Raw genomic sequence first — 144,179 nt, 5'->3', positions numbered from 1 at the left:
CGTGTATGTCAATTATTTTGTATTAAACATTTATATTTGTATTAGATTTTAGTTTTATAGATAATTAAAAAATTCCGTTCGCTTTTGTTTTGACTAATAATAACTGTTAATATTTTATTACATAATTAAAATAAACTTAATTAATTAATTACAGTTTAATAAATTTTATATTCAATTTTATAATTTTATATAATATAAAAGATATCAATTTATAATTATAGTAATTAAATTAAAAATGTTCATAGATTATAAACTTTAAATAAATTATTAAATTAAAACATCGAAAATTTTTAATTAATAATATATATATATATATATATTTATATTTACTAAATTTTATTATAATAATAAAAGTTTAAAATACTAGCACTATCATTTTTGCATATAAACTTATTTGTACAAAAAAAAAACATTTTAAAAAATGTTGATAAAACAAAATAAGTAAATAATTACTAATTTTCTAAAAAGTAAGTATAAAAATTTTATCTTACTAATAAAAGTAATAATTTTTTTAAAAAATAAAATAGGTATAGTATTCTAAGTTTTATAATAAAAATTGTATTAAATTTTTTTTTTAATTATTTATTTTAATTTACAGTTTACATGTCGAATATTATTAATTATTATGTTTTTAAATACTATCATTAATTTTATATTGTTTATAATTTTGCAAATTAATTCATTATTTGTACAAAACTTTGTTAATATATTGTTAGACAAATTTAATATATTAAAAAATAATTGTCTTATATTTCAATTTCAACGATATATACTTTTATCCGATAATATTTTAAATAATTAATTATTAATATTCTTAAAGTATAAAAATTTCAAATTTTAATTTTTTAAATAGTAATATTATTCTAAAATTTTAATATTAAAATTATATAAAAATTATTTATTTTATTTTACAATTTACTTAAAACAGAATAAATTGTTAATTTTATTGGTTAACAAATACCGGTACTTACTTGTATTAATCAACTATAAATTTCAATTAATAATTTATTTTTAATCCTAATTTTTAATAAATATATTGGTTACTCAAATAATAATAATAATATTTTGTTAAACTGTAAATAATTATTAAAGATGATCTATACAAATTTATTATTTAAAATTTTATATTTTTTTTGTGTAGGTAAAATAAAACATATTTTTTAAAATACAGTATATATCATTGTAAAAAATATTAATTTTTAATGTTTTTTTTGTAAAATACTAAAATAAATTTTAAAAACTATCAATACATTTTATTAAATAAACAGATTTTAAATTTAAATAGATATATTTATTAACAAAACTTATAGTAATTATTTCTAAACTGTAAAATTTTATAGTTTTTATAAAATAAATTTGATGCAAATTTAAATATTAAAAATTTAGCTGTACTCTTGGTACCCGATAATTTTTATTTTTTTTAATAAATTATTTGATTTAATTTATTAATTACTAAAATACTCAAACCGTAAACTAAAAATATAAATTTTATAATATCATAATCTAGCATATTAAAATTAAATATTAAAAATTAAAACAGCAAAAACTTTCTTTGTAAATCATGTTGTTATAGTCAACACCTATTTAAAATTATTTTAGAAAAAATAAAATCTTAAAGTATTTCGTTTCCCCGTTGGGACTAAAAACAGTAATCCCGTTTACAACCCTAATGTATGTGGTGTCGGTACCCATCGATAGATGGCAGTACCGGCGCCACAATACATGTACTTCTTTGCCTGACTGTATTACATTGTTTATAATAATAATAATAATAATAATAATAATAATAATAATAATAATAATAATAATAATAATAATAATAATAAGCATAATAAGCATAATAAGCATAATAATAATAACAACAATTGCATTAGTAATAATAATAATAACAGTGATAGTACTAATAATAATAATAATAATAACAATAATAATAATTACCGCAAAGTATTATATCCTTTTAGTATTAACTACCAAATAGTATTACTCACAATCACTTAACAATATTACAACTATAAGTATTAAAACAATAGTATTAAAAACAATAAGTAATATTTTAGTATTATTTAATATTAACTACAATAACAGTATTATGTATTTATGTATTAATAACTATAAATATGCCGTAAAACCTATACAGTATTACTAACAGTAGTATTATTTACATATTTTTATTATCAGTATTTTAGTATATATTTTCTAATCAGTATTTATTTAATAACATTTAAAAATATTTTGTTTGGTCAGCACAACAATATCAGTTATTACTGATATTTGTTGTGCTAATATAAGGCAATATATACAATTACAGTACTCAAATATACTATTTGAAAATTAAAATATATCCTACATAAATTTATTATGTTTATTTTTAATTAATAAATTTGTTAGTTATTATTGTATATTTTAATTTTAATTAAAAACACATTTTGTGACACCATTTGTTAGGCCCTAACCGGGAATTGTCGGTTAATTATAATATTTTTTTTAAAAATAACAACAATACCCTTAACAGTTTGTTTTACTAATTTACCAAAAAAACATAATTATTTAAATGATTTTTTTACAAAAAAATAACTAACATGATTTATGTTCATTCTAAATCGACATTATATATACAAATATTTTTTATTTAACTTGGTTTTATATTGATAATTTTTTATTTACTGTTTATTTAAAAAGGCAGGGGTAGGCAAAAATATTTGGGGTAGGCAGGGGTAGGCAAAACTATTTGGGGTAGGCAAGGCAAGCAGGGGTAGGCGGATAAGACCCAACCTTAACAACTAACTTATTGGGTTTAATATTTTTTTATAGTTTTATATACTTTTTAATATAAAGTTATATCTAAAAAATATATTTAAAAAAAACATATTTAGAATAAGATAACAATTTATTATAATTTTTAATTATTACAAATATTTCATTAATTATTTTTATTAAACTATTAATTTACATTAGTTATTAATAATGTAGGGGAAGTGGGTATATTACGGGTATCTAGGCTTGTCTAACCTTTCTTATGTAAACCAAACACTCGGCAATTCACCACTTACCTTACGGTTTTGACTCTTTTAGTGATAACTTATAGTAATGCGTGGCTTAGGAACGAGCGGTTTCCTATTTAATCTACTATGACCAATTAGGTCTGTAGCCATAATAGGGTCTGTCACCCAAATAGGGTCTGTCACCCGAGTAGGGTCTGTCACCCAAATAGGCTTTGTCACCCAATAGGGTCTGTCACCCAAATAGGGTCTGTCACCCAAATAGGGTCTGTCACCCAAATAGGGTCTGTCACCCAAATAGGGTCTGGCACCCAAATAGGGTCTGTCACCCAAATAGGGTCTGGCACCCAAATAGGGTTTCAGATCCGTCTAGGGTTTCAGATCCGTCTAGGGTTTCAGATCCGTCTAGGGTTTCAGATCCGTGCAGGGTTTCAGATCCGTGTAGGGTTTAAGAACCGTGTAGGGTTTAAGAACCGTGTAGGGTTTCAGATCCGTGTAGGGTATAAGATCCGTATAGGGTTTAAGATCCGTATAGGGTTTCAGACCTTTATAGTCACAGATCAGAAGGCCTGGAAGGACCGTGGGCCTGGAAGGACCGTGGGCCTGGAAGGACCGTGGGCCTGGAAGGACCGTGGGCCTGGAAGGACCGTGGGCCTGGAAGGACCGTGGGCCTGGAAGGACCGTGGGCCTATAAGGACCGTGGGCCTATAAGGACCGTGGGCCTATAAGGACCGTGGGCCTATAAGGACCGTGGGCCTATAAGGACCGTGGGCCTATAAGGACCGTGGGCCTATAAGGACCGTGGGCCTATAAGGACCGTGGGCCTATAAGGACCGTGGGCCTATAAGGACCGTGGGCCTATAAGGACCGTGGGCCTATAAGGACCGTGGGCCTATAAGGACCGTGGGCCTATAAGGACCGTGGGCCTATAAGGACCGTGGGCCTATAAGGACCGTGGGCCTATAAGGACCGTGGGCCTATAAGGACCGTGGGCCTATAAGGACCGTGGGCCTATAAGAACCGTGGGCCTATAAGGACCGTGGGCCTATAAGGACCGTGGGCCTATAAGGACCGTGGGCCTATAAGGACCGTGGGCCTATAAGGACCGTGGGCCTATAAGGACCGTGGGCCTATAAGGACCGTGGGCCTATAAGGACAGTGGGCCTATAAGGTACACTAAGAGCCATCCGTTAACGGATACGGGGTCCGGAGTTCTCATAATAAAAATATTTACTTACGTAATAGTTGTTAGCTGTCCGCGTAGTTGTGGATAGGTCCAAAGGCGTCCCTTAAGATGTCCAAACAGTTGATTCGCGATGACAAAGTAAACACACACACAAAGTAATATGCAAATACTTTTATTAATTCACTTTAAAGTAATACACGTAGTATGACTCCAAGTGGAGAACTGATTTTGGTGTTTGAGAGACACCTCTATTTATACTAAAGTGTACGTGAGGAAAAAGTGTGTCACATTGAGTCAGGTTTTAATCACTATTAAAACTAGGAGTTTACTATTCACTTTTTTATATAACATTTCAGTGCATTATTTTAACACTGCAATATTGAATAAAAACAAAATAAAACTCTGTTAAAAACAAGGTGTTTACCTTTAGATTTTCAATATAACATTTTAGTGCTTTTATAAATTTTTAACAAAAAAATAATGATAATTTTTGCAATAATTTTTCAGAGAAAAATAAAACAAAAATTCATTACAATATAATTAGTAAATACAACCTTGGCTTCAATATAAATAATATAAAATTATAACAAACAAAATTTCAATATTTTAATAAATACATGTAAATGTTTATTAATTATAAAATATCGTTTATTTTGTTTGTTACTTATGTGTTGTATAATATAAGGAAAAAATTTTTAAAAAATTATTTAATAATAATTTCTAAGTGCATTTTGTATCATAAATTTTGACCCACTATTGCATTTCCGCCCCTTCAAGTCATCATCTGTCCTCAGATGTGTAAAAACTACTGCGTGGTAACACATATAACTCATGTACACATTAGTTTACAAATTTTGTATTATAAAATTTTACTATAAAATCCCTTCACCTTAAAAAAAATGCATGCATTATATAAACTTAAATCTATAAAATACCAATAAACCATGCATTATAATAAATTTTAATCGTTGTCCGTTTTCTGATCATCATTGTGCTTTGTTTCTTTTTCCGTGTTATCATCTATTTCATCGTCCAGTTGATTTTCATTGTCATTTTGTGTAGTATTATGTTTAGCATTGTTACTATCTACTTCATCAATGCCGTCCAATTCAGGAATTGTTTCATTGTTCCATTTTCTTAATCGTCTTATATGTACTTTCTTAAACTTTTTCCTTGGATTATGTACACTTTGGACAGTGTATACAAGTGGACTGTGCCGCGTAATTATCTTATAAGGGCCAATATATTGGCTTAGTAATTTCGTACTAAGACCAATCTCTCTGTGAGGAATATGTAGTGACACTAAGTCACCCTCCTCAAATACTACATCGCGATGTTTAGCATCATAACGGAATTTACCATCATTATGAGCCTCTATAATTCTTATTTGAACCAATCTTCTTGTCTCCTCCATATACTTTAAATAGTTAGTACCAAATGCAAAATCACGCGGTAGATCATAAGATACGTCAATTGGTACTTTTGGTTCTCTTCCATATAGTAAGAAAAAAGGAGAAACTTTGGTAGCTTTATGATTACTAACGTTATACGAGAATGTTACTTTGGGTAAGTACTGGTCCCAATTGGTAACATTATCTTGAACATAATGTTTAAGCATCATAGCTACAGTCCCACATGCCTTTTCTGCAGTTCCATTCGATTGTGGACTATATGGTGTGGTTTTCACATGTTTGGAGGCTGTCAACTTAAAGACTTCTTCCATAAAGTCTGATATAAAGTATCTGGCATTATCTGTTAACACTTTTTTAATGGCGCCGTGTCTTGCCAATACTTCATCTACAAACCATTTCGCTATAGTAATGGCTTGTACATTCCTCACTGCCTTTGTCTCCATCCATTTTGTGAATAAGTCAATCATTATTATTATGTATTTACTGCCTTTTGACGTCGGAGAGAGAGGCCCAAGTATGTCTACTCCGACAATTTCAAATGGTTCATTGGCGTCGATAGGTTGCAGCATTCCTTTCTCGACTTTATTGTCGACCTTATTCAACTGACATGACTCACAGTTGTTCACGTATTTTCTGATTGACTTTTCGCAGTGAGGCCAGAAAAATCTCTCTTTGATTTTTCCATATGTCTTTTCAAATCCTAAGTGAGCTCCGGATAACTCATTGTCATGTAAATCTTGTAGGATTTGTCGTCTTAATTGTTTAGGAAGACATAACTGTAGCCTCCTATTTCTATTATCATCATAACTTATCCTATATAGAATTTCATTTTCAATAATGAATTTGCTTAAGCTTTTACTTTGTTGATTATTTTTTATTTTCTCTTTTAATTCTTTACACCATTTATCACTATCTTGTTTCTCTATTATGTTTATTGTAGGATTTATTAGTACTGGTATTACTGGTTCCCAATCGTCTGGTTTCTCGTATGGATATCTTGACAATGCGTCAGCATTGTTATGTAATTTTCCTTTCTTATATTTCACTTCAAAGTCATATTCTTCGAGTATTGTTCTCCAATACATTAATCTTCTGTTTGGGTTTTTCAAATTTCTAATATATTGTAGTGGATTATGGTCACTGTATACAATAAAATGCTCGCCATATATGTAATGTCGATACCTTTCAACAGCCCATACTATAGCTAAACATTCTTTTTCTGTGATACCATAGTTTAGTTGTGCACGAGTGTTTTGGTTCTATAATCTCTTAGAGCTAATTTGGGCAACAAGGTTTTGTTAGTATCATCGTTGTCTGAGTCAATTAATCGCAGTGGTATGTGGTCTCTATTTACTTCCGCCAATTGGCTTGATACATGATAACCTTTTACTATGTTAACGTAACACCATCCATAATTACATTCAATTTGAAGAGCGTCCGGCTTTGGCTTTGATGTCCATTCAATATCAGAAAGTGGAATACTTATTTTTTGGTTTCGAACCCTTACTCTTTGTCCATCCTTATCATAGCCAATCAAATGCAAAGTATCAGATAATACAAGCAATTTATTTTTGTTGACTGTTTTTGTATACCAATATACAACAGGATTTTTACATCTGACTTCGTACACACGACTCATAGGCATACTTGTTATTGGAAGTTTTATAAAAATATTTTCTATACTTTTGTATCTGAAAAACGCGGTTTCGTTTGGTATGTTAAGTTCAATTAAATATAGATAATATGGTGTTTCAGTCGTCGAATATCTTCCATAATGCGTTGAAAACTTAATTGTACGGAACCATTGTGTTGATATCAGCATTGACATAAGTAACATAAAAATAATGACCATAACGACTCTAATAACCCACGATATGGCTGTTGCTGAATCCATCACTTCCAAGCTGACAGCAGGAAATATAGATATATCTGGTATCAGTGAAAATGCCTGTACTGGCCGTGGTTCGATTATGGTTAAACCTCCCATTATACCGAAAAATCTCGTATATGTTAATGTTCCGAAGATTACGATTAATGTGGATAATGTGTGTAATAAATCACCAATTAATGCAAACATTCCCCAAAACCGGCCTCTGAATGTGAATGTCTTATAGTTAGTTGACAATTCATACATTTGTTGAGACAAGTTTTTTGTAATTTGAATTGCAATGGCACCGTATTCTTCGATTTTTCCATCATTAAGTTTTTCCAACATGGCATCCCAGACTTGTGTGTTATTGTCTTCACTCTCAGACTCTAAGGTAATATTCAGTAGGTATCTTGTTTCCAATTTTGAATCAATTTTCTTCGACAATTCGTCTATTAAAGCTGACACATAAGCATAATTGGTATAGTCCATAGAACCAGTTAAAGGTTCAGAATAGGGTCCGTATAACTTCTGTCTAGTTTTCGGTATGAATAGGTAACATCCTTTACGTACACTTACTATGGTAGCCCACTCGACTAAGGTATGTTGTACCGTGGCTTCGTTCTCACAATGTTCGTAATACGTGTCTACTACATTTCCATGTAACATGTATTGATAGTTGTTTAACTTTATTACACGATAGTCGTCCACATGCCTGGGTATTAAATCGCAATATTTTGCTATATCCTTTGAAACAAATTGAGTAATTGCTTTCGTACACATATTTGGACTTCTTAAAAGTTCGGGTGAGAAAGTAAAGCAAAGTTGTTCGTCGTATGTTTGTGTACAACTGAAATGTGTGAGCTCTGCTTCTTCGTCTACTTGATTGGATATTTCGTTAAGCAACCACACAGTGTTATCCAATTTAAATGACATTAATGTAGAATTTATTACTCCTTTAAATTGACAGTGATTTGTTATACAGGGAAACGGCAAACTATTCGGAGTATATATGCGAAATTGATTTTGCTCTGTTGGATGTTTTAACGGAATTTTAATTTTTAAATACAGATATTTTTGAGTGGTGTTTGTATTGGCATTGATTTCATCTCTAATCAAGTATTTCGTGAATGGTAAACTATAAAAAAGTATTTGGTCTTGCTGTTCAATGGCTATTTTGTATTTGCCATTAAGTTGATTATCGATTTGATTCAGCATTTCAGTCAAGGTGAGCGAATCAATCAAGTCTCTGGGGATATATCCTTTTCTTAATGCTATGAACATTTTATCATAATAGTTCAATTGTTCCAACTCCATTAGGACTAGGTTTTGTAATTTTTCAAATTGTTTGTTGTTAAAGTCACGAATGATATCGAGTATGTCTCGTTTTTGAAATTCGATTCTCATTGCACTTTTAAAATCTTTTAATTTTTTATCCATGTTTTGCATCTGTTGTTTCGTAACATTAGCTAGCATTTGAATTCTATCATTTATTACTGTAAAACGTGCGTTAGTTGCTTCTGTTAAACCAATAAGTGCATTTTGTAACAAATGAGTTTTCTTATTAGTTTTATGAATTTCTTTACTAAGATCGTTAATTTTATCTTCTAAGCCTTCATTGTTTTTCCCATAAAAGAATCCAGCAGCAAAAGTAGCAATACCGGCAAGTCCAATAGCCGTCAATGTAATTAACTCTCTTTTTCTTCGATTGTAATTAACTTTAATAAACAAATCATGTCTCTCTTCTATAAATTTTGTCATTGGTTCCATTATAGAGTTGAAATCGTATTCCAAATATTGACAATTATTACTTATATAATTTTCACTTCCAGAAACGAAATCTTGAATTCTTAAAGTGAACGATTCACAATTAGACTTTATTTCGTTATATATTTTTGAATATCGCTGACTATTATACACGGGTAAGTTGATTTTCATGTACTGAATCCAATAATCACTGAATTTAAATGCTCGTCCTGTTTCCACAAAATGCAATCCATGTGCTGCAGAGTTTGTAATAAATTCTTTATTTTTGAAAAGGTTTGGTTGAAGTTCATAAGTTTTCTGTACAAAAAGTTTTCCATAATTCTTTACAGTAGTACTACGAGCTGTCGTAGTTGTTTGTGGATTTATTTTATCAATTAAAACGTTAGGTAATTCTCCCGACAATTTTACGATTGTTTTAGGATTGTCGATAGTAGTTGGTATGTATGATACATCAGTAGGTTTTACAGTTACTTCTGAAGGTTTCGTTGTCACCGAGTCTTCATCGGGAAACATTGTTACGACTGGAAAATATAATTTACTAGAAGTGGTGGTACTTGTTCCCCGAGTTTCCGCTGCTGACTTCGCGGCTGCAACTTCCCTAAGATTTTGTTCTTCTAATAATTTCATAAAACATTTATAAGCCTTTCCATCATTTTCTTTACCAACGGGTAATATTATTAGGCCAGGAATTATTAAATATTTATCTTCTGAAAAATCTTTGATTAGTGGACTATCATCGGTAAGTAGGTTACAATCATCATCGTAATAGTTTACATTATCCTCGAGTGGGGGCTTTCTTCTTTTAACAGTCGTTGCTATTGTTGTTGACGTACCAATTGATTCATCGTTCAAATAAGTATTATCTCTCGAATATATCTTTTGTGGTATGTAAACATTTAATCTGTCTTTAGGTATAACTACATGTTTGCCACTGTTACGATCATATATTCGTCCATTAGTAATATGAAAATTTGGATTGTTTTTTAGTATGTTCTGTATGTCTATCGGGTTAACTTGTCTACCATCTTTGACAGTTACGAAGACATCCGGTGTACTGGTAACATGATCATATTTGGCTGTCTGACATCTATGTAAGATGTCAACAATCTCGCTGTTAATTACCAATAGTAGAATAAAATAAACACGTTTGTTTCCCATCACCTTTTTATTTTATTTTATTATTTTTTTTTTAAATTTTGTAAAGAAAGTATACATTTATTAAATCATTGTTTTTTGAGGAAATAGTGTTTACAGGCTTTAATGCCGGATAATATACAAGGGTCGCCGAGAAAGTTTGCATAAGTTAGTTTACAATCGGGGCATACTTTATACATAAAGGGTAAATTACGAATAATTATTTCTTTTTTATTAGTTTGTTGTCAATAATAGTCATCTTATCGTAGTCCTTCTCAACCATTATTTTATAGACAACTCCAAACGATTTTGTGTCATATGCTATAATACGATTGAATATTTGGGATGTAACAACTAGTACGTTGTTAATAATTTCCATTTCGCCTATAGGGTCAAACGGTACTATGATTTCGTGAAAAGCTTCAAAATGTCTTTTTAAGTCTTCCCATTTGTAAACCAATATTGTAGTCGTCAAATCTCCTGGTTCTGGACTTAACTTTTCTGTCGTAACAAAGAGATAGTCTTTTGTTGCGGCCATTAATAACATACTTTTAAAACGAGTTATTTGTTTCTCAAGTATTATAATGGGTGCGAATCCAATATTAGTTTTTATTAATTTCAAGATGCCAATCCAATTACAGCATGATAGAATTAATAAAACACAATTTTCGTAAGAGTCGTCCTTTATTTCCGCATAAATGACATTATCAATAGTGATGCAAATAGGTATTCTTTTAAATATATGAGCTTGATGTGTTCCATCATAAATAATTTCAAATATAATTCCTTCCTTTGACACTGCTAAGATACCAATCTTAGTGTGAAATATTTTTAGAAAGTTGTATCCACCCGTTACCATATTTACTTTGTTTATTCTTATTTGTTCAATTGCTTTTCCAGAACTTATAAGCATAGATTCGCCGAGATCGGAGCTACTTATATCGTATATTGGCCCAAGTAAGGAGTACTTTTTCAGTCCGTCATTAGTAGATGGTATATAATTATATATCGTGCCATAGTTCGTTCCGATACTGAGGTTGCTGTCATTAACTAACAATGCTGTCACTCTTCCACCTATATAATTTTTATCCACCAATTCTGTTTTGAAGTTAGCATAGTTTAAATGTTCGGTGTTAATGGGTGTTTTATTAATTATATCCGGTGTATATTCCGGTTCCGACGGAAAGATCGAATATAACCAATCAGGATGTGCTGAACAAGAATGTGTATACGCTGGTATTTGACGGGTAGTCGTCTCCGATGGGATGTATAAAAGATCATATCTGTAGCGTTCATTAAAACTGTACAATCTTGAATTATCGAATGTTCTTAAATCCGATATCAATCGTTCATTCATTCTATAAAATATGTGATTTGTTTTGTATATTCTCTATGTAATTTGTATGCTAACAAGCGCTTAGCTTTGGTATATGATGTACTTATAACCGACAAACAAATATTCATGGACGGGATTAGCAGTTGAATGAAATAATCTTCTGGACTTAGCTGACGCTTTTTGATTTTAAATTGTAGGTTATAAGTTTTACAAAATATGATTATACAATTGTATGACCTTTTTCCAAGTAGTTGCTTTCTTTTATTATTTAATCCCGAAGCTACAGTAACTAGTTCTTCAGGTGTTAGTTTAATGTCTTGCCAAATTCCGTGTATTCTAATTCTATACGGCATTAAACTGTTCTGCTTATGACAATTAAGCAGTTAGTCGATCGTTGCGTACGTCAAGAATTAATGGTTCAGTTATAGCTTCTAAGAAAAACGTATGATCCAACAAAGGTGAGTCCAAAAATGTTGGTAGTAAGTCTACTTTCTCGGTTATCAATGAATAAAACTCGTTTATAAACTGTTTTCTACAATATCTCGGTATTGGAAAATTTAATGGCAAAATGAATATAAGTCCGCGTTTGGTTGCGTTAATAAGTTTGTATAAACTATCCACACAATTGAATACTTTTTCTTTGTTGAAATCAATCAAGTATTTGGAACGTACTTCAAACTGTTTGATCGGCAGATACTTGAAGATGTATAAATAACTTTCGGCAATTTGTTGGTCTTCGTTGAATTTTGATTCGCTCAAACGTTTATTACACTCACGACAATGTAATAGCATAAGATTGTCGTCAACCAAAATATGACAAAAAGGACAGTAAGAATAACAGGTGTTATTCCTCGGTTTCCCGTACGGAAAATATTTCGGACACATACAGTCTATAATAAATAATACTATTTATTAATCCAACACCAATTTTATTATAGGTAATTATTGTAAGATATACAAATATAGGGATATATAAATTATTTATATCGAATAAAGCTATGTTGGCAAACGATAAATCCACTAGGGAACCCATTTATAATTTGTGGCAAAAAGTTCTCACAACGGGTACAACATTTTCCAGTTTGTGGTAAGCGGTTTATTAGCAAATATCCATTGGTTAGTCCGGTGATCATTAAACGGTTTTTATATTTCTGTAGATATGTTATAAAATTCTCCATCTGTACAGTGTACTTAACTGTCATGAACTGCATATCGTAAATGTATATTAGATTACAATCACATACAACCATCATTTCCCCGGCTCCGATGGCTATTTTCCTAACGTGGGACTCTGGTAATCGATAGGTTTGAAATTCCAGCTTTGATTGTAACATAGCTTTAACGTCAAAGCTATAAAGCAGTTGTCCAGTTTCTGACAGTTCAACGCCTACAATCTTCATTTCCCCGATTGTGTATAAATTAAGCGGTTGGTTGTCGAATGATAACAATCTTGTGTGATATATAAGTTCATAGTTGAATGAGTGATTTTCAATATAAACTCTAATCAACGCCACGTTTTCGCCATTTTGTAGGAGTAGGATAAGCCCGTCATTTGGATAGAAGAATCGACGAGCAGATAGTATACTAAAATCTGTTACTCCTGTTGCCAAATATCCAATAATTTCATAAGTGACGTCGTGAATATTGCCGTCATTGATTCGGATTAATCGCCCTCCATAGGTCATCCCTAGTATGCCAAACTCGGTTTTCTGTAGTGAAACTACACGCTCTTCACCGATGTTTGTAATGTTATACGTGTTTGCATTAAAATAGTATATGTTACTATTATCAGTAATTATGTACATCCCACAGTCGTTGAGTGGAACTATACATGTGACCTCATCAGTTGTCGCTACCATTGATAAACGGAATTGATAGCCGTCGAGACTGTAAACGTATAGATATCCAGTGTTGAGTCCAATGACAATTTCTCTTGACGAGATACCAACAGCTGTAACGTACGTGTCGTATGTGTGCCAATTATCGGTCAGTAAAATTTCCGTTGGTGCCATTTTTGGATTTATTGGTGAATATTCGGTGATGACATCAGGTTTAAGTTGTTCCATCCAATGTATATCTACAGGTTTCAACTGATCAGATAACCACCAGTTACCATCCACTGGTGCCCGCAGACCAGTATCCCAAGCCTGGGGTAGGTCAGACTCGGTCTTAACTGTTATCTCGTTTTCATAACAGCCGTGAAAATTTTCAACAAATTGAACAATTGGCTCAACACCCGCATTGATATTGGTTTCATCACAAGGTTCAGTTTTGATGCGTTTTGGTGATGACTCACCATAAATCGCATCGATATCTGTACTTGAAATAGGTGACGTTCCAGAAAACAGTTCATCAAATCCGAGTGAGTGCATCTCTTCTAATATTTTATTGTTATCGTATGTAGATAATGTAGTGAAGAAGTCGTCCATTTCTTCTTTGCTAAGCGGGGCAAAGTCTGGACTTTCATATGACGTTGAAGGTTGTGGTTCCATACTACGTAGTGATAAATGTATTATAGGCAACGCCCTAAGACATCATGCTCGGACAGGCCTATAATTTATGTTGAATACTGGCTACGCCCAAAGCCATTCGGCTCGGACTCGGCGCCAGTCTCGGGTATCATTTGATCCCTCATCGTTGCTCACCAAATGTAGGGGAAGTGGGTATATTACGGGTATCTAGGCTTGTCTAACCTTTCTTATGTAAACCAAACACTCGGCAATTCACCACTTACCTTACGGTTTTGACTCTTTTAGTGATAACTTATAGTAATGCGTGGCTTAGGAACGAGCGGTTTCCTATTTAATCTACTATGACCAATTAGGTCTGTAGCCATAATAGGGTCTGTCACCCAAATAGGGTCTGTCACCCGACCCGAGTAGGGTCTGTCACCCAAATAGGCTTTGTCACCCAATAGGGTCTGTCACCCAAATAGGGTCTGTCACCCAAATAGGGTCTGTCACCCAAATAGGGTCTGTCACCCAAATAGGGTCTGGCACCCAAATAGGGTCTGTCACCCAAATAGGGTCTGGCACCCAAATAGGGTTTCAGATCCGTCTAGGGTTTCAGATCCGTCTAGGGTTTCAGATCCGTCTAGGGTTTCAGATCCGTGCAGGGTTTCAGATCCGTGTAGGGTTTAAGAACCGTGTAGGGTTTAAGAACCGTGTAGGGTTTCAGATCCGTGTAGGGTATAAGATCCGTATAGGGTTTAAGATCCGTATAGGGTTTCAGACCTTTATAGTCACAGATCAGAAGGCCTGGAAGGACCGTGGGCCTGGAAGGACCGTGGGCCTGGAAGGACCGTGGGCCTGGAAGGACCGTGGGCCTGGAAGGACCGTGGGCCTATAAGGACCGTGGGCCTATAAGGACCGTGGGCCTATAAGGACCGTGGGCCTATAAGGACCGTGGGCCTATAAGGACCGTGGGCCTATAAGGACCGTGGGCCTATAAGGACCGTGGGCCTATAAGGACCGTGGGCCTATAAGGACCGTGGGCCTATAAGGACCGTGGGCCTATAAGGACCGTGGGCCTATAAGGACCGTGGGCCTATAAGGACCGTGGGCCTATAAGGACCGTGGGCCTATAAGGACCGTGGGCCTATAAGGACCGTGGGCCTATAAGGACCGTGGGCCTATAAGGACCGTGGGCCTATAAGGACCGTGGGCCTATAAGGACCGTGGGCCTATAAGGACCGTGGGCCTATAAGGACCGTGGGCCTATAAGGACCGTGGGCCTATAAGAACCGTGGGCCTATAAGGACCGTGGGCCTATAAGGACCGTGGGCCTATAAGGACCGTGGGCCTATAAGGACCGTGGGCCTATAAGGACCGTGGGCCTATAAGGACCGTGGGCCTATAAGGACCGTGGGCCTATAAGGACCGTGGGCCTATAAGGACCGTGGGCCTATAAGGACCGTGGGCCTATAAGGACCGTGGGCCTATAAGGACAGTGGGCCTATAAGGTACACTAAGAGCCATCCGTTAACGGATACGGGGTCCGGAGTTCTCATAATAAAAATATTTACTTACGTAATAGTTGTTAGCTGTCCGCGTAGTTGTGGATAGGTCCAAAGGCGTCCCTTAAGATGTCCAAACAGTTGATTCGCGATGACAAAGTAAACACACACACAAAGTAATATGCAAATACTTTTATTAATTCACTTTAAAGTAATACACGTAGTATGACTCCAAGTGGAGAACTGATTTTGGTGTTTGAGAGACACCTCTATTTATACTAAAGTGTACGTGAGGAAAAAGTGTGTCACATTGAGTCAGGTTTTAATCACTATTAAAACTAGGAGTTTACTATTCACTTTTTTATATAACATTTCAGTGCATTATTTTAACACTGCAATATTGAATAAAAACAAAATAAAACTCTGTTAAAAACAAGGTGTTTACCTTTAGATTTTCAATATAACATTTTAGTGCTTTTATAAATTTTTAACAAAAAAATAATGATAATTTTTGCAATAATTTTTCAGAGAAAAATAAAACAAAAATTCATTACAATATAATTAGTAAATACAACCTTGGCTTCAATATAAATAATATAAAATTATAACAAACAAAATTTCAATATTTTAATAAATACATGTAAATGTTTATTAATTATAAAATATCGTTTATTTTGTTTGTTACTTATGTGTTGTATAATATAAGGAAAAAATTTTTAAAAAATTATTTAATAATAATTTCTAAGTGCATTTTGTATCATAAATTTTGACCCACTATTGCAATATTATTATAAAAAAATTTTTTATTGGCAACATAATTGTAAAAATTAATTAGTTTATTTTTACAAATAATTGAAAAAATTAAAAAAAAACTTATTGCTAATTGTCATTCTCATATACTATTAAAATACTATTTAACTTTTAAATAAACTATTAATTATAGTTGATATTAATTTACAGTTTGATAATAAAATGCAATAATATGTAAATTATAATATTTAATATTATAATTTTTTACAACTAACTACTAAATAATACTTAATAAATATTGTTATTAATAACAATTGTATCGTTAATTTATTGAACAGTATAATTAATGATTAGATTAATTGATAAATTAATTAATTTATAAAACGACATTTTATTAGACAAAATATGTTAATTTATATATATATATGTAATAATTTTTATACAAAACTAGATATTTTACTAAAAAAAAATATTATAAACAGTATTATAATAATTCATATTTTATAATATAATATTTATTAATTTGATTTAAATATTATATATAAAACTAAATTATATATATTTTTAAAAATAAATAAATTATATGTAAATCAATGATTACATAAATACATTTTTTTAAATTTTTAAACTAAAATAATAGTTAAACAAATTATTGATTTTTAAATATTTTAATTATATTAATAAAGAAACAATTATTTAAAAAATAATATCATCCTATAATATCGTTAAACTAATTTAAAAATCTATTAAAATTTAAATATTACATCAAAAAATATATACTGTTACATAAGTGATTTAGATTGGTTTGATTATAATGCTATACTAATAAATAAGTTATTATAATTATATTTTTAAATAAATAATTTATCATTTTTTAATAGATTTATTCAATAACTAGACTAAATATTTATTATTTTTAGATACGTAAATTATAAACAAAAATTATTAAAAATAAAATTATATTAATATACTTATTTTTGAAATTGAATAAGACAGGTTTTGTAATATGCTAATTAAATTAAATTAAATTTTTAAATAAGTTATTAATAATAATTGATATTAATTTACAGTTTGATAATAAAATGTAATAATAATAATAATAATAAACTGTTTCCTATTATAATAGATACCGTTAATTATTAATCTCATAAATTTACTATTTTGAGTTTTTATAAGCAAAATAAAAATGTTAGATAATTTTTTACCATTTTTGTAGAAATTAATTATTTTTAGAAATATTTTAGGGAATACTAAAAATATAATATTAAACTTTCATTATAAGTTATTCATTATCTTTTATTTTAATTAACAACTTGAAAATAAATTATAATTTTAACTTACTAGCTTAAAATATTAACGGGATTGAAATTAATATTTTTTTATAATTAATTTATCTGTTATATATAGTTAAAACAAAATGATCAACAACAAAAAACACAAACAATATTTAATTTAATTAACAATAAATACTTTTAAAATTTAAATTTAAAAATTTACAATATTAAATTTAATTGTTATTATTATTATATCAATTTTTATAAATATTTATAATTGTTAATTATTTTGATTTTATCATGTCCCAAAAAAAAATAAATTTTAAAATAGACGGCTAATAAAAGTTTATTAAACTTATGTACATATTAATTTATTAACTAAAGTTAATATTAATTTACAGTTTGAATACTAAAATATATTAATAATTATGTAAGTAATTTTTAACAATTTGCTTAAAGTATTATCGGACTTATTTATAATCAGCTAAAAATATATTAATATAATGTTATATTAAAAAACAAGTTCTAAATTAACTATCATATTATAATTAAATTGTAATTAATAATCAAATATTTTATCAAATTATATTTTTGATAAAATAAAATACAAATTAAATTCTAGCTTTTTGTTTATTATAAATCTAATGTAAATACAATAGTAAATTATTTCAATTACATTATCTTGTATTAAATTAATTATTTTTTAAATTATAATAATTTATGTAATAATATTTATTTTTTATGTACTTTATGTATGTTTTTTTTGTGGGCAATGAAATTAACTTAAATTAACAATTAGTTAAGATAATAAATAATAATATTTTTAATTAATTTAATTAATTTAATTAATTAGTTACGCATATTTCAACAAGTGTATAATATTATCTAATAAACTTAAAGATTAAAAAGTGCATATAATATAAAGATAATATCAAATAATTAACTTTGATATTTAAATTATTTAGTATCACATTGAGAGTGTATTTTAAGTAATACTATATATATATATATATTTATTAATAATTTATCTTTAATAACATAATAAATGTTATTTATTTAAAGAAATAAGTAAATATAAATAAACTATTAGTTATATTATAACATTTTTTAAAATTAAATATTAAAAATAATACTAATTATTTTTACTTACATTAATTTTAACTATTTATTATAATTATTAAAAATATATACTTGAAAAATTTGAAAAATTGAAATATTAATAAATTTTTACATAAAAATATTTAATAACATAATTTGTTAATTTTAATATTTTTTTAATTTAAACTTTTAAATTAAAATTTGATAATTATGAAACTTGAATTAGATATTTATTTTTATTTATTTATTTTAAAAAATTAATTAGTTATGATTTAAAACTGGTTAATTGTAATTTTGATTTTAATTAAATATAATAATATATAATTATAAAATATTTTTTAAAATATCTATTGTATGCGGACTACTTATATATTTTAAACTTCTATTTTAAGTATTTTAAAGAAATTAACAAACTTTACAGTTTAAATTTATTTTTCATTTCAATTATATATATTTTTTAATAATAAATTAAAACTAATTTTATTAATAGATATTTTTTTTAATTTAAAACAATTTCTTAAAAATTATTTAATTTCAAAACTAATTAAAATTATTTAGTTATTAGATAATACTATATTGTATTAGTAATTATAGTATTAAAATATATATATTTTTTGGTTTATTAATATAATAGATAACATTGAATTGTTATATATTTATTACGTTATTAATGATAAGTAGATTTTGATAGCAAATAAATAATTTTCATCTCATAAAGTGCTCATTGAGTGCTTAATAATACTATATATTGTATTGTATTAATAAAATCTAAATATCAAGGTCATATAAGTTAATTAATATAATATTTACTCAATTTTTGTTATGTGAGGTATTAAACGTTTTACTACAATATATAAATATTAAGTAATGCTAATTGAAATGTCAATGGGTTAGATAAAAAATTTTTTTTTATAATAATATTAATATAAACAAAAATAAAATACTTTTTTAATAAATTAATCAACAATTATAATTTTTTAAATAAATATTTTAATTTATATTTATTTAGCTTTTTTTCGCCGAAATATTTTACACAATTTTTTTAACCTTATAATTAAAAATATTATTAAAGAAAATAATATTACATTAATTGTTTAGCTTTTGCACTTAAAAAAATATTTCAATTATTTTTTGTATTAATAGATTAATATATTTGATAAATAAATATAAGTATAATATAATACCTATATTGAAAACTTTTGATTTTACTGTAATTTTTAAACAATTTTTTAAAAAAAACTGTAAGATTTTATTTTAAAAAATTATTTACAACTATTTTATTAAAAAAAATTTATAAATAGAGTTTAACCAAAGTCTCATATTTTTTAAATGTTAAGTTAATTTTTACTAAAAATATTAATTATATTTTACTAAACTATTTTAATAAGTGCTTTAACGTAACAAACTAAGTGCTTTAAGTACTAAACTATAAAAAATATATACTATATATATATAAATATATATATATATATATATATATATATACAGTTTAGTACAATAATAAGAAAATAATATTACATTAATTGTTTAGCTTTTGCACTTAAAAAAATATTTCAATTATTTTTTGTATTAATAGATTAATATATTTGATAAATAAATATAAGTACAGTATAATACCTATATTGAAAATTTCTAGATTTTACTGTAATTTTTAAACAATTTAAAAAAAATGTAAGATTTTATTTTAAAAAATAATTTACAATAATTTTATTAAAAAATTTATAAAAAGAGTTTACCTAAAGTATCATATTTTTTAATGTTAAGTTAATTTTTACTAAAAATATTAATTATATTTTACTAAACTATTTTAATAAGTGCTTTAACGTGACAAACTAAGTGCTTTAAGTACTAAACTATAAAAAAATATATACTATATATATATATAGTTTAGTACAATAAATAATAACTATTACAAACAAAAAAAATATTAAGATAAAATATTATGACATAAAAAAGTGCAATAATAATAATATATAATAATTGATTTTATTTTTTTATATAAAGTCATATTAAAACATATTATATATACAGTATATATAGTGTGTGAGCTAATACAGTAAAACCAAAATTATTATTATTATTTTTACTTTATTTTTTAAATAAGTGTACAATAATTTTTTAATAATATAATATAATATATATTATTTGAAATTAAAAAAATCCAATAATTATGAGCACCGATAGTAAACAACAACCGCCACAAGTGGTGTCCAAACTGTTTGAGCCGCTGACCATCAAACGGACTCAATTTAAAAATCGTATCGGCGTATCACCGATGGTCACATGGGCGGCCAAAGAGGACGGCCTACCCGTGGATTTTCATTTGGCACACTACGGCCAGTTTGCATTAGGCGGTGCCGGCCTAGTCGTATGCGAAGCTACAGCTGTCGAACCACGCGGACGGATAACAGCGGCCGATACTGGCCTCTGGTCGGACAAACATGTCCAACCGTGGCGTCGGGTAACCGATTTGCTTCGGTCACTCGGTTGTGTACCGGGCATACAGTTGGCACACGCCGGCCGTAAGGCCAGTACATCAGTAGAGTCCCGATCCAGTCAATCGTTGGCCACTAGTCAGGGCGGTTGGGATACAGTCGGACCCTCGGGTCTGGCCTTTAGCGACCAAATTAAAGAACCGAAAGCGGCGACTGTTGTCGATCTGGAGGTCATCGGCGATGCCTTTGCATCGGCAGCTCAGAGGGCCGTTAGGGCCGGGTTTGAGGTTAGTTTGATATTTATCTAATTATTATTATTATTATTATATATTTAAATATATAAATTATAATATACTAATTGATTAATTTTTTGTTTGTTCAAAAAAAATATATTATTATTATTATTAAACAAAAAAAGTCTATTAAATAAATTACAAAAAATATATTATAAATATAATATCAAAATTGGTCTAGACATATCAAAATTATAATATTAGATTAAAATACTAATTAACTAATTTTTTAAAAAATATTTTTATTAATAAGTTACAAATCTATAATTTATTAAGTGCTATATATGTTATAGTTAAAAATAATAAATTTACCTTATTAAATATACTAGATTATAAACAAACTATAATAATGTTAAGTTTGATTTTAAATTTTAAATTAAATTTACAGTTATTATTAGATTATCATTTATAAATTAATTTAATTAATTAATTAATATTTTTTTTTATTAAAATAATGATAATAAATATATAATTTAGTAAATGTTACACATTCTAAATAATAAAATTAAATTGCTCAAATATTTAACTATAGATTTTTTAAAATAATTTTATATAATATAAGATTTTTTAAAAAAATAAATAAATAAAACAAACAAGGCTAGTTTTCAAATCTAGTTTAATTATAAGTTCAATTAATTAATAAATTATAATTAAAATTATTTAATTTAAGTTACAGTTATTTAAACAACAACAACAACAAAACTAAACAGTTTTTTTAATAACAATTTTTTTTATTTAAATTAATGACTTTTTTTTATTTAAATTAAGAACTTTTTTTTATTTAAATTAATAACTTTTTTTATTTAAATTAATAACTTTTTTTTATTTAAATTAATAACTTTTTATTTTTAAAAACTACATTGATAACAGTTTATTGAACTACATTTTGCCCATGGTTATCTATTGAGCACCTTCCTATCGCCCCTAACCAATCAACGTCAAGATAAATATGGCGGTTCACTGGAAAATCGTATGCGATTTGGACTGGAAATTGTCGACAAAGTTAGGGTTGCCATACCTAACGATATAGTACTGGCCGTCCGGATATCGTTTACCGATTATGCCGACGATGGATGGGAACTGAAACAATCGGTTGAATTTGCTAAACAATTGAAAGCACATGGAGTTGATTTGGTTGATGTTAGCTCAGGTGGTATTATCGGCGGTATAGACTACTCGCCGTTCAATACGGCCGATCAGCAGCACTCGGCCGCGGCAGTCATACAGCGTGATTCTGGTCTACCGACCGCAGCTGTCGGCAAAATTATTGATCCCTTGTTTGCTGAACGTCTACTCAAGGATAACGTATCGACATTTGTATTCATTGGTAGGGCGTTCCTCAATGAAGCTCATTGGCCGTATAGGGCCAGTGATCTACTCCAGGATCAGTCATTCAAATATCCCCAATCGTATGACTGGTGTATCGGTTGGACAGCATTTTTCAAATGGCGTAAAGAGTTATATACCGATCAAAATAATAATACTAATAATAATACTATAGTTAATGGCAATTAATTAATTAATTTTAATATTATTAAAATATTATTTTTTTAACAGATTAATTATATAGTTATAAATAAAAAAAATTTTACAACTTAATAATTTGAATACAATTTATTTATACTAGTATATTTATTTATTTATTATTATTTAAATAATAAAAAATACTTAGAGGTTATATATAAGTTATGAGTATTTTATTTAATATTAAATATCATTTTAATTTAATAATTATAAACTTAATTAGAGTTTATTTAAAAACTAATTTTAAATAATTATATATATTTAAAAAAACAAATCTGTAAAAACTATTTTTAAAAATATTATTTTTATAAAACTTATCTATCAGTATGATATGGCCATGACTAAATTGGCCCCCACGCCCCCCACAAAATATAATAAAATATATGGGCAATTAAGTTATGGCCATATGATATGTTAGGTCAATAGTAAAATAAACAAAAATCAAATTAAAATATTTTTATAATTTTAAATTGATTTACAGTTTATTTTTCGAAAAATTTATTAATTTTAAATTTAATAATATATTAGAGTTTATCTTAAACTTTACATACTATTATTTATTTTTAAATTTTTTTTAGAAATAAACTATTATAAAAAAACAATATTTTATAGATTATTTATTTTTTTTATTTTTTTTATAAAAGTCCACAAATACAGTATAATGTTGTTATTTATGTTAATTTAGTTAACAGAAAAAACTAACATTACTTGAAAATGCACTTAAAGTACTAACATAAACAGTATATATTGTTTTATCAAAAAAAAACTAAAAATTATCAAGGTTAACAAGTTAACTAATATTTAATATTTATAATATAATATAACATTAATAATATTGTTTTATCAAAACTAGCCTAGCAACTAAATCAATTTGAATCTATCAAAAAAATTTAAGTTCAATAAGTACTAAATTATTAAAAATAAATAAATAAATATTTTAGACTTAAATGTGTGTATAATAAAGTAATTTTTTAATTTTATAAAATATTAGTTATTAATTATTTTTTGATTATTAAAAATACAATTTTTATTTAATTATTTATTTGATTATTTTAATACAAATATAATAATAATAATATTTAATAATATTATGTATAATAAGTAAATTTTTAATTTTTTTAATATCGTTTATTTTTGTTATTATTATTATTAATAGTGTATTTAATAATTAATATTATCGCAAAATTTTACACAAATATAATAATATTATGTATAATAAGTAAATTTTTAATTTTTTTATATCGTTTATTATTATTATTATTATTAATAGTGTAAATTTAATATTTAATATTATCACTAAAAAAAATAATAAGTAAATCAACAAACAATTTACAATCAATTATGACTACCGATAGTAAACAACCGCAACCAGTGGTGTCCAAACTGTTTGAACCGTTGACCATCAAAGGGACGACATTTAAAAATCGTATCGGCGTATCACCGATGGGCACCTGGATGGCCGGGGAGGACGGCCTACCCCTAGATTTTCATTTGGCACACTATGGCCAGTTTGCTCTGGGCGGTGCCGGCCTAGTCGTATGCGAAGCTACAGCGGTCGAGCCCAGGGGTCGCATATCGTTGGCCGATACGGGCCTGTGGTCGGACCAACAGGTAGAGCCGTGGAGTCGTATAACCCGTTTGCTACGGTCACAGGGTTGTGTACCGGGTATACAACTGGGACACGCCGGCCGTAAGGCTAGTACTACCCCAGAGTCCCGATCGTATCAATCGTTGGCCACTAGTCAGGGCGGTTGGGATACAGTCGGACCCACGGCTATGGCGTTTAGTCAGCAAATGAAAGTACCGATTGCTGCGACTGTTGGCGATCTGGAGGTAATCGGCGATGCCTTTGCATCGGCAGCTCAGAGGGCTGTTAGGGCCGGGTTTGAGGTTAGTTTTGTTGTGTTTTTTTTAAACAAAAAATATAAATACTGTTACTATTATCTTAAATATATGATATTATTAAATATATTTAAAACTTTTAATAAAAGTATTGATAGTAAACAGTAAATAAGTATACTGTATATATAAAATAGCATATAATGTATAAACTTGTAGATTTATAATTTTATAAATTTAGAAAAATTTTTTTTTAGAAAATAAAATTAAATAAAATAGTAATAAACATCAATAATATTAAATAATAAAACTATAAGTAAACATAAAAATTTTCAATTATTTGTTTTATTTAAAAATTATAAAATATACTAATATATTATTATTACATTAAACTGTTTTAGTCATCAGTATTAATAAAAATTTATTAATTTTTAGCCTAAAATTTTTTTATTATATTTTATAATGCTTACTATGATCTACTATTTATGATTAAAGAAAATTAGTAATAAGTTATATTTAAAATAAATTTCTATTTAATTTACAGTTAGTTTATTTTAAGAAAAAAATATCAAAAAAAATATTAATTATTTATTAATTATTAATTTTTTTAAAATTTTTCTTTGTCATTTTTTTAAAAATTAAAAAAAAAATACCAGCATTTACAATCTAATTCTATAATAAACTCAAATCATTTATAATTAAAATTATATAATTTAAGTTAGTGTTACAGTTATTTAAACAATTAAAAAAAATTAAAAAATATTTAAGTAAAAAAATTATAATACATTAGTTTATTAAACTACATTTTGCCAATGGTTAACTATTGAGCATTTAATTAATTTTTATCCTAAGTTTTTTTTATTTAAAGTTATTTTATTTAAAAAAATATACAATTTTTTTTAAATTTTGTTTTTTTTTATTTTTAATTGTAGTTTATTGAACTACATTTTGCCCATGGCTATCTAGTAAGCACCTTCCTATCGCCCCTAACCAATCAACGACAGGACAAATATGGCGGTTCATTGGAAAATCGTATGCGATTTGGACTGGAAATTGTCGACAAAGTCCGGACAGCCATACCTAACCATATAGTACTGGCCGTCCGGATATCGTTTACCGATTACACAGATAACGGTTGGGAACTGAAACAATCGGTTGAATTTTCTAAACAATTGAAAGAACTGGGAGTTGATTTAGTTGATGTCAGCTCCGGTGGTGTTGTCAACAATATAGACTACTCGCCCCTGAATACAGCCCGACAACAACACTCGGCTTCGGCAGTCATACAGCGTGAATCGGGATTACTGACAGCAGCTGTCGGCAAAATTATTGATCCCATATTAGCTGAACGTCTACTCAAGGATAACGTGTCGACATTTGTATTCATTGGTAGGGCGTTCCTCAATGAACCTCATTGGCCGTATAGGGCCAGTGATCTACTTAAGGACCGGTCATTCAAATATCCCCCAACGTATGACTGGTGTATCGGTTGGACAGCATATTTCAAGTGGAGAAATATGTTATACACGGATAAAAATAATAGTATAGTTAATGGCGATTAACAATTAATTAATAATTATTTTAACAAATTAATTATAGTTATATATAAATTAAATTTTTTTAAAAATAAATTTAATAATTTGAAAATAATTATATATAAATTATTTGCATTTGTTAAGGACCTAATAGTAAATTATTTATTAATTTTTTTAACAGTTAAACTTAATAATTATAAACTAATATAGAGTTTTTATTTTTAATTAAAAAAACAAATTTTTTAGTAAATAAAAATTATATAATTATAAAAAATACAATAATCTTTTTTAATTATTATTTTAATAATTTTTTTTTACTGTAATTGTTTGCATATATTATGGTTACTGAAAATTAAGCAAATTTGTAAAAAAATATTTAAAATTATATCAAATAATAAAATTTATTTTTATAAAACCTATCAAATTTGATTGTTAGGTATGATCAAAAGTAAAATAAACTAAACTTATATTAAACTAATTTTTTGTATTTTTAAATTTATTTACAGTTTATTTTTTAAAAATTTATTAATTAATAATTTAATAATATATTAGAGTTTAATTATTATAACTTTACATACTTTTACTTTATTTTGAAAAATTTTTGAAATAAAATATTATAAAAAATTTTATTGGACATTTATATTTGTTAAAAATATTTTGTAAATTATTTAATTTTTATATTTATAAAATTCACAAATACAATATATATATACAGTAATGATGTTATTTTAGTTAAAAAAAACTATCATTAATTTAGAGGCACTTAAAGTACTAACATATATAAATATTTTTTTTTGATTTTAATAAAATAAATTATCAATTATTAACAACTAATATATTAATAATATTGCAAGTAATACTTAGCTTATCAACTATAAATCAATTTGAATCTAACAAAATTATTATTAAAGTTTTTAACACAATCTTTGGCCTACTATTTAAAAAACTAAACTAAATAATTAATAACTTATATTAAAAAAAATTCAATTCAATTTACAGTTATTCATATTTTAAGTTTTTGTTTGAAAATCAAAGTTTTATGAATTATTTATTTTTATTTAAAATTGTAAAATAATCTAATGTATTATTTTTTAACTGTATAATATTAGTATTTAATTAAATTTATTAATTTTTTAACCTAAAATTTAATTATATTTTATATAGCTTATTATCTCTCTCTCTCTCTCTCTCTCTTTCTCTCTCTCTCTCTCTCTCTCTCTCTCTCTCTCTCCCTTTCTATATATATTTATATATATATATAAAGCAATTTATGGTTGCACTGGGAGTTGATTTAGTTGATGTCAGTTCAGGTGGTGTTGTCAACAATATAGACTACTCGCCCTTAAATACGGCCCGACAGCAGCACTCGGCTTCGGCAGTCATACAGCGTGAATCGGGACTACCGACCATAGCTGTCGGCAAAATTATTGATACCATGTTAGCTGAACGTCTACTCAAGGATAACAGCGCAACATTTATATTCATTGGTAGGGCGTTCCTCAATGAACCTCATTGGCCGTATAGGGCCAGTGATCTACTTCAGGATCAGTCATTCAAATATCCCCCAATCGTATGACTGGTGTATCGGTTGGACAGCGTATATGAAATGGCCTAAAGAGTTATATACGGATCTTAAATAATTGTTTAGTTAATTAAGGCAATTAATAATTAATTTTATTTTAAAAAAAATTAATTATATTTATAAATAAATTTTTAAAAAATAAAATAAACTTTATAATTTGAAAATAATTATTTATACAAATATATATTTATATATATTTGCTAAACTTTAAGTTAAATTATAGTTGATTATATATTAGTTAGTAACTTAATTTATTTACAACAACAACAACAACAACAACATAAAAATAAAATATTTATTTATTATTATTTTAATATTAAAAAATAGATAAAAATTATCTATAAATTACTTTAAACTCTATAGGTGCTAATAGTAAATTATTTATTAATTATTTAACAGTTAAACTACATAATTATAAACTAATATACAGTTTTTTTAAATAAAAAAAACAAAATTTTTAGTAAAATTTATTTATAGTAAATAAAAATTATTTAATTATAAAAAAATAATTTTAACCAATTAATTATATTTATAAATAATTAAATTTTTTTAAAAAATAAACTTAATAATTTGAAAATAATTATTTATATATGTACAGTATAGTCTATAGTATATAGTCTATAGTATATTACTTATTAAAAATTGTAAGTAAATTTATTTTCAATATTGGATATTGATTTATAATAAATTATAATAGAAAAACAAAAAAAAGTAATTATAAATTATTTCTAATTTAATTTTTTAGATATATTTTTATTTTACTTATTTAATATATTCATGAATATAGTTTAACTTTATAAGACCAGATTTGATATTTAAAAAAATCAATTTTTATTATTTTAATTATTTTTTTCTGTTAATTAAAATAATTGTATTGTTAATCAAAAAAAAAATTAATTGCTCTTTTATGTATATATAAATATATATTGTATATTGCAAATATATATTGTTTAAATATTGTAAAAAATAGCTAATAAATTAATTTTTAATATAGATATTAAATTATAATAAATTAAATTTAGCAATAAAGTGTAGAAAAAAATTATTTTATTTATAATTAGTTTTTTAAAAATATATTTTATTTAAAAAAATAATTTTTAATATCAATCCTATTTATATAATAAAAATATTAAATTAAATTTGAAAAATTACTAAATATATTAAAGATTAAAATTGCAGTTTTATTGTAGCTGTTTGTTTTAAAATTTTAATTAAAATTGAAAAAAAATATATTGTTCTGATATGATCCGGGTCATTTAATCTACAAATTTTAACTAATTAAATAATAAATTATACATTAATGTTTTTATTTATAATTTACAGTTTATTAATATAGTTATTAATATTATTATTATAATGATTATAAATAGATTATTACAAACATTTAAAAGTAAGCATTTATTAAACTTATTTAATATGATTAAATAATTACAGTTAAATTAACTTTTTAAATATTATGCTATTTTATACATTTACAAATAAAATAAACTGTAAATATAGTTATTAAAGTTATTTTTGATTTAAATATTAATGTATAAAAAATTTTGTTGAGTTGAAGATTATGAAGCCTTTATTTTATTTTAAAATATATTTTTATTTATATTATTTAGTAAAATAATTTTCATCAAATAAAATTTTAACAGATTAATAATAATATCAAATATAGTCAAATATAATAAAAATTTTTGATGAAAATAGATTATTACAAACACTTATTTAAAATAAAGCGTTTATTAAACGTTGTTAATATATTAATAATAATTATAATTAAATTATTTTTTTTGTTTATAATTTTAAATATATTATAAAAATTAAGTTTAGCTGAGATAAATGTGGTGTTTTTTATTTATAATTAATTCATATTATTAAATATATTACAAATGAAATAATAGTTATATAATAGAATTTAAAACTAATTGTTAAAAATTTAATTAATGATATGATACTAATGACTCAAATTATATTTTAGCAAATTTTTTATTTATTTTATATTTCATATAAATAATATTCAATTGAGTGTGTCGTGTGTTGAATAATAATTAAAATTATAGTTTTATTTATTTATATTTTTAACTATAATGATTTGAAAATAACTAATAAAAAATTTAACAAAATTAAACTGTATATTTAAAATAAATTATAACTAAATAAAGTATACAGTATCTAAAACTAATTTTGATAAAATAAATATAATTTTTTAGGTACTATTTTAACTATTTTAAAATTACTGTTTTATATATATGACTAATATAAATATTTTTAAAAAAGTAATAACAATAATTATAAGCTAATTATAGTTGATGTGTGTATGTGTTATAGTTTCGAAAACTAAAAAAATAGTTATTATATTATATAACAAATAAAGAAAATAATTTAAAAATATATTATTTAATTTTTTTGTTTTTACATATTAGATAATAAAGTTATAATTATTATAAAAATAACAAAATTTTTATATAATTTTTTTTATAATTCCAGAAAAAAGACAAATATTAAAATGTAACAATTATAATAGACAATTGTAAAACAAAACTTTATTAGATATTACAGTTTCAATGTTAAGATTAAAAATAAGTTTTTTGTATTTAATAAAAAAAATAAATTAATCTATTGTATTAATTTTTAATATCTTCTATTATCTATAATTTAATATAATAGTTTTGTCTGTTTGTTTGTATGTGTGCACACTTCCTCAACAACCATTTTTTAATTCAAAGCTAAAAATATATTGTTATATTTTCAATTTTTATTTAAAGCAATGTTATTTCTATGGGAAATTTTAAATGAGTATTGAGCTCAGGTAGGTTTTAGGGACAGGTAGGCAGGTGTTGTGTAATAACATATTGCTATATTATATGAGTCTCATGGCACCTGGAGGTAAGCTACCTGTGCTAAATTTTTGTAAAATTTTCTCAAATACAAAAATTTTCAATTTGTATTAAAATTTTCAATTTTTATTGAAAACAATGTTATTTCTATGAGAAATTTTAAATAATTATTGAGCACTGGTAGGTTTTAGACTCAGGTAGGCTGATGTTGTGTTACTCAATTTTGCTATATTATATGAGTCATAGGGCACCGGGAGGTTAGCTACCTGTGCTAAATTTTTGTAAAATTTTCTCAAATGCAAAAATTTCCAATTTGTGTTAAAATTTTCAATTATTATTTAAAGCAATGTTATTTTAAACGTTTATTGAGCTCAGGTAGATTTTAGGGACAGGTAGGCAGGTGTTGTGTAATTACACTTTGCTATATTATATGAGTTACAGGGCACCGGGAGGTAAGCTACCTGTGCTAAATTTTTGTAAATTTTTTTTCAAATGCAAATTTTTTTCGCAAAAATGATTAAATTTTCAATTTTTATTAAAATTATTTAAATATATATAAAAACTAAAATTTCAAAAGTTTAGTCGATTTAATGTGCATTGGTTCAGTAGTTTTGTTACATTAGGCTATGTAGTAGTTGTATAAACAAATTAAGTCTCATCAATCTGATGAATATTATAAAATTAGTAAAAGAATTGCACGGCTATACATGTTGCGCGGGTTAAACTAGTATTATTTATGAATTTATAAATGATTAAATAGTTTTTAAATACAATTATTTTATTAGTCACTCATTGAATCAAAATGGATATTAAATTTTTAGAAAATAGATTACATAAAAAACAATTTTGTTATAAATATTTAATAATATTTGATATTTTTACAATCTATTTTCAATTAAGCTATAAAAACAAATTAAATAAGAAATAAATTACAGTTACATTAAATTTTATTAGCAAATATATTTAAATTTACTATAATACAATTGATTTATTATTTTAATTTTAAATTATATTATATATTTATAATAAATTTTACTTGCATTTTTTTATAAAACTAACAAACTGTAAAAATAGTTAGCAAATTTATTTATTATATTATATATTAATTTTTAATAAATTTTATTAGGATACTTTTAACATACAATTTTATATTTGATTTTTTTTATATATATATTATTAATTTTATTTACTATATTATTTTTTCTAAATTATTTTTGCTTACGTGGATATCCTAGATTACCTTCAGATTTACAATAATTTGTACAACAATTTATAAATTTAATTATAATAATAATAAAAAATTATTATTAATAACTAATTTATTAATAATTTTTGCATTTCTAACTATAAATATATTTTTTGATGAAAATAGATTATTACAAACACTAATTATTTAAAATTAAGCGATTATTAAATCTAGTTAATATGTTAATAATAATTAAAGTTAAATTATTTTTTATTTATTTATAATTTTAAATATTATACTATTTTTTTAAATTTTGAAATCAAATAAACTGTTAATATAGTTATTAAAACTATTTATAATATAGATATTAATGTATAAAAATTAAATTGAATTGCGATTAACAGTGTTTTTTATTTTATTTTATTTAATTCATATTTTTAAATATATTACAAATGAAATAATAGTTATATAATAGAATTTAAATCTAATTGTTAAACATATTGATATGATTATACTAATGACTCAAATCTATATTTTAGCTAATCTTTTATTTATTTTATATAAATACTATTGAATTGAGTGTGTCGTGTGTTAAATAATAATTAAAATTATAGTTTTATTTATTTATTTATTTTTAACTATAATTATTTCAAAATAACTAACAAAATATAATAAATAATTTAACAAAATTAAACTGTATATAAAGTATACCATCTGTATCTAACACTTGGATTATTATAATAAATTTATCTATAAATATATCTCTGTATTAGACAGACAGTCGTCCCGTTTGTTGTGTCCATCATTTGATAACATAGAGGATTGGGACGAAGCCATGGCCTCTGGTTTTTTTTGTTTGTTTTTTTTGTTGATGAAAATAAACACAAATAATATTAAGACTGTAATTATAAATATAATTTTGAAAAACAAAAAAAAATTTAAAGAGATTTATATATATATATATTTAGTATATTAGATATTTTAGTATAAATTTAAATGAATATATTTTTTTTAATAATAGTTTTCTCATTGAAATAAAAAAAATGTTTAATAATTATTTTTCATAAAAATCTCACTTCTATTTATAATAAATTTTTTTCACCAAAAACAAAAATATATTAAAACTTATTTAATTGGATAAACTTTTTATATATATATATATATTAAGTATTGATATAATGTTATATAGAAAAAGCCAAACAAACAAAAAATCTAAACTTATTATATATTCTGTATATAAATATAATTTAATCAGCAATTGTTTGATTAAAATACATATATATATATATATATATTTATAGAAAATTATTAAGTAATTATTATTAAGTAAAATATTTAATATTGAAAATTATTTTTGTATTTTTATTATTTTTGAAAATTATCTATTAAATATTAATACGTTTTTTATTTATTCATATTATATTCTGTATACATATATATATATATATATAAACTCTATATATTATGGAATATTTTTTTTAAATCAATTTTAAATATATACTATAATAAAAGTAAATATATATATATATATAAACTTATTTATACAAAAATTGTAAGAATTTGTTTTATATATATAAATATTTTAATCTAAAAAAACTATTCAATACTATAAATTGCAATTTTTTTTAAATTATTAGTAGTTATTTGTTTTTTTTTTGGTGGTATTATAGTATTAATACAGATAATACCGTTATATTATTACTAATTATATCTAACTTTTTAAAAATTTTATCATAATTATTAGTATAACTATAAGTATTTATAAGTATAAACTATTTATAAAGTATAACTGTATAAATATATATATTTAGATATATATATGGCATGTATGACATATATATATATACTGTATATATATATGTATATATTAAAACTTTTTCAATACCTCTATGTTTGGTAAATGCATCCAACATTATCATAACACCTATGGGTGCGGCCAACAATTGATACTCCCGTAACGGTTTTATGTCCAATGGACAGGTGTTTTGTTGTTGTTGTTGTTGTATGCGATAACCTCCACCACCACCATCAACACCAATAGCTACTGGTGCTGTACTACTACTACTACTACTACTACCGGTACTTTTGTTAAGCCATTGTCTTATACAAACCGAACAAAACAATTGCCTACTATAGGCCTCTAAGGTGACCGGTTTAGCTGCCGATAGTTTGGCAAATGAATTATCATCCATTTATTATTATTATTTCTAACATATACTGTGTATATATATATATATATATATAATAATAATAATTTTTTGTCTAAATTAAAACTATTAAAAATAATATGAAATTAATCACTAGTTTTTATACTAAATTTATTTATATATTAATATATATATTTATATATATATACTGTATATTTATCTATTAAATTATCACAGTTAATGATAATTATTATTATTATTATCATTTATAGAAATTTAAATATTTTTAAAAATAATAAATCCTATGATAATATTTCTATATAAATTTATTAATATTATTTATTAATAATTTGTTAGTATAGAGAAACAAAATTACAATTGCATTTTTGTGTTTGTTTAATATATTAATTATTTTCTGATAAAGTGTTAAATTATTTTTATTAGTAAATATTTTTTGTTTATTTAGCAAACTGTAAACGTTTTAATTTTATAAAATATATTTAAATAAATAATTGGCAATAATTAGTATATTAAGACAATATATTTTGTAAAATATTTATTTTAATTATTTTTTAATTAATTATTAGCATACTATTTCTATTGAAAAATATTATCAAATATTAAGATATTTTTTTTATTTAATAAAAAAATAAAATAAAAACTATTATACATTAATTATTATTACTATCTAATAATATTATTTATATAATTATTTATATTAAATGCTAATTAATTATTATTAAAATTATTTAGAAAAAAATAATATATAAATCAGTTATTAAAAAGAATAGCAATAATAAAACAATATATTTTTATAGTATTTATTAATATTATATTGTATAGAAATTACTGGTTATAATTATCTATTATAAAACTATATAATTAATTTTTATTAAAGTTTTTAAATATCTAAATACTAAAATAAGTAAATAATTTTAATTTTTACATTTAAAAAAATATGTTATCATTTATTTCAAAAAAATTAATTAATTATTAAAAGATAATTTTAATTATTATTTTTAAAAAAGTTAATTTTCTTTATAACAATTTTTTTTTAATTAATTATAGTAAACAAACAAATCAAAAAAGCTTTAATAATATATAAAGAGATTGTTAGTAAATATATTTTATTTTCAATACAAAAGTTTTATTATTTAATTTTATTATAAATATTATTATTATTTAAAAATCGATTTAATTGCTAAAAAAATTATTGATTAAAGTAATTAATTAAACTAAAAAAAAATCCTAAAATTTTTCCAAAATAATAACTAAAAAATATTTTTTAGACCATACGCTTAATTCTATCCAAATCTTGATCGACAGTTGTTTTGAATTGGTTGAGCTGTTCCTGCAAATTATCTATACGTTTGGTCAGGTATGAGATGCACTGGTAGTCGCCGCCATTTTTATTGCCACCAGTGTTGCTGCTATGGTCGGCCAGTATATGATTGCCGGAACACTTGTGGCAAAAAACTAATGGTTTTTTTGTACACATGTCCTCATGTTTGAGGACATCACTGACCAGACCAGTGTAGAGGCAGCGATTTGCCGCGTTGCCATAGTTACGGCATTTTATTTGTAATTTAGCCAAATTAGCTAAAACCATGGGGTGTACGGCCAGGGGATCAGCTGCCGTATCCTTGTCACATACAGGGCACGTGCGTGTCAAACACGTGGTGCCGCACAAATTAATTCTACAACATGGCCGATAATGTGGCTTCTCTAACACGTTTTCACACAAATAACAGATCAATGTTTTTATGAGCCGTTCCGAGATTTTTTCCCGAACAATACGATTGGGACTGATTCCCGACATTATTGACACTTAAATATTTTTATTTTTAAGTAAAAAATATAAAAAAATTTAAATTGCAAATAAATTTTTAAAATTATAATATAATAAATTATGTGTATGTGTGTGTGTGCACTTCAGAAAATTTTTTTTATAGACTGTAATAAATATAATAAATATCACTACTATTTATACTTTTTTTAAATCAAAATATTCTATAATTATTAATCATAGCTTAATGCTCCGCTTATCTGCTTTTCATTGATTTTTTTATTTATTTTTTTTTTGTATATAAGTCTAATAATAATACTATATTTATTTTAAACATGTATAATATTTTTATTAATATATAAATATTTAGTATATTATACTTAATAACTAAAAATGTTTTTTTAAAAAATACCTTTTTTTAGCTATGACTATATAATATATATTTTTAATATAATTAGATTTTTATCTTATATAAAGTAATACTAATATTATTGTTATATATTGCAATATATATAGAAAAAAAAACTTGTTATACCATTTTGTTCGCTAAAAGCATTCAATAGTTTGATTATAGCCATCGGTGCGGCCAACAGTTGATACTCCCATAGCGGTTGCCTATCTAATGGACAGGTATTTCGATATTGATTAGTAGTATCATAAGTAGCTACCTGTGCACTATTACTACTACTAATACGACTTGATAGCCATCGACTAATACAATCCAAACAAAACAATTGTCTACAACATGGTGTAACCATTGGTTTATTGTAGGCAATTCCTAGACATATAGGACAGGTTAGGTCAGCTACCAGTGCCCGATAGTTGGGTTCACAAGTGATAAGCGGTAACAACAGTTGATAGCCGGACAACAAACTACTATCCATTTTATTTAGTAATAGATTTTTTGTTTGTTGTTTTTTTTTATAAAATAGTTATAAAAAAGTAATTATTTTTTTAATAATTGTTTTTTTTGATTCACAAATAAAACAATATTTATAAATAAGTTATTATTATAAACATAAATTGATTATTATTTTATTTTACTAATAAATTAGTTGCATATATAATATTGAAATTAGAAAATAATAATAATATTTTTATATCATTTTATTTTTAATTTATAGGTTAGATATCTATTGTTTATATAGTATAGAAATAATAATAATAATAATAATATAATAATAATAATAATAATAATAATAATAATAATAATAATAATAATAATAATAATAATAATATAAAATATCATATGATATTATTTGTGATAAATTATTAAAACTTATTATCAAAATACCTGTTAGTTTTTCAAATATTTATTAAAAGCAGATTAGTATTTAGTAATAATAATAATAACAATAAATATTTTAATCTATTTATTATCTATTTATTTATAATATTTCTAAAATTATTTATTATTTTATTATCTAAATATATAATTTATTTACTTTAAATATATATTTAATTGTATATAAATTAACTTTAATCACTAATAATTTATTTAACAAAAAAATTATTTATTAAACAAATAAATATTATTATTATTATTATTCTAATTTAAATATTAGAAAAAATATATGTTTAATTTTTTTAGAAAATAAATTATATTTATTAATATTATATATTATTTATATACTAATTTGATACAGTATTTTTTAAATATAAATTATATTCAAATGCTATGAATTTTTATATATCAGATATAAGTTTAAATTTATATAAAAAAAATTAATTGTTTTTATTTTCATAATTAATTAAAATATTACAGTTTTTATAAAAAAAAATAAAACTATAAATTCTTATAAATGCATAAATAATAAAATGTTTTTTTTTGTTATTTAGCAAACTGTAAACGTTTTAATTTTATAAAATATATTTAAAATAAATTAAAAAACTATAATTAGTATATATTATTATCAGATAATCTGTTTTGTTAACTATTTAGTTTAATAATTTTTTTGTTAGAATATTATTGTTACTATTTATTAGTGAAAAATATTTTCAAATATTAAGATATTTTTTTTATTTAATAACAAAATTAAAAAATATAAACTGCTATTTATTGCCCATTATTATTATTATCTAGTAATTTAATTATTTATATAATTATTTATATCAAGTGCTAATTTATTATTATTATAATTAAAATTAATTTTATCTAAATGATATATATTTTTAAAATTATATTATATTGAAAACAATAATAAGAAAATTAGTTATAATAGTTATAAAATTTAATTAATTATTTACATATTATTTTATTATTATTTAAAAAATTAATTTTTATTATCAATTATCAAAACAGATTTATTTATTTTTTTAATTTAATAACAAAACTATTTAATACATTGATTATTATAATTACTATTATCTATTAATTTAATTACTATTATCTATTAATTTAATTATTATTAATATAATTTAATTATTATTAATATAATTTAATTATTATTAATATAATTTAATTATTATTAATATAATTTAATTATTATTAATATAATTTAATTATTATTAATATAATTTAATTATTATTAATATAATTTAATTATTATTAATATAATTTAATTATTATTAATATAATTTAATTATTATTAATATAATTTAATTATTATTAATATAATTTAATTATTATTAATATAATTTAATTATTATTAACTCTTTTTAATATCCAATCCAAATAGACTGTTAGCCGAACAAAATAAAATCGATGTTCGGGTCTATCGGGACAATGGTTAGCAGTTTTATCTTTGCTGGTAATTATAACGATGAGTACGGCCCGGCCGGCCATCGACATACTGGATCAATGGTCCACCTGAATCACCCTGGGTGATCGGGGGGGGGGGTTGGAGGGTAGGGGATGGTTAGAAATTATCTTAATTAATTAATTTGTATAATTACTATGCATGCAAAGTACTGTCCCGATTATTAAAAAATAATGTTAACTAAATTAATAAATTATTTTTTTTAAATAGTTAAATGTTTTTTTAAATGTAAAAACAAATTGGATTAAGTAATCATTAAATATATATATATAATCATAAAAAATTAATAGTAATTACAGATAATTGTTAGTAAATGATAAAAATTCAAAAAAAAATATTTTGTTTTTAAAAACAATTATTAAAAAAATAATTATTATTTAAAAAAATACATAAATATTCATTTTCTAGATTAAAAAATTGGGACAGTCTGAAAAAACCAAGTTTTGGTTTTTTTTAAAGTATGAAAAAAACGGGATTGCCTTAACTGCGGTCCGCAATGGGAAAAGCTGCGGTCCCGTTTTACAGGAAAACAGGTGGTCAGATCTTGCGGTCCTTAATAGAAAAATTGTAGATAATAAAAAGTTGGTCTAGGGTTCCGATAAGTAAAAAGTTATCCGATCACCAGGGACCGCATAAAAAAATTAAAACATATTTTATATCTAAAAATGCTGCGGTCAACCATATCTCAAATTTGATTGGTCATATCTTGCGGTCAAATATATTAATGCTGTAAAGAATCCCGTTTCAATATGAAATTACAAATAAAAAATATATAGTTATATATGTTATTATTATAATAATAATTACTAAAATTATTATTATAATAATAATTACTAAAAATTATTATTAAAATAATAATTACTAAAATTATTATTATAATAATAATTACTAAAATTATTATTATTATAATAATTACTAAAAATTATTATTATAATTACTAAAAATTATTATTATTATAATAATTACTAAAATAATAATTATTATTATTAAATTCAACAATTTTTGTATTAAATTTTTCAATATATATACTGGAAATATTAGGTGAAATAGTTTCGCCAACAGTGTGCAGTATTTTCAAACTGGATAAATCATATTTAGCTAACAGTCTCTGTTGTTTGTGTAACTACTAGTTGTGTAATCAATTGGGGAAATGTACTCAAATAGTTGATCCGATAGTATTGAATACATTGGCCAACAAAATCCGGTGACTGATTGTAACCGATTAATACTACTTGCGAACCGTTAGCAACTATGGTCTAACAGTGTCGATGTACCCGATGTATGACCTAACGGTGCAATCAAACCGGTTATCATCATCATTAACTGTATATCATTATTTGTATGGCCGTCCATCATCATCATCATCATCGATGACCAAACCGATCGTTTAGCATAGATTGTCCGATGAGGTATACGGGCACACTTTGGTTGGCCAGTAGTACCCGATGTGTGTATCAGATAATGCATATCCCGATCGGTGTCGACATTAAAGTAGGGTATTTTGGACATAGATCTATCCCTACCATCGGCTACTAACTGTCCATACGATACAAAACAATAACATTGATTATTATTATTATTATCATTGAATTTATTGTCAAAAACAACAACTAGTTTAATGTCCGGTAGTTTTGATGTAGTTTTTTGTTTAGTAGTATTCAAAACCCATTGAAATTTTGGTAAATCTTCAGCGGATGTCATAATGCAAGTAATGTCCGCTTCGTTGACTTCACGTAGTATTTCATATTTAACGGCATAAATGTTAGGCCTAACCATTCAATGGCAAACCGTAGTACCGAATGTTCGATAGTATTATTACCACTGATAGCCACCCTATCCTGTTTGCAGAGACCCCTGTCTACCAGTGCTACAGCCATACTATGCGATAGTTGTATGAGTTGTCCAATTGTTAGACGTCTGTCAGTATTTGCTTCAATCTAAGTAATTAATAAAAATAAATAAATAACATTTAATTTTAATTAACTAAAAATAAATAACATTTAATTTTAATTAACTAAAAATAAATAACATTTAATTTTAATTAACTAAAAATAAATAACATTTAATTTTAATTAACTAAAAATAAATAACATTTAATTTTAATTAACTAAAAATAAATAACATTTAATTTTAATTAACTAAAAATAAATAACATTTAATTTTAATTAACTAAAAATAAATAACATTTAATTTTAATTAACTAAAAATAAATAACATTTAATTTTAATTAACTAAAAATAAATAACATTTAATTTTAATTAACTAAAAATAAATAACATTTAATTTTAATTAACTAAAAATAAATAACATTTAATTTTAATTAACTAAAAATAAATAACATTTAATTTTAATTAACTAAAAATAAATAACATTTAATTTTAATTAACTAAAAATAAATTTAATTTATAATAAAATATTATTCATAATTCATATATATAATTAAAAATAATTATTATATAACATACTAAGCAAACATGATTAATGTTTATTGTTTGCAATTTATCCCATAAATATTGACCAGCTGATTTATATTTTTTAGCTAATTGATCATGGTCAGTGAATTGTTTAGATTGATCAGTTAGATTCATATTACTTATTGATACAATATATAATTGTTTTTTGAAAAAAAATTCAATATGTTTGAGATAGGATAACAAAAATAATTAAAAATTTTAAGTACAAACATTAATTTAATTATTATGAAAAATAATAAAAATTTATTTTTTTTGTTAAAATATATATATATATTATGTTTAAATAATTATGACATTGTATTATTTTTGATAAATGCCATTTTATTTCTAGAAATATGTGACTTATTAAAATATACAAATTTAATTAAAAAAAATAATACAATAATTAATTATTATTATTATTAAGTTTAATATATTGTATAAAATTTTTATTAATATACTGTCAATACACTTTCTATGTCAAACTGAAAAAAACATTGACTTTGTATACATTATATATAATTTTTGTATATTCATTATATATATACATCAAATTATATTTAATTTTTAAAATTATTTAGTAAATAAAATACCACATTATTATTATTTGATAACAATTTTTTCTAATTTAAACTTGTCTTGTATTTACACTATATATATATCATATATCAATATATATTAGTTTAAAAAAATTGTATGTTAGAAAGCTTATCTACAAAAAAATACTAAATATCATTATATTATTATTATGTATATATAAATTATTTGTTATGTACTTTATTTTATACTTAAACAGTAATTTAACTAAAATTAGGCATTTATAAAAATTTGTCTCATTTTTTTATAGTTAAAGATTATACTTATTATTGTTATTTTTTTGTAAAATTAAAAAGCAATTAAGTCTTTAATTTGTTGTCTAAATTTTATTATTAATTTTATTGAAAATTATTTTTATTGAATACAATAAATAATTTGTAAAAAATTTATTGTGTAAAATTCATGATTAATACTAATTAAAAGTTAATATTATAAATGATAAATAACATATTTATAATATTTAATTGTTATCAATTAAAATATAGCTTACTAATTGTTTAATAAAAATATATAAATGTTAAAGTAATGATTAATTTATACATACAGATATACAGTATATATATATACAGTATCTTTTTATATTATTTTTTTAATATATATTTCTATTGCTATTTGTTATTTTAATAAAACTGAAAAAAAAGTTAGTAAATTTATTTATGATATTTAATATTAATTTACTATATATTATATTGTCATATCAAACAAGAAAAATTATTTTATTTATAATTAAATTTTTATAAATATATATATTATTTATCTTATTTACTACATGAATATATTTGAACCCTTATAGTACCAATTTTAAAATTTTATTTTTTTAACCATTTTTTATCATTTCAAACAGCGTTTATTTTTGTTAACTAAAATAATTGTATTATTATTTTTAAAAACTAGTTTCAATAATATTAATAAATTATATACACAAAACTGATTTTTTTTAATATATTATATTTCTCTCATTTTCTATATCTTAATTTATAATAATTTACTTTATATATACAGTCCATGCCACAAGTTTAGAATAGACTTAAATATAATCATATTTAATCTAAATTAAAATTAAATCTTGAAAAAACTTTTAAAAATATCTAGGCTACAGTGTGTTTGACAATATTATTTCATTAAAATTTTGAAAAAGTGATTTAGTAAAAAATTATTATATAATTAGTAAATATCACTAAAAAAATCTGTGACAAAAGTATTGAATGAAGAACTGTTAACACAATTTTGGCGTAAAAATCAAACTTTCAAAAGATAAAAAATAAATTTAAAATAGTTCAAATCTTATTATAATTAAAAAAATAATTTAGACTTAAAATTAAGTTATTTAAGAGCACCCAAATAAAAAAAATAATTTCCCGCGGGAAACATTCCGAGTGGACGGCCACTTAATTACTTGGTCATTATTGACCAATCTATATTGTTGATWARTTTTTATTTAKCTAATACTAAAAATTATACAAATTCGCCGCYAAGTRGACACCCGAAGTTAATTTTAAATTWTAATCGCCGAAGCACGGTAACTTTGGRTGGCCGTAGCCCACTTACCGATAAAAATATTGCGGTCAAAGTAGCGCTGATGTGTTCATTTAAACAAGTTAAAACAATTTTGGGCAGTGAAAAAATATTTCAGCTGCCGAAAATGGCCATAAATAACCTCGACTAAAGAGATCCCATAGAGATATATATAAATTATTCTAAACTTGTGGCATGGACTGTATATATAATAAATTAAAAAATATTTCTAATACATTTATGATTAATATAACTTATTAAACAAAACTAAAAACTTACAAATAAAACAAATAAAAATTATTAATTGAATTATATAAAGCAATAATATAAAGCAACTAATGTTAATTATATTAAAATTTTTATATTAATTGCAGTTAAATAAATTTATATAAAGATATGCTTTATCTTTGTTATAAATCTTAAAAAACTAAATAAAATATCAAAATTTATTGTATTTAAAAATAAACTAATTATTTTTAATTCTAAAACACTGTTAAGAAATATTTATTTATTATATTTAACTAGTACATACTATAAATAATAAACAGATAGTATTATATTTTGAGATAAAAATATTAATAAATTTATTACTTTATTATTTTTACATTTTATAGTTTATAACATTTTTGAATAAAGTCTATAATAATTTCATTTATTTATTAATACTAAAAGCTTTTTAGATAACTTTATTTGATAATTTGTAAGTCTAGACGTTATAATAAAATTATATTGATAATTTAATCAATAGTTTAATAAGTTTATGATAAGTTTACATAATAAATAATTTATATATAGTTAAGTAAATTACAAATATTAAATATCTTAAATATAAATTTGTATATAAAAATATTGATAATTTTATTTCATACAAAAATTGTTGCAATAAGTTAATTAAATATTCAATAAATATATTATTAGAAATTAAATAAATTATATGTATTTATACAAATTTTTTTTAAATATTTTAAATTTATTATAAATTTTTTTATAATAAATATAAATTTCATTATAATATGTATTTAGATTTTTATAATTAAAATATATTATTATCAGTAATTTACTGATTAAATAAAATACTGTTATTATATAAAAAATATTTTAATAGAAATTCTGGTAATTAAATTTATTGTTGTTGTTATTTCATACTTATACATTTATAAACTTTTATCAACTATTAATATTTAGTTATAAAAATATAAAAAATATTTAAAAATGACAATCTGTATTTTTATTATATATTAAATTTATCAAAATTTTTTTTTATTGAAATTAACAACAATCATATTAGACAGGTTAGATTATAATAATAGAATGTATTAGTGTATTATTCTGATAAATAGTTTAACATTGAAAAAAAAAATTCTAAAACAAATATCTAGTTATAATAAGTATATATAAAGAAAAAAATTATATTCATATTTATATTAGTTTAATCTAAACTAAAATATCAATTATGGCTAGTCAGAATTGTGAAACAAACGAACTAGATGAATCGTCATCGGGTCAACAATTAAAAAATTTACCACCTGATAAATTAATGGAATGCGAAGCTAAAAGCGAATCGGCAATATATAAACAAACATGGATATTTCGCTATCACTTTGAACAATGCGATGATATTGTAGAAGCTGCTTTTCGTGTAGCCGATTATGTACCCGAAAGGCGGAAACAATTGACAGCAAATGGTGATGTCAATGAAGAAAATATATGGAAAGATACGGTAAGAAATTAGTTGTAAATAAATTATAAAATTATTTTATTTTTTTTTGAATAGATTATTCCAATACTTGTTGAAAATCTTAAACAAGATGTCGAATTTAGAGGCGTAGTAATGGAATCATTTGCAGCAATTAGAAGTTTGACAATAACCATACAAAAAGCCTATAACATTGTTAATGAGTGTAAAGGTTTGTATTAAAAAAATTAAAACTTATGTATACTTAATATTTTACAAAAATTAGGTAGTGTAGTTTCTATTAAGATTGCTCAGAAAAACATACCAAATGCTTTAAAAAGATTGGACGAATGCTTTAATAAAGCAAAAAACTTAGATGATAGTGCTATAAAAAAATTTGGTGATGAAATTAATACTATCTTAAACATTATTGGTCCAGAAGCAGCAACATTCATGGAAGAAATAGTAAAGTTACAAGCTGAAATCAATAAATGTTATGAAGAAAAAAATAAATTAATGGAACCTGTTGCAGAGCTAGAAGGTCTATAAATATTTATTTATTAACTAAAGTATAATAACTGAAATTCATACGTTAATTTATAATTTAATTATATTTTTAAAATATGATTTAGGTAATTGTAAAAAATATCAACATTTAATAAATGCTACTGATATTTATCTAAAAAGCTTACAAACAGAAGTTGATAAAACTAGTATACTAAACACAAAAATGGAACAAACTAAATTAGATGTATTGGATGTTATAAAAAATATCAAAGACACAGTCAAAGTTCCTAAACAACAATCTAAATCATTTAAAATTATAGGTTTGAAGTTATGGGAACAAAATTTTGGTTCTACAAAATATATTGATGTAAATATTATAAAAAATTTATACTTATATATGTAGTAATGAGCTTGATATAATTATTTTTTACATTATATATGCATTATAGTGTTTTTTAATTTTTTAACTCATTATAATAGGATTATAATCCACATAAAGAATCGGAATCTAAACATTATGAAAATCTTATTCGTCTGCATGCTGAACAAATAATGAAAAATGATGATAAAATTAATTCTAAAAAAGAATTAATTTTACAATTAGAAGATAACAAAGCTGATTATTCTAAACAATTAAACGAAACTAATAAGAAATTGGAAACACTCACTAATGATTTAAAAAAGCGAATGGAAATTATTGACAAGAACATTAATAAAATGTTTAATCAAATTGAAACATATGACAAAGATGCTAAAGAACTATCGGAAAAATATGGACTATCAAATAATAAATTGCTTAAATGTTTAATAAATGTACGATTGTTTGCCAAAAATATTAAGTCAAATGCATCAGCATATTCCCCATTGTGTGCTATACTAACAGGTTAATACTTAAAAATAATAAATATATTTAAAATTTATATTCAAAATATTATTCTAGATATTAAATCGTCTGTCGAATCATATGTTGATTTATTAAGCATGGCAGAAAATAAGTATGATATATTTATAGCTGGTCAATATTTGATGCGTCAAGTTGAATTTTTGTCAAACTATAATTCAATTGCTATTGATACTTTTGCAGCATCCGAAAAGTATAAAGAATATCTTAAAAAATTGGACACAGCAATTGTTACAATGGCTATTGAAAATTAATTGTAATTATATGCTAATAATATTTTTCTCCTTTTATAATTAAAAACCGCTTAACATACTAATTAATTATTAATCTAGACATACATATAATAATGAAAACTAACATTAAAAAATATATTACTATTAAATTTTTATTAATTAAATCAGTCTTAAACTTATTATGAATATTATAATAAATATATAGTCTTTATAATAATGTTGTTTAAATATATTTTTAAATATTCATTAAACATTCATACAGTATACAAATAAAATAAATAAGTTTATAATTATAATACATTGTTTTTATGGAAATTTATTTAATTTATTTTTTGTAAATGTATTAAAAATATTTTATAAGTTTTAAACAATAAATAAAACAAAAAATTTTTTTTTGATTAATTTAGCTAATCATTAGTAATACTAAATAAATAAAATTTATAATTACTCGATATATATTATCTATAAATATATTACTATAACTACATGGTGTATATTCAGCAAAAAAAATTATTATCATATTAGTTTTATAAATATTTTAATTATTAAATATAATATAATATAAGTAATTTATACAATCTACTGATCATATTAAATTATACTTTTTATTACTGAATATTATGAGTTAAAATTATTAAAATAACCATTAAAACTTAAAAATTAAAAATTAAAGTAACATATTATATAACTATATTTATAATAAACTAATATAATGACAATTTTTTTATTATTTTATATTTATTTAAATTATAGTTATCTATTTTGATTTTAAGTTATTAATATTTCCATAATTTTTTTTTATAAAAAAATATATTTTAATTCCACTACTAATAGCTAATCAAATGTAATTTTAAATTATAAATGTTGTAGTATAAATTTTATATTTAATGAATTTATTTAATGAGACTATATAATTAATTTTGAAAATTCTAATAATAATTTTTTAGTATATTTAGTATTTTTATTATTACTTAAAACTACTTAAAAAAAAGTTTAATAATAAAATATATATTACTATTATAAATATTAATTATATTATATTTTACAATTAGAAACAAAAAATTGTTTTTAATTTTTACATAACAGTATGTTTAATTCAATTGAATACAATTATAATTTTTTTTAAATATATTTATTTTCATATGCATTTATATTATTTTAATCTAATAATATTGTTATTATTAATATTAATTTAACAAACTGGTAATAATTTAAATTAATTAGTTTTATTATAAACATATGTCTTAAAACATAATTACTTTAGATGAATCAAATTTGTATTCCATATTTTTATTACTTTACTAATTATATATATTTTTAATTATTATTTACTATAATAATTTTCATATAATATATTTTTATTATCATAAATATTTCATAATAACTAAATAAAATTTTTATTTCAATAACTTATAATTAATTTAGTTACATTTTTTTATAATGCATTTTATCTAGATACAAATAAAAAAAATACAATTTTTAATTTCTAACTTTTTTTCTGACTAAGATTTCAATTAATTTTAAAAATATTAATTTTAATGTTAATTTTTTTAATAAATATAACTAAATTTTTAATTTAAAATATTACATATTCATTAAATCTACTACATTTAGACAAATAAAATATAAATATAAAATCAGATAAAAACATTAAAATAAAACTAAAAAATAGTTTATAGTTAAAGTTAAAATTAATTATTGTTAAGCAAATAGTTTTTTGTTGTGGGCATCCTAGTTGGGCAAACTTAGACAGTGATTTAGACAACAATCTAAAACTTTTTTTAAAAAAAATAATTAATAATAAAAATATAAGTTATGTGATAGTTTCATTGGTTGTTGTTTTTACAGTTGAGTTTGTCGGTGGTGGGCATTCGGGATTGCATTTACATGGACAACAATCACAATGGTATACACCACAATCTAAACGTTTTTTTTTTAAATAATAATTTTTTAAATAATTTTTTACTTATAAATAAAATGTAATATTTTATGATTAATATAATACATACTTATATTTTGAATTGAAACCATCAATAAAACAATCAAAAGTAATACTATTTTAAACATTTTTAAATATATTTTTTTTGTTGCTATTGTTGTCTATTTTATTATTTTAACTATGTCTTTTCAAAAAAAAATTATTTTACTTGTTTGTATATACTGTATTTGTTCGATAAAAGTTAACTAATATACTAAAAAAATTTGCTAAATCATTGAAAATAAATAATATTTTTTTATTACAAAATTTTAGTGCAATTATTTTCGAACAAACTTTTTTTTTTAAAAAATAGTTCACTGAAATCTATGTGTGTGTGTGTCTGTCGCTTTCAAGTTGGGAATTTTGAAATTTTGATTTCAGTTTCGGTTATATCATCAAAAATAAGGTATTGGGTACATACATTAAAATTTTGATATCTCTTCGGGAACATAAAGAAAATGGCGGCCAAAGTAAAAAAATTTTTAGAAATTTTTTTATTAAGTATAGATTTGAATAAAGGATCAAAAACAAGCTGAAAAATATGCATTAAAATTTTGATATCTCCTCGGGAACATAGAGTAAATGGCGGCTAAAGTAAAAAAAATTTAGGTAAAAATTTTTAACGTTTAGAATTGCATAGAGAATCAAAAATAAAATATAATAAATCAAAATTATTTTTTATATTTTAAAAAATGGCGGCTAGTATAAAATAAATGTAAATTTTAACGTTTAAAATTGCATAAAGCATCAAAAATAAGATATTAAATTGAAATTATTTTTTTTCAAAAAATGGCGGCAAAGTATAAATAATTAAATGTATGGTAATGTATGGTAATGTATGGTAATGTATGATAATGTATGGTAATGTATGGTAAAGCATGGTAATGTATGGTAATGTATGGTAATGTAAGGTAATGTATGTAATTCTAAGTTTATATTAATATAAAAGTAATAGAGTAAATTATTTTATAATTTTGTTTTATACTACACATGACAAATATTAAGTTTATTTTGTATAACTAAATTATTTGATACCCGATATGACTCTATGATTATAGTTGAATTTACTTTCTCATTCTGAATTATTTGATACCCAACATGACTATATTTGATTTTATTTTGCCATGATGAATCATTAGATACCCTAAATGTCTATAGTTGAATTTAATTTCTCATTCTGAATCATTTTATACCCAACATCACTATAGTTGTTTATTTACTCATATTTAATCATTAGATATCTTACATGCCTATAGTTGAATTTAATTTCTCATTCTGTATCATTTCATACCCAACATGACTATAGTTGAGTTTATTTTGTCATGCTCAATCATTTGATACCCAACATGCCTATAGTTGAATTTATTTTGCCATGATGAATCATTAGATACCCTACATGCTTATAATTGAATTTAATTTCTCATTCTGAATCATTTCATACCCAACATGTCTATAGTTGAGTTTATTTTGTCATATTTAATCATTAGATACCCTACATGCTTATAATTGAATTTAATTTCTCATTCTGAATCATTTCATACCCAACATGTCTATAGTTGATTTTATTTTGCCATGATGAATCATTAGATACCCTAAATGTCTATAGTTGAATTTAATTTCTCATTCTGAATCATTTTATACCCAACATAACTATAGTTGTTTATTTTGTCATGCTCAATCATTTGATACCCAACATGCCTATAGTTGAATTTATTTTGCCATGCTGAATCATTAGATACCCTACATGCTTATAATTGAATTTAATTTCTCATTCTGAATCATTTCATACCCAACATGTCTATAGTTGAGTTTATTTTGTCATATTTAATCATTAGATACCCTACATGCTTATAATTGAATTTAATTTCTCATTCTGAATCATTTCATACCCAACATGTCTATAGTTGAGTTTATTTTGTCATATTTAATCATTAGATACCCTACATGATAAGTTGGGGTTGAACCCTAGTTGAGTTTATTTTGTCATGCTCAATCATTAGATACCCTACATGCCTATAGATTTATTTAATTTCAAATTCTGAATCATTTGATATCTAATAATTTTAAATTATTATTCTATAATAAAGTTCGAACATATTTTATGCCATCAAAGTTTGTTCATGGCAATGCTTATAGCATTTTCAACTGGTTTTATTAAATAATAATGATATTTCATAAAAATTTGTTGACATCATAAATTTTAATATTCATTTATATTATTTCTATTAAAATTATTTATACGATTAATAACTAACAAAAACAAATTTGTAAATTATTAAATAATTATATCATCAATATATTAAACTTTTTTATTTACTAAATTTAATTATATTTTTTAATAATTATTTTAAATAGATTACTTTTTACTATAAATTAGTATTTTTATAAATATTACATTTATTTACTTATTTATTATTTTTATTTACATTTACTATTTAAATTACTATATGTGTGTATTAAATTAAAATAAATTAATAAATAATTAAAATATTAATCTATTAATCTATTAATTTTTAAAGATATTACTGTTTTTATGTAAATATTTTATTTATAATAAACAACATAAGCATTTTAGATAAAACTAAATATTATTTTATTAGTATTTGCAATTAAATAGTTATTAAAAAATTTATATTAATTTTTACTTATTTTATTTTTAACAAATTTAAAATAGTTTATTTATTTAGTTATTACAAAACATAAAATAAAATATTATATAATTAATAGAAACATTTATAGTATTAATTTACAACTAATTAATATTCTTATTTATATACAATAATCATTATTTATAATTTAATTCAAAATATTTTATATACTTAATCAGTTAAAAAAAACTGTAAAAATGTTTTTAAAAGTTATTAATAAAATCATTGACATTTATATATTTTGTTAAACTAATTTGCGATGTTATTAAATTTTATTAAAAATTAAGATATTTTATTTGTATTACTGATTAATCAAGTACTTATAATGTCAAACTTTAATAAATAATTTACTAACAGTTATTATTTAATAAATAAAAATAAAATAATAAACAACTATTATTGATATAACTTGAGATTTTACTATATATTTTACTATAAATTTTAATAGTATATATATATATATATATTAATATATATACCGGTAAATATATATTTCAAATAATTCAATATATTGATAATAAGTTCGTTTTAATATTTATTAAGTATTAATTTAATTTTTTTAGATTAATTAATCTGATGGTATGTCTAGACATGAAATACCCAATAGTTTATAATTAATATATTAATAAATAAATATAGATATCTTATATTAAATAAATATATGGTCTAAAATTTACTAATTACAGTAGCTAAGAATTTTTAAATAATTTTTAATATATAATAAAAAAAATTAATGAAAATGTATTTAAATATAATTTAGTAGATGATTATTTTAAATAAATAGATGTTATGTTATTCATGAATTATTTATTGTTATATTAAACAAATATGATATCAAATGAACTTTGTTTTTATACTTAAATATTTTAGTATTAATAGTTAATAACATGTATAGCTACTATTTGACAGTATAGCTTAACATGTCATTGTTAAAATATAGATTTTGATAAAATGTTAATATTGTAGAATAATAAAAATAAGTTGCAATTAAATACTTAAATATATAAAAAAATAACAATTGATAACAATTTGGTACTTATCTAATATAATAATTATACGAAAATTTTCAATTAAATTGAGTATATAAAGTCTAAAAAACTTATAAAATTTAATATATTTTTTAATATTATGGATAGTAACTATTGTTGGCAAGATGACGAAATAAACAGTTCTGACCAAGATGAAAAAGTGGAAACCCTATCTGTACAACAAAAATTGTCACCTGATGAATTAGTTGATATTGAAACTAAAACCAAAAATTCAATAATTGAACAGACAAAACAATTTGGTTTTCATTTTAAACAATGCGAACTAATTGTCGAAACTGCTTATCGGGTTGCCGATTATATACCCGAAAAACTAGACAATCAACAAGATGATATATGGCAAAATAAGGTGATTTTTTTAATAAAAAATTAACCATTATTATTTATTTTAAAAATAATTTTTATTTTAATTTTTTAAAAATCATATTAAAAGATAATTCCAATGTTAATTGATAGTCTTAATCAAGATGTAAAATTTCGTGGTGTAACTATTGACTGTTTTTCAGCTGTGCGAAGTTTGACTTTAACTATACATAATACCAATAAAATTCTTAATGATAGTAAAGGTTGTATTTTTATAATATATATTAATTTAAACAAATTTTTAAATCATTATTAAAAAAAGGTAGCGCTGTAGCAATTAAAATTGCCCAGAAAAACATACCAGATGCTTTAAAAACATTGGATAATTGTATTGATGAAGCTCATAAATTGAATGATAGTGCAATTGAAACATTTAGCGAACACATTACAGATCTTTTAAAAATTATTGGCCCCGAAGCAGCAAACTTTACTGATCAAATAGTTAGTTTGGTATCGGCAATTAATAAATATTATGAAAAAAAATATAATCTCTATAATCGTGTTGTAGTACTAGAAGGTTTGTAAAACAATTTTAATTTTTAAAGTTAACAATATATTTATTTATAAATAATTTTTATTTTATTAATCTATATTTTAGGTGATAGGGATAAATATGATCATTTAATCAATGCTATTGATACTTATATAGAAAGCTTACAAATTGATGTTAATAATACTGATAAACTTAGCGATAAAATGGAACAAACTAAATTATACTTATTAGATATTGTCAAAAATATTAAAGATAAATTTCTAGTACCTAAACAAGAATCAACCACATATAATCTATTTGGTTTAAAATTGTGGGAAAAAAATTTGATCCAATTGATTTTGTTGAAGTAAGCTAAATTTTATTAAAATTATTTAGATGTTTAACTGTTTAAAATAAATAAGTATTATTAAAGTCATATTACATTATTAGATAATTAAATTTTTTCTATTAACCATTTATAATAGGATTATAATCCTCATAAAGAATCGGAATCTAAGCATTATGAAAATCTTATTCGTATGCATGCTGAACAAATAATGGCTAATGATAATAAAAAAAAATCTAAAAAAGATTTAATATTGGATCTAGAACAACAAAAAGCTGATTATATTAAACAATTAAATATAGCTAATAAAGAATTAGAAATTCTATCTAAGGATATAGAAAATAGATTAAATAATATCGATAAACAAATTAAAATTTATTACGATAAAATTGACACATATAATAAAAATACTATTAAAATTTCTGAAAAATATGGACTACCAAACAATAAATTGATTGAATGTTTAATAAATGTTCGGTCGTTTGCCAAATCAATTAAGCCAGGTGCATCAGCATATTCGCCATTGTATGCCTTATTAAAAGGTTTGATTAAAATTTTTTTTTTTTAAATTTATTGACACTAATTTGAATTTGAATTTAAATTTTAAAAAAAATATATTTATAGATATTAAAACAATTGTTCAATCGTATGTCGATTTTTTGATTATGAGCGAAAATGCTGGTGAAATATTTATGGCTTGTCAATATTTGATGCGTCAAGTTGAATTTTTGTCAAACTATAATTCACTTGCAATCGAAATATTTTCATCATCTGAACAATATAATGATTATATAAAAATGTTGGATACAAAAGTTACTGCAATGGCTATTAAAGATTAACAAATTATTATACTAACAGTAGTTAATTCTATAGATTATATTTTGTTTTTTGTATATATTAAATATATATTTATATATTGTTTAATTTTGTTTTTAATTGTATTGATAATTATTACTACTAACTAAGATATATATATACAGTATATAATGTATAGACTATATTTATAATAAGATAGAGATTTTTATTAATTATTTTTCAAAGTATTTTTTATTACTTAAATAATTTCTGTTAAACATAATATTAATAAATATTTAACTTCAATAAACTTTTTCTAAAAAGAATGCTATTTTATATTATTAATAAAATTATTAAACAATTATTAAAAATTTTTTGTTTTTATTATTAATAACTTTTCATTTATATTTTCGCAAAATTAAAAAGATTATTTTATCACAATTATTGATAATAAATTATTTAAATTATATTAAGTTATTATTAATTGGTTTATATAATAAAATATTAGACATTATTTCATATTTTAAATTAAATATTATTATCTTACATAATTTATCTATAATAATCCTATAATGATTTGAATTTAAACTGTACTAAGATTAAGTAAATAAGGTTTAACTATTATTTATATAAAATATATATATATACTGATTAATAAATATTTTATTATATCAAAATATTAGGTTTATTATAATATTTTTATTTGATATCTTATGATATGACAACTTTGTCTAGACGTAAAAAAGTTATGAAATAAAAAATATAAATTATAATTTTTTTTTTAATAAATTAAAATTAAATATTAAGTTTTAATAAAATTAAACAAAAACAAAGAAAATACAATATGTACAATTTTAAAAATCATTTATATTTTTAATATTTAATTTTAATTTATTATATATAAGTTAAATACTAAATTAAATTCAAATAATATATTTTTGTATATTATTAAATAAGAAATAACGTAGATAAAATATTTTTTTTGACAAGTGTTTATTATATTAAGTAAGAATTGAAAAGTTAATCTAGATATCGATAAAAATTAATAAACAAAACACTTAAATTTTATTAAATGACATGAGATTAGTGTATAAAATTAATGATAAATAGACAAAGTGAATTAAATAATATCGACATAAATAACAAATTGTATAATATAATCATGCATATAAATAGACAAATATCGTTTAATAAAATAAAATAATATATTTTATAACAAAAATATATTATTATTATTATTATAAAAATCATGACTAGTAACTTTGGTTGGGAAAATAATGAAAAAAAGACAAGTGACGAACCGGAAAAAATTGAAATAAAAAAATTGCCACCTGAAAAATTATTAGAATATGAAAGAAAAAGCGAAACGGCAATATTTAAACAAACATTGGTATTTGGCATTCATTTTAAACAATGCGAAGAAATTGTCGAAGCTGCTTATCGTGTAGCCGATTATGTACCTGATAAATTAACAACTATAAATGGCAAAGCTAATGATGAAAAAGATATATGGAATGATACGGTACTAAAAAAACTAAAAATAATAATGTTTTAAATTAATTAAATTAATTTAATTATATATATATTTATTTCAAAAAAGATTATTCCAATATTAGTTGATACTCTTAAACAGGACGTCGAATTTCGTGGTGTAGTTACTGAATGTTTTGCAGCTGTACGAAGTTTGACTATAACCATACAAAAAGCCTACGACATTGTTAATGATAGTCAAGGTTTTTATTATCTAATTAATAAATAAAAAAAAAGATTTAAAGTTTATTAAAATTTATTTCTAAAAATTAGGAAGTAGTATTGCTATTAAAATTGCTAAGAAAAACATACCTAAAGCTTTAGAAAGATTGGATAGCTGTATTGAAAAAGCTATGCAATTAGATGCCAGTGCGGTTACAAAATTTGGTGAACAAATTAAAACAATCTTAAACATTATTGGTCCTGAAGCTGCTAAATTTATGGAAGAAATTGTTAACTTGCAAACTGAGATAAATAAGTGTTATGAAGAACGTGATAAATTATTGGATACTGTTGCTGAATTAAAAGGTTCGCTATAATAATTATTTTACAAAATTTACAAATTTATATATATATTAGGTCAATGTGAACAATGTAAACAACTAATAGATGCTACGAATAATTATTTAAAAAGTTTACACACAGAAGTTGAGAGTATAGATATACTGAATAAACAAATGGAACAAACAAAATTAGATGTATTGGATGTGATTAAAAATATTCCAGATAGAGTCAAAGTTCCTAAACAACAATCTAAATCTTTCAAAATATTTAGTTTCACATTGTGGGAAGAAAATTTCGGTTCTATTAAATATTTTGAAGTAATTAATTAATCTAGATTATATATAAAAGATTAAACTATTATTTTATTTAATTAAAATATTTCTAGGATTATAATCCACATAAAGAATCGGAATCAAAACATTATGAAAATCTTATTCGTATGCATGCCGAACAAATAATGGCCAATGATGATAAAAATAAATCAAAAAAAGATTTAATTATGCAATTAGAAAATCAGAAATCTAATTATATTAAGGAATTAAATGAAATTAGTCAAAAATTGGTAGCACAAGATTTGCAGAAGCGAATTGAAAATATTGACAAGAAAATTGAAAAGTTGTCAAAACAAATTGAAACATACGATAATAATGCTAAAATAATATCTGATAAATATAAGCTACCAAATAATAAATTGCTTGAATGTCTAATAAATGTACGATTGTTTGCCAAAACAATTAAGCCTGGTGCTTCAGCTTATTCACCATTGTGTGCTATACTAATAGGTTGGTGAAAAAATTAATTTTTAAATGTTTTGTTTTTAAATTTCAATTAATATTTATTTATTATTCAGATATTAAATCAATTGTTGAAACATATGTCGATTATTTGAGCTTGGGCGAAAAAAAATCGGAAATATTTATGGCTGGTCAATATTTGATGCGTCAAGTTGAATTTTTATCAAACTATAATTCACTGGCAATCGATATATTTGTATCGTCTGAACAATATAATGATTTTATTAAAAAATTGAACACAACTGTTACAACAATGGCTATTGACTATTAAAAGTAGATATTTGTTTTTGTAGACAATTTTCAAATTAATTAATTAATAACAGTAATTATATATCTATTTTAGTTTTATATATATATATATTTATAGTTTGTATACTAAATAAATAGTAAATGTTTCAAAATATTAAATATCTTTTAAAAATTAATTTAAATAGAAAAAATTTTTATAATGTTTTTTACTTTAAATTTTTTTTAAACATGTATAATAAATACCGGAATATTATAATGTTTCTACTTATAATATAAATAATAGATATAAATATTATATAGAGATTAATATCTAAAACAAATAAATATAATTACAGTTTTATTTTTTTGAGTTATATTTTATAATTTAGTAAATATTTTAATTTTGTTTAAAATAAATAAATATATAACTACAATAAGTTTTTGCAAAAAGTATGCTATTTATATTAGCAACAAATAATATTTTAATTATTATAAATATTTATTGTTTTTTTTATAATATTTCATTTAAATTCAAATCAAATAAATAAGGTAATTATATTGTGACGGGAAATAAAGCGTTTACCCGTAAATTAGCTCTTTAAAACATACTTTAAAGAAACTATGCATAAGTTTTATATAAGGGTAGACAATAGAGACTGGTTTGGGTACTAACTTGTTATCAAATCATACGGTTCTTAAAGTAACTTTAAGACAGAACCCTTTTCGGTTTGGTTTGAGAGTCAAAATCTAGTTTCGAAAGCCTATACCCGATCACACTAAGGGCCCGTTTGCGAGATACGGCCTAATGACCCAAAAGTAATACACTTAAGGCTTAACTAACTTCAATCAATTAATAATCAATTGTTTCAGTTTTAAACTCTAATTTTTATTCAAAATAAATAGCATATGTCGATAAAACACATGTATAATTAGTTACAGTATATTTTAACTATTTATAATTAATTAACTCATTTTCGACCTATAATTATGTGTCAATTTACAATTTATATAATTCGATATAATATTAGGTAACTTATACAAAATTAGTCGAAAACAAATAGAACATAATCAAAATTAATAAATTTTTATAATTTAAATGGTTAATAATAGGCTTGCCACTACAAAGTATATTTTGTAGTGTGCAATTGGTAACGCTAGAGGAGCTGATGATGCCTAAATCATCACAATATTATTATTATTATTATATTATACTAGTTATTATGATATTTAGTTAATTATAAATTTTGTTTGTATTTATTTAAGTTATTTAAGTTTTTATTACAGATTTTTACTAAATTTTTATTTGAAGTAATTTTTTTCAACTTCAATCTATCTAATCTAAAACAAATTTTATTATTATTATATTAGTTATTTATTAAAAAAATTCTACAATCATTTATTTTAATTATATTTTTAAAATTATATTATATTTTTAAAATTATATTATATTTTTCTTAAATTATATTTGGATTATTTTTAATGTTTTATAAATTTGATCATTTATTATTTTTTTGGTGAACTATTAATATAATCTTTTTTCATTAACCGTTATTTATACAAATATTAATAAAAAATAATAATTTTAAATTAGTATATATGATTTATATTATATCAGTTTAAAGTATATGATTAATATTTTATTTATTTTATATTATAAAGTAGTGAACAAAATTTATTAAATATATTTGATATTTAATGAAAAAATATAAGTAAAATAAAATAATAGATATAATTATTTAGTAGTCATATTATATTGTAATAAAATTATTAAGCATGTAATAAATAATAAATTTTAATTTGTTCAATAGTTAAAAAATAATTTATTAAAAACTATTGAATAGAAAACACATCATTTGCAATTCTAATAAAATATTTCTTAAAATTTTTATTAAATATATATTTAATTGATTTTATAAATAACAGTTTAATGAATAGTAAAAATTATTAAACTATTAAAAATTAATACCCGTACCGTAAAAATTATATTAGAAAAATAATATATATAATATAAAATATTTTTAAAAGATAACAGTTAAATTAGTTAAACATTTTTTTTATATAATTGTAATCAATTTAAATTTATAAGTCAATTAAACTAAATTATAAAATAAAATAATTAAAAAATACAAAAAAAAATATTATAAATATATTGCTATTATAAAATTAATTAATATATAATAAGAATAAAATTTTAATTTTTTTAATTTTTTCCTAAATACTATATTTTAAATATTATAAAAAAGTATTAAATCTATATAAATAGATTCCGATTTCTACAGCTAATTATAATATATCTTAAAATTTTAATCTAATTTATATTTAATAGACTTTATAATTTACAGTTTGATAAACTGTCGTTGAAAGACAATAGTGAATGAATAAATCAATGTATGAATGGATCAAATGAATAGATAATTCAAAAATTCAAATTTAAGCTAAAATTATTCAAATAAAGTCTTTGTCTTTTTTAATGAACTGATTCTCAACGTCTGTCGATATGTACTGTCTTTTCAAATACTTTAACCGTTTCTTTTGTCTCGTCTGCTGTGCGCTGATTGTCTGACAGTCAGACTTATTGTCTGCGATGACGTCGTGCGCGCCAACCAATCGCTGTCATCAGTGGACACTCCCCCGCGGCCGTATTCCGTACAGTCACCGTACTCGAGAGGAACTGGACGTCCTTTGAGATCCTTGGGTCTGTTGGCCATCCATTGAGCAACTGTTGCTTCTCGTTCTTCAGCAGCGAAGTACACATAAAACTGATGGCTGCGAATGAAGAGATAGCCAAATGGAAGTCCTTTTTTCTTGAATTTGTTGGACAAATTGCTTCGCTTCTCCATCCGAGCCATCGTAACCATCGCCGCTGTAGTAGCCGACAAAATATTGATTGGAAAAGACTTTGTAGATTTGGTAAACCCTTCGCTGGGATAACTTGAAGATAGCCTTTCTGTCCAAAGAGTACGGAAACGTACTTCGAGTTGAAGAACTGTCGGCCGACGGTCGGCCTGTTCTTACGCCATCCTCTGGTATCTGTCGTCTTCTTTTTATTCAATGTTTTCTTCATCCACTTTGCTTTGCTCTCTTGTTCTCGAGTCTCGAGTTTATCCTCTTCTGGCCATTGATTGTATGGTAGAAGTAAGGGGTATATCCAGTGTTGTCGATGTCTTTGCCGAAACCCATGTTTTTTATTTCGGTTGGGCTGTTGTTTACACGTTGAGCACTTTAAATATTTATTATATAATTAGTTTGTTATTACAAATACTTATTAATTTGTTAATTTTTATTATATTAATTAAAATACTTTCTCTTAATATGCAATTAGAATACATTTTAAATAATTATTATATAAATATTAGTTTATTATTTAATATTTTTCAGTTACTTATATATATATATTATATAATAAAAATAATTATTATTATTATTATTAAACTTAATTATTAAGTTTCAATAGTAAAACATATACTATTGTTATTAAAAGTATATATTTTTTTTATAAAAGATAGATATTTAAAAAAAATTTTTTAAATTAGCTCTTTTCTCTTAATTACTTATTTTAAAAAATTTTAAATAAATTAAATTTTAAAAATTATTTAGTTTACAGTTTTTTTAATCATTCTAATTAATATATATTATTAATTATTTACTAAAAAACTTATAATTTCAAAAAAAAATTCTAATGTCTTTCATATTAAAATAGCTAATAAAAATGTGTAAAAATTAATAATAAAATTTATATTAAATAGATATTTTATTTTACAGTTTAATAAACATATATTCCTATTACTAATGATTATATATTTATATTTCTTTGTAAACTTTTATAATATGAAATTATCATGTAATTAATTAATTAAAATAAAATTTATATTATAAATTATATAATATAATAAATGTTATATTATTTATATTAGTCTTATATCTTAAGAATTATACTATATATTTGAAATAAATGTAATAAATTTTATTTATTTTTAAATAAAATTTTCATTATAAAAAACTAAATTTTCTTGTATAATTACATGTTTTTTTTAAATTAAAACTTTTATCAAAAATACTTAATAAATACTGTAATATATAATAATGTTATTGTTATATAGTTTATATAAAAATTTATTATTATTATTATAACAATAGCAAATAAAAAATTGATATCTTTCTAAAATTGTTTTTATTTAATTGTTTAATATATAAATTATAATTGTTTATTTAATTACTTTTTTAATAGTCTGGTCTTATAAATATTATATAGACAATTGTTTTTTAATAAAATTGATTTTTGTTTGTTTGTTTAATTTTCATTTTAACTATCACAATTTTTAGTAATTTTGTTTAACTTGTAAAATTATATAAAACAACTATTTTTATTTATTATACTAATGGGTATATTATTTTTTTAGTTTGTTTTTGACATAAATTTTTTTATAATATTATAAAAATTTTAACTTATTCACCAATGGACATATTTTTATCACTAATAATTAAAACTGATCATTATTTAATAAATGCTTCTAAATAATTAAATAATAAATATTACATTATTTAAAAAAAAAATTAAATTAAACTGTAATTTTAGACATAAAACTAAATTACAATATAATATTATAATATTAATATTAGGTTTTCAGGTTCATCAACATGATTTAAAAAAAACATTAAATCTGTTTGTATATAGTTTATAAGTCAATTAAACTAAATAAATCTTGTTTTTAAAATAAATTAAATTAAAAAACTATAAATATAGCACTAAGTTACAGTTAATATACTACTAATATTTTTAAAAAAAAGTCTAACCAAATAATCTATTTAATAATAATAAAAAAACATGCTAGTCATACACTAAAATAATTTTTATAAATTTTAATCTCTTTTAATATAAGAAATTAAGTTATTATTATTGTTTAATTGTTTTTAGTAACATAAATGCATAGCTTTATTCAATATAAATATATTTTTTTTAAGTTAAAATCTATTTATTGATTGATTTTTATTTTATTATTCTAAAAGAAACTGTATTTATTTCTTAATTAAAAATATTATATCTATATTATATAATCAATAAATAATAATTTAGTTATTAGTATATTACATATATATTTGTATATATAAATGATGATAATATTTAGGTTATTGGTGGCCACCTAACTAAATGCAACTATTATTTCATGCAATAATAAAATACTATCTGATATTTATAATACTAATAATTATATGTAAATTTTGTTTAATATTTTCGGATTCATTAACTATAGAATAGATATGTTTTGCAATAATTTATAAATAGTTTTATTAAAAGTAGTTAAAACAAATAATAATTTTATTTAAATTAACAAAAATTTATTAAATAAAATTTTATAGATATTATTGATAATCGTTATGAATAATAAATAAAACTCCTAGATAATAATATTATTATTAGTTAATGTTAATATAAATTTTTGGAATCTATTTGAATAATTTAATTAGATTTTTATATTAAAATGTAATTTATATTTATTAGAAATTTTAATATACAGTTTACTATTTATTTATTAATTTTTTAAAATTTTTTTTAACATATATTAGTTTATCTTAGTTTATAGATATTATTATATTTAAATATTATTAAAAATTTTAATTTAACAAACAAAATGAAATTTGAATAATTAATTTTATTATATTTAATATTTTTATTTTATTTTATCTAATCTTTTATAATATGAAATAAACGTGTACAATTATTATTATATATTATATACAAATGTATACAATTATTTTAAACTGTAATAATTATAAATAATTTAATATATAATTTTAGACAAATAAATATATAATTATTATAGCTTTAAATATGAGTTTTTTTAAAAGGTTAAAATTTATTTAATTATTTAAACATTTATTAGTTAAACTTTAAACTCTTTAAAACTTAAATTATTGTATATTTAAAACAAATTATAATTTACTTAACGATAATTTGTTTGATAATCACTTATTATTGTTATATTTAAAAGTATTAGTAGTATTACAACAAAAATCATTAATTTACTATTATTTGATATATTATATTAATAATAATTTATTTAACAATCATTAATATATATTTAATACATTTAAAATTTATTTATTAGATCACCAGCGTCAATTATCTTGGTGAGTTTTTGACTATTGGTTATTACAAACTAATCATTTTAAATATTTTATTTAAATAAAATGTATGTTTATAAAATAAATAATTGTTATTAACTGTATATTTAACTGTAATTTCAAATAGATTTACTGTAATATTTCATATATAAAGCGGGTTTTTGTTTTTGTTTACAAATTACCGAAAATATTTTTAAAAAAATATTCTACATTATTATATAATAACAGTATAGTCAATGTTATTAATTAATTATTTATTAATAAAATATAAATATTATAATTTTTTGAAAGCTAATAAAGATTTTTTTTTAAACAAATTATTTCATATAAGTTAGTTTAGAGTTTAATTGAAATCGTAGTTAATAAGTTTAAAACTAGAGTTACTAATTTAAAAAAAAAACTGTAAATCTATTATAGATAATAAAATTATTATTATTAATTTATTAAGATTTTCAAAGTTGATGTTTTTAGACTTACAATAATTTTAATATTATTATTAAGTTTCATTTTATTCAAATTAACAAATTAATTTTTAATTAACTTATAAAAAAATACATAGTTAATTTTTTTACATTTACTAAAAACAATAGTATAGTCAATGTTAGTATTTAATTATTTTTTTTCATTAAATTTAATAAAAATCATGACTTTTAATGGGCACTAATTAACATATTTTTATTAATTAATTTATATAATAAATTATTTCATATAAGTTAGTTTACAGTTTGTTTGAAAATTAGTTTTTAGCGCTTTTGCTTCAAAAATTTGTTTAATATTATAAATAATGATAATATTTTAAATTTTGTATGCTAAATAATAAACTAAACCAATTGTATAAACAAAATTAATCATTTAATTTTTTAAAATTATAGTTGTCATAATTTATATAATAAATATAATACATAGACAAATAAATATATAATTATTATAGTACCAATTATAGACATGTTTTTAAAAAAAAAAAAAGTATGACTATTTTATTATTTGAATATATATTATTTTTAAATTATAAACAAATTATAATAAAAACTGAACCGACATTGCAAACTGCAACCAATAAAATAAATTATTTTTTATAAAATAAAAAATAATATTAATTGAAATTTAATATCTGAAAAATATGTAATAATTACTAATCATCTAAACTTTGTAAAACGTAATAAAAGTTTATTAATATTTTTTTTAATTAATATATTTTAAATTAAATACATTACTTACGGTAATTAAAAAATTTTAAATAAATACCTCCCACCAGCTTGAATCTACTAAATTTTTGTTTACAGTTTTTTTTAATTAAAAAACAGTAACTTTTTGTTAGAATTATAAGAAACTGTAAATTATTTTATAATTAAATTATTAATTTAAAATAGTTTTTAAATTTAATAGCCTTTAGTTTAACAAAGCGCAATCCTATATTTAAAAAAAAAAAAATACTTAAATTATTTTTTATTTGTTAAAACCTAAACAATTTAATTATTAGTTAATTAATTATTATAGTTTTTTTTATTTAATATTTATATTTATTTAGTATTGATTTGATTGAATTGATTTTTAAAAATATTTTTTGAATTTAAGACATTTTACAATTTTTTAAAAAACTACAGTTAAACTCAGTATTAATTATATTTGAATTTCGACTGAATATAAATGATTTATTTACTTTATTTAAGTATAATTAAATTAAATTAAGTAATAAAAACTAAATTAAAAATGGTATTAATTTTTTTAAAATTTTAACTAATTAAATGATAATTTCAATATTAATAAATCAAAATAAATCAAATATTATGATTACAGTTACCTTATTAAATTATATAAAATATGATCAAATAATTAAATAAATATATATTTTTGTAATAAATAATGTTAAATAAACTTGTTAAAATGTTTAAAAAATATTATTTACTAATTTACTAATAGTTATTAGTTAATGAAATATTAAACTTTTAATATACATTAATAATAATAATATAAAATTTAAATATGTCTATTTATATACTATAAATTTATATTATTAAATATTAATATAAATTTTTAAAATAATTTTACAGTTTATCAGTTAAGTTTTTTAATTAATTTAATTAAAATAAATGTAATAATTATTTTTTTTTTGGTATTTTCTAGCTAAAAGCTAAAAAACAATGTAAAACTATATATCCAAACTGATTAAATTTTTAAAACTTTTATATCTTATATGATATTATTACTAATACTAATAACTAATATATATATATATATATATATATATATATATATATATATATATATATTCTGTATATATATATTTTAGTAATAAAAATAATAATTAAGTTTGAATAATAAAACAAATACTGTTATTATTAAATATAAATTTTATTAAAAGATAAATATTTAAGAATAATTTTAAAAAACCAAAACTTCTTGCTTTCTAATTATATATTTTCAAAAATATTAAATATATTATTAAATTAAAAAAATACTTTTGTTTACAGTTTTTTTTATCATTCTAATAAAGATCATATTTTTTTTTAATAAATTGCTAGTTTTAAATTAAAACTTTTAATATCATATCATATCATATCATATCAATTTCATATCAATGTTAAACTATTAATATTTATTAATATTTTTTTTACAAATAGTTTTTTTTATGGTTTTAATATTAATATATGTTAAACAATTGTAAATCACATATTATTACAAAAAATTTATTACATATTTTAGCTATTATTTGATAATAATAATGAATATTAATAAATAAAAATACTAAAAAATTTATTACTTAATGTTAATATAAAATTTAAATTTAAAAAGCACTTATTAGAAGCTTTTTTTAAAAAAATAAACATACATTTTTAATTATTTTAATAAATATTTTAATAAACAAAAGAAATAGAAACATTATATACATTTATTAGATAATCATTGTCAATTATCTTGTTAATGATTAACAATAGTGACCAATGTACATTTTTAACATTTGTTATTAAAAATTGAGCATTTCAAATATTTTATATAAGTATAACATATTTATAACATATTTATAACATATTTATAACATATTTATAACATATTTATAACATATTTATAACATATTTATTAATATAAGTTGATTACATTAAAAAACAAGTTTTAATTAAAAATTTATACTTGTTACTATAAATAAATGTTATTAACTGTAATTTCAAATAGATTTAGTATTTTATAAATAAAATGGATTTTTTTTAATTTTATAGTTTATTTAAAATATCTAAAAATTACTTTATATAAAAATAAAATTTAAATATTAAAAAATGTTGTGTCTTATCCGCCTACCCCTGCTTGCCTTGCCTACCCTTGCCTACCCCAAAGATTTTTGCCTACCCCTGCCTACCCCAAATATTTTTGCCTACCCTTGCCTAACCCAAATATTTTTGCCTACCCCTGCCTACTTTTGCCTACCGTTGCCTACCCCTAACTTTTTTGCCTACCCCTGCCTACCCTTAACTTTTTTGCCTACCCCTGCCTACCCCTAACTTTTTTGCCTACCTTTGCCTACCCTTGCCTACTCTTGCCTACCTTTTCCTACTAATAATATTTTTGTTTTACTTAAACTTACTATTAATACTTAAAATAATATAATAGAAAATATTTTTATTTTATGCAAAATTTTTAATAATATTAGTTTATAATTAAATATAAATAAATAAAAAATAATAAAAATATATAATTATTTAATTAAAATTACTTGTTTATTATTAAAATAAGGGTAGGTAAGGGTAGGCAAAAATGTTAGAGCTAGGCAGGGGTAGGAAAGGGTAGGCAGGGGTAGGCAAGGGTAGGTAAGGGTAGGTAAGGGTAGGCAGGGGTAGGCAAGGGTAGGCAAGGGTATTTAAGGGTAGGCAGGGCTAGGCAAAAATGTTAGAGCTAGGCAGGGGTAGGCAAATATGTTAGGGTAGGCAGGGGTAGGCAAGGCAAGTAGGGGTAGGCGGATAAGACCCAACCATTAAAAAACGTTAGTTAACTAATTAGGTTATTTTTAAATAATAATTTATATAATAAATTATTTCATATAAATTAGTTTACAGTTTTATTGAAATTAGTTTTATCGATTTGGTTTATCATAGATAATAAGTTTAAAACTACAGTTTGTAATTTAAATAAAAAACTGTAAAACTATTAATTATAATAAAATTATTTTTATTAAGTATATTTTTATTCAAATTAACAAATTTATTTTTATTTCTAAAAAATAGATATATGTAAATTTTATTAAATTAAAAAAATAGCAATAGTAAGACAAAGACAAACAAAAATTTTTAATTTATTTATTAGATCACCAGTGTCAGTTATCCTAACGACTAATTGGTTATGGTTAACATTAGTTATTTAAATATTTTATATAAATAAAAACGTATTTTTAATATTGTTATCAATATTAGTTGATTATATTAACAAAAAAAAAGTTTTAATAGTTAATAAAAAAAATTATTGTCTATAAAATATATAAATTTAATTAACTTATTATAAATTATAAATTGTTTAGTTATTTATATATAAAGCAGTTTTTTTTAAATATATTTCCCAAAATATCCCAAAAATATCATACATTCACTTATAGAAATAGTGTAGTCAATGGTATTACTTAATTATTTATTATAATTATGATTTAGTTTTTTTTTTAAATAAAATGTAAATATTAAAAATCTCAGTTTTTCGAGTGCTAAGTAACATATTTTTATAAATTAATTCATATAATAAATTATTTCATATAAGTTAAGCTACAGTTTGATTGAAATTTTGTCTTAATATAATTAATAAAAATAATATTTAAAGTTCGTATGCAATAATAAACTAAAACTTAACTAAAACTAAAATAAACTAAATTTATTATAACATTATTTAATATATTTATATTAATAAAATTAGAAAACTTAAAAACTATATAATTTATAAACAAAAATCTAATATTAATGATTATAATTTTTTTTATTGTAATTTATAGTAAAAACTTTTTTTGTTAAATATTACAAATTAATACTTTTAATTAGTAAAACACCTTATTTGACAATACATTGAGACACAGATCCAGGTAAGGGATGTTTTAATATTTGTTTAGTATATTAAACACATTTTTTTTTGTGCAAACCTGTACTCTCTCTCTCTCTCTCTCTCTCTCTCTCTCTCTCTCTCTCTCTCTCTCTCTCTCTCTCTCTTTTGAATTAAAAATGTTCAAAATTTTCAAAAAATTACTTAATAAAAATATAAAATATATAGCATATTTTCTTGCCATCTAAAATTAAATTTTATAATAAAAATATTAATTAGTAAATTTTAAAGTATAGTTAGGTTTACAGTTTTTTTTAATAAAAAAAATTTACATAAAACAATTTATTTTTAAAAATGTTGTTTAAAACATTAACTAATATAGTAAAAAAATGTTATTCTATTTAATTAAATTTTTTTTCTAATTTTAAAATTATGAATTTTTGTTTTGTTTATCTACAAGCAATTTTAAACAAACAATAAATAAAACTCATAAAAAATTTTATTATTATTCTTATTACTTAATGATGATATAAAATTTTATTAAAAAACAAAATATAAACTTAAATATTTAATTTTTTAAAAATAAAACTAAATACATTACTAATAATAAATTATTTATTAGATCATCAATGTCAATTATCTTATTTAGTTGTTGACATTTTGTTATTAAAAATATAAATTAATAAATAATTATTTGTTAGTATTTTCAATATCAATAAAAATTATAATTATTATATAAAATATCTTAGTGTTTATAGCTTTAATAATTTATTTTAAAATTTAAACCTAATGTATATTTAATAGATATTTTTAATTACAGTTTACTATTTAGATAAATTTTTTTTAAAAATTTTAAACAATATTAGTTTATCTTTAACATATTTTGATATTATTATATTTCATTATTTATGATAAACTATATATAATTTATTAGTTATTTTATTTTAACAATGAAAATCAAATTCTATCATTAAAATTTTAATCACTATTTAGTTTTTACATTGGTGACTTTTTTCAAATATTATGATGGTTCAGTAAAAATGTAGATAAATTGATAAATTGTAAATTATTTTTTTTTTAATTAAGTTAATAATAATTTTATAGATAGTTAAAAAATGAATATGTTGAAAATTATTAGCATAATTAATAAGAAAATTTAAAAAAAATATTATTTTTTTTACAATTTAATATTTTCATTATTTGCTAATATTTTATTTATTTAAAGATTTTTATAATATATTTTACTATACACTTTGACTAATTAAATTTAAATATTGCCTTTCATATTATCAAAAACTATAAAATTATTTAAAAAATTACTTATTAATTTAATATAATCTAATAAAAATAGATATCTACATAAAACATTTTTTTAATTTTCTTTAAACAAATAATAAATAAAATTCTTAGTAAATAAATTATTATTAATATTAATATAAAATTTTATTTTTAAATTAATTAGTTAATTATTAAATTTAGTTTTTGTAGTTTGAATTTATGAAATAAATATTTAGCAAATAGTAAACAGTAATTTTTTTTAAAAAAATGCAACCTAATAATTAATTAATTTTATTTAAACAAGTTTGAAAGCTAATTTATTTTAAATATTTAAAACAAGTTTATTATTAATTACAGTCCCCTATCAAACATACCCCGCATTGCATATTGCTTTGTAAAGTTATCTATACGGGCTATTTGACGCTAAACCTTAGACCCGAACCGTCACAATTTAATTTTTAGATATTTTAAAGTATTTTACTTAAAATATTTTTTATAATATTATTTTACAATTTTTTGATGCACACCTACCATCTCTATTATTTTTATTACTCTCTCTCTCTCTCTCTCTCTCTCTCTCTCTCTCTCTCTCTCTCTCTCTCTCTCTTTTTCTTTCTCTCTCTCTCTCTCTCTATTGAATTAAAAATGTATTAGACTTCTAATAGTGTCTACAAATCTACAAAAATTATTTTTTATAAACAATAGTTGACTTTTAACATAATCAAAATAATTGTATAATAAAAATATTTTACGCATAAATTTTAAAATATATTTTAGTTTACAGTTTTTTTATAAAAAAAACAGTAAACTATTGCTAGAAGTATAAGCTGTAAATTATTTTATAATAAAATTAATAAATTATTAGATAATTTAAATAAAATTACTTTTTGAAAAATAATCCAATTCTCATTTTATATTATTATTTTAATTAAGTTATATAACCGTATTATACAAAAAATATTATAGTTTAAAGTTAAAAACCGATAAACTATAATATTATTAAGTATACTGTATTTATATTTATAATTATATTTAATATTTTTTATTTATTATAATAAAAATCTATACAACTATATTATAATAATACAATTTTTATTTATAACTATTTATAAATTGTTACTTTAAATTATCATTTTTTTTATTTAATTAATTTAGTTTAATAAACTATAATAAAGTAAACGTAATTATAATAAGTTATTATTTTTTAGTAATTAATTCTATCTTTTAGTTAATGATTTAAAAAATTATATTAAAATAATAATCTTAAAATTATTTTTTTTAAATTTAAGGCTTCCATTATTTCTAATAAAATATTATTACAAATATTATCTTATTTTTAAAATTATAATATTATTTATTTTACAGTCTAGTATTAATTAAATTTCATTTTATTAGTTTTAACTAAAAAATCAAATAAATTAACTAAAAACAAATTAAAATGATAATATAAAATTTACTATATATATATTTTCAATTGTGAAAACTTAAATAATTTGATATACAATCTAAGATAAAAATAAATAATAAATATTTTTAAAAAATTATTATATATAGTATTTTTAGTTGGGTCATATCCGCCTACCCTGCCTACCCCTAACTTTTTTGCCTACCATTACCTAAACATAATATTTTTTGTTTTAGATAATTTACTATTATACTAAAAATTAAATATAAATAAATATAAATTAATATAAATTAATAAAAAAATATATAATTATTTTAATGATAAATAAGTAATTTTAATTAAATAATTATTTTTTATATTTTTTATTTATTTATAATTAATTATTAATTTTTATTTAAAATATGCATAATAAAAAATATATATATATATTTGTATAATAGTAAATTATCTAAAAACAAAAAATACTATTATTAGGCAATAATAGGTAAAAAAGTTAGGGGTAGGCAGGGGTAGGCGTATAAGACCCAACCATTATTTTTTACATAACTTTACTATTAATTTATTAAATTAAATTATTAGTTTAAAAATCTAAAATAATTTTATTATTTTTCATATAATTTAATATTTATTATTATTTTTGTGTCTGAATTAAAAATGTTGAACACTTTATATGTGTTGAATAATGTTTACAAATCTACTAAAAAATAAAAATATTTAATAAAAAAATATTTAATAAATATTTATAAATGTACTACATCCCATAGCTAAATAAAATATTTCTAATAAAAATAATCAATTAATTTTTAATTATATTTTAGTTTACAGTTTTTTATTATTATTATACATTAATGAGTAAAGTGTTATTTAATTAATTTTTTAAATTCTTTGTTTTTTTCTATTAGTTATTAAAAAAAATATAAATAAAACTCATAAAATATTTTATTATTATTATTACTTAATGTTTATATAAAATTTTATTTAAAAAACATTTATTAGAAGCTTTTGAAAAAAATAAACTTAAATTGTTAATTATATTTCTAAATATTTTAAACAATAAAACTAAAGACAAACAAAAAATTTATCACTATTTTCATACCCAAAAATATTCAAAAAATATATTTTACATTTACTAATAGAAATAGTATAATCAATGCTATTACATATTTACTTTTTATAATTTTTAATAAATTTTAAAAACAAATAAAATATAAATATTAAAAAAACGATGATTTTATCGGGGGCTAATTAAAATATTTTTATAAATTAATTTATATAATAAATTAGTTCATATAAGTTAGGTTACAGTTTGATTGAAATTATAGTTTTATTGATTTTGTTTTCAATAATTTACTTAATATAATAAATAATGATAAAATATTAAAAATTTTTATGCAACAATAAACTAAAATATAAATTATTTTATATAAAAATATTGGTTTTTTTACAAACTATAGTTATAATTTATAAACTATGTACACTGTACAATATACTATTATATCGATAAATTTAAAAATACAAAACTGCAAATTTTTATATAAAAAGACAATACAGTATTTTATAATCAAACTAAATATTTATTAAATTTAGTAATTAATTAATTAATAATGCAATGGTTTTGTAGTTAATATTAAAAACCAATATATAAATTCACAATAAAACTAATTTGCAAACTAGTAATCTGTAAATTATTTTATTTGTAAACTAATAATTAATAATTTTTATTAAAAAAATATGTTAGAACTTATTATAACTTGATCTATTAAATCATTTATTATATTTATATTATTAAAATTAGAAAACTTTAAACTATTTAATTTATAAACATAAAATCTAGTATTAATGATTACAATTTTTTTTAATTGTAATTTATAGTAAAAATTTCTACAAATATACAAAAAAAACACTTTATATAGTATATATAATTGAATAATATTATACACCAGGTGGCTAAAATAAAATTTTTTAATAAACTATTAAAAAATAAATTTTAAAGTATATATTTAATTACAGTTTTATTTAATAAAAAATTACATAAAACAATTTTTTAAAGCAGTCTTAAACAAGTAATAAATATTTCTCTTAGATATTATTATTATTATTATTATTGCTTAATAACAATATAAAATTTAATTTTTTTTAAAAAAAACTTAAATTTTTAATTATTTTTATATATATCTTTAAAAAATCAAATAAAAAATTTTAATTTATTTATTAGATCACCAGTGTCAATTATTTTGGCATCTAATTGGCTATGGTTAACATTAGTTATTTAAATATTTTATATTGCGTTAGGTTACACCAATTCGTAGCCACTAATACGCTCCAGCGGTCCGATACGAGCCGATGAAACACAACCGTTATCTATCTGTAGATAGACAACCGTCCAATACTGTTGATTCACCGTTGAATAAAATAAAAGGGAATCCGTTTTCAAGTTAAATATAACAGTATTTATTTAATAATAATTAAAATTAAAACTACAGTAAATATGTATAGTAATTTATTATAATTTAATCTAAGTCTGCAGTTTTATGCAAATCCTGGACACAGTACTCTTTAGGATTAACTGGTTTAAGTCTGAACCCAACACTTCATAACCAAATGAATGGTTTACAGCAGTTTATATACTTTATAAAACAATGGGGTCTTATTGTTTGCGCATAACACTTATTAGTGCCGTGTGCAAACAAGCCTCTCTTTCCCTAATATAAATTCATATACCTTAACTTAATTTCCTTTTATAAACAAAGAGACTGGTTGTTTGATAGAATATTCCCATAAAAATTCCCTATATTTTCCCATAAAGTTCCCTATAGTTTGTTTAAGTGTTATACTATATAATTATACTAGTGTTGTATGTTCGGTACTATAAACGGGAAAATCACGTTTATTCCCATTGGGAACAAACCGTGATTCCCGTTACACACTCTAATTTAAGTAGTGTCGTCTACCTCCAAATAGATGGCAGTAGTGACACTATACAATATAAAAACATCTTTACATGACTGTATTACAATAATTATAATAATAATAAGTTAATAATAACATTAATAATAATCAAATAACAATAATTGATAATAACATCAGTATTAAATAATAATAATAAAATTACAGTGTATTATTAATCCCCAAAAATATTAATAGTAATAATAGCAATAATAGTGTTAATAATAATAGTTGTACAAAACAATATTGGAATGAATACTAATGAATATTGACAAAACTATTGTATCTTTATAATTGGTGAAATCGGGTGAAATTGGTGACCATGGTCTCCAATTTCACCAAGCTCTAACCAGTTCTAGTGAATGTTACATAACATTGGGCAATATAAATAAAAACGTATTTTTAATAATGTTATCACTATTAGTTCATTACATAATAAAAAAATATTTTATAGTTAATTAATAATTTATTAATTATAAAATAAATAAATGTAATTAACTGTATCTTAAACTAATTTATATATTTTAATTCAAATTTATTCATATAATAAATTATTTCATATAAGTTAGATTACAGTTTGATTGAAATTAGTTTTATTGTTTTTGCTTAAGATAATTTATTATTTTTTTTTAAATTTCTAAATTAAAAAAATAATTTTAAATCTATTATCTAATCTAACTAAATATTTATTAACTTTAAAATCTAATATTAATACCTAAAAACTAATACCTATACACTAGTTGAATATATAAAAATATTTTGTTTATTAAAATATAGTTAAACTAACTGTTTAATTTTTGTATTAAAATAAAAAATAATAACTATAAATTGAAAATGATATCACAACATTTACTAAAAAAAAATTGTTTTAATATTTACATTTTAAATTTTAATTTATTATATATAAGGGAATTTTAAAATTTTATAAGTATTATATAGACTATTTTGATTATTTTTTTAATAAAATTATTTTTGTTAGAATAATTTTCATTTTAAATATCTGAATTTGTAGTAATTTTGTTTAACCTGTAAAATTATATAAAACAAATATTTTTATTTATTATATTAGTTATTATATTATTTTTTAGTTTATCTTACAAGTTTTCTTGCTTTTATTATATTATAGATTAGTTAATTAAAAATTTTATTTATCTTATCTTAATAAATTATTTTAATTATTAACATTTTAACAATAATAAAAAAGTATTTTTTCAAAAACATCAAAAACGCTATACATATATAAAATATATTTGTTAATATACACAACAATCATTAAGGGTAGAGTATGAAAAAAAACAAATTTTGTTTTTTTTGATGAAAAGAGCTATATATATAAAACACTAAATTTGTTTGTAATTACAGTTTATAAGTTAATTAAATTGAATTATTTTTATTAATTAAATATTAAAATCAAATTTTTATAACTATTTCAAGTTAAAACAATTTAATTTAAACAATTATAAATTAATTTTTATAAATATTTCTACATAGTGACCACTGGTCATTTTTGACCGTTAATAATTAAACTGACCATGTAAATAAATTAAATGTATTTATAATTTAATAATTAATATCATTTAAAAGGACATAATTGTAATAAAAATAAATTAAAATTTTTGATTTACTAAATAATTGAATTTAATTAACTTATAGACTTTAACTACAAAGAAATTTAGTATTTTATATATATAGCACTTTTCACCAAAAAAAACAAATTTTGTTTTTTTTCATACTCTCCCATCATTAAGTTTGAGTGAAAATTTTGACGTCATAGAGTATTGTTTGAATTCAAAATAATAATATATATATATATATACAGGGGTCCTCAAAACTTTTTCTCAAAAATTATATAAATTTAATATAAATACATATATTTTATATAATGTAAAAATTTTATATAAATAAATAAAAATGTTTAATTAAATATTATAAAATAAAATAAAATATTTTAATTATTAATCGTGCTAATAAAATAACAATAATATATCATAAATAAAATACATAATTAACAAAATTAATTAATTTTTTTAATTAACAAAATTAATTAATTTTTTCCAGATTTTTTTAAAGATTATTTATTTATTTATATAAAATTTTTACGTAAAAATAATATATATGTATTTATATTAAATTTATATAATTTTTGAGAAAAAGTTTTGAGGACCCCTGTATATATTTATATTATTATTTAGAATTCAAACAATACTCTATGACGTCAAAATTTTCACTCAAACTTAATGGTTGATACACAGTCTATATTAAACTAAATAATTAAAACTTATTTTTTTTAAATATTTTATTGAAAAATTCTAAAATAAATATGAATAGTATTTTATAAAAATTTTAATTTATTAACCAATGGTCATTTTTTGACATTACTAAAAGATTATTATAATTAAATAAAAAATATCATTTATTATTAATACCAATTATAAAAATAAATAATATTTATAAAATATAGACAGTAATTGTAAACATGTTTAGCATTTTTATATATATATATATAAATTTTGAAGTTTTTGCAAAAATTAATTTTTTTTATACTCTTCATTCATCCTATTCTAATATGTTATTAAAATAATTAATAAAATAATAATTATTATTTATAAATTTACAGTCAATTAAATGTATAATTATTTTTATGTAATTAATGTAAGTTAATAATTTTTAATCTTGATTAACAAAATTAATTTATCAATATAATTATAATATTTATTAAATTTTCCATTTATTACTTTTGCTTAAAATATACTACAATTACTTATTTTTTAAAAAATTTTTAATCAAGTAATTTAAATAATAATAATAATAAAAGCCATTGTAGTCTTGCAATAAGATAATTTTTAAAATTTTTAATAATAAACATACATAATTTAAAAAAAAATGATAGCTCAATACTATATAAATATATTTTAAAATTTAGAATCTATTGATTGATTATATTTAAAAAACTGTAATTATTTCTTAATTAAAATATTTTATCTAAATATTATATAATTATTAGTATTTTTATATTTAAATGATGATATTATTTGAGTTATTAGTTGTCTCTAACTCTAATGCAATTTACAATTACATGCAATAATAAAATATTATCGGATATTTATTTTTTTTAAATAATATTTAGTTTATTAACTATAGAATAGTTATGTTTTGTAACAATTTTTAAATAGTTTTATTAAATATATTCTAATATAAAATATACTTGCTAATTAATAATAATAATATTTATAATAATAAAAATTTAAGTGTATTAACTTATTTTAAACTGAAAAAAATTATAAATAATTTGTTATATAATTTTTTTGGACAAATAAATATATAATTATTATAGCTTAAAATATGAGTTTAATTTTTAAAAGTATAAATGTTTTTTTTTTATTTAAATATATTAATTAAACTCCTAAAAAAATTTAGTTTAAATAATATATATTATTGAAAACTCTTAAGCAAGCATTAGCTAAATTAATAGTTTGTAATAAAAATATATAAAAATAAATTTTAAAGTCTATTTAAGTTTACAGTTTAAAAAAACATTAAAAAATGTTAAAAAAAAATGTTATGTAAAACAAATTAGAGTAAAGTATTATTTTATTTAATTTAAGATTTTTCAAATTTAAAAATTTTTGTTTTATTTTTCTACAAGCAGTTTTAAACAAATAATAAATAAAACTCCCAGATAATAATAAATTTATTATTATTATTTAATGTTAATATATAATTTTATTTTTTTAAAATATTTATTTGAGGCTATTGAAAAAATAAACTTAAATTTTGAATTATTTTTATAAATATCTTTAAAAAAAATAAAACTAAATAAAACAATTTATTTATTAGATCACCAGTGTCAATTATCTTTTTTGACTACTGGTTATTAATAACTGAACATTTTAAATATTTTATATAAATAAAACGTATTTATAATATAGTTGTCAATATTAGTTGAATACATTAACAAAAAAGTTTTAATAGTTTATAAAAAAATTATTTTATAAAATAAATAATAGTAATAAATTGTTTTTTAGTTTCTAGTTTAGTAAAAATATCTAAAAAATATTTTAAATTATTATAATACCATTAGTATAGTCAATGTTATTGCTTAATTATTTATATTAATTTATAATTTTTTTATATACTAGTTTATATAAAAAAATAAAATTTAAATATTAAAATACGGCCATTTTTTGTTTACTAATTAACATATTTTTAACTTAATTTATATAATAAATTATTTTGATATAAATTAGTTTACAGTTTGATTAAAATTAATTTTATCGATTATCTATATTTATAGTTAATAAGTTTAAAACTAGAGTTTGTAATTAAAAAAAAACTGTAAAACTATTATTTTAATGAACTTATTTCTATTCAAATTAACAAATTTATTTTTACTTTTAAAAAAATACATAGTTTAGTTTTTTTTACATTTACAAATAGCAATAGTATAGTAAATGTTAGTACTTAATTATATATTTTTAAATAATTTTGATTTAGTTGTTTTAAATAAAATGTAAAAAAATAAAATACGCATTTTCTGAATATAATTAACATATTTTAAATCAATTTAATTCATAAAATAATTTCATATAAGTTAGGTTACAGTTTGATTGAAATTAGATTTATTGATATATATATAAATATATTAAAATTACTATAACTTTAACTATAATTTTTAAACAAATCTAATATTAATTATTTAATTTATAGTAAAATCTAATATTAATACCCAAAAAAACTAATACTTATACACTGTTGAACTTAAATACTGTATACAAATTTAAACAAATAAAATAAAATAAAAATTATATATAAAAAATAAAAGCCATTAACCGGCTATCTAAATAATTGAGTATAATAAAAATATTAATTAATAAATTTTAATATATATTTTATTTTACAGTTTTTAGGTTGCTACTAACATATTTTACAATTTTATTTAGACTATCTTTGGTAAACTATTATAATTACTTTTACTAATTTGATTGATAAACAATTAATTAATAATTTTTTAAAATTATATTATTTAATATTTTTTTATATATATATATTTTTAAAAAAATTATTAAATTTTTTAATTCTGTGCATTTTAATATTTATCTTCTAAATAGTTATTAATTATGATTTATACTAACATATTTTAACTATAATAAATAATTTTACTTAATTTTACAATATATTAAATTATAATTATTTGTTAGTATTTTTTATATTAATAAAAAAATATTAATATTGTATATAAGCTGCGTTTTCGGTTATCTAATATTATTTATTTTAAAATTAAAATCTAATTTATATTTATTAAATATTATAATTTACAGTTTACTATTTATGTTTTTGTAAATTTTTTTAAACATATATTAGTTTATCTTTTAAGATATTATTATTTTTTCAATATTATTAATCATTTTTTAAGTTAACAAAGAAAACAAAAATAATTTCATTATATTTAATATTATAAATAGTTTAATATATAATTTTAGAAAAATAAATCTCTAATTATTATAGGTTAAGATATTAGTTTAATTTTTTTAAATGTATTACAATTTATTTATTTAAATATATTAGTTAAACTTTAAACTTTGAATTAAAAATTTTTACTTATAAAAAATACATGGTTTAGTATTTTTACATTCAGAAATAGCAATAGTATAGAGAATGTTAGCACTTAATTATTTTTTATGATTTTTATTTAATTGTTTATTAAATAAAATTGTAAACTTAAAAAAATTCACAATTCTATTGAGTGCTAATTAAAATATTTAAATAAATTAATTTATATAATAAATTATTTCATATAAGTTAGGTTACAGTTTGATAAAAATTTGTTTTATCGTTTAATAAAAATAATATTTAAAGTTTGTATGCAATATTAAACTAAAATCTTTTATTTTTTATAAAACTTTAATTATAATTTATAAATTTTTATAAACAGTTCACTAATATAAATAACAAATTTATATATAAAAAAATTCAACAATACTGTAATTTTCTTATTAAAAAATTATTAATCTACACTATTTAATAAAGTTATATTTATTAAATACTTAAATGTGTATAAAATGATATGTTTTAATTAATTATAAATACAGTATATAATCTATGCTATAATTATGAACATAAAAATAATATCTGATAAATAATATTGATTAGCACATAATTATAACAATTAGTTATATTTTTTTAACTTAAAAAATTTAGTAAAAAATTAATTTTTTTTTAATTCAAACATTAATTTGTATATATATATATATATATATATTTTAAAAAAGTATTATAAATAAAACATATTTTTCAATTTATTGTTTAATCTAACTAAATATTTATTAACTATTCTGATTAGTTAATAATGCAATGTTTAGATTTTTTGTGGTGTTGTTGTGGGGCAATTAAGTAATGTCCTTAAAAAAAGGGACAGTATGGAAAAAAGTAAAAAATGGCTCAATATACAAAACACCTAAATATGATTTACTTACAGTTTGTAATTAACAAAAATTAAAATTTTATATAATTGTTATAAATAAATCTAAAGTATTGTTTCATAATTAATAAAAGTATATTTTAATTTAATTTATTATAATAAAATAATTATAAGTTATGGTTAGTTTTGACCATTAATGACTAATATTGACCAGTGGTCAGTTAGGCAAATTTAAACTAAACATTTATAAATAAACTTAATTTTAAAAATATATTTTTAATTAAAATAAGAAATTTTTTAATTTATAATTAAAAATTATAAATAATTATCTATTTAATTATAATTACAAACTGTAATCGCATACGTTTTTACTACTTTTCGACTCAAAGTATGAAAAAAAGTAACAATTTTTTACTTTTTTTCATACTCTCCCTTAAAAAATACTAACTATATGCAACAATTAAAAAATATGTCTAATAAAAATATTAGTCAATAAATTTTAATGTATATTTTAGTTTAGTTTAGTTTTTTTTAAACAGTAAATTATAGCTAGAATTATAAGCTAAATAATTTTTTAATAGATTTAGTAAATATTAATTTTTAATTTTTGTATTTTTCAATTAAAATTAGCAAACAATGTAAAATTTGTATGTTTATAATATATCCAAAATGATTTCTGATGAAATCTTATGTGATATTATTACTAATACTAATTATAACTATTATATATTAGTAGATATATAATATTACTTTTAATTATTTTTGTTAATTAAAACATTTATAATAATAATAAACAAAAATTAGGGAGAGTATGAAAAAAAAACAAATCGCTATATATATAAAACACTAAATTTGTTTGTTGTTACAGTCTATAAGTTAATTAAATTTAATTATTTAATAAATTAAAAATTAAGGCTTATAATTATAACCTTTAAATTTAATAAAATAATTTTATTTATCAAATTATAAATACGTTTTACTTATAAAATAATTTTAAATGTCAGTTTAATTATTAATGGTCAAAAATTGACCATTGGTCACTATGTAGAAATATTTATAAAAATTTATTTATAATTGTTTAAATTAAATTATTTTAAAGATATTTAGTTATAAAGAATTGATTTTAATATATAATTTATTAAATAAATAGATTTAATTAACTTCTAGACTGTAACTACAAACAAATTTTGTGTTTTATATATATAGGGTTTTTCACCAAAAAAAACAAATTTTGTTTTTTTTCATACTCTACCCAAAAATTAAAGTTTAAAGTAAATTTCAGGAAATCAGGAAACTAATAAAAACCTTATATATTTTACTAATTTATTATTATTTTGTTTTTGTATATATTTTACAGTTTTATTAAATAAGAAAAATGATGTAATATATTGTGAAATACTACTGTATTATAATATCAATGTTTTATAATTTAGCTATAAATTAGAATAATATTAGTATTAAATTATATATCAATTTTTATTATATAAAAGAAAATTATATTTAATATAATATATAAAATTAGACTAACAATATAAATACTATCAATGTAATTAATTTTTTATTATTATTTTAAATTAAATTACAGTAGAAAATTTACAATATGTAAAAAAAATATTTAAAATTTTGAATATTAATCGTTAAAATTATGTTTGTAAAATTTATATTATGTTTTATATTCAAAAATAATAATATAAAAAAATAAAGTACGTATAACAAAAAAAAATTAACCATCATTGCAAATGACAACCAATAAAATAAATAAATAATATTTTATAAAAAAATGTTTTTTATTATTATAATAAAATGTAAGTTTTATCTATTATATCATTAAAAGATTAAACTCGAATAATTTTAAAACTGTACTTTTTATTTTAAACAAAAATATTTATTTATAAAATAAGTAATAGTATATACTAGACTAAGGCAAAATTAAATTTTATTATTTAAAATACTAAAACTTAGTATTATTTTTTTTAACTTATTATAATTATGAAACGTAGTAATTACATTAATTAGTTTATTTTTTTATTTATTTTTAAAAAATGTTTTACACTAATAACTAATCAATAATTATTAAATAATAGCCGCATTGTTACAAAAATTTTACTTACTTAAAATTATTTAACTTATTAAAATTTAAATATAAATTAATTTTTTATTAACTATTTTTTAATATTAACTGCAATTAAATCCATAAGGCCTTAATAATTAGAATATAAATATATGTTTTTATAAAATATTTATATATTTTTATAAAAAAAACTGTAAATTTTAATATTATTTTAATAATATTATTTTATATATAATTTTTATAAAAATTTTAATAAATATTGTGTTATATAAAAAAAATTGATGATATTATTAGGGTTATAACACGGGCCTAATTAATGCAACTTTTATTTCATGCAATAATAAAATACTATCTGATATTTATATAACAATTATTTAAAAATAAAATATTTTGTTTAATATAATTTTTGTTTTTAAGTTTAACGTTTTTTTAATATAGATTTTTTTTAAATTTTACTTGGAAAAATTATTTTAATAATTATTAAAACAAAACATTATTAAATAATTTATTAGAGTATTATATATTAAATAATATATTATATTTGATAACAATAACAAAACAATATATGATTTGTATAATCTTATTAAATATATTTTTATTTTTTTTAAATGAAAATTTTTTTATTCACAAAAAAGTAGACTACAAAAATTTGCTTGAATAATATATATATATATATATTAATGTAATTTTATTTTAATAAAAAAAATCTAAATATATATCCATTATTATAGTGTTTTTTAGTTTTATCTAAGACATTTTTATTTTATTTTTTAAAATTTTTTTAAAACAGTTATAAATCATAAAAAATTATAAATTTTAGTTTTGTTTATGAAAAATCGGGCGATTTATTTAATATATATAGTTAATTTGTACTAAACATTTTAATTAAAAATATTTTTATTTAATGTATAATTAGTTAGAATAAATTTATTAAATATAAATTTTAGTTATAGCTATATATTTCAAAGCTTAGAATAGAAGAAATTTTTTTTTAAATTTAGTTATTTAGTGTTTATGTTATATTGAAAAATTATATATTTTTAATAATTTTTTAATAATTTTTATTTTTTATTTACTGTTTACAAAATAAATAAAATAAAATAAATACTCCCCAACAACCATCTACAAAAAATTGTGTCTAATAAATATATTAAACAATAAATTTTAAAGTATATTTTAGTTTACAGTTTTTTTTTGAAAAAAATCTGTTACTTATTGCTAGAATTATAAGCAACTGTAAATTATTTAATAATTAAATTAATAATTTGTAAATCAAATAGATATTGTAAAGTAAATATTTATTAACTTTTTTAAAAAAAAATCTAATATAAATGTAATACAATTTTAAGTGTAATTTATAGTAAATTTTTTTTGCATATCTAATAATAGCCTAACTATGAAATAGTCATTGGCCTATACATAGATACATAGGTCCAGGTAAGGGATGGCCCAAAAACTTTATACAAATCTACAAAAAAAACTAAAAATTATAAAAAAAAAATGCGTCTCTCATCAAATTTAATTATATCATTATATTTTACAAATTGTTTACAGTTTTTTTATAAAATTTATAATAATATAAAAATATTGGTATTTTACAATTGTTATTTCTATAATTTATTAATTTTATATAAAAAAGTGTGAATTTTAGATTTTTTTTAATTCTAAAGATTACAAATAAACTAAAAACTTAATTTAAATTTATATTTTAGTTTACAGTTTAGTTTATTAATTTAATTTTAATATTGTAGCCAATAATACAAGTAATCGACATTAACTGAAAAGTAGACTAAACAAATATTATTTTGAATAATATATATTAATATTATTTAATTTATATATATATATATCATTTACATATAGCAATAGAATAGTCAATGTTATACCTTAATTATTTATTAAAATTAGATTAGCTATTTTTTAAATTAAAATGTAAAAATAAAAAAAAACACTTCATATTTTTTATAACCTAAATAACATTTTTTATAAGTTAATTTATATAATAAACTACTTCATATAAATTTAGAGATTACAGTTTGATTGAAATTAGTAAATGATATATCATTTATGGGATATTTTTTTAAATGTAAAAATACATTTATATATACAAATTATTATCTATTAAAAAAATTCATTAATAAACTATATTTTAAAAAATAACATAATAAATTAAATTAATAATAAATTAATTTAATATTTTATTAAATTATTAATTAAAATATATGATGTATAACTATAAGCTAAAAAACTAATTAATATATTTCTAGTATTTAGTTAATAAAGATTTATAGTTTATTTACAGTTTTTATTATTTATAGATAGTATATGAATATTTTTTCAGTTTTATTAAATAAATTATTTTTTTTTAAATAAATAATTAATTAAAAACATTTATTTCTAATTCTAATTTACATTTTTTATTTAAAAAAAATATTATTTAAATTAGGTTTTAGTATTAAAATCGATGCTTACTGTGAATATCTGAGCAATATAAATATTAATTTTTTTGAAAATTTTTTAAAACATAATAAATATGAAAAAATGGGTTAGTTATAATTTCAAAAAATGTAATTATTAATTATAATATTGTTTATGAATACTGGGATTTATTTAATGTATAGTTAATTTGTATTAAACATTTTAATTAAAATATTTTTTTTATTTTAAATAATAATAATAAAGTGTAGAACTTTTTAAATATATATTTTATTTATAGCTATTTATTTATAGCGTTTATAAAAACAATTATTTTTTAAAATAATGTTTAGTTATTTATTGTTTGTGTGATATTACAAAATTTGTATTATATATTTTTAATAATTTGTAATTATATATTAAATAAAATTTACTTATATTTAATTTAGTTTACAAAATGTAAGTAAAATTAAAATAAATATAATATATATAATTGAAGATAACTCGAACTAAAAATTATCTTTAATAAAAATATTAAACAATGAATTTTAAAGTAATTTTTAGTTTACTGTAATTTAATAAATTTGATAAAATATTATTTAAAGCTTTAATTATTAATAAATACAATAAAATTTTACTTTTTAGCTATTTAAAGTTTATTGTTGTTGATATTATTGGGGGAAGTATGATAAAAAGTAATTTTTTCAAAAAAAAGTAATCAATTTATTACTTTTTTTCATCGAGAGTATGAAAAAAAGTAATTTTTTACTTTTTTTCTTTTAATATAATAATATTTTATCAATTATTTATAATTATAATTTAGTTAATAGTGTTAATTTTATTATATAATATAATTATAAGTTACATATTAAATGTAATGGATCATTTTATTTATTTTGGCCACTAGTGACCAATGGTCAACATTTGTAAATAATATTATAAATAATTAAAAATCTTTTGTTTTGTTTTATTAGTAAATTTAATGTTAATTACATTAATATAAATTTTTGTTATAGATTGACCATTGGTCACTTTTGGTCTATACAAATAAAAATAACCAAAAAAGAAAATTAACAATATAATTTTAAATTACATAGTAATAGTTATGATAAATTTTAATTATAATGATAAAAAGTGACCAATGGTCAATGTATAGTAAAAATTAATGTTAATATAATTAACATAAATTTACTAATAAATCAAAGCAAAATATGATTTTTAATTATTTATATTATTTTTTACAAATGTTGACCATTGGTCACTAGTTGACTAGTGGTTAAAATAAATTAAATTAACCATTACATATTAATAGTATAAATAACTGATAAAATATTATTATATTAAATGAAAAAAAGTAAAAAATTACTTTTTTTCATACTCTCGATGAAAAAAAGTAATAAATTGATTACTTTTTTTTGAAAAAAATTACTTTTTTTTGAAAAAAAATTACTTTTTTTCATACTGTCTCATATTATTGTCTATAGCATTCATGTAAAATATATACAGTTATAGATTTAAGACATATAATTAAATAAAAATGAAAAAATGGATATTAATTAGTTACAGTTTGATTAATTTTTATCTTAAATTAGTATCAATGAACTATTATATATAAAAATAAGTAAGTTATTAGTTGTAAATCAATTTATAGTTAAATAAATAAAAAATTTTAATCAAAAAATATAAAAAAATTAATTTAAATATTATAATCTACAGTATTATTTTAATATATTTATTAAATTGTATAACAAAAATAATTTGAATATTGTTAAATTAATAATATTTTTAATTATTTATAACTTCAAAACAGTAGTTTATTATATATATCTATACGAATATTATGTTTTTTACATAACTGTTTATTTTATTAAATTAATTAATTAAAAAACAATCTAAAATAATAAAAAATTTAAATAAATTATATATGTTTAATTGTGATAACTTTAATAAAATTTGATATACAGTCTAAAATAAACATAAATAATAATTTGTTTTATAAAATAGTTTATTATATTTATCTATATAAATATATTATTTTTTACATAACTGTTTATTTTATTAAATTAATTTTTATTAGTTTAAAAATCTAAAATCATTTTAATAAAATGTTTTTTTTAATAATATTTTTAATATATATATTAGATATTAATAATTATGAAATAATATATTCAAAAAAAATAATAATAATTAAACAAAATTAAACAAACAAACAATTAAATAATATTATTGTAAAATTAGATGCAATGAATGTATGGATGATTTCAAGTGTTGGACATCACTGGCGGCCGCCGATCGGTACGTATAATGGCTATAGTGATGGCTATTAGTATCATAATATCGGTCATTATTTTTAGTCGGATAATGTATGTCCCGTTTGGCCACAATATGTGTATCAAACGATCGTTTTTTGGCCAACAATTGGTGTCGGTGTTGTAGTGTCGGTGCCAATGCCGGCGCTTTTTGCTGTATTAGTCTCATTACGTCCATTAGTATAGTGTTTTCGGTTTTATTTTTCAACTGTTCCTTAGTTAAGATAACGGCTCCGGTAGTCGTCGTCGTTGACGGACTAACCGATTGTTCCGACTTTAGTGTCGACTCATCGACGGCCGCATCGATGTTGTGGACAGTCGTAGTCGTTATCCAGTGATCTACGGGTTGTTTAGGTTTTTGTTGGCCTTTTTGTTGGTTTTTTATTCATACTCTCTACTCATCCTTTTCTAATATAATGTTATAAAAATAATTAATAATAAAAAATAAATTTTTATTTATAAATTTACAGTCAATTAAATGTAAAATTATATTTTATATAAATTAATAATTTTTAATCTTTATTAAAAAAATTAATTTATCATTATTAGTTAATTCGTTAAATATCAATATAATTATAGTTTATTTACATTTCTCATTTTTTACTTTTGCTTAAAATATACTATAATAACTTATTTTTAAAAAAATAGTAATCTAAGTAATAATAATAATAATAAAAGCCATTATAATATAAAACATACTTGCTAGATAATAATAATATTTATAATAATATAAATTTTAGTGTATACACTTATTTTAAACTGAAAAAAATTTATAAATAATTTAATAGATAATTTTTTTTGGACAAATAAATATATAATTATTATAGCTTAAAATATGAGTTTAATTTTTTTAAAGTATTACTATTTATTTATTTAAATATATTAGTTAAGCTCTTAAAACATTTAAAAAATAGTTTTAATAGTATAAATTATTGAATACTTTTAAGCATGTTATTAATAACTGAACATTTTAAATATTTTATATAAATAAAACGTATTTATAATATAGTTATCAATTATAAGTTGATTACATTAACAAAAAAGTTTTAATAGTTTATAAAAAAATTATTTTATAAAGTAAATAATAGTAATTAACTGTATATTAAACTGTAATTTTAAACAGATTTAATATTTCATATTTAAAACGGATTTTGGTTTTTTTAGTTTCTAATTTTGTCAAAATATCTAAAAAATATTTTAAATTATTATAATACCATTAGTATAGTCAATGTTATTACTTAATTATTTATTATATTTTTGAATTAGTTTATAAAAAAAAACAAAATAAAATTTAAATATTAAAAAAATGTTGTTTTCAACATAACCAGTGTGGCCGAATGGTAGAGTGTACGCATTCAAACCTATAGTACCAGAGTTCAAATCCATGTTTTGATATACTATTTTTTGATTATATTTTTAGATTATATTTTTTAATTTTTTAAATAAAAACATAACTACTAACATAATTAACTCATTATTATTATTATTATTATTTTTACATCAAAATCATTAAATAAACGAATTTAATATATTGAAAACAAATTAATTATTTTATGTAAATTACTGTATATTAACATAATATATTTCTACTAAAAATGTATTTCTTTAATGTTTTTGATGTAATAATAATAATAATAATGAGTTAATTAGTTTAGTAGTTGTGTTTTTATTTAAAAAATTAAAAAATATAACAAAAAATATAATCAAAAAATATTACGGTAAAAATGTTTTCCTTAATATCTAAAAAAAACATAAACATAATAATTAAAGATTGCAAATAGAATAATCTCATAACAAAATACCTTGACACTTTTATTTTAAACCATATTAAAATATTGCTTTTTCACATTAATGTATTTTTGTGTATTTTTTATAAGACAAAATTATATAATGGTAAAAATGTGGGGCAAGATTTTTTGTGGGGTAAAATTTTTTTGTGGGGTAAAATTTTTTTGTGGGGTAAAATTTTTTGTGAGGCGTGTGGGGCTATTAAGTCATAGCCAAATAAAATAAAATACGTATAACAAAAAAATTTAACCGCCATTACAAATAGCAACCAATAAAATACATAAATTATATTTTATAAAAAATTTAATTCAACTTTAACATTTTAAAAATGTGTGTTTAATATTATAATAAAAATACTAATAATTTATATTAAATTAATTGTAAAAAGTTTAAAGTTTAGTAAGTTGTATATCATAACTATTATAATATTATAGTATTTCAAACTAAATAATATAAGCTATTATAACATTCAATTATAAATATTAACCTAGATAATTTTAAAACTGTACTTTTTTATTGAAACAAAAATATTAATTTATAAAATGTCATTATTTTTTATTACAGATTAAGGGAATTGGTGATTTTATATTTTTATTAATTAAAATAGTAAAACTTAATATTATTTTTTAAAAATAAAAATTAGAAACTCATTATAATTATGACAACTTAGTAATTTTTTAAAATTATTGATTAATTACATTAATTAATTTATTTATTTATTTAAAAAAAATAGTTTAGACTAGTTTAAAACTACAATTTCTTATCTAACAAATCTAAAACTATTATTTATAATAAATATTATTTCTTATATTAAATAAATTCTATTAAAATATGTAGAAATAAATCTAAAGACTATAAATTATTAATATATTTCTATTATTTATATTTAATAAAGATTTATAGATTACATACAGTTTTATTTATAAATATGATATTTTAATATTTTTCAAAATCAATTAATTAAATAATTTTTAAAAAATAAATTTTTTACTTTTAATTAAGTTTTAAATTAATTTATTTAAACGATTATGATGATTGTAAATTAAAATTTAATAATAATTTCATTTATCATTAAAATATTATACCATTTTACTTCAATTATTTTTGGTTGACTTTAATAGTTAGTTTTATTAATTTGTTTGATAAAAAATTAATTAATAATTTTGAAAATTATAATGTTTAGTATTCATATATTTTAAACAATGTTATATTTTACGCTAAAAAGTTTATTAAAATATTCAATTTTGTGTGTTTAAAATTTATCAACTAACTAGTTATTAATTATAATAAATAATTATACTTAATGTATATTAATATATAAGTATTTGTAAGTATTTTTAATATCAATAAAAACAATAATAATAGTAGTATATAAAAACTTCGTGGTGCTGGTTGCTTTTATAATTTATTTCAAAATTTAAACCTAAGTTATATTTAATAGATAGTTTAATTTACAGTTTACTATTTTACAGTTTTTTTGGTAATTTTAAACAATCTTTAACATATCTTGATATTATTATATTTCAATATTTATTATAAACTAAACTATGTTATTATATATATATATATTTAATATCAAATATTTTCATTATAATTATTATTTATTTTTTACATTGGTGATATTATAAATATTATTGATAATATCGTAAAAATCTAAGCAATAGATAATTTTATAGATTGTTGAAAAAATGAATATTTAAAAAATAATTTGCATAATTAACTAAAGACAAATTTTTAAACATATTTTTTTTATTTACAATTTAGTTTTATATATTAGATTATATATATTAATACAATATTACATTTTTGTATTACTATAAATTATGAAATATTGTATATTATATATTAAATAATATATTATATTTGATAACAATAACAAAACAATATCTGATTTGTATAATTTTATTAAAAATATTTTTATTTTTTTAAAATGAAAATTTTTTTTATTCACAAAAAAGTAGACTAAAAAATTTGTTTGAATAATATATAGATATATTAATGTAATTTTATTTTAATAAAAGAAAAAATCTAAATATATATCAATTAGTATAGTGTTTTTTGGTTTTATCTAAGACTTTTTTATTTTTTTTGAAATTTATTTTTCATTTTTATTTTTTTAAAACATAGTTATAAATCATAAAATAAATAAATTATAGATTTGTTTATGAAAATCGGGCGATTTATTTAATATATATAGTTAATTTGTACTAAACATTTTAAATAAAAATATTTTTATTTTTTAAATTATAATAAAATGTATAATTAATTATAATAAATTTATTAAATATAAATTTTAGTTATAGCTATATATTTCAAAGCTTAGAATAGAAGAAAGTTTTTTTTTAAATTTAGTTATTTAGTGTTTATGTTATATTGAAAAATTATATATTTTTAATAATTTTTTAATAATTTTTATTTTTTATTTACTGTTTACAAAATAAATAAAATAAAATAAATACTCCCCAACGACCAGCTAAAAAAAAATTGTGTCTAATAAATATATTAAACAATAAATTTTAAAGTATATTTTAGTTTACAGTTTTTTTTAAATCAGTTACTTATTTATGGAATTTACTAATTATATTTTTGTAAATATTTTGTAAATAATTTGTAAATCAAATAAATATTGTAAGATTGTAAAGTAAATATTTATTAACTTTTTTTTTAAAAAAAATCTAATATAAATGATTACAATTTTAAGTGTAATTTATAGTAAATTTTTTTTGTGCATAACTAATAATAGCCAAACTATTCAATAGTCATTGGCCTATACATAGATACATAGGTCCAGGTAAGGGATGGCCCAAAAACTTTATACAAATCTATAAAAAAAACTAAAAATTATTAAAAAAAATTAATAAATAATTTAATATATATATGTAATTAAATACATCGCGCATCGGGTTTCAGAAATAAAATTTTCTAATAAAAATTTAATTTTAAACTATATTTTAAGTTTACAGTTTTTTTTAATTACATAATACGATTTTTTAAGTTTTATTTAAACAAAATATTAATAAAATTCTCTGAAAATTTATTATTATTATTATTACTTAATGTTAAAAAATTAATTAAAAAATATATTAGTAAATTAATTAGTTAATTATTAAATTTAGTAATTAGTTTCTGTAATGTAATGTTTTTGTAGTAACTGTGTTAATATGTTTGTTAAATAAATTGGCTATTATTTAGTTAAAGTTTGATTAATTTTTATCTTCAATTAGCAGAAATAAATTATGATTATATAAAATTATGTTAATTATTGTAAACAAAATTTATAGTTATATAAATAAAACTTTTAAATGAAAAATATATAATTAATTTTAATATTTTTAAATTAATAAAAATTTTTATTATTTATATCTTCAAAACAGTAATATTTTCTAAAATTATAATTTTTATTTAAAATATATAGTACTATAAAATATTTTTAATAAGTTTTGATTAAACTCATATGAAATTTTTTCTATTAATAGTACTTTAATCTATTTTTTTTAATTACTGCTTATATAGTGTTCAAATTTATTTTAGTAAAATTTATTATAATTAACAAAAATTTTTTAACATATTATCGTTTTTTATATTTAAAAATATTTTTTTATAAACTTAATTATATCATTATATTTTAAAAATTGTTTACTGTTTTTTTAAAAAAAAATTTATTATAAAATAAAAATATTGGAATTTTACAATTGTCATTTCTATAATTTATTAACTTTATATAAAAAATTATGAATTCTAAAGATTACAAATAAAACAAAAACTTAATTTAAATTTATATTTTAGTTAACAGTTTTTTTTATTAATTTTATATATATATATCATTTACATATAGCAATAGAATAGTCAATGTTATAACTTAATTATTTATTAAAATTTGAATAACTATTTTTAAATTAAAATGTAAAAATTAAAAAACACTTCATATTTTTTATAAGTTAATTTATATAATAAATTATTTCATATAAATTTAGAGATTACAGTTTGATTGAAATTAGTAAATGGTATATGATTGATGAAAATATTTAAAAAAAAAAATAATAATAGCTTTATACAAATAGATATCTATTAAAAAATTAAATAATAAACTTTTTTAAAAAATAACAAAATAATATAAATTAATAATGCTATTAAAACAGTTTATATTTTAATAAATTATTAATAAAATATATTAAGAATAATCTATTAAATAAAAAATTATTAATATATATCTAATATTTAGTTTAAAAAAAAGATTTATTCTTTATTTTACAGTTTTATTTAAAGATAGGATATGACTATAGATAGGAATTTTACTTATTTATAAACTGTAAAAGTTATTTAAAAATGCTTTTTAGTATATACAGAGATTTTTGGTATTTTTTTCAGACTCCCAGATATTTTTTGTAAAACGCAAAAATAATAATTTCAAAACAATTTAGATTACATATTAGTAACTTTTAGTTATTATATTTAAAAAAAATTATTAAATTATTACATATTTAAATGTTTATATCAAAATTAGTTATTTCTATCTTACTAATTATTAAATTTTTTTTGTTATTTAAATTTAAATTATATTAATGTTTGATAATTAAATGGTAATTAACTAATACTTAATTTTTTGTAATAATAAAATTTTTTGATAGAATCATAATATCAAAAAATTGTACTTTAATCTAAAATTACAAAATTAAAAAAAACAAATTTATTTTGTATAAAACTTATGATAATCAACAAAAAAATTTAGACATATTTTCTATTGCGCTATAAATATAAATTTATAAAACTTAATTATATTATAATAGTTTACAAATTGTTTTCTTTACTGTTTTTACAATTTTACAAATTTATTAAAAATTAAAAATAAGTATTGGGATTTTACAATAATAATTTAAGAAGATTACAAAATGAAATTAAAAAATTAATTTATATTTTAGTTTACATTTATTTGTTATATTTTATTTTAATATTATAGCCAATAATACTAGTAATCGGCATTGACTAAAAAATATTATTTTGAATAACATATATATACATATATATATATATATATATATATATTAAAGTTATTTAATTTTAATATTTAACAGAAAATATCTAAAAATATATAGATATTTTACATTTACATATAGTAATAGGATAGTCAATATTATAACTTAATTATTTATTATAATTTGAATTACTATTTTTAAAATAAAATGTAAAAATAAAAAATGCCATTTGTTTAACCTAATTTATACATTTTTATAAATTAATTCATATAAGTTTGGTTACAGTTTGATTGAAATTAGTAAATAGTGTATCATTGATGGGATATTTAAAAAATAAAATAAAAATAGCTTTATATATACAAATAAATATCTATTAAAAAAATTAAATAATAAACTAATTTTTTTTAAATAACAAAATAGAATAAACTAATAATTTTATTAAAACAATTTATATTTTAATAAATTTTTTAAATAAAATATATGAAGTATAATCAATATGTTAAAAAAATATTAATATATTTTTAATAATCAGTTAAAAAAAATTATATTTTATTTACAGTTTTATTTATAGATAGGATATGAATATTTTTTTCAGTTTTATTAATTAAATTATTTTTAAATAAAAAATAAATAATTAATTTAAAGTTATGATTTCTATTTCTAATTTATATTTTTTTTATTGAAAATCTGTACTCTAATGTATTTTTTAAAAAAAAAAATATTATTTATATTAGGTTTTAGTGTCAAAAATTGATGCTCACTATAAATATCTAAGGCATAAATATTTTTTAACATATTTTTTTGAAAATTTTTAAAAACATAATACATATGCAAAATAAAAATGGATGCAATTATTTGGTTGGTTATAGTTTCAACAAAAAAAAATAATTATCAATTATAATTATGTTTATTAAAACCAGGGAATTTATTTAATGTAAAGTTAATTTGTATAAACATTTTTAATTAAAACATTTTTATATTTAATAATACTAATAATAATAATAATAATAATAATAATAAACTGTAAAAAAGTTATAATAAATTTTTTAAATATAAATTTTAGTTTTAGATATATATTTTTAGGTACGAATAGAAGAAAGTTTTTTTTATAAAAAAAGTTTAGTTATTTAGTGTTAATAAACTGTAATTAAAAACTAGTAATTAGAGTAAGTTATTATTTTTTAAAAATAGATTTTATCTTTTAGTTAATAATAAAAATATTATTTAAATTATTTTTAAAAATAAAAAAATATATTTTGACAAGATTAGGTAAATCTAATAAAATTTAACTACAAATATTAATTTATTTCTAAAAATTATAATATTTTTTATTTTGACAGTCTAGTATTAATTCAATTTCAATTTGATTATTTTTAACTAAATCAAATAAATTAATTAAAAAACAAACTAAAATGCTAAATCAAAAAATTAATTATATATATCTTTAATTGTGATAACTTTAATAAAACTTGATATACAGTCTAAAATAAACATAAATAATAATTGTTTTTTCAAAATAGTTTATTATATATATCTATATAAATATATTGTTTTTTAAATAACTGTTTATTTTATTAAATTAATTTTTATTAGTTTAAAAATCTAAAATCATTTTAATAAAATGTTTTTTTTAATAATATTTTTAATATATATTAGATAATAATAATTATGAAATAATATATTCAAAAAAAATTAATAATAATAATAATAATAATAAAATTAAACAAACAAACAATTAAATAAAATTATTGTAAAAATAGATGCAATGAATGTATTGACGACTTTCAAGTGATGGACATCACTGACGGCCGCCGATCGGTAGGTATAATGGCTATAGTGATGGCTATTAGTGTCATAATATCGGTCATTATTTTTAGTCGGATAATGTATGTCCCGTTTGGCCACAATATGTGTATCAAACGATCGTTTTTTGGCCAACAATTGGTGTCTGTGTTGTAGTGTCGGTGCCAATGCCGGAGCTTTTTGCTGTATTAGTCTCATTACGTCCATTAGTATAGTGTTTTCGGTTTTATTTTTCAACTGTTCCTTAGTTAAGACAACGGCTCCGGTAGTCGTTGACGGACTAACCGATTGTTCCGATTTTAGTGGTGACTCATCGACGGCCGCATCGATGTTGTGGACAGTCGTAGTCGTTATCCATTGATCTACGGGTTGTTTAGGTTTTTGTTGGCCTAATGTTGTTGATGTGGCCAACGGTTTGGTTCTTTGGCCGTAAACTTTTGTATCGTTTTTTGTTTGTTTAGTCTATGAAAATAAAATTTTTTTTAATTAATTTTTTATAAACTAGAATAAAATAATTAACAAAAATTAATTTTTATATAATTAAATTAAATATAAGATATGAATTAATTGTTGTCTTAAAAAAATATCTATTAATATATTAATTATATATTTCTAGTATTAAATATAATTATGATTTATTTATTTTTTACTTAAAGTTAAAGATAATATATTTTTTATTTTCATAATTTTTTTTAATATAATTAATTTCTAATTAATAATTATTTTTTTAGTATTTGTTAGCAAAACTTTATTTTTAAAAAAATATTATTATTATTATTACTATTACTAATCACTTACTCGTTGATTGAATTTTGCAAATTGTTGTTCAATAAAATCCATAACCTGTGGACTTGTCTGAGATTCAGCCAATTGTGAGCCCCTGTTGTCGGCTATTATTGTATTACCGTTTGATAGCAATTGACTGTACTGTCTATTATTAGGACTACTTTGGTGTTGTTGTTGTTGATCATCGGATAGATTAGGACTCAACATAACAGTAGCCGCCGATCCTTGATCCGGATCTCCTCCCTGTCCTTTAATACGATACCTGATGACGGGTTGACTGATTTTTTCGTACTGAACACCAACACCAGTATTTTGCGGGTGTTTCGGTATTAAGGAGGGAACCAACGGTTTGGTTAGTTGGACGGGTTTGAGCTGCGGGTTCATCAGCTGTTTAGATGACGGTGCTATCTCACCGTAACGGGATACATTGAAACCACTGTAGTCAAGATTGGGGGTCTGAAAGGTAGGTGCAAACGGTATGGATGTGTCTTTGGAAAATTGGTTACCATTACTACTGCTAGTAGATTGTTGTTGTTGAGCACCGGTAGGTAATCTTGAAGCACCAGCAGCTGCTGCTGCTGCTGACTGTGACTGTAGTTTTTGTTCAACTTGTTTGACAACGGATTGATTGGCTGTTTTGATTAGCATAGGTATGAAACCGGCGTTTAGGTTGTCGTCGACTGAATCCGACATCATTTCATTGGTTGGCAACTGTTGTTGTTGTTGTGGCACAGGTAGGTGTTGTTGGGGTCGTTGTTGTTGTTGCGATAATAAGGACTGTAAGTTAACAAAGTGTTGTTGTTGTTGGTGTTGTTGTGGTCGAAATATTTGATCAAATGGTTTAATTTGACCTGGATATAAATAATTTAAATAAAAAAAACATAAAACATAATTTTAAAAATACAATTATTATTATTAATAATATAATTTAATAAAATAATAGTTAATGTTTTTTTTTAAAAAAAAACATTATTCAAATTAATAGTATAATAATAGTAGAAAAAAAATTATACAAACAAAAATCTAAAGTATTGTTTTTTTTAAACAAAAATTATTTATGTTTTTTTAAAAATTAATTTTAATTAATAAATTAAAACAATTTAAAAAAAACTGTAAAATTTTTGTTTAAAACTTTTTAACTTTATCTAATTCAATCAATATTAGAATTTTTAGACTTTTAAATCTATTGAGAAAAACATAGATAAATACAAACTTTTTTTTTAAAAAATTTATTATTTTTTTTAATTATTTATTTATTAATATTTTATTTTTTTGGTACAAACCTATGGGAATATTACCAAATTGTTGGGACGGTATGTGTGGTGGATATGACAACAAATAGGGTGCAGCCGAACCACTACTACCACCTAAATATGGTTGTCGTGAATGGGCTGCCGGTGCCGGTAGACTGAGCGGTACGTACTGTGGCGGCGGTATCTGTGGCACCGATGGTGGCCTAATAGATGGTTGTACACGGATTGGCGTATGTTTGAGATTAGGACTCTGTAAGGCTATCAATGGTCGGACAGTATGCTTGTTGTTGTTGTTGTTGTCAGCAGCACCTGGAGCTGGTCTACCAATACTGGGACTACTGGTCGGTTGTATTGCAGTTATATTATTATTAAACGGCTTTTGATTATTAGGAAAGTAGACATTATTACTATTGACACCAATATGTCTATTATCACCATTAGATTCATCGGCCGCTGAATGTTTGGCCAATGGATCCGCAGGTTTGACAACCGATACTTTCGGTATGGATGACTGGCCCGACAGATGACCGTCACAGTTGTCGACAACGTGTATTTTCCAGCCGAGATTACGGTGTGTATAGCAGTGATAGTATATGAGATCAGGTGTCTGGGAGTCGGGTGTAAATCGTAGGACACCCGAGTTTCCGGCCGCACACTCCAGGCTCAGGGATCGTTGAAAGTCGAAAAAATTTCGATAATCATCGGGTCGTCTACTACTACCACCCGGTGTTGTCTGGACCGGTAGTTTCCATTCGCATAGCCGGCCCTCCGATGTCGGCAATATAGTACCGTCGGGTGTAATACCGACGCCACCGAAAATCTGTTCGTTTTGTCTTTGGTCGTCATTTTTGAATTCAAACCCACCGTCCGGATCGTCGGTCAGGTATAACGGGTGCCGACGGGCGCTGTTATTGCGTTCATTGCCGCCCTCGACGATAAACGTATAGGTTTTGCCTAATAATAATAATAATAATAATAATTAGTAAATATTTAATTAATTATTTTTTTAATTTTTATATAACTGTAATATTTTCAAAAATTATTTGTGTTTTAATTAAATGTTTTTTTAAATTTTAATTTTTAGATAAAAGCAAAGGATTGTATAATTTTAAGTAATTTTTTTTTTAATAAATAAATAAAAACATATTGTATTTATTATTATCTTAGTATAGAAAAAATATATTTTTTTTTGTTAAAAATTAAGTTTTTTAATTTTAATTTTTTATATAACTGTAATATTTTTCTAATTATTTATTAAAATATATAAATAATTTTTTTAATTTTTATTTTAGACGAAATTAAAAGACAACCAATTTTTAGTTATTTTTTTTAAAAATTAATAAACAATAAATGTATTTATTATTATCATAGTATAGAAAAAATATTTATTTTTTATATAAATATTTAAATTATTATATTTCAATAGTTATTATCTCAATAAATAATTTATAAAAACATTTTTGTTTTGATCTATTTGAAATTTAAGTTTTTTTAAAAAAAATTTTTTTATATAACTGTAATATTTTTTAATTATAAATATTAAAAAAATGTAAATAATGTTTTTTTACTTTAATTTTAGGTTGAGGGAGGGTATCTATTTAATTTTAAGTAATTTTTTTTAAAAAATAAATAAAAACATTTTGTATTTATTTTTATCATAGTATAGTAAAAAATATTTATTTTTATATAAATATTTAAATTATTAAATTTCAATAATTATTATCTCAATAAATAATTTATAAAAACTTTTTTGTTTTGTTTTGTTTTTGAAAATTAAGTTTTTTTAAATTTTTTATATAACTGTAATATTATTCTAATTATTAAAAAAATATGTAAATTATGTTTTTTTTAATTTTAATTTTAGATAAAATCCAAAGAAAACCTAATATTAAGTAATTATTTTTTATAAATAAATAAATAAAAAAAATTTGTATTTATTATTATCATAGTATAAATTTTTAAAAAAAAATTATTAAAATATTATATTTCAATAATTATTATCTCAATAAATAATTTTAAAAAAATCACATTCAAATACCTCGTTGCAATGTCAGCTCCGGTATCAATAGGCCATTGATATACCAGGCAATACCCCAACCGACTTTCCCAGTGATAGCCTGATAGCCTTTAGTACCACCGGTTGATCCGATCTGTGCCCGTAGTGTTGTATCCAATGGACAGACAATTGGCGGTACTTTCCAGGCGTTCGGGTTAGGGTTGGCCGGCGATGACTGCGGTTTAGGGACAGTTGGCTGATGTTGTTGTTGTTGTGATGGTTGTACTGGTCTGGCCTGTGGTTGCACTTGTTGTGGCTGAGGTTGCAATTGCTGTGAGGTTGGCCTAACCTGTGGCCGGGCAGTTGGCCGACCAGTACTGCCACTCAGATCGGGTATGGGCTGGGACTGGGACTGGGACTGGGACTGGGACTGGGACTGGGTATGGGTATGGGTATGGGGTGGACGTAGTGACGGTTTTATTGTTTCATCCGGTAGGGGACAGTTCCATTTGGGTGTACGCGAAAAGTCCACAAAAATATTACCCTGATTATGCAATCGATGATAACTGGTCTCCTGGCGCTCATTTAGGGGACCGATAGCCCACATGACTGCTTGGGGTCCGTCACTGTATACATGTTGATCGTACTGTTCATCGACTGTATATATATAGTGTAGTTAATAATTAATAATAATAGTAGTGATAATAATAGTAGTAATAATAATAGTAATAATAATAGTAATAATAATAGTAATAATAATAGTAATAATAATAGTAATAATAATAGTACTGATAATAATAGTAGTAATAATAATAGTAATAATAATAGTAATAATAATAGTAATAATAATAGTAATAATAATACTAGTGATAATAATAGTAGTAATAATAATAGTAATAATAATAGTAATAATAATTAATAATAATAGCAATAATTAATAATAATTAAAATTAATTTTTTTATATATAAATAAATACTAACGTCCCAATTGTGGCCGTTTAAATGTGACCATGCTAAAACCATTGACAATAGCAGCATGTAATAGTGTTACACTATCGCTGGCACCGGTATGTTTGATATCAGGACAACTGCCTCTATTGCCGACGCACTGGTATATATAGATAGTAAAAAAATAATTAATTATTATTAATTTTAAATGTTGGCATTAATTTATTTATCAATTATATATATCTATATATATCTATACAGTATTACCTGTTCTTTACTGCCGAGAAAATAGTCGACTGCCCGTCCATTACCTCCCGGTGCTACCCAAGTGACTACAGCATCTGCGCCAACCATTTCCGACTTGGAGTCGTCTTTACTTAAACCAAATGCCATATAATCGTTGGGATCTTTTAAATATCAAAATATTATTATTAAAAAAATAATTATTTTATAATTTTTTAATAGCAATAAAAAACAGTAATTTTATTCAAATACTCTATAATTATATTTAGATCTATAATATATAAATACTATTTAATTAGTAAGAAAAGCAAAGAGAAAAATTAATTTTTATTTAAAAATAAAATATCCATTTTTTATATATAAAATTAATTAATTAATTAATTAAAAATAATTTTTTAGTTTTAAAAACACTGACCAACTTTGCCGACCAATTGCATGACTATGTCGTCGCCATCCATAACCCAACGTAACTCATAACCCAATTCATCGTATAGTACTTCACAGTTAAGTTTAGTCTAATATTTTAAAATATTAAAATATTTTCAAACAAAGATTTTTTAAAAATAAAAAAATAAAGATTTAAATATTATTTTTTTAACTAATTAATTCATAATATAATTTACCATGCAATCCACTAAATATATATTTTTTTAGTATTTTTAGATAATAATTAAAAAAAACAAAACAAAAAAACTTTATTAATTAATGCATGCAGAAAAAAATAATTAAATTATTTATTTTATTTATCAATAGTTTAGATATATTTATATCAATCATATAATATTAACAAACAAACAACAAAAAATAATAATACATGTCAACAAGCATTTTATAATTATAAAAAACTGATTAATTAATTATTTTTAAAAAATAAAATAAAAATAAAATTATCAATAATTTTTAATTAATTAAATTATTAAATAATTAATTGTTTTATTATCATCAGCCATCCGCTTATAATAATTAATTTTATAATCAATTGACTGCCACTTATAATAATAATACCGTCACCACCACCACCACTACTACTACCGGCGCTCAGTTCATCGGCAGTCAGTTTGCGGACATGCTTTCCGCGCAACCCCTCCTCCACCGCACGTATACTACCCGCACCCCCGCCGCCACCACCACCACCACCACTACCGCTACCGCTACTAACCTCTGGTTTAATGCCCAACATTTTGGGCGATGGCGGCACCCGTATGTGTTGCGGTATACGGATGTGACCGAAATCGGCTTGAAATTCCTCGCACCAGACGCCCAGCCAATCAAAATCGTAGATAGTTTTGTCGTCCGGTAAGGATATGACTACCGTTTCCCCAGTATATCGACGTAATGGCGCCGGACTTCCGTTTTCATCTTTCAAACGCAAACCTTATATGTAGTTAAAATAGTAATAGTAGTAGTTATTAATATTATTATTATTATTATTACAATTAAAAACCAGTATTGCAATTATGAGTATAGATATGGTGTGTATGCATTAGTTTATATTAATAAATATATGATAAACTATACATTCAATTTAATAAAATGATCAAGAACATAATTGTAGATAATATTATGCTCAACTACATTATTGTAATTAATCTTTTTTTTATTAATTGAAAAATTTACCTAGATAATAGCGTCAACATAAAATAGTTGACTATTATCTAGGTAATTTTACAATTAATAAAAAAATAACCAATTACAATAATATTTAATTATAAAATTATATACTTAATTATGTTCTTGGTCATTTTTTTTGATTAATTGAATTTATAGTTTTATCTTGATATTTATTAATATATAAACTAATTGATTGAGTGGAATACCTGTCCCACCATATCTACCCATACTTTTTTTAACACTGATTAAAACACCAGTAGTTAGTTAGTGAGAAAAAAATAAAACCTGTCGGTCCCTGACGTTGTCCGCGGGTGACCCACCAATAGCCGGCCGGCCCCAGGCCGTCATAGTGAAAGTTAGGTATCAGAAATGTTTGGGCATCAACTATGGTTATGGGTCCCGATTGTAGGCCATGAGCCAACCGGGATAGGGCCGGTATCTCAACCGGTGACGGTATCTCCAGGTTTTTATGGCTACTAACAGATATGTCGCCAAAATTGACCTTAAATTCACGACACCATACGGACAGCCAATTAATGTCACGCAATGTTTTGCCTTCAGGTAGTCGTAGGACAATGTTTTGGTTGGTATAGGAGCTCAACGGTTTGGTACTGAAAAAAATTAATAATTATAATAATTAATATAATAATAATTAAGAAAAATGTATTTTTAAAAAAAAAATTATTTATTTAATTATTTTTAATTTAATAATTATAATAATAATAATATTTTTTTTTGTATTAATAAATTAGCTTAATTATTATTTTCATTATAAATTAATAGAAATTATGAAATGTATGCATTTATATTTAAAATTAAATAAAATTTTATACTTTTATAAACAATATAATCTACAAGTTTTACTAATCTATTTTATAATAATAATATTATTGTATTTATTGTCTGTCTTAGAATTAATTGCAATTTAATATTTTTTTAAAGAGTTTTTAGAAATAACTGTAAAATTTATAATAATATTTATATTTTATTAGTTATTTATTAAACATTACTATAAAATAGTAATCCAAAGCCCACATAATTTTTGTAGTTATTTAAAATAATTTATCGAAAATATTTAATTAAATAATTTTTTTTTAAATAACTATTAAGTAACTGTAAAATTTATTATAATATTTTTAATTTAATTAGTTATTTTTTAAACATTATTATCAAATAGCGGAAAAATACTGACCTATTATTTTTGGTTATTTAAAATAATTTTTCAAAAATATTAAATAAAATAAATATTTTTTTGTTTTAATTAAAAAAACAATACATAAATTATTACTAATATATATATATATAAATTATTTTTTAAACTATTAAATAACTGTAAAATTTATTTAAATATTTTTATTTTATTAGTTATTTTTTAAATATAATTATCAAATAGCATTAAAAGCCCCCCCTTTTATTTGATTATTTAAAATAATTTTCTGAAAATATTAATTAAAATAAATATTTTATTTTGTTTTAATTAAATACATAAATAGATTACTACTAAAAAAATATTAATAAATAAAAATAAACTTACGATCCTTTTTCATCGGGTATTATAAAACCCGAATCATCGGGTGCTGGTGTAGTACCGGCCCAAAAGTAGGCCTGGGGTCCCTGGCCATCGTAATTGAAATTTTTCACAAACACTGTACTATCGTCGACGGCATAGACTTCACCGCTAACCCCATGGGAATAGGTAGTCAGTTTGCCAATCAATGTACCAAAATAGACATCCTTGACCCTGGCTACACCAGGTAATTGACACTGGTGATCTAATTAAATTATTAAATATATTTAATTTTAATTTAGTTATTTTATTTTAATTTAGTTATTTAATTTAATTTTTATTTAATTATTTTATTTAATTTTAATTTAGTTATTTTATTTAATTTAATTTTAATTTAGTTATTCTACTTATTTGTTATTTGAATGATTTTTTTATTGTTTTCAAATATTTAATAAAAATAATTTTTATAAATAAGTTTTAAAATTTTTTTTATATAATTGATTTTATATTTCTAATTAGGTCTAAATAATATTAATAACTATAATATTATCAATAATAGGAATAATAATCAGTTTTTATATGTTTACAGCTATTTTGATTAAATATTAACAATTAATTATTTTTAATATTTATTTATTTAGTGGATACTTATACTGTATTTATAATATTTAAAATTACATTTAAATATTTGAATATTTATGCAATTTTTGATAACAAATTTTGTTATTTTTTGTATAAAAAATTTAATTCAATGTTAACTTAATATATTATAATAATATATTACAACATTTAAATCAAAACAAAATGTAAAATTGGAAATATTTTTATTTAAAAAAAATCTAAATTAGCATTTTTGTTGTTGTAATTATAAATAATGTTTTGTTTAATAAACAATCAATTTTTTCTATTTTTATATTGACATTAAAAACAATAAAAATAATTTGTTATCATAAATATATGACATTCACCTAATTTATTATTATTATTATTATTGTATAGAAAAAAATGTTTTAAATGTCAAATTACAATTAAATAATAATAATAATACTATCTATAATAACAACTAATTTTTAATATATTTATTATGATTTCAATATTTTAATTATTATTATTATTATTGTATTTTAGATAATAATAATATTTGATAATATATACTGTTATATCAATTTTAGGATACTGTATATAATACTGTATTATATTATAAAAACTTTATATAGTTATATATAATAACTTATAACTTTTATATAACTTATATTACATAACATTTGTGTGTAGTTTTTAAAAAAATTATTTATATTGTAAATAAAACAAACAAACAAATAGTCAAAACAATTGAATGTCAAAACAAAACAGAGCAGAAAAATCTTTATTTATTATTAAAATTTTTATAAAACAATGACTATCTCTCTCTCTCTCTCTCTCTCTCTCTCTCTCTCTCTCTCTCTCTCTCTCTCTCTCTCTCTTTAAGACACAAACATAAAGATCACATATTTTTTGTGTATACTAAACAAAAATTATTATTTGATAAGAAAAGTAATTTAAAAATAATTTTTTCAAAACAAACAAAAAACAAACAAATATATTAAGGAGTGATATACAGTATATTCCCACTAATTATATATAATTATTGTGTGTTTTTTCAAAAAATAAAATTTTTTAATTGGTATCTCATTGTTGGACTTTTTGTTTATTTATTTATTTAGTTATTTTTCTCTAGTTATATCAATGTTAAGGTTTGTATGCTATCTAATGTTAAAATCCTATATAATAGTTATCCTATACATAAAAATATATTAAATTAAATATTATTAATAATAATGACATTTATAACATATTAATATATAAATATTAAATAATATATATATATATATTTATTTAGTCAACTAATTAATTTTTTTAAGTACTAATTAATATATATATGATAATAACAAACTATACTAAAATATAAATTTTGTTTTTTCTAAATACATAATATATTTTATATTATAAATAAATTATTTTTTTTATTTAACTAATTTTATTTTAACAAATAAGATTAATATAGCCACAACTTTTAAATATATATATATTTAATGATAAATATCTATATTTTAAAGTATAAATAAATAAAATATTTTAGAAAATTAATCTATTGCTATTATAATTAAACTAAAACGTGATTTTCAATATAAAAAAAATAATAACAATAAATGTTAAAAATTTTAATTTGTCAATTAAATGATAATAATAATAATACTAAATATTTACTATAATAGAAATTTAACTTCCGCAAAATTCAAGATAATCTTATAAATATTATATTATAATATATTAATATGTATAAGATATTAATTTTTTAAATAATTTATATTATTTTTAGTTTTATTTTTTGTTGTTGTTGTTGATTATACAAGTTAAACTGTGATTACAATTATCACGATTTACAATATATATTACCATTTAGTTGATAGGATAGGATATCATAGTATAGGGGAGATTTCAATGTACATATATATATATATATACAGGTGCTCTATCATCATCATTATCATTATTACAGTTATTATTATTATTATTATTATAAGATATCTACCGTAGTTATTACATATATAATGTATATTAATATATATATATATAGTATAACATCAAAATTATCAAACATATTATTATTATTATAATTATTTTTGTTGTTGTTTTTATCATAAACTCTATATTATTTTATTAAACTATTCAACTGTATCTTATTTAACTAACAACTCATTTAATCAGTAATCATATTATATAAGTATATTGTATTTTAAACTTAATTTTTTAAAAATGTTTTTTGTTTTATTATTGTTATATAATAATTTAGGTGTTGACTCTCATCTGTAAATTAATTTTGTAGTATTTTTTTAATTTAAAAAAATAGATAATGTTTTTAAAAAATAACAAATTAGTGTATATTATATTAGATTAGTTTTTTTTTGTTTTAAAAAATTTGTATATTTTTCTAACTGTAAATAATTATTTCAATTTTTTGATAATTTATTTTTAATATATGTTTTGTATTTAATAACAGAATAAAAATGTATGTAAATTTGAAAATTAACAATAAAATTAAAAATATTATTCACAATAATATTATAAATTTTTTATTTATAATTATAAATTATCCTAAAATTATTAATTGTTTAAATTCAAATGATTTTGTCTAGTATATTTTTTTCAAAAATTTTTAATTAATAGTAATTATAATCTATATAATAATTATATTATTGTTTAAATTAACAACAATAACATCAAACAAACAAAAAAGATGTTAACTATTTATTTTCAATTAATTAAAAACAATTAGTAATTTTCATTACAATTTTTTTTTATAAATATATATTTGAAAAAATTGTATGAATAGGATGTGTTTAGTTTCGTGCAATTGATAATAACATTAAACTTGTTTTTTAATATTATTATTATTATTATTACACGCTATCATTAACATTGTATGTGTGTGTAAATTATTATTATGTAATTAATATTGACTTTTGTAAAATAATAAAGAAATATATACTGTTATTTATTTTTATATAAATTGGTCAATGTTAATATATATAATTGTAATTTTGTTTATTTTATTTTATTATTAAATAACAATTTTAAAAAAATTTCTTAATATTATTGTTTAGTTTAATTTTATTTGCAAATATTAATTATAATTTCATATATTATAAATAAAAAAAAACATAAATTTATGCTACATTATCATGTACACTAATTAAATGTAAAAAACAAAATAAAATTATTTTAAAAAATTATTTATAATTTTTATTACAGTCTAACAATTAATATTAGATAAATTATAATTATATAATAAATTATTACTATTAGTTTAAAGATCTTAAAAAAAACTTTAAAAAATAAAAGCTGAATAAAAAAATTTTGGTCAAATATTTAACACATAATTTTAAATTATTGACCAATTTTTTTAAATAAAAATCTATTTAATTATTATTATTATTATTTAATATTACAATACTTTCAAGCGTTTTGTAATATTATATTGGATTCACTCAATTATATATCCTATTTGTTAGTCAATAATACATATATATATATATATATATATATATATATTATTTTTTGTTTGTTTGAATATTTAGATCAAAATTGCATATAAACTAAATGAGAACTTCTATTCATATAATAATAATATATTTATATTATATATTATAATATAAAAATCTAGATTTTTTTTGGATAAAAATAATAATTATTATTTAAACTAAATTATATATAATTTTTTTATATGATTTTGTGTTTATGAGTCTTAATTACACTAAAATAATATTTTTTTTGATATAAAAAATTTTGTCAAAGATTATAACACGGATAACATCCCGAAAATATAATAGTAATTATTATTATTATATATTAAATAAAGTGATAATAATAATAATAATAATAATATTTAAAATCTAATTATTCATTCAACAACAACAAAAAAATAAAATAAACTAAATTCAAAATAATTTTGAAATAAAGTGTTAGATTTTTTTAAATGATAACAAATTTTAAATTTAACAAATAAAATTTTTTTTTGAAGACAATTATAATTGTGTTTAAAAGATTTCCATTTTTTATGCAATAATAATATTAAAAATCTAGATAAATAAAAAAAATTAAATTTTTATTTCCTGCTTATTTGTTAGTGTTTTGTTATTGTTAATTGAGTTTTAAATATAATGTTTATCACAACAACAACAAAATTTGTAACAATAATTTTATTGTTAATTACAATTATACAATATAGCACTAAAAAATTAGTTTAATATAATGTGTAATACATGTATAACTTTATGCTAGAAATATAAAATACTATTAAAAATTTTTAAAATTTACAAAAATTTATATATTTAAAATGTTTGATATCAATTAAGTTTATATTTATATTAAAAATAATAAATATCTATATTATTATTATTATTATTATTATATTAAAAATAATAAATATCTATTTTATTATTATTATTATATTAAAAATATTAAATATCTATATTATTATTATTATATTAAAATTATTAAAAGTTACAATTTATTTATATTTAATATGATTGTTATCAATTAAGTTTATATATATATATTTATATATATTAAAATTAATAAATATCTATATTATTATTATATTACTTTTATTATTATATTAAAATTATTAAAAGTTACAAAATTTATTATATATTTAGTTAGATTGTTATCAATTAAGCTTATATTTATGTATATTTTTAAAAAATAAAATAATTAATATCTATATAATTAATATTATATTACCTTTAATTAGGTAGACCACCAAAATAAGCAGTACACATTTATTAGTAATTGATATCATTATCAATTTTTTAATTATTTTGTTGTTTTAGGTCAAACTAATTGAAAAATATATCAATAAATAGTAGTTTTTTAAAAAAAATATTATCAATATATATATTTGTTGCTAAAATTAGGATATTTCATTAACATAAATTGATAACATGTACCCCAAAAAAAAAAATAAATAAACAAAATTAAAATAAACAAAATTTCATTATTATTATTATTCACTGATAATTGACTTTAATTTATTATTGTTGACTGTATTGGCAATAGTAGGCACCTATCAATCAATTACTTAATAATAAAAAAACTTTATTTTTAGTGGTAATACTGTATATAATTAAATTCAGTCACAAATTTCAGGTTCACTAGTGTTTCAATTGATTTGATTTTATTGTTATTTTTTTAAATATACAATCAATAAAAGTGATTGACTTTATTAGTAGAGATTGAGAGTATACATGTGTGTGAATTAAATGTTGAATCAATCAATTGACACCTTATTATGTAAAAAAATGTTTTTTATTATTATTTATATAAAAAAAACTTATTGATTAAAACTATAGAAAATAAATTAATAAAATAAAAATATTTCAACTTATTATTAAATAATAGTCACAAATATTATTAGTATTATTATTATTATTAGAGATGATTAATAAAAATACTAATTATTAATTAAACTATTTATATTAAGTAAAATCATTTATATATATATATATATATTTTATAATATGTATTAATTTTTGTAAGTATAGTGAATTTCCTGTAAAACAATAAAAAGTCAAAAACAACAAAATAAATTTCAGGAAAACTATTTTAATACATATATATTTGTAGTTACATTAATATATATATATATAAAGAAAATAATATTATTGACGATAAAATATATAAACTTGTGTTGAATATCTGGTTTTATTTTTTTTTTGTAGACAAATATCATTGCAATTATAGATTCATCGTTAAAAACAAACTATTTTTTAATATATATATATTGAAAAAAATGCACACAAATAGCCAAAAAATAAATATTTTATGATTAATATTATTATTATTATTATTAGTGATTTTCTGAGAATTAAAATTATTATTAATAATATATTCAACTAAAATATAAAAAAAATAAAATCACAAAATTATTTCACTTGTTTTTTCACTTTATATATATATATTAATATATTTTTAGTAATACAGTAAATATGTGGATATCATTGATATTAACGACAAGTTTTTTTTTTACTTTTTTTATATTAAAATAAAAATTTCGTTAATAATATCAATGTTGAAGTTCCTGAAAGTTTTGTTGTTGTAAAATAACTTTAATATAATTTATTTTATTATATATTAGTTTTTTTTGAGTAAACGGATGATAGGACTGGATTAACGACTGGGAAAGAGTGAGTGATATATCAATATATATATATACAGTATATATAGATAGAGAGCACAGTTAGTATTTTCTCCTTTTCCTCCCTTTACTTCTACTTTATCATTGCAACTAAAAAAATATAAATTTTATATAACATATAACACACAACAACAACACTACTACTACTACTAGTACTGGTTGTGTCTGTCTGTGCTGTTTGGGTAGTAGTAGTAGTCGTCGTATTGTTGGGTAATATAGTATTTTTTTTGGTAGTTTTTACTGTACATATAGAAAAAAAACTAGATATTCATATATACATACATACATAGAGAGAGAGAGAGAGAGAGCATATATACATACATAGAGAGAGAGAGAGAGAGAGAGAGAGAGAGCATATATACATACATAGAGAGAGAGAGAGAGAGAGCATACATACATACATAGAGAGAGAGAGAGAGAGAGAGAGAGAGAGAGAGAGAGAGAGACAATAACGTCAACAACAAGTTTGTAATGTTGTTGTTATGTTTTTTTTTGTTGAAAAACTTGATGATGGGATGTAACATACATTATACATATATTACATGTATATAATAGAGTCTATATATATATATATATAATTCATGTAAAGTTTATATATATAATATGATAAATACTGTATACATATAGATATTATGTACTGAATATTAAAATGTTTTTTTTAAAATAAATTTTGGGTGAAAAGGAAGTTCAAGTTTATTGAGAAAATTATTTATTTATTTTTTTTATTTATTTATCTAATATTTTTTTAGTGTGTGTTTAGTTTAAACTTTTTAAAAAAACACTTGAACTATGTATTTATCTAAATAAGACAATTTTTAAAAGAAAAAAAAATTTAAAATAGATATTTACACATTAAATAAATTTGTTTTTTATAAAATAAATATTTTTGTGTGTATTTTATTAAATATTACAAAAATTAAATTAATATCAATAATAGTAATACTAATAATTTTATAGTCAAAAAATAGATTACATGTATAATATTAATGAATGTATTTATATATATTTTTTATAAAATATTGTAATTTTTTTTATTAAAATTTTGTTTGTCATTTACCTTAATATTTTTATGCAATATAATGAAAACATTATACTGTATTATAGTTTATTTACCTTACTATAAATAATTTTAGTTAAAATTGTTAAAAAAATATATTTATTTATATATAATATATACTACATTTTTTTATATTTGACTTAAATATATAAACTGTAAATAGTAGACTATTATTATTATAGTTTATTTATATAAAGTATAATAATATTAATATATGAACTATAAGTATTTAATTATATATATTTATATTTATATTTTGATATAATTTAAAGGCAACAACAACAAAAATGTTTTAAACAAAAAAGTTTATTAATCAAGTTGAGTTTATTATTTTGAATATAATTTAAATAAAAAAATAATACTTAAAATTTTTAAAATTAATATTTTACAAAAAAATAATAATAATATTAAGTTTCATATATATATGATTAATAAATTTAAATTAACTAAAAACAAAAATTATTTTTCAACAAAATGAATATTTAATATTTATTTTTAATAATAATAATAAACTTTTATTTGAAACTTAGATTTTTAATAAAACTTTTTAATAATTTTTAAAAAATAAGTTATATTTAACATAGAAAACTTTATGTTAATTATATAATACTATAATTATTATTATTACAGTATTAGTATTGTTAATATAAATATATATTATATAATAATTATTATTTTTTAAAAAAAAGTATTACATATAAAAATTGAAATTTAATGACATCTTTATTTGGAAATTTATTTTATTTTCATTTAATATTAAATAAAAATAAAATCTAATATACAGTATAATAATTAAAGGGTTTGATTGTGTGAAAATATATAGTACTGTATATATGTTTTTATCCCACTGTTGTTGTTGTTGTTGCTGACACATACCTGTGCTGCGCCCTTACCTAAAAAAATACAGTACACTCACTCACACACACAAACACGCATAGACATTGATATAATTAATGCACAGTTATTTAAAAATTTAAATACCTTTCCTTTTAATAAATCAATTTAAATACTTTAAATAAACTTGAATTTCAAGAGAGAGAGAGAGAGAGAGAGAAAGAGAGAGAAAGAGAGAGAGAAAGAGAGAGAGAGAGAGAGAGAGAGAGAGAGAGAGAGAGAGATTATAACTAAATATGTGAAATGAATACACACTGTTAGCTAATACAGCTAACTGTGCTAACAATTATATGTTGTCTCATACACACACACACACACACACACAACAGTGTATAATCTCTTATAAAAACTATATAAACTAAACTTATAGTATAGTTATTATTATTATCTAACTGTCCTCTAAATATTAAAAACACACTATTATTTTTTTTTGTTTGTTGGTTGTATCATATTTTATATAAATATATATTTAAATACAGTATATAATAAGCACAGGTGTGTGTGTGTATGTGTTTGACTGACTGACTGAGTGAGTGAGTGAGAGGACCAGTAGTTTAATCATAATAATGATAATATTAATAATAATAATAATAATGATGGAGTATTATTAACATGCAAACAATACTAATATTATTATGACTATTGTAATTGTGATTATAGGAGATGCAACACATATACAGGTATATATACACACAAAACATGTATAGTTAATGTGTTGACCCGTTTCCCGGCATCACTGGCCTCATAGTATACACACAGTAGTTATATAATAGACTTTTTGATGTTATCATTGTTGTTGGATGTTGAGGAACACCCTAACTATTATGTAGTATTTTTTTAATAGTATTATTATTAGTAATTATTATAAATATATTTTTTTGTTGGTTATAATTTCTGAAAACCCCATTAAAAACATTTGTAAAAAAAAGAAAAATTACATGTAATTTGCGTTTAATGTTTGGTTTTTGTATATCATCACTAATTATAGTAATAATTATTATCATATTTTATTAGATTGAGAGAGAGAGAGAAAAAAACAGAAAATGTAATTTAATATACATTTTTTTTTTAGAAAAAAAGATTATGTTATTATTATTTTTTTATATTTCAATTTTTTTTTAAACAAAATTTTGTTTAGTAAGCAAATTAAGCAAAAAAATAATAAATCAGATGTATATTTATATATATATATACTAAATAATAAATTAATTTTTATATACAATATATATATATATATAATTATAACTATCATTGGCATTAAAAACATAGTTGAGAAAACTAATTATAATATTTATAACTAATTAATATTAAAAAATTTTAATTCAATATTATTTAATTTTTTTTTACATATTTATAGAGGTTGGACTGTAAATTTTTAATTAAATAAAATAATGTTGATAATTTGATTAAATTTTAATCTAGGATAGTCTTCTTAAGTGCTATCTATTGATGATTTTTAAATTAATTAATTAATAACACTAAATAAATATAATAGTTTATTTTATTTTGATTTAATTAAATAATTTATATATTTTTTTCAAATAACCAATTGTTTATAATTTTGTGTAATCAACAAATATATTTTATATAAATCATATATAATTAAAATTTATTTTTAAAAAAAAAACTGATAATTATTTATTTAGATATATTATAAATAATAAAATTTGGTAATAATTTTTTTTTATTAAATATTTTTCCGTTTAATAAACAATAATAATTAGTATTATAAAACACAAAATATTAATTAATAAAAACAAAACAAAAATTAACTTTTTATTTAATTAATAAATTATTATTATTTTTAATATCAATATCTTGACTATCGTTCCCCTGCCGGGGGGGGTTTGCGGGGGGGGGAGAGTTGTATTGTGTGTGCATACTATTCGTCCAAATTAGATATGATAAGCGGTTTGCCTTTCGGGTTCTCAAACCGATCGGGTGTATTGACAATCGATATGAAATATATGCCGAAAAACAAAATGGCAAACAATAGGATCAGGGTTAACAGTCCCATCCACAGGGGTAGTGTCATCCAGGTTTCACAATGGTAACCGTCGGTAAATATATATCCCTTTCGGGGACCAACCGTTTCCGGTCCCGTAAACGGTTGCAATTGAAATCGGCTAAACTTGAGAATCAGTCCGGTTTTATCTAAATAATAAATTATCGGTAATTAATTAATAAAAAAAAACAATAGATATTAGGTATGACTATGTAGTGGTGATGGTAGTAGTAGTCATTATCGTAACCAACCTGTCGGTCCAGTCCTACCCCAGACAACCAATTGGCCGCAACTGTAGCTGAATATGGTTTCGGCGGCTACCGACCGAAAGTCCATTGTGTAGACAATGTTTTTATAGGTTAGGTTACCGCTGCTGACAAACCAGTAGTCACTAAACAAACAAATTGGTAGTTAATGTTAAGCACCGGTAGCTTTTAACCTAATGTCCAATAATACTTACGACCGACCCGGATGCAAATGCGGTGACTCAATCTGCAGCCGCAATGATACCGATTTATCGGGTTGTTTCGGGTCCTCATATTTCAATGCCAACAGTCCGGATCGTTCCTGTTTGCGGGCTTTCGGGTCGATTAGCCAACACTGGGACCCGGGTTTCGCTTCGGTATCCAATTTGGCCGGTTCGCTAAACTCTTGGTCAGCTTTCGCGGATGAAAATTGGCCAATAATTACTTCAAGATTATTTGAATAGAAGTATAGACACTCTTTTTTCGGATCTTTATCGTCGACAACGGTCAGCAAATATTTGCGTTGTTTATCATCGCCGGCGGCGCCGATAGTATCGCGTCGTATACGACGGGACTTACTGTCGTCCACCACTTCATTGGTCTCGATATCCATATCCCTGTCCTCCAAATCGATTGAACGAAACTGATTTGTACGGCCAGTAATCAAATAGACAGTATTTTTTGCCGATACATTAGCCTGGATTCGGGCCACTAGTTCACCGATTAGTTGGTCATTGTTTACCAGATGATCGTCGGGTAAATCGATCCATACTTTATCGCCCGTACGGACGGTAAGCGGTTCGTCGTTAATCTGGGTGTCGATTGGGTCTTCAATGTAGCGAAAGTTACGGCGTTTTAGGGCATCGGTAGGTTTGATGACATCCACGAGTAATGTCTGTATAAATTAATTAATAGATTATTAACCGATTTAATTACCGTATGTTATCATATAATGTATCATATTTAATAATAATAATAATAAAACATTTAGCTAGCTAATAGTTTAAAATCTATTATAGATGGGGGGGGGAAGTGTGGGAAAGGGAGGGGGTGTGTGAGGTTAGTCTTACAACTAACTAACTAATATAATATATTAACAGATTTAATAACCGATTTAATTACCGTATGTTAATCACATAATAAAGTATCACACATCTAACAATAATTTTTTTTAAAAAAATTAGCTAGCTAATTGTTTAAAATCTATTATAGCGGGGAGAAAAGTGTGGGGGGGAGGAGGAGGATGGAGGGAGGGAAAGGGTTAGTATTACATACCGGCTCTATAGATGAATCGGTAAACAGCGATCTCACGGTCGGCATCCGATGCTCCGGGTCTTCCTCAGTGGTAAACTGTTCCAGATTTATACGATTTTGGACAAACGCAACAACAGTTTCGGCACCCCGTAGATAGTCTTCACCCAGTATTGAGCCATCAATTTGTTGGACAGTCGACCGATGATGAGTAGGAGGTAAGGTATCTAAGCCGCCGCCGCTGCTGTCCCGGTGCCGCCATAACAGTACGGGTACACCAATTTCCGAACAGTTGGCCAAATACGGTACTACTAGTACTAGTAGTAGTAGTAGTATTGAACGCATTATTATTATTAATTAATTAATTAATTGATATAATGCTTATCAATAATTGTATGATTTAATAATGTTTGGGTCAAACGGTCAATCAATTTATTATTATAGTATTAATTAATTAATTAATTTTTTTTATCTAAAAAAAAATATGGACACATAAACTGTAAATGTTATCTAAAAAAAAAATTGTATTAATATGTGTATAATAAATAAACGCCTATCAAAAATAATAATACAGTTTATATTGTAATGTATTATTATTATTATTATTATTATTATTGTACAGTAGTTTAGTTAAAAATATTATTTTTCATAAAAAAAACTTTATTTTTAATAATATGAATATCTGATTAAATGTGTAAATATTATCAAAAATATTTTATTATTGTTTTATTTAAATTTTAATTAATTTTTCTGTTTATTTGATTAATTTCTAATTTATATAATATAAAAATAAATATTAAATTAGTTTTTATTAACTAGGTTTTACTGTAATACTTTAACATATTACAAAATGTAGTTGCTGTCCACACTAATTGCTATGGAAACCTAAAAATATCTAAATACTATAGACTAAACATAAACTACGCTATTTTAGTGTACAGTTTTTTTTAAAAAATGTTTAAATTAGTTATAATAATCATTGATTTTAGTTAAATAATTTTTAATATAATGTAATATTAATATATAAATTATTAATGTATTTATTATTTTTTAAATTAAATAAATATTAAACTTAAAAATACATAAAAAAAAATTTTATTATATGACTATTTTGAACTATATTAATATTGAAACTAACTTAATTAATTAAAATAAAATATTTTTCTATCAAAACTACATTTTATTAAAAAAAAAAATTATTATTAATAATATTAAAAACCATAATCTTATCAAATATATAATATTTAAAAAATTTTAGTACAACTAAATGTTTTAAATTTTTTTTCTCAATACAATATCATATCTAATAATAATAGTATAAATTTTTTTCTGATATATTTATTATTATGAGTACACTATTATGTATTAGTGTTGCAAAACAAGATTTTGGATATAATTTAAAAAAAAAATAATATAATTTCAATTATGAATTAATATTATTAAATTTTTTCTAATAATAATTATAATAATTTTCTAAAATATAATAAATATTAGTCAATAATAATTAATAATAGTTAACAGTAGTTAATACTTATTATAATATAATAATTAATAATAATTAGTAACAATAATAATTAATAATAATTAGTAACAATAACTATTAATTAATTTTAAATTAAAATTTTATTTATATATTACTTTTATTATAATTATTTTTTTTGAAATATTAAAACAAAAATTAAATAAATTTTATATATTTATGACGGGACGGGACTAAACGGGTTATTTCGGATAAAAATTTGTAACACTATATTGTACTGTACTTGACTGATAACAACTAACCAACAAATAAAAAAATAAATCACACATAAATCTAAAACAAATAGGAAAAAAATAATTATAATGTTTATCATTGAATATACAATTTATTTATTACAAAAAAATTACATTTTTTCATTTATTTAATAACTATGATTAATTGATAACATTATAATAGTATTGAAAAAAATTATTGCATATATATATTTTTTTACACTTATATTGCACTTAATTATTTAAATATAATATAATATACAGTGTGTTTATAAGTTTGTTAATTGACATTGCTATTCAATATTAATTACTTTTATATACAGTATATATAATATTATAATATTAAATAAAATGATTAATATTTAAGTACAAAATTATTAGGTTCATAAATTTACGGGTATAATTAAGTATTAAATAAAAATAATTAATTTAATTTATAAATAAACAATTAACAATTAAAATTTTATTACCATTGCAAACATTTTTTTTGTTTAAAATGTTTATTATTAGTAACTTATAGTTTTATATTATGTTTTATTTACAACAAATAAAAATGCTTTATTATTTAATATATATATTTATACTATAAGGTGTAATAAAATTTTCTTAATACTATAAGATAATACATTAAACTATTAATTGATATATACATTGATAATAAAAATTTGAAATATACAGTATATACTCTCTATAATAAATTTTATGTGAAATTTTGTGATAAATAAAATATTTATAACTATTAATACTGTATATTATATAATATTACTTACATACAGTATATATATATATATATGTGTGTGTGATAAACCTAATAGTAGTGTATATGTAGACATGTAATAGTAATACTGTATATACTGTTGAAAATGTATAGCTAAACAAACATTTAAAAAAAATTGGGTATAAAATTAATGTTCAAACACATGCACTGTCTCTCAAATCAATTGACTGCCCATATAGTAGAGTCGCGCCATTTATTTTTATATTTTTTGTTTGTTTGGTTGAGTAATTGCTACTGTATATAAAAAATTATTGTGTGCCGGTATAACATTTATTTTAATTAATTGTTTGGTAAGTATATTTAATTTATTATTAATTTTTTTTGTATATAGAAGTTATTTTATTTTATTGTAATTAAAATTATAATTTATATATTTTTAAAAAAAATTAAATAAGTCATTTTATAAATGATTTTTATTGTATTTAATTTAAATATTTTTTTTGTTTAGTGAATGACATTTTTTAAATATATAGTTAGTTTTTATATATAAAAAATAAATTGTTTTAATAGTTATTATTAATTAATTAATAGTATTTTTTTAATTACATAGTTAGTACACATCATCAAAAAAAATATAAAATTAATTAAAAATTAATAATAATAATATATTATATTATATGCGGGCAACAATTAAGTCATATATTATAGTTTAAATGTTTATATTTACTTAAAAATTATAAAAACAAAATTTTAATGAATTTTAATATTAAATATATAAAATTAAGTTCAATGTTTTATTTTTTTAAAAATCTAGTATTTTAATTTAAAATTACTAGTCTATTAATAATTAAAATTTTTGTGATATTTGATATTATAATTAGAGATATAAAATTTAATTTTTTAAATAAGTTTAAAATATATAAATCACGCCATAGAGATAATATTAATAACTAGTTATGCATTTTATTATTATTATATCATTGTACCTCTTTGTTAGTTGATTATTTCAAAAATAACCTTGAACAATTAGTAATTATATATATATATATTTTAAAAATTTAATCAAATAAAAAGTGATATAAAACATACATATTTGTAGAATAACAAAATACTATTAAATTTTTAGTAAACCGTATGATATTATGAAATTTAAAAAAAATATATATAAAATTGATTAAATGTTTTTAAAATTCAAAATATATATATATATAAATTTATATATAATATATTAATTCATAGTTTTATATTATTCAACAATATATTATCAAAATAGCATTACTATAATATTATATAATATTTATAGATAAATAATATAATATTTTTATTACTATTAGTATAATACTGTATGAAAAAACTGATAAAGGTGCAATAATTTTTGAAAATGTAATAATAATAATAATATCTATAATTATTTGAAAAATAATTAAACTGTAATTACAGATAAATAATTTTATTTATAATTTAGAGTAATAATTATAATTTATTTTTTATAACTTAATTATAGTTTATAATTTTATAACTAATAATTTAAGTTAAAATCAATAATTTAGATTCACAGTGAAATAAAATATTTTTAAAAATATATATATATATTAAAAATAATTTTACACTTTTTATTTAGTTAATTTTTATTAAATTATTTTTTTTACAAAAAAATTAAATTTAATAAAACACTTATTTATTTTTTCTAATTTAAAATATAGACTAAATATTCACAAAAAAAAAACTAAATAAAAAATGGTTGACCCAAAACAAGTACCAAACATATTGTTGAACAACGGTCTGTCCATTCCAGTGGTCGGTTTGGGCACCTGGCAGTCCCCACCTGACGGTTCACTATATAAGGCCGTTCGGGAGGCTATCAAAGCCGGCTATCGACACATTGACTGCGCGTATGCCTATCTGAATGAGGAGGAAGTGGGCAATGCTATCAACGATGCCATCAAAGAGGGAGAGGTATGTCTTATTAATTAATTAATTAATTAACAAAAAATAAATAAAAATAAATAAAAATAATTTATAATTAATTAAAATATTATAGAAATAAATAGTTAATTTTTTTTAATTTGTTTATTTTTTTTAATAAGCTCTAAAACTTTTTATTTATAATCAATTAATTGATTTTAAATACTTTAATTAATTATTTGTTCTCTATTATAGAAATAATTATTTTAATAGATTATTAGTATTTTTTAAAATAAATAAATAAATATTATAGTTAATAATAAAAATATTTTCGTTTCAAATCTATTGTTAAAAATAATATTTTTAATGATAATTATTTTAGTTAAAAAAAAGTAGATTTTATTACAGTTTATTAATTTAATTTTTTTTTTAAACATTATTTTAACTGAAAAATTATTAGTAAAAGTCATACCTTAATCTATCTATTATTAATTTAGGTAAAAATTATGTCTAAAAAACATATATATAAATTTTAATACAGTTTATTAAATTCAAAAATATTTAATTTAATTTATTTTTATTACTTTAATTTATTTTACCTAGGTTAAACGTGAGGACCTGTATGTTGTGTCGAAATTGTGGCTAACATTTTTCAAACGAGACAGAGTACAGGTGTGCATCAAACGTATATTGAAGAAACTCAATACCCCGTACCTGGATCTGTGTCTTATGCATTGGCCAATGAGTTTTGCACAGGTAGACGACGATGTTGTACCTACCGGTACCGATGGTATAGTTATTGACGGTGGTGTCGACTATCTGGAGGCGTGGCAAGGGTTGGAAGATGCTGTCCGGGCCGGTCTGGTCAAGTCGATTGGCATATCTAACTATAATAGCAAACAAATTGATCGACTGTTAGGTTCGGCTACTATTAAACCGGTTACTAATCAGGTATTTAATTATATTTTTTATTTTATTTCTTAAAAAAAACTTATAGAGCGATTCACATATTACGTTCGCACTTTTTAAGAAATCTAGACCCTCTCCCTCCCTTATGTTTGCATGTAGTTATTAAAAAAATACATTCCCATATTCCTAACCGTTAACCCCCCACCCCCTCGACCACCACAAGAAATAAAATATTATCTAAATTAGAACGTTCTTAAAGTTTTTACCCCTCCCTCCCCTATGTTCGCATGTAGTCATTAAAAAAATACATTCCCATATTCCTAACCGTTAACCCCCCACCCCCTCGACCACCACAAGAAATAAAATATTATCTAAATTATAACGTTCTTAAAGTTTCTACCCCTCCTTCCTCTTGTTCGCAAAAGTTTGCATTGGCCAAACCCCCCCCTCCTCTCAAGTGCGAACGTAATATGTGAAACAGCCCTTATACTTGTAAAATATTAATATTGAAATTAATTATTATTAATTTTTTTTGTTGATATAAGGTTGAAGTGCACCCGTATTTGGCACAAACCAAATTGAAAGCATTTTGCGAGGAACGGGGTATAACATTGACTGCCTATTCACCACTGGGTAATCCCGGTTCGCAAGCAAATGCCGAAACTGCTATCAAAGATAAACTATTGACGGATCCCGTGGTTACCCGATTGGCCCAAAAGTATAAGAAAAATGCCGGACAAATACTATTGAAATTTGAGGTGAAAAAATTTATTAATTTAATTAATTTAATTATTAATTATAATTATTAATTATAATTATTAATTATAATTATTAATTATAATTATTAATTATAATTATTAATTATAATTATTATTTATTAATTTAATTATTATTATTTTAAATAATTTTTTTAAATATATATATTTGTTTTCAAAATTTTAGGCCCAAAGAGGTGTAATAGTTATACCAAAGTCCGTAAGCGTTGACCGAATCCGTAGTAATATTCAGATATTTGACTTTCAATTGACCGCCGATGAGATCCGTGAGTTGGAGTCATTGGACAGAAACTACAGGAGCTGTGTATTCAATATCAATGGTATACCGACTCTACCTAACTATCCGTTCAACGATACCATTGAATTTTAAAACCATAAAATAATTCAATGATAACTGATTAAAATTAAAAATTTAATTTTTTTCCAAAAAAAATTTGATTTTATATATAAAATATAATTGAAAAGTTTAATAAAAGAAAAGTTCAAATTTTTAAAAATATTTTAAACGTTGAGTTAAATTATTTTTCTAAAATGAAGATTAAAATAGTAAATCATTTATTTACAATATATGAATAGTTTTACTAATTTTTTTTAAATTTTTTTTAAAAGTTTAAGACAATTAACTTTAACTATCAATTTAATTAAAAAAAATAATTAAATATATTTTTTTTATATTAAACTGTAAATAAAAATAACAATTAAAATATATTTTGTTATTAAAATAACATGTATTATTATAGGCGTAAGTATGGTGGTACTTTTTTTTATTTTTTAAATTAAATATAATTTTATAAGATTGTAAAGTATAAACAATTAAACAATATTTCACAAAAATTTAGCAATAATTTAATATAATAAATAAAAATTTTAGATGCAACATATGTAAATATTTATTTTACAATATATGATTAGTTTTACTAAAAAAAAAAATCATATTTATTAAAAAGTTTAAGACAATTAACATTAACTATCAATTTAACTAAAAAAAATTAAATATATTTTTTTTATGTTAAACTGTAAATTTAAAAATCATAAAATTATATGTTATTACTAAAATATTTATTCAAATACATTAGGCTAGACAGAATATTTATATTTATTTTTATTGTTAAATAAATTTATAAATTATAAATCATATAATATTTTTTTTATAATATAACATTGTATATTTAGTTAAATACTAATTAAAGTTAGATTTTTTTTTGAAAAATAATAAAAATTAAGTTAAATTATTTAATTTTTCAAAAATTAAGACTAAAATAGTAAATATTTACTTACAATATATGATTAGTTTTACTTCACAATTTTTCTAATTTTTTAAAAGTTTAAAACAATTAACATTAACTATCAATTTAACTAAATAACTAAATATTATAATAAACTGTAAATTTTAAAAAATCATAAAAATTATATGTTATTATTCAAATATTTATTCAAATATATTAGGCTAGACTTAATATTTATATTTATTGGAAATTATTTTTATTGTTGAATAAATTTATAAATTATAAATCATATAATATTTTTTTTTATAATATAACATTGTATATTTAGTTAAATACTAGTTAAAGTTAATAATTAATTAAATTTTTAAGTAATATACAAATTAGAAACTATTTTTAATTTAATAAAAATTATGTTTTTTTAAAAAACAAAACCTATTATTTGTATAAATATATAAAGTTTAATTGTAAGATTTAAAAAAAAATGTTTGATAAATATATTTTTAATTTTTATTTTATTAATAATTATTTAGGTAATAAATACTTAGATAGAAAAATATATTATGATTTTTTTGTTGTTATTTTTTTAATTATACAAAAAAACATAATATAACATTTATATACAAAATATTATTTATATATCAATAAAATTTGATTAAATTATTTTATAATTAAAAAAATAGAATTTATTTTAAAAAACAGTAAATTTTTAAATAATTTTTTTTATTATATTATTAATATATTTATAAATTAACTTCAAGAAGAAGAACACACGATCGATAATTTTAATTTAAATAACTAATAAATTTAAAAAAAAATTTAAATAATAATTTTAATTTTAAAATAACAAAAATATTATTAACAAATTAAATTAAAAACAACATACTATTAGAGGGTTTTTGAATTGGCTTACAATTGGCTAAACTATTAAATCTTATAAATAGTTATAAATTTTTATTGAACAAAAAAAATATCAATTAAAAAATTACGTAATAATTGACCGGTTTGTGTCATTGGACCGAAACTACAGGAACTGTGTATTCAATCTAAATGGTATACCGACTCTACCCTAACTATCCGTTTAAACAATACCATTGAATTTTAATAGATTGAAAAAAATAATAATAATAAATGACTGATAAATGATTGAAAATAAAAATTTATTTTTAAAAATTTGATTTTATATAAAATATAATTGAAAAGTTTAATAAAAGAAAAGTTCAAAGTTTTAAAAGTTGAGTTAAATTATTTTATTTTATAAAGTGATGATTAAAATAGTAAAAATTTACTAGAAAATTAATATTAGCTATCAATTTAAATTAAAAAATAAAATAATTAAATATATATTTTTTTATATTAAACTGTAAAATTAAATAATCTTTAAAAAAATATTTTGTTATAAAAATATATTTTTAATATATTAGGTTATTAGAAGACTTAGAAGTTTAAGTATTCTAAAATTATCAATTATTTTTAAAATTTAATAAAAATTGTTTTTTAAATAAAATCTATTATCTGAATAAGTAAATAAAGTTTAGTTGTAAATTTAAAAAAAATGTTTGATCAAATTTTTAAGATAACTGTAAACTAAATTTTATTATAAAATTTTTGTTTTATAATTAATTTTTAATAAATATATAATTAGATAGAAAATCAATTTTATCAATGATTTTTCTTATTTTTTTTAATGATAATGTTTAATCATACACTTGTATGGAAAATATATTGGATTAATAATTTAAAAAACAATAACGAAAATTAAAAACTGAAAACAACATACTATTAGTAGATTTATTGCAATTAGCTGTTAATTATTAAAACTTTAATATAAATGTTTTTATTAGCTAATTCAAATAGTTTTAATAATTTTAAAAAAATAACTAAGATTTATACGATATTTAAATATAAAACAAAACAAAAAACATTTTTTACCGACAAATCACTGACAATTGCCAAACCAGTGCTAAATTATAATATAAAAGAAATTAATTTAAAATTATTTAATTAAAAACGAATTCATAATACAAATATACTAAAAATTAGATAATTAGTTATTATTATCTAATTATATATATTATTATTATTATTAATAAATAAAAATATCAATTTATAATTTATATTACAGTTAATGATTATAAATACATAAAGTATTGTTTTGTAGTTATTTAATAATTTAGATAATGATTGAAATTAAAAAAAAATAATTATTGTGATTTGTTTAATTATTATTTAATTATATTTTATATTAAATTAAATTATAATTAAATTAATAATTTAAATTAATTGTGAGATTTTTTTCTCTCTCTATAATTCAATAATATTATTTAAGAAAATTATTACTAGTAATTTGTTAGTAAATTTAAATGTAATAATTTTATTTATATATAATAATAATTTTAATTTTTTTACTTTTTATTAATAAACTAAATTAATTAAAACTTTATTTATATAAAATACTTTTGTAACCAAAATATTAATTATTAAATATATGATAATTTATTAATATAAATAAAAAACTGTAAATAAATAACAATCTATTAATATAGTTATACTAGTAATACATTTATTACATTTGTTAGATCATTTAACTTAACTTTTAACTAATAATATTTTATTATTATTTAAAAACAAAATTCTACCAAAAAAAAAATAAAATTAAAAATCATTAAAATATCTTATATAAGAAAATTATATATTTTATATGATTAACAAATGGGAGAGTATGAAAAAAAACAAATTTTGTTTTTTTTGGTGAAAATCGCTATATATATAAAACACTAAATTTGTTTGGAGTTACAGACTATAAATTAATTAAATCTAATTATTAAATAAATTATATATTAAAATCAATTCTTTATAACTAAATATCTTTAAAATAATTTAATTTAAATAATTATAAATACGTTTTATTTATAAAATAATTTTAAATGGTCAGTTTAATTATTAATGGTCAAAAAATGACCATTGGTCACTGTGTATAAATATTTATGAAAATTTATTTACAATTGTTTAAACTAAATTATTTTAAAGATATTTTGTAATAAAGAATTGATTTTAATATATAATTTATTAAATAATTAGATTTAATTAACTTATAGACTGTAACTCCAAACAAATGTAGTGTTTTATATATATAGCGATTTTCACAAAAAAAAAAAACAAAATTTGTTTTTTTTCATACTTTCCCTTAACAAATATGCTTAAAATAAAATAAAATTATTAAAAGGGATAGTGCGTAGTCTAGTTTTATATTGAATTTAATTTTATCACTTATAAAGATAATATATTTATAAAAAACTTACAGTTTTCAACAATTATTAGATTTTAGATAACATTTCAAAATAATTCAAATAATATAATATTTTGATAACTATTGAAAATATTTAAATATATTTTCCTATAAAAAATAAGTTTACATGTAATCAAGTCAATCATATCAAATTTTTAAAAATAATTATTAAAATATTTTTATTTAAAAAAATATACATAAAAATAATTAATGCATTTAAAATATCATAACATTATGTTATAGTTTGCAGATTGTTTAACAAATTTTAAAATTCAACTGGATTAAAAATGTTAAATTAATAAATGTTTTAACTCAACAAAATGAATATATAATTATAAGTTTGATTAATTATAATAAATACTTTTTAAGTAATTTTAATTTTAAAAATTAAAATAAAGTATTTTATAGTTTAAAAATTAAATTTATTATTAAAAAACTGTAAATTTTTAAATAATATTTGTTGATTATATTATTAAAATATTTATAAATTTACTTAAATGATTAGAACACACGTCGGATAATTTTTATAAAAAGTAATAAATTTTAAAATTTTAAATAATAATTTAAACTTTAAATAAAAAAATTAACATATAAAACTAAAATCAACATACTTTTAGATGTATTACAATTGGCTAATCTATTAAATCTATTAATCTTATAATAGTTATAATGTGTAATTATAATATATATACAGTATATATTTTTAAATTTTATTTATAATTATTTTATTATTTTAGTTTTTATAAATTTATTAAAAATTTTTTTTATTTTGATTTTATATAACTGTAAATTAATAAATATTTTTCTTTTATTATTTATTATTAAATTGATTTATATGAAATAAAAATTGGACCAAGTTAAAAGTTTAAATATATAAAATGATTAAAAATAACAAATTTTTTTAAAGTTTATTAACAATCTTATAATTATATACACTATAAATTAAATATTTAAAAGTTTCAAATACTTCCAACATTAACTATTATATAAATAGATTACTACATTAATTGAATATATAAATATTTTTTTTAGAACTGTAAAATTTAAAAAACATTTAAAATATGTTTTGCTACTAAAATAACATATATTATAATAGTTTATTATATGAAGGATTATTATATTTTTTTATTATTTAAATTTAATATTTACTTTTTTAAAACCATATATACAGTCAATACTAGCTAAAAAAATATATTATATTTATATATTTAGTTTTTTTTAGCTTTTTATATATTAGATTTCATTAATCAATAATTAACAATAAGATAGCAAAAACTGTTATTAAATTTTTAAAAATTATTTACAATACATGTACAAATATATTTATAATAATATTAGTAGTCAATCACATGTATTCTTTATTTATTTTAATATATAAATTATTGAATATTTTATTTAAAAAATTAATAGTTTTATAAATATTATAATAGTTTATAATTATTTAAATTTTATTTCGAATTAATAAACAAAGATAGCAATAAATATTTTTTAATTTAATTTAAATAAATAAACTACTAATAAATCCACAATTTAAAATAGTTTGACAATTAATTGATTGAAATTTTCAAGTGTCAGGCAAATAAAAGTTTAATATCTAGTTTTAAAAATATTTTTATTATTCTTTTTTGTTTATAATATTATATATAAATAATAACATCAAAAATTTATAATTATAATAAGTTTATAAAAATGTTTATAAAGATATTTTAACTATTGTACTTAAAATTAATTAATTATTATATAATTATATATTTCTATTATTAAATCGAAAAAAGAAGTCTACATTTGTATATTTGGATTACAAGTCCAATATTTAATTAAAATTGTTATTTTTAATTATTAAAAATTTAAACAAGTTTTTTAATATTTAATAGTTTACAAGTGACTGTAAATTAGTAATCATGATCTGATTTTAGTGTTTAATTTATTAAATAATTAAATATAATTAACTTATAAACTGTAACAAAAAACAAATTTAATGTTTTATATATATAGCGTTTTTCATCAAAAAAAACAAAATTTGTTTTTTCATACTCTCCCTATATAAATAAATATATAATAAATATTTATTAGTTTACAAAAAAAACTGTAAATTTATAATATAAATTATTATTATACTAATAATTAGTAAATATTTAATTTTATTAGTTTTGTCAAACGTTGTCTAATTGATATATTTTTATTAATATTTTTATAAATATCATATAAAATAAAACTAAATAAATGACTAAATAAAAATTATTAATATTATATATATATATATATTAATTTCTATGGCAATGGATTTATAACATTATGTTATATTTTACATGTTGTTTTTACAAATTTTATAATTTAACTGAATTAAAAATGTTAATTTAATAAATGCTTTTATTATTTAAATTTAAATATAATATAAAATTTAATTACTAGTAATAGTTTCAATAATTAAGTACAAATTAAAAATTAAAAAATTAAATACAAGTAGATTATAACTAAAATAATAGAATTGATTCATTAAAAAAAACTGTAAATTATTAAATAATTTTTTTTGATATATTAATAATCATATTGTTTATTCATATACATGTTATGAAATACAAATGATTTAATTAAAAATTATAATTAAAATAATAAAAATCACATTAAAAGTACTATAATAAAATTTTATACAATAGTGTATAATTAGATACACTATAAAATAAATATTTAAAAACTTATAATACATCCACCATTAACTATTATTATAATTTGTAGTACTAAACTAATTAAATATACAAATTTATATTTATAATAAACTGTAAAATTAAAAATAGATTTTATTAAAATATCATATATGATAATAGGTTTGTATCTATTGGTATTTATTGTATTTTTTTATTATTTAAATTAAATATAATTATAAGTTATATATATATATATATCGACAATTAAATTATTAATTTAGTTTATAAAAAAATAAAAAGTTAAAAATATGAAAAAAAATCTATAGTTATTTATATTGAATATAATATAAATAAAAATATTAGATGCAAAATACACTATTAACTAACTAACTTTAGATTTATAATAATATTTATTAGTAATTTAACATTAATTAATCATTAATAATTATTAGATTACTGATTATATACTAAAAATTAAATAATAAACAATATATATATTTTTAAACAGAAATTTATATTCTGTTTATTAAATTAATTTTTTTTATTAAAAAAAATGTTAATAATAAACTCCTAAAATTTCAAAAATATAATAATTACAAAAAATATTAATTTTTATTAAAAAACAGTTAATATCGTTTTTTTTAATATTTACATAAATATTGTTATTTTATTTTATAAAACAGTTACTAAAAAACTAAATTTAAAATTATAGTTTACGGTAAATTTAATTAAACGTTGATCATAAAAACACTAATAATGATAAAAAAAACATCAAAACTTTTTGATTTATTAGTGTATGAATTTAATTATCTAAACTAATTTAAGATTTATTTTTATTTAAAAAATTGTTTTTAATTAAAAAAAACATTTATATGAATATATAACATTTGGTTTAACTAACAATAATATTTGTTTTATATTTGTTTTTAATAACTGTAATATTAAACTGAATTTCAGATTTTTATTTATCTAATAATTTGATAAAATACATATTAGTTTGCATTTATCCAATTTACTAAAATTTAGTTTACTTAATAAACTTACAATTTTTTAATGACTTATATTAAATAATTATTAAAATTTTGATTGCAATTTTATTTTTAGTTCACCTTTTGCTTCTACATTGTCGTCATCGATGGTCAACAATATATATATATATATTATTATATATAATATATATTAAACAAAATTAATAGACCTTAGATTTGCATTTAAATTATTAAAAGTATATAATAGCTTACATATAGTTAGATAAATTTAAAAATAAATTTATATTTTATTATATTTCCTTTTATAAAATAATAAACAAAAATCAATATTTAATTATTAAATAAATAAAATAAATATTTTTAAAAATAATTATTAAATTATTAAATTAATTATTAAATATTAATTAACAAAAAAATAATAACATATTAAATACTTGTTAAAAACATTAATGGAAAATAAAAAATTGTAAATTTATAGTAAAAATTTATATTTAATTAGATATTAATTATAATTTATTTTTATTTTCCTTCAGTTAAACGTATAAATTTCTGAATATTTTATTTAATGTTTTAAAAATCATTTTATTTCTAAAATAATATGTATTATATATTTTTTAATATTTATTTTCTTAATATAATAAATAACTAATATATAAATAAAATAAACAATAATAAATTTTAAAATCATAAATACATTTTTTAATATTTATATATAAAATAATAAGTAATAGGTTTTTATTATAAAAAATAATTATTAGATAGTATATGAGCTGATTGATAAAATTCAGTTTACTTTTTATTGTTTAATTGTTGTTTATATTAAACAAATAAATAACAAAATAAATAAAAATTATATATAAATATATTTTATTAATTTATAATTATTAGATCAAAAGTGTCAATTATGGTGACAATTTTTATTTTTGAATAATTAATTAATAATTTAATAGTTTTTATTATATATGTTTTAGTTATTCAATTTTATTAGATTATAAAGTATATTTAATTTTTAAAAAAAAATATTAACCATTTATATATTTAAAGTTCTAAACTAATTAAATATATAAATAATTATATTAAACTGTAAAGTTGAAAAAAAAAACTTTTAAAAAATTTTGTTATTAAAATAACATCTATCATAATAGTTTAACATTTGTTCATTGTAATTTTTAATATATAAATTTAATATACTTATAAGTTATATATAAACTTTACAATATAAAGCTATATATAGTTATATATAGACAATTAAATAATTAATTAATTTTTTAAAATAAAAATATAAAATTTATTATTTATTATTATTATAAATTAATAAAATAATTTTTTATAAATCTTAAATAAAATTATTATTATAATTTGTTATTTACATATTTCAAAAAGTTACAATAACTAAAAATATATAATAGATTCTATTTAGAATCATTTTATTTTTAAAAATTAGTTTACAAAAAACTGTAAATTTAGTTTAAAGATAATTTTTTAATTAGATGTTGATTATTATTTAATTTTATTAGTGTGCGATCGGCATTTTTTAATTTATGAATAATTTATTTTTATAGTTAAAAATATAAAATATATTTATTTATTTAATGTTTTACATATCTGTTAACTGTTTTTTTATATACAATTAAAAACTAGTATTTATTCGAAAAAAAACTGTAATTTAACAACAATCTATAAATATTGTTATATAAGTAATACATTTATTTGATTTATTAGACACAATTTGACGACAAAAAAAAATTAATTATTTTATTTTTGTTTTTAATTTTATACATATCTTTTAGCAAATATTATTATTATCTTTGTATATCACGGTTGTTCCGGTGTGATCACAGTTGTGTCGGCCACTTTTGGTGGCAGAGACACGACTGGTTATATTCAACTCAAATCTAGTACTTTTCTGACTGTTCTACAACTCTGAAGTATCACTGCTTTTTGCATTTCATAGATCTTAGTTTTTCTTATTTGAAGTGATTCCATACTTAGGGCCAGATTTTTCGGTATTACGGCCATTGATGACAGTATTATAGGTATTATTTCAACTTTCTTAATGCGCCACATCTTATTGATCTCATAGGCCAAGTCTGTATATTTCCGACGTTTCTCACTATGCGTGTCCTGTAATTTATGTGTTAGTGGGACCGCTATGTCTATTATATACGCCTTATCTTGATGTTTGTCTACTAGGACTATATCTGGGCGGTTGTGGGCCACAGTCTTATCAGTTCTTATTTCTTTATCCCAGTAGAGCTTGGCACTGTTGTTTTCCATTACACTTTGTGGCTCGTATCTATAGTATGGTAATGGGTCTTTGATTAGTCCGAATCTTATTGCCAGTTCCTGATGTATGATCTTGGCTACTTGATTGTGACGGCTTAGGTACTCGGTATTTGTGAGTACTTTACACCCATTTAGTATATGTTCTATTGTTTCGGACTCCATATGACACATCCTGCACTTGTCTGTTGGTATGTTTAGCTTTTGGATATATTTCTGATGGTTACGGGTCGGAACCACTCGATCTTGTATTGCCATCATGAACCCCTCTGTCTCTCCGTGAAGACCGGCGTACTTCAGCCATTTTGTAGACATTTCTTCGTCTACGTGTGTTTGGTTGAGTTCTGCCCGGTATCTTCCGTGGAGTTCTTTTGAGGCCCATGTGTTAATCCTCTCTTTTTCATTTTGTATATCTATTTGATGTTCAATATTGCTGAGGTTTAGAGGTGTGTAGTTGTAATCGAGTGTTGATGTTATTTTGTGGAGCTCTGAGACATAGCATTTTTGTTGATGGTATTTTCTCAACAGTTCTCGCTGTTTGGCCTCAAGGCTTACAATGTTTAGTAACCCTCTACCCCCATGCTTTCTACTAACACACAGTCGTGCTACAGAACTTCTAGGGTGGTGTAGTCCAAACATTGTAAGTTGTCGCCTTATATGTCTTTCAATGGTGTCAAGTTCTGTTTTACTCCATTTTATTATTCCGAACGAGTATGTCAGTACAGGTATAGCCCAAGTGTTTATGGCTTTGAATTTGTTGTTTGAGTTTAGTTGAGATTTTAGTATTTTTATTATTCTTTGATTTAATGTTTTCTTTATTTCTTCTTTAACTTCTGTCATTTTAGATTTATGCATTTGCTTAATTCCTAAGTACTTATATATATCTCCATTTTCTAGTGCCTTTATATATCCGTTTTCAGTTTCGTATTGATTTCTTTCAGAATAGACTCCTCTTTTCAGTTTCATTATAGCACATTTATCTAATCCGAATTCCATATTTATATCATTGGAGAAAGTTTCTGTTGTTTTTAGCAAAAAAAAAAAAAAAACTTTCTCCAATGATATAAATATGGAATTCGGATTATTATTATTATTATTATTATTATTATTATTATTATTATTATTATTATTATTATTATTATTATTATTATTATTATTATTATTATTATTATTATTATTATTATTATTATTATTATTGTAGATTATTAGATAACCAATGACAATTATTGGGATATAGCAATAATATTATTTATATATATATAATTTAAACATAAATATTTAATAGTTTACAATAAAAAACTGTATATTTAGATAAAATATTTGCATTTAAATAGATATTAATTATTATTAGTTTTTATTAGCGGTATACCTTTAAATTTCTGAATATTTTATTTAATTTTTAAAATAACTTAGTTTTAGTAGTAATACAATCAAAAATATAACAATTTTTTTAAGTTAACTAATAAACAATATTTTTTATTATAAACAGAAATTTAATTATAGAATTTTTCAATTTAAAAATTAAAAAAAAATATTAATAATAAAAGACAATCATATAACGCATTTTTATTTACTTATTATATTATAGTTATTTATTTACTTTTAGTTAGATAAATTTAATTGAATAATTGAATAAAAAAAAATCATAAATACATTAATTATATTAGAGTACCAGTATATCTATTTATTTATTTATTTTAAATAATAGATGACTAGTATCAATTACAGAAAATCTAATAATAGTCAATGACGTTTATAATTTTTTTTAAATAAATAAATTTATAACTATAAAAATAAAAACATTAAATCTTTATAAATAATAAGGTTGCGCAGGATTATTCTAATAATAAAAATATTTGATTATTTTTTTTTAATTATAAAATCTATTTCAAAATTTTGTTACAGTTTTTTAAATTTAAATATTTTTTTTATCTAAACTAAAAAAAACAGATATTTTGCTCTAATTTTTTTTGTATTATCTTTTATTTTATTGTTAAGTTTATTACGGATTTCGTGGTTTACCCGATTGGCCCAAAAAAATATAAGAAAAATGCCGGACAAATACTATAGAAAATTTGAGGTAAAATTTTAATTTATGTAATTATTATTATAAATAATTTTTTTTTGTCAATATATATATCTTTGTTTTCAAAATTTTAGGCCCAAAGAGGTGTTGAAATAGTTATACCGTAAGTCCGTAAGCGTTGACCGAATCCGTAGTAATATTCAGATATTTGACTTTCCCTGAGATCCGTGAGTTGGAGTCATTGGACCGAAACTACAGAAGCTGTGTATTCAATCTAAATGGTATACCGACTCTACCCTAACTATCCGTTTAAACAATACCATTGAATTTTAAAATCAAAAATAAAATAATTGCTGACTGATTGAAAATAAAAATTTTATAAAATATAATTGAGAATTTTAATAAAGAAAAGTTAAAACTATTTTTTGAAAAATAATAATAATTAAATTAAATTATTTAATTTTTCTAAAATAGTAAATATTTACTTACAATATATAATTAGTTTTACTACAAAATTTTTCTAATTAAAATAATTAAAAAGTTCAAGACAATTAACTATCAATTTAACTAAATGACTAAATATTATATTAAACTGTAAATTATGTAAAAAATGTTATTATTAATATATTTTTAAAATAAATTAAGATAGATAGAATATTCATATTTATTTCAAATATTTTTTTTGTTTAAACTGTAATTTTATTAAATATATAATAATTATATAATTAAAAAAATTTTTTTTTTATGTTTTTGACACAGCTATTTGGGGATAAGTATGAAAAAAGTAATAAATTGATTACTTTTTTTCATACTTTGAGTCGAAAAGAAGTAAAAACGTATGCGATTACAGTTTGTAATTATAAATAAATAGATAATTATTTATAATTTTTAATTAAAATTGAAAAAATTTCTTATTTTAATTAAAAATATATTTTTAAAATTAAGTTTATTTATAAATTTTTAGTTTAAATTTGCTTAACTGACCAGTGGTCAATATTAGTCATTAATGGTCAAAACTAGCCATAACTTTTAATTATTTCATTATAGTAAATTAAAATAAAATTTTATAAAATTGTTTATTAATAATGAAAGAATATTTTAGATTTATTTATAACAATTATATAAAATTTCAATTTTTGTTAATTACAAACTGTAAGTAAAACATATTTAGATGTTTGGTATATTCAGTCATTTTTTACTTTTTTTCAAAAATTACTTTTTTTCATACTGTCCCGCTATTTGGTCACTATTACTGCAATATTATGATTGAACAAACATATTTTTTTATCAAACACAAACTTTAATCAATTTCTAATTAAATATTTAAAATAAAAAATTTAAATGATATAAATTTTTAAATATAATTTAAAAAAAATTGATTATGTACATTGTATATTTTTAATAAAAAAATAGTTTATTTTACACAATTAAAATATAATTCAATAAAACAACAGTATTTTTTTCATTTATTTACTTAATTTTATTCAATTATTTTATATATAATAATTAAAATGTTTTATTAAAAAAGTATTTTTAAGTTATGTCTAGTTTTGTTTATTGTATAAAATTTTAATTAAAAAAATATAATTTTCCTGAATCGATGTTTGACTAATTAATTAACATATTTAATATAACTAAATAAAAAATAGAATATTTAATAAAAATTATAGTTTATTTATACTATTTATTATTAATAGTACAATTATTTTGCTAATAATTTTATTTTAATTAAATAGATTTTAGAAAAATTGATATATAAAAATTACTAAAATTTATAATGTAAATAACTTAAATTTTAAGTTGTTAATTTTGTAAAATATTTTCAGAATTAAAATTATATAATAGTTAAAAAAAATTTAATTTTATTATTAACTTTAATTTTAACTTATTTATTTTTATTGTATATTTTAAATAATTATTCTAAACAATTTTATATTAACTAAATTATAATTTTATTTAATTATTATATTGCTAGTGTCAATTACCGGGAGTTGCCTGAATTATATGGATATAATAATAATTATTTTTAATATGTATAAAATATATGTATCGATATTTAATTGTCTATTATAAAACTGTAAATTAATAACAACTTAATATTATACATAGTTTAACTAGTAAAACATTTATTTTTTAAGAAATAGTTGGATTTTAGATTAAAAATTTTAAATATTTTGTTTTTAATTTTATAATTATTCTTTCACAAATAATATTTTAATATTATTATTTTAAAACTAAATTTATCACAACAATAAAAATAAAATAAAAATTATTGATTTTTAATTGGATTGATAATTGCATTGCATTTAATTGCATTGATAATTAACTGGTTTAAAAAATGATTAAAAGTAATAAATGTTTTTTATTATTAAAAATGAAATATAATTTAAAATTTTATTATTTATAATTATTTATATTACATTTTAAGTAAGTTTAATTTTTCAATTATAAAAAATAAAAACTAATTTATATATTCCAACTAATATTATAAATAATATTTAATTATTTTAATTTAAAATTTATTTTCAAAACATTGTTACAGTTTTGTTTAATTAATAAAATTTATTCTTTGATTAAAATAATTTGTTTATCTAAACTAAAAAACAGATATTTGCTCTAATTTATTTTTGTATTATATTTTTTGATTGATTGATTGATTGATTGTTAAGTCTATCAATTTTTCTATTTAAATTTAAACACTAGTTGTGAATATTTTTTAAAAAAATATTAATAATAAACTTATTCATACAATTAGCAGTTAAAATTGATTAATATTTTTTAGAAATTACAATATCAAAATTAAAAAACTTTAATGATTCACTTATAACAAACATATTTATAAAACATTTTTAATTTTAAAAATAATAAAATACTATTTTATTTATATACAGTTTTTTTTAATTTTAATAAGTAATTATTTTTTATAGACCACAACAATTAAATGTCATTTAATTAATATATTAAATAAAGATATTATTATTATTTAATGTTTCAAATGGTTGGGTCCGGTATCGATAATAAATGTAATATTATTAGTAAATTATAATATATAATTTTTTTTTAGAAAATGATCATTTATTTTTAATGAATTACAAAATAAATTATTAAACATAATTGATATAATTAAATATAATTTTTTCATTAAATATAGTATTTTTAAAAATAAATATTAAATTATAATTAATAATTATTTGTTTTAAAATAAAAATATATTATTTATTATTTAAGATAAAATTTAAATTGTTAAAATACTATTATAACTTAATATATATTAAGTATACGGAATAAATATAATATTCAATAACTGTAATAATAATAATAATTTTTCAGTTTAATTAATGCAATTTTTTAATCCATTATTTAATAGTTTTATCGTGGTCACCTTTTATTGTTTTTATTAATTTTGATAGATTACATGTAATAATAAATTTTTTGATTTATTTTTTAAATATCATTAAAAAATAAAAGTAAAAAATGACAAAAATAATAATATTATATTATAATCAGTTATTATAATTAATAAAATAACCCCTCAATAAATAACTGTAAACTTATATTTAAAATTATTATTAATATAAAAATTAAAAGAGTTATAAATATTATATAAATAGGATGTCATATTATTTATATTCAAACTTATTGATGTTTTAATTTTAATATTAATATTAAATAAAATAAAAGTAAATAAATAACAACAACAAGTGATTATATGTTATTTTTATAGTTAATTAATTATTAATTAAATATTTAAATAAAAATAATTATTATAATAAGTATTTTACATTATAAATTAAATATTTAAAAACTAAAAATATATCCAACATTAAATATTATATAATTAAAAAACTAAACTAATTAAATATATATATACAGTATTTTTATTAAACTGTAAAATAAAATAAAAACATAATTTATTTTGTTATTTAAATAACATGTATTAAATTACAGTATGTATGAATCTACTGGTATTTATTATATTTATATTTAATTATATTGGTTGGGTCTTATCCGCCTACCCCTGCTTGCCTTGCCTACCCCTGCCTACCCCAAATATTTTTGCCTACCTCTGCCTACCCCAAATATTTTTGCCTACCCCTGCCTACCCTAACATTTTTGCCTACCCCTGCCTACCCTAAATATTTTTGCTTACCCTTACATTTTTGCCTACCCCTGCCTACCCCAAATATTTTTGCCTACCCTAACATTTTTGCCTACTAAATTATTATTAAACGTTGTTTATTTATTTAATTAATTGTTTTAAAATAATAGATTACTAGATTATAATATAATAATAATTTTATTTATTATTTTTAAAAATTTGTCTTAGATATTATATAAATATAATTATTGTTTTAAAAATATTAACCTATCATAATATAAAAAAAATATAATTGAATTTTAAAATAATTATTATAGTTAAATATATATTTAATTTTTTCTATTAATTAATTTTTAATAAAGGTTAAAATACTTTGTAATTATTAAAATAATAAACATAATTTTAATTATATAATTTTATATTTTAATTATTATTTATTTATATTATAAAATTTTATTATAAACTCATTTTATTAAAAATTTTCATAAAATAAAAATATATAATTAATATATAATTAAATGTTAAATTAAATAATTTAATTAAAGGCTAAAATGTTAGGGGTAGGCAGGGGGAGGCAAATATGTTAGGGGTAGGCAGGGGTAGGCAAAAATATTTGGGGTAGGCAGGGGTAGGCAAAAATGTTTGGGGTAGGCAGAGGTAGGCAAGGCAAGCAGGGGTAGGCGGATAAGACCCAACCAATTATATTTTAATTATAAATAAAATTTATATTATTTACGTTTTATTTATAAAATAATTTTAAATGGTCAGTTTAATTATTAATGGTCAAAAAATGACCATTGGTCACTGTGTATAAATATTTATGAAAATTTATTTACAATTGTTTAAATTAAATTATTTTAAAGATATTTTGTAATAAAGAATTGATTTTAATATATAATTTATTAAATAATTAGATTTAATTAACTTATAGACTGTAACTCCAAACAAATTTAGTGTTTTATATATATAGCGATTTTCACCAAAAAAAACAAAATTTGTTTTTTTTCGGTACAATCTTAATCGCCCCATCGCCCTATTGCCCCATCGCCCCATATTTAATATTTAATTAATAATTAAAATTTATTATTAATTATATATTTTTAATTAAAGACCACTTGTGTTTATATTGACCACCTTTGACCACTTTTGACCACTGGTCAATTATGATCTAAATTATTAAAAAATATTTATATAGCATTATTATTTTATAAAAATTTGATTTTATTATTAAACTTAATTAAATTGACCACTAGTGACCAATGGTCAATATTTATTAAAAGTAGCTTATAAATTATTTATAATATTTAATAATTATAATATCATGATTAATTTCAGATAATATTGACTAAATTTAACCATTGGTCACTAGTGGTCAATTTAATTAAATTTAATAATAAAGTCAAATTTTTATAAAATAATAATGCATTAAAAATATTTTTTAATAATTTAGATCATAATTGACCAGTGGTCAAAAGTGGTTAATATAAACACAAGTGGTCTTTAATTAAAAATATATAATTAAAAATAAATTTTAATTATTAATTAAATATTAAATATGGGGCAATGGGGCGATGGGCGATTAAGACTGTACCTTTTTTTTCATACTCTCCCATATTTATATTTATTTCAAATATTTTTTTTTGTTTAAACTGTAATTTTATTAAATATATAATAATTATATAATTAAAAAAGATATTTTTTTATGTTTTAGACAAAACTATTTGGTCAATATTACTGCAATATTATGATTGAACAAAAATATTTTTTTTATCAAACACAAACTTTAATCAATTTCTAATTAAATATTTAAAATAAAAAATTTAAATGATATAAATTTTTAAATAAAATTTAAAAAAAAATTGATTATGTACATGTATATTTTTAATAAAAAAATAGTTTATTTTACACAATTAAAATATAATTCAATAAAACATAAGCATTTTTTTACTTAATTTTATTGAAATTATTTTATCCTTAATACTTAAAATGTTTTATTAAACAAATATTTTTAAGTTATGTCTAGTTTTGTTTATTGTATAAAATTTTAATTAAACAAAAATATAATTTTCCTGAATCGACGTTTGACTAAATTATTAACATATTTAATATAACTAAATAAAAAACAGAATATTTAATTGAATTTGTTCAAAATTTAAATTATATAATAGTTAAAAATTTTATTATTAACTTTAACTTTAAATTATTTATTTTTATTGTAAATTTTAAATAATTATTCTAAACAATTTTATATTAACTAAATTATAATTTTATTTAATTATTAAATTGCTAGTGTCAATTACAGGGAGTTGCCTGGGTTATATGGATTTAATAATAATAATTATCATTAATATGTACTCAATATATTTACCATTATTTAATTGTTTATTATAAAACTGTAAATTAATAACAACCTATTAATATAGTTTAACTACATTTAATTTCTTAGACTTATTTGGATTAAAAGATTTAAAATTTAAAGATTAAATTATGTTTTAAAACTAAACATTTCACAGCAAAAATAAAATAAAAATCATTGATTTTTAATTGGATTGATAATTGCATTGCATTTAATTGCATTGATAATTAACTGGATTAAAAATGTTTAATTAATAAATGTTTTTTATTATTTAAAAAGAAATATAATTTTAAAATTTTATTATTTATAATTATTTATATTACATTTTAAGTAAGTTTAATTTTTCAATTATAAAAAATAAAAACTATTTTATATATCGCTTCTCGTCTTTTTTTCCAACTATTATTATAAATAATATTTAATTATTTTAATTTAAAATTTATTTTCAAAACATTTTTACAGTTTTGTTTAATTAATAAAATTTATATTTTGACTAAAAATAATTTGTTTATTTAAACTAAAAAATCGAATATTTGGCTCTAATTTATTTTTGTATTATATTTTTTGATTGATTGATTGATTGTTAAGTCTATCAATTTTTCTATTTAAATATTTTTTTAACATTAGTTGTAAATATTTTTTAAAATAAATATTAATAATAAACTTATTCATACAATTAGCAGTTCAAATTGATTAATATTTTAAAATTTATTTATTTTTTTATAAATTATAATATCAAAATTAAGTAATTTTATTGATTTACTTTGCGCTAATATATTTATAAAACATTTTTATTTTTAAAAATAATTAAATAATATTTTATTTGCTTACAGTTTTTTTTAATTAATAGACCACAACAATTAATTGACATTTAATTAATATATTAAATAAAGATATTATTATTATTTAATGTTTGAAATGGTTGTCGATAATAAATGCAATATTATTAGTAAATTATGATATATTTTTTTTAAAAATTATAATTTATTTTTAATAAATTACAATATAAAGTATTAAACAAAATTGATATAATTAAATATAATTTCTTAATTAAATATAGTTTTTTTAAAAAAAATATTAAATTATATCTAATAATTTTTTGTTTTATAATAAAAATATATTATTTATTATTTAAGATAAAATTTAAATTATTAAAATAATATTATAACTTAATATATATTAAATATAATGAATAAATATAATATTCAATAACTGTAATAATAATAATAATTTTTCAGTTTAATTAATGCAATATTTTAATATATTATCTAATAGTTTTATCGTGGACATAGTTAATTGTTTTTACTAATTTTGATAGATTACATGTAATAATAATTTTTTTGATTTTTTTTAAATATCATTAAAAAATAAAATTAAACAAATAACAATAATAATAATATTATATTATAATCAGTTATTATTATTAATAAAATAACCTCCAATAAATAACTTAATTTTAAAATTATTATTAATATAACAATTAAATGAGTTATAAATATTATATAAATAAGATGTCATATTAGTTATATTCAAACTTATTGTTGTTTTAATTTTAATATTAATATTAAATAAAATAAAAGTAATAAATAACAACAACAATAAGTGTTTATATGTTATTTTTTAATTAATTAATTATTATAATAAGTATTTTACATTATAAATTAAATATTTAAAAGCTAAAAATACATCCAGCATTAAATATTATATAATTAAAAAAAATAAAAGTAATTAAATATAAATTTATATTAAACTTAAAATTAAAAATATATTTTATTAAAAAAAACATCTATAAAAATAGCTTTATGTATGGTGTTATTTATTGTAATTTTTATTAATAATATTTAATATAATTCTAACTAGTTGTAAGTTATATACAGTATATCGACAATTAAATTATTAATTAAATTTTTAAAATTAAAAAATTAAAATTATGGACAAAAAAATGAAATAATTATTTATATTGAATATATTGAAAAATATTACTATTTATAAATAATATACAATATTAAAGGATAATAGTTTTTAGAGCACTGTTAACAATTTATTAATTATTGAATAATAAAAAATTAATTATTAAAATGTTTAATTTTTTGTTTAATTTGTTTTTTACCAATTAAGTTTGATTGATTATATAAATCAATAATTAATTAAACTATTTTTTAGTATAAAAATACTTATAAAACAAATATTATTTTTTACTATTAATATCTCTCTCTCTCTCTCTCTCTCTCTCTCTCTTATGTCTATTTTTATTTACTAAAATATTATTTTAAGTTTATTTCAAAAAATAACAAGTAATTAAATGATAGTTTAATTATTTTAATTAATTAATTAATTAATTAAATATTTAAAAATTTAAAATACAACCAACATTAACTATTATATAAAAAATAATTAAAAGTAAATTAAAAGTAATTAAATTTATATTTATATCAAACTGTAAAAATTAAAAAACATTTAAAATATATTTTGTTATTTAAATAACATCTATATTTATAGGTTTGTGTCAAATGGTATTTATGGTATTTTTTTATTATTTAAATTAAATATATATATATCGACAATTAAATTATTAATATTTTTTTTTAAATAAAAAGTTAAAAATATGAACAAAAAATTTCTATATTTATTTATAATAAAAATATTATATGCAGCATAGCAAAGCATTTATTTATTAATTTAAACTTTTAACTAAATAATTGTAAATTTATAATAATATTAATATTTATTATTAATTATACATTATAAATTAATTTATCATAAAGATATTTATCATAATATTGTCTATATAGAAATAAACTAAATAATTAAATAAACTAAATAATTAAATATTATCACCAATTGTTTGTTTATTAGATAAAACT

The 144,179-nt window shown here is 19.7% G+C and overlaps 8 protein-coding genes across 8 annotated transcripts; 6 read left to right on the top strand and 2 right to left on the bottom strand.

Moving 5' to 3' along the window:
- Nucleotides 1-20,948: 20,948 nt before the first annotated feature.
- Nucleotides 20,949-23,888, top strand: LOC128951573 (NADPH dehydrogenase-like). The gene is made up of 3 exons (XM_054296820.1): nucleotides 20,949-21,500; nucleotides 22,377-22,956; nucleotides 23,884-23,888. The coding sequence occupies exons 1-3, from the start codon at nucleotides 20,949-20,951 to the stop codon at nucleotides 23,886-23,888; spliced, it is 1,137 nt and encodes a 378-aa protein (XP_054152795.1).
- A 483-nt stretch (nucleotides 23,889-24,371) lies between these two features.
- On the top strand, nucleotides 24,372-27,980 carry LOC128951572 (NADPH dehydrogenase-like). The gene is made up of 3 exons (XM_054296819.1): nucleotides 24,372-24,920; nucleotides 25,802-26,411; nucleotides 27,691-27,980. The coding sequence occupies exons 1-3, from the start codon at nucleotides 24,372-24,374 to the stop codon at nucleotides 27,978-27,980; spliced, it is 1,449 nt and encodes a 482-aa protein (XP_054152794.1).
- Nucleotides 27,981-44,710: 16,730 nt separating this feature from the next.
- LOC128951571 (uncharacterized) lies at nucleotides 44,711-45,481 on the top strand. The gene is made up of 3 exons (XM_054296818.1): nucleotides 44,711-44,977; nucleotides 45,032-45,164; nucleotides 45,219-45,481. Exons 1-3 carry the CDS (start codon nucleotides 44,711-44,713, stop codon nucleotides 45,479-45,481), a joined length of 663 nt encoding a protein of 220 aa, XP_054152793.1.
- A 6,834-nt stretch (nucleotides 45,482-52,315) lies between these two features.
- LOC128952213 (uncharacterized) lies at nucleotides 52,316-54,279 on the top strand. Its single transcript, XM_054297565.1, has 6 exons — nucleotides 52,316-52,594; nucleotides 52,679-52,811; nucleotides 52,871-53,125; nucleotides 53,207-53,447; nucleotides 53,566-53,968; nucleotides 54,051-54,279. The coding sequence occupies exons 1-5, from the start codon at nucleotides 52,328-52,330 to the stop codon at nucleotides 53,636-53,638; spliced, it is 969 nt and encodes a 322-aa protein (XP_054153540.1). The 5' UTR covers nucleotides 52,316-52,327; the 3' UTR covers nucleotides 53,639-53,968; nucleotides 54,051-54,279.
- A 1,191-nt stretch (nucleotides 54,280-55,470) lies between these two features.
- LOC128951570 (uncharacterized) lies at nucleotides 55,471-57,320 on the top strand. The gene is made up of 6 exons (XM_054296817.1): nucleotides 55,471-55,743; nucleotides 55,822-55,954; nucleotides 56,025-56,279; nucleotides 56,331-56,572; nucleotides 56,641-57,037; nucleotides 57,106-57,320. The coding sequence occupies exons 1-6, from the start codon at nucleotides 55,471-55,473 to the stop codon at nucleotides 57,318-57,320; spliced, it is 1,515 nt and encodes a 504-aa protein (XP_054152792.1).
- A 29,843-nt stretch (nucleotides 57,321-87,163) lies between these two features.
- LOC128951569 (protein Skeletor, isoforms D/E-like) lies at nucleotides 87,164-109,516 on the bottom strand. The gene is made up of 13 exons (XM_054296814.1): nucleotides 109,441-109,516; nucleotides 104,185-104,422; nucleotides 102,936-103,261; nucleotides 102,199-102,413; nucleotides 101,455-101,554; nucleotides 101,064-101,203; nucleotides 100,830-100,956; nucleotides 99,891-100,505; nucleotides 97,883-98,806; nucleotides 96,612-97,450; nucleotides 95,775-96,275; nucleotides 89,052-89,058; nucleotides 87,164-87,615 (listed from the first exon to the last, which is right to left on the bottom strand). Exons 1-13 carry the CDS (start codon nucleotides 109,496-109,498, stop codon nucleotides 87,164-87,166), a joined length of 4,542 nt encoding a protein of 1,513 aa, XP_054152789.1. The 5' UTR covers nucleotides 109,499-109,516.
- A 5,167-nt stretch (nucleotides 109,517-114,683) lies between these two features.
- Nucleotides 114,684-116,879, bottom strand: LOC128952041 (uncharacterized). Its single transcript, XM_054297365.1, has 4 exons — nucleotides 116,370-116,879; nucleotides 115,310-115,989; nucleotides 115,101-115,240; nucleotides 114,684-114,998 (listed from the first exon to the last, which is right to left on the bottom strand). The coding sequence occupies exons 1-4, from the start codon at nucleotides 116,688-116,690 to the stop codon at nucleotides 114,727-114,729; spliced, it is 1,413 nt and encodes a 470-aa protein (XP_054153340.1). The 5' UTR covers nucleotides 116,691-116,879; the 3' UTR covers nucleotides 114,684-114,726.
- Nucleotides 116,880-118,916: 2,037 nt separating this feature from the next.
- Nucleotides 118,917-122,905, top strand: LOC128953019 (1,5-anhydro-D-fructose reductase-like). Its single transcript, XM_054298510.1, has 5 exons — nucleotides 118,917-119,165; nucleotides 120,519-120,771; nucleotides 121,324-121,671; nucleotides 122,175-122,387; nucleotides 122,572-122,905. Exons 2-5 carry the CDS (start codon nucleotides 120,553-120,555, stop codon nucleotides 122,773-122,775), a joined length of 984 nt encoding a protein of 327 aa, XP_054154485.1. The 5' UTR covers nucleotides 118,917-119,165; nucleotides 120,519-120,552; the 3' UTR covers nucleotides 122,776-122,905.
- Nucleotides 122,906-144,179: the final 21,274 nt, after the last annotated feature.

The sequence above is a fragment of the Oppia nitens genome, unplaced genomic scaffold, assembly GCF_028296485.1.
Source record: "Oppia nitens isolate AA-2021 unplaced genomic scaffold, nextdenovo-longstitch-racon4-pilon3 scaffold1_pilon_pilon_pilon, whole genome shotgun sequence".
Lineage (NCBI taxonomy): Eukaryota > Metazoa > Arthropoda > Arachnida > Sarcoptiformes > Oppiidae > Oppia > Oppia nitens.
This window is presented reverse-complemented; position numbering and strand designations above follow the sequence as displayed.

Excerpts from the sequence above, each read along its gene's own strand:
- LOC128951573 (XM_054296820.1), top strand. The coding sequence starts at position 20,949 with ATGAGCACCGATAGTAAACAACAACCGCCACAAGTGGTGTCCAAACTG. Across the intron at positions 21,501-22,376 it reads CCGTTAGGGCCGGGTTTGAG|TTTATTGAACTACATTTTGC; the intron begins GTTAGTTTGATA and ends CATTGATAACAG.
- LOC128951572 (XM_054296819.1), top strand. The coding sequence starts at position 24,372 with ATGACTACCGATAGTAAACAACCGCAACCAGTGGTGTCCAAACTGTTT. Across the intron at positions 24,921-25,801 it reads CTGTTAGGGCCGGGTTTGAG|TTTATTGAACTACATTTTGC; the intron begins GTTAGTTTTGTT and ends TTTTAATTGTAG. Across the intron at positions 26,412-27,690 it reads ATACACGGATAAAAATAATA|TTGATTTAGTTGATGTCAGT; the intron begins GTATAGTTAATG and ends TTGCACTGGGAG.
- LOC128951571 (XM_054296818.1), top strand. The coding sequence starts at position 44,711 with ATGGCTAGTCAGAATTGTGAAACAAACGAACTAGATGAATCGTCATCG. Across the intron at positions 44,978-45,031 it reads AAAATATATGGAAAGATACG|ATTATTCCAATACTTGTTGA; the intron begins GTAAGAAATTAG and ends TTTTTTGAATAG. Across the intron at positions 45,165-45,218 it reads CATTGTTAATGAGTGTAAAG|GTAGTGTAGTTTCTATTAAG; the intron begins GTTTGTATTAAA and ends TACAAAAATTAG.
- LOC128952213 (XM_054297565.1), top strand. The coding sequence starts at position 52,328 with ATGGATAGTAACTATTGTTGGCAAGATGACGAAATAAACAGTTCTGAC. Across the intron at positions 52,812-52,870 it reads AATTCTTAATGATAGTAAAG|GTAGCGCTGTAGCAATTAAA; the intron begins GTTGTATTTTTA and ends TATTAAAAAAAG. Across the intron at positions 53,448-53,565 it reads ATCCAATTGATTTTGTTGAA|GATTATAATCCTCATAAAGA; the intron begins GTAAGCTAAATT and ends CATTTATAATAG.
- LOC128951570 (XM_054296817.1), top strand. The coding sequence starts at position 55,471 with ATGACTAGTAACTTTGGTTGGGAAAATAATGAAAAAAAGACAAGTGAC. Across the intron at positions 56,280-56,330 it reads TACTGTTGCTGAATTAAAAG|GTCAATGTGAACAATGTAAA; the intron begins GTTCGCTATAAT and ends TATATATATTAG. Across the intron at positions 56,573-56,640 it reads GTTCTATTAAATATTTTGAA|GATTATAATCCACATAAAGA; the intron begins GTAATTAATTAA and ends AAATATTTCTAG.
- LOC128951569 (XM_054296814.1), bottom strand. The coding sequence starts at position 109,498 with ATGATATCAATTACTAATAAATGTGTACTGCTTATTTTGGTGGTCTAC. Across the intron at positions 104,423-109,440 it reads GGTGGTCTACCTAATTAAAG|ATCACCAGTGTCAATTACCT; the intron begins GTAATATAATAT and ends TAATTTAATTAG. Across the intron at positions 103,262-104,184 it reads ATACCCGATGAAAAAGGATC|TACCAAACCGTTGAGCTCCT; the intron begins GTAAGTTTATTT and ends AATTTTTTTCAG.
- LOC128952041 (XM_054297365.1), bottom strand. The coding sequence starts at position 116,690 with ATGCGTTCAATACTACTACTACTACTAGTACTAGTAGTACCGTATTTG. Across the intron at positions 115,990-116,369 it reads CCGATTCATCTATAGAGCCG|ACATTACTCGTGGATGTCAT; the intron begins GTATGTAATACT and ends TAATTTATACAG. Across the intron at positions 114,999-115,100 it reads GGGTAGGACTGGACCGACAG|ATAAAACCGGACTGATTCTC; the intron begins GTTGGTTACGAT and ends TTTATTATTTAG.
- LOC128953019 (XM_054298510.1), top strand. The coding sequence starts at position 120,553 with ATGGTTGACCCAAAACAAGTACCAAACATATTGTTGAACAACGGTCTG. Across the intron at positions 121,672-122,174 it reads TTAAACCGGTTACTAATCAG|GTTGAAGTGCACCCGTATTT; the intron begins GTATTTAATTAT and ends TGTTGATATAAG. Across the intron at positions 122,388-122,571 it reads AAATACTATTGAAATTTGAG|GCCCAAAGAGGTGTAATAGT; the intron begins GTGAAAAAATTT and ends TCAAAATTTTAG.